At 49.7% G+C, this 123,384-nt stretch overlaps 5 protein-coding genes and 1 pseudogene across 17 annotated transcripts in view; 2 read left to right on the top strand and 4 right to left on the bottom strand.

The window, feature by feature from the left end:
- Positions 1-5,369, bottom strand: part of SYP (synaptophysin) — a 12,202-nt gene extending 6,833 nt beyond the window's left edge. Inside the window, exons 1-3 of the mRNA XM_010362609.2 lie at positions 5,266-5,369; positions 4,062-4,127; positions 2,806-2,930 (exon numbers count right to left, since the gene is read on the bottom strand). Of these exons, the coding sequence (XP_010360911.1) occupies positions 2,806-2,930; positions 4,062-4,127; positions 5,266-5,301 (227 nt within the window). The 5' untranslated portion in view covers positions 5,302-5,369. The remainder of the gene's footprint in view (positions 1-2,805; positions 2,931-4,061; positions 4,128-5,265) is intronic.
- Positions 5,370-10,350: 4,981 nt separating this feature from the next.
- Positions 10,351-37,123, bottom strand: CACNA1F (calcium voltage-gated channel subunit alpha1 F). 5 transcript variants are annotated; one of them, XM_010362610.2, is made up of 44 exons: positions 36,984-37,123; positions 36,601-36,743; positions 36,354-36,506; positions 34,419-34,615; positions 34,204-34,307; positions 33,133-33,290; positions 32,766-32,858; positions 32,565-32,658; positions 32,373-32,399; positions 32,064-32,224; positions 30,599-30,824; positions 28,748-28,955; positions 28,537-28,657; positions 28,359-28,440; positions 26,527-26,572; positions 25,969-26,020; positions 25,135-25,279; positions 24,825-24,954; positions 24,385-24,444; positions 24,131-24,237; positions 23,957-24,044; positions 23,406-23,513; positions 23,263-23,315; positions 21,922-22,068; positions 20,883-21,084; positions 20,627-20,785; positions 19,703-19,813; positions 19,366-19,449; positions 18,202-18,330; positions 17,526-17,591; positions 17,181-17,272; positions 16,605-16,764; positions 16,248-16,375; positions 15,873-15,969; positions 15,589-15,691; positions 15,229-15,330; positions 14,918-15,048; positions 14,555-14,680; positions 13,809-13,978; positions 12,285-12,392; positions 12,008-12,135; positions 11,791-11,903; positions 10,903-11,100; positions 10,351-10,655 (listed from the first exon to the last, which is right to left on the bottom strand). In XM_010362610.2, exons 3-44 carry the CDS (start codon positions 36,478-36,480, stop codon positions 10,425-10,427), a joined length of 5,172 nt encoding a protein of 1,723 aa, XP_010360912.1. In that variant the 5' UTR covers positions 36,481-36,506; positions 36,601-36,743; positions 36,984-37,123; the 3' UTR covers positions 10,351-10,424. The 5 variants fall into 5 exon arrangements, with proteins under 5 accessions (XP_010360912.1, XP_030790479.1, XP_030790476.1 ...); XM_030934619.1 differs by having other exon boundaries at positions 33,100-33,290; XM_030934616.1 differs by lacking the exon at positions 36,984-37,123 and having other exon boundaries at positions 33,100-33,290; positions 34,291-34,307; positions 36,601-36,727.
- A 2,950-nt stretch (positions 37,124-40,073) lies between these two features.
- LOC104661823 lies at positions 40,074-40,659 on the bottom strand (annotated as a pseudogene).
- A 933-nt stretch (positions 40,660-41,592) lies between these two features.
- On the top strand, positions 41,593-56,529 carry CCDC22 (coiled-coil domain containing 22). The gene is made up of 17 exons (XM_010362614.2): positions 41,593-41,881; positions 43,249-43,426; positions 48,139-48,271; positions 49,003-49,109; positions 49,235-49,301; positions 49,401-49,579; positions 52,737-52,931; positions 53,495-53,557; positions 53,648-53,767; positions 54,187-54,306; positions 54,403-54,519; positions 54,629-54,730; positions 54,813-54,920; positions 55,161-55,256; positions 55,503-55,562; positions 55,645-55,719; positions 56,151-56,529. The coding sequence occupies exons 1-17, from the start codon at positions 41,832-41,834 to the stop codon at positions 56,262-56,264; spliced, it is 1,884 nt and encodes a 627-aa protein (XP_010360916.1). The 5' UTR covers positions 41,593-41,831; the 3' UTR covers positions 56,265-56,529.
- FOXP3 (forkhead box P3) lies at positions 56,439-75,009 on the bottom strand. 8 transcript variants are annotated; one of them, XM_010362613.2, is made up of 12 exons: positions 71,903-71,932; positions 70,113-71,753; positions 63,740-63,971; positions 62,870-63,008; positions 62,369-62,456; positions 62,195-62,299; positions 61,225-61,312; positions 60,939-61,019; positions 59,557-59,707; positions 58,451-58,527; positions 57,663-57,764; positions 56,439-57,482 (listed from the first exon to the last, which is right to left on the bottom strand). In XM_010362613.2, exons 3-12 carry the CDS (start codon positions 63,947-63,949, stop codon positions 57,333-57,335), a joined length of 1,191 nt encoding a protein of 396 aa, XP_010360915.1. In that variant the 5' UTR covers positions 63,950-63,971; positions 70,113-71,753; positions 71,903-71,932; the 3' UTR covers positions 56,439-57,332. The 8 variants fall into 8 exon arrangements, with proteins under 8 accessions (XP_010360915.1, XP_030790484.1, XP_010360914.2 ...); XM_030934624.1 differs by adding an exon at positions 63,107-63,211 and having other exon boundaries at positions 62,195-62,456; XM_010362612.2 differs by lacking the exons at positions 70,113-71,753; positions 71,903-71,932 and adding exons at positions 63,107-63,211; positions 69,986-70,089.
- Positions 75,010-75,269: 260 nt separating this feature from the next.
- PPP1R3F (protein phosphatase 1 regulatory subunit 3F) lies at positions 75,270-94,150 on the top strand. Of its 2 annotated transcripts, none has more exons than XM_030934196.1 (4): positions 75,270-76,342; positions 87,217-87,272; positions 87,820-87,902; positions 91,893-94,150. In XM_030934196.1, exons 1-4 carry the CDS (start codon positions 75,342-75,344, stop codon positions 93,147-93,149), a joined length of 2,397 nt encoding a protein of 798 aa, XP_030790056.1. In that variant the 5' UTR covers positions 75,270-75,341; the 3' UTR covers positions 93,150-94,150. The 2 variants fall into 2 exon arrangements, with proteins under 2 accessions (XP_030790056.1, XP_010360917.2); XM_010362615.2 differs by having other exon boundaries at positions 75,287-76,342; positions 87,823-87,902.
- Positions 94,151-123,384: the final 29,234 nt, after the last annotated feature.

The following is a 123,384-nucleotide window of genomic DNA, read 5'->3' on the forward strand; positions in this document are numbered from 1 at the left end:
TCTGGTCTCTCGATTATTTCTAGAACTTGCCAGGCATCCTCCCTCCCCAGCATCTTTCTTTGTACTGGCTGTTCCCTTTGCCAGGAGTGCTTTCCCCCTAGATAGCTTCGGGTCTTACTCCCTCATCTCCTTGAAGCTTTGCTCAACTGTCACCTTCTCATTGCGACCTTCCCTGATCTCCCTACTTAAAATTAAATTGAAACATTCTCACAACCAGCACTCCTTAGCCTGGCTTCCTTGCTCCACTTTTCTCGATAGTAGTGGTATCCATCTGACATACCAGATATTTTATTTTTTTTAATCTTGTTTTTTGCTGTAACTACAAGAGGGTGGGGCTTTTTCCTCTGTTTTCACCACTGTATCTCCAGGCCCTGGAACAGTGCTGGCACCTAGCAGGCACTCAAGAAATGTTTATCAAATGAAATGTACAGAGGCGGAAACAGAGGCTCAGGGAAGTGCATTAACTTGCCTAAAGTCACACAGCTGGCAAGGGAATGTCAGAGTTGGGATCTGAACCTTGTTTTCTCCCTTCCTCAAGTTGACTTTCCTCTCCCACCCTAGTTCAGGTCCCCAAGAGAAAAAAATGTATGCATAGCAGAGGAGAGCCCAGCAACTACACAACAGGAAAAGACAGAAAGAAAGGAGGGTAAAGGGATCCTGGAACAGGGTGTGTGTATGTGAGGGAAGAGGGGAGGTGTCCTGGGACTAAGGCCTTTCCTGTGGTGTGATGGAAGAAAGGTGGGGGTTGTAGAGAGAAAATGTCTGTGGGGAGAAGTACTGGAGCACGGTCTCAGATTGGAGGCCAGGATCCTGAGATTGAGCAAATGGTGCCAATGCCTTTGTGTAGCAAAGGCCCTGAGGGAAGAGGCTTGCACTTATTAATCACCTACTAAGCAGTTTACATAATTGTCTCATTTAATGACAGCCTCCAGCAATTCTCTAAAGCAGGCTTTATCATACCCTTTTTACAGATGAACAGAGGCTTAGCAAGGTTGTTACTTGCCCAAAGTTGTACAGCTCCTAAGTGATGGAGCTAGGAGTTGCATCTGGGTTTGAGTTTCTATTTCTAGTGGGCTGGGTCAGAAGAGGAGGTCCATAAGAGGGAATGACAGGTCCTTGGGTATTAGGGCAGTTTGGGAGAGATTTGCTCAGGGGGACCCAGGGCCAAGACTCTTTTTCTGGGGGACTTGTGGGCTAGAGCCTTAGGACCCAAAGTTCTAGACATGAGAGGTGTGGGGATGGTTGAGGTCTTGTGGATCCCCAAAGGGCCGGCTCTAAGCAGTGTCCCATGCTGCCAGCTCCCCCGCCTTCCCCAAACTCTTCTCTCCCTTGCCTCTGTGGACCCATGGATACCTGGCTGCTCCTCTGCCTCTCAGACCACACTTTCCCGGCACCTCCTCTCTTTCCATCATTGCTCAGGGCCTGTGCTAGGTTTTCTTCTATTTTCACTCTTCCATCCCCCCACTGGGTGATCTCTTGAGCCTACATTTACCCTTAGTGCTCGAAGACCCCCAGTTTCCAACTCAATCCCTGTCCTCTTTCCTGAGTTCCTTAAATTTATTTTATTTATGAACAAACACTGATGGAGCACTTATTGTGTGCCAGGCACTGTGCTAAGCACCTGATGAGTATTAACTCATTGAATGCTAACCACAACCCTGTGAGGTAGATATTATTAGTATTCCTTTTTACAGATAAGGAAATTGAGACCCAGAGTGGTTATGTAATTTGGCCAAATAGTGGGGGAGTCTCAAAAACCTGTGCAGGGATTGTGCCTGTGGGTCTCGATTGTCCCACCCTGCAGGAGGTAGACATCATTGTGAGGGTAGTGCCCATGCCAGCTGTGCTCATTCTTGTGTACCTAGCACCCAGTGTAGTGCCCGGCACACAGTGTGAGCTCAATAAATGTCAGAATTGTTTAACTGGGTTTAATTTTTCCCTATATCTAAGCAGTGCCCCTCATTATTCTCTACCATAAAACCCTACATGAGGATCCCCTCCTTGAGTTTCTCTCAGTCTGCTATTATCCTCTTTGTTAATTTATTCATTATAATCTAGGCTCCATGAAGGTAGGGAGTTGGGTCTGTTTTTTTTTTTTTTTTTTTGAGATGGAGTTTCGCTCTTGTTGCCCAGGCTGGAGTGCAATGGCGCGATTTAGGCTCCCAGGTTCAAGTGATTCTCCTGTCTCAGCCTCCTGAATAGCCGGGATTACAGACATGCACCACCATGCCTGGCTAATTTTGTATTTTTAGTAGAGACGGGGTTTCTCCATGTTGGTCAGGCTGGTCTCAAACTCCCGACCTCAGGTGATCCACCCGCCTCGGCCTCCCAAAGTGCTGGGATTACAGGCGTGAGCCACTGCGCCTGGCGGGAGTTGGGTCTGTTTTAGTTACTATCATGCTCCCAGCACTTTGAGTAGTACCAGATATACAATAAGTTCTCAAAAATGTGTATAGAATGAATGAATGGGGATTAAATAATAATATTGGCTAACATTAATTGAGTACCTACCGGGTTAAGGTATGTATATACACCTGTCTTTTACTTTTGTATCTTATTTATTGCCTGTCCTTTACCCCTTCGCTGGAACAGAGCCAGAGGGCCACAGCCTATGTCTGCCTTGCTCACCACATAGTCCTAGAGTCCAGAGCAGTGCCGGGTACAAGGCAGGTGCTCAGTGATCCCAGTGGATGTGGCCTCTTGAGGTGGGAGCTGGGCAGGAGCTACTTGGGGGGGAGGTATTGGCCGGTTCCACCCTGCCCCTTCCTCTCCCAGGTCTGTTGGGATCCCAGGGTGGGAGCACACCTGAAGGGGTACTCGAACTCGACCTCGATGCTGAGGTCACTCTCGGTCTTGTTGGCACAATCCACGCTCAGCTGGAGCTCCCCACTGTAGCTGCCGCATGTAGCAAAGGCGAAGATGGCGAAGACCTTGGGCAGCAGGGATGGGGATGGCCACAGTGAACCTGTGTGCATGTGGGAGGGAGGTGCCCTCCTCTGGACAGACTGGGGGCCCAGCACAGGCAGCAGCAGATGGAGCAGTCCCCACCCCCAACCCCTAATCAGGGCTCATCGGGACCAAGGACAAGCTGATTACAAGGGTATGGCTGTCTCTTCCTGTTTCTCTCTCTCTCTGTGTCTCTCTCTGTCTCTGCCTCTCCATGCTGATCTCCCTCTTCTCTGTTTGTCTCTGTTGTTCTCTGTGTATCTCACTGTGTCTCTGTTTCTCTCAGTATCTCTGTTTCTCTATGTGTCTTTGTCTTTCTCAGATGTCTCTTTGTCTCTCTGTGTCTCTGATCCTCTCTGCCTCTGCCTGTCTGATCTCTTTGTGTCTCTTTTTATCTCTTTTTTCTGTCTGTGTAAGTGTATGCCTGTATGTCTGTGTCTTTCTGTTTCTTGGTCTGTTTGTCTCTGTCTTTCTGTCCTGTCTCTCACTCGGTCTCCGGATGGCTCTCTCTCTGTCTCCCTCTTGCCTCTCTGTGTGTTGGTTTCTCTTTTTTCTGAGTGTCTCTTTCTCTCTGTGTCTCTCTCTCCCCCACCCTGTTTTCCTGCCTCTCTCCCTGCGTCTGTTTCTCTTTGCATCTGTTTTCTGTGTCTCCCTTTTCTTTGTTTCTGTTTGTCTCTTCTCTGTTATCTCTGTATCTCTTCTCATCTCCATATTTCTTTTTTTTTCTCAGTATTTCCATCTCTGTCTTTATCATTCCCTGTCCCTCATTCTCTCTGTCACCTTCACTGTCTCTGGGTTTCTCTGGCTTTGCATAGCTTACCCAGCATCTGCTACAGGCTCCACCTCTCCCACCCCTCCCTCACTTCAGGAGAGGAGGTAGGACGTCACAATCTCCCACTTCACAACGGGGGTACCCTCAACCCTATGTGACGTCACAGCTCGTCTGTTTTCTGGCTTCAAACCCCTGAAACCTCACCCTGGAGCCTAATTCCCCCATCCCCTACAACCCCCGCACTCATCTCTGGCTACCCGTCCCTACTCCACCCCTGCTCTTCTGGACCCCATGACCTCCCTCACTCCTTGCACTCTCCCCCAACAGCCCAGACCACACTCACCCATTGCAGCACCTTCACAAAGCCGAGGGGCTCCTTGACCACCCGGAACTGACCCCCAGCTACCAGCTGAGGAGAGAAACAGTGGGGAAGGGGTGGGGTTGTTGGAGGTAGAGAGGGAGGTGAGTGGCAAGGCTGCCTATCAATGACCCCTGGGGATGGAGCATGTGACCTCGGGGAGGGGGTGAAAAGGAGAAAGTGACACCTTGGGAAAGGTGTGAGCCCCAGGGTCTCTGAGAAAAGACTCCGGGGGTCCAAAGACTGGTGGGAAGGTCTGAAGAGATGGTGAGTCAGATGGCAGAGGTCGGGGGTGAGGGAGATGGGGATGAGGTCAGGACTAGTTAAGGAGAGGGAGCAGGTCTGAAACGTAAAGGCGAGTCAGATAGGGAAGGGGTTCGGGTGGAGAATGGGGATGGAGTGGGGTGCATTCTGGTGGGGGATTGTGATGGTGAAGGTGAGTCATAACAGGGCAGGAGTCGGTTTGGCTCAGGTGGGGGAAGGGTCTGCAGCGGTAAAGGTGTGTCAGATGGCAGTGATGGTGGAGGTCTGAGGTGATGGGGATGGGGAAGGGCTGGGACTGATTGGGGGTGAGTTTCTGAGGTGGCGAAGAAGAGAGAGATGGCGGAGAGGGTCTGGACTGATTAAGGTGGGGGAGGGCTGGGACATGGCTTCAGTCGCTATGTGCTGGAGATGAGGAGACTGAGGGTTTTGGAAGGAGTAAAACCAGATTGTCCCCTAGGTGTGCTCTGGGGGAAGGGGTGGTCGCCTATGGGGGTACAGTCTCTGTTTGGGAGGGGCGGGTGCCAGTCCTCTCCCCCACCCCCGCCCCCACACCTTCTGTCGCTCTATTTCCTAGATTATCCGCAGCACCCCCCCATCTTCCTTCCACTCTCCCCTCCCCTTGTCCCTTGCCCTCACTCCAGCCCCCGGGCCCCTATTCCTCCCCTCGCGGTCGCCAGTAATGAACTGGGCTCCGGGGGCCCCCGCTGCGGCAGTGAGGACGGCCCTCGCTGCGGCAAAGAGCGCACTCCTTTTCTCCACCTCCCCTTTCCTCCCCTTCACCTGCCGCAGACCCCAGCCCCAGCGCCGGGGACCTGGTCTCCGCTGCCAGACCCTGGCCACCGCCTCCCAGAGTCGGCGGGCCTGAGCGACCCGGCCCTGGCAGCCGGGCAGCGGCGGGCTCTGTCCACGGTGCTGGAGCGCGTACCTGATTCACCACGTCCATGTCTGCCAGCAGCAGCATCAGCAATGCAGGGGGCGGGAGGCGCCGGCTAGCAAGGGCGGCGCGGGGCGCGGCGGGGGCGGCGCGCGCTCGTTGGAACAGCCCAGGCGGCTGCAGCCCCGCCCCTCGCGCCCCCTCCTTGCCCGCAACGCGCCTGCGCACAGAGGGTTGTACCCCAGTCTCACCGGCAGCCATTCCGGCCGGGAGACTGGAGCCGCGAGAGCGTGCCGGAATATGCTTTGGGAAAACACAGCTCGAGGGCTCGGGAGAGGAGACCTCCCCGCTCGGTCCTACAGTGTGACAACTTTGCCAGGCCCTTTTCTGAGTTTGTTAAACATGTTCACTCATTTAATGCTTACAGAAGTCCTATGTCGTAGGGACTATTCCGCCGTTTTTACAGATGAGGAAAATGATTCCCCAGAGAGCTTAAGTGACTCTCACAAGGTCAGCCAGCTACTAGCTGGCAGTGCCCAGAGTCCCTGCAGTTTAAACACGGTTCAAGGTCTTCCAGGTTCCTTTTTCATAGTCTGCATTTTAAGCATACCCTGAAACTCTCTCCTTCCCCCAGCTAACCATCTCCCTTATTTCTCTCTTCCTCTTTGTCAAATTAATGCCTACTCTAACTCTACCACTTTACCTGCTATGTATTCCTTAACTCTCTCTTAATTGGCATAACCCTCCTTCCTGCAACTAAAACTAGGCCCATCAAGGTCAACAGTGATGGCAATGATACAAAACCCAAAATACAGTTGGGGCTTAAGATGCTCAACTTCGGCCAGGCGCGGCACTTTGGGAGGCTGAGACAGGTGGATCACTTGAGCTCAGGAGTTTGAGACCAGCCTGGCCAACATGGTGAAACCCCATCTCTAGTAAAAATACAAAAATTAGCTGGCTGTGGTGACGGGCGCCTGTAATCCCAGCTACTTGGGAGGCTGAGGTGGGAGAATTGCTTGAACCCAGGAGGCAGAGGTTGCACTGAGGCGAGATCACACCACTGCACTCCAGCCTGGGTAAAAGAGCGAGACCCCATCTCAAAAACAAAACAAACAACAACAACAAAAAAACTACTGAGATACTGTTTTTCATCTTTCAGGGTGGTGAGTATCAAAAAGTTTGATAACATTGCATATTGGTAGGTTGGCCAGAAACAAGCATTCTCATAAATCGCCTGTGGAAGTTTCATTGGTATAACATGTGTAGAAGGCAATTGGGCAAAATCTAAAAAAAAAATTCATTTACTGTTTGGTTCAGCTTCATACTTCTAGGAATTCATCTTACAGATAGACTCATAAATGTGCTAAAAGATATATGTATAAGATAATACACGACTGGCCTGTTTATTTTTTATTTTTTATTTTTTTGAGACGGAGTCTCGCTCTGTTGCCCAGGCTGGAGTGCAGCGGCACGATCTCCGCTCACTGCAACCTCCGCCTCCCGGGTTCAAGCAATTCTCCCTGCCTCAGCCTCCCCCAAGTAGCTGGGGTTACAGGCACCCGCCACCATGCCCATCTAATTTTTTTTTTTTTTTTGTAGTTTTAGTAGAGACAGGGTTTTGCCATATTGGCTAGGCTGGTCATGAACTCCTGACCTCATGTGATCCTCCTGCCTCGGCCTCCCAAAGTGCTGGGATTACAGGTGTGAGCCACCGCCCCGGGCCAGGGCTGTTTATAATAGGATAAAGAATGGACGCTCCCAAAGTGCTCATTGCTGGTAGCCTGTTTAAATAAACTCTTGATACTATGCTGCTGTCATTATAATAACATGGAACTATGGAATGATTGCCAAGATATTTAGTTAAGTAAAAAACGCAAGATGTCAAACTGTGTGGTAATTGTGTACAAAGAGAAGAGAAGGGTTATATCAGACAGAGAATAGCTAATATTTAAATTGTGGCTATTTTCTGTCAAGTACTGTTTAGAGAACTTCGCCTGTATTACTCACTTAAATTCTCACCGTAACCCTATGAGACAGGTACGACAACTATCTTCATTTTACAGCTGAATAAACTACGAGGCAGAGAGGAATTTTCCTAAGTTCACACAGCTGGCAAATTGGTAGAACCAGGATATGAACCCAGGAAGTCTGGCTCCAGCACCTGTTACTCTTAGCCACTGTGCTAACTTATCAGTACACCATCTTTTTTTTTTTCAGCACACCATCTTGTATGTCTATAAAAGATACCTGATAATACTATTTGCTTCCAGAGGGTAGGGAAACTTTTCACTTTATACCCCTTTGTACCTTTTGGGACTCCATCTCAAATAAAATAAAATAAAAAATAAACAGCCCGGTAGTGTATCATCTCATACATACACTTTCTAGCACATGTACGAGTCTACCTGTAAGATAAATTCCTAGAAGTATGAAGCTGAACCAAACAGTAAATGAATTTATTTTTCTAGATTTTGCCCAATTACCTTCTACACAGGCAGGCATGGTATAACATGTGTAGAAGGCGATTGGTCAAAATCTAAAAAAAAATTCATTTACTGTTTGGTTTAGCTTCATACTTCTAGGAATTCATCTTACAGATAGACTCACACATGTGCTAAAAGATAAACATATAAGATAATGAAACTTCCACAAGTGATTTATGAGAATGCTTGTTTCTGGCCAACCTGCCAATATGGAACATTATCAAACTTTTTGATACTCACCACCCTGAAAGATGAAAAACAGCATCTCAGTAGTTTTGTTTTGTTTTGTTTTGATTTTGAGACAGAGTCTCGCTCTGTTGCCCAGGCTGGAGTGCAGTGGTGCAACCTCAGTTCACTGCAACCTCCGCCTCCTGGGTTCAAGTGATTCTTCTACTTCTGCCACCTGAGTAGCTGGGATTACAGGCACACACCACCACATCTGGCTAATTTTTATTTTGTGTGTGTGTATTTTTAGTAGAGATGGGGTTTTGCCATGTTGGCCAGGCTGGTTGTGAACACCTGACCTTAAGTGATCCACTGTCCACTTCAGCCTCCCAAAGTGCTGGGATTACAGGTGTGAACCACTGCATCTGGCCTACCTTTTGAATTTTGAACCATCTGAATGAATATCCTTTTTTTTCTTTTTTTTTCTTTTCTTTTTTAAGACAGGGTCTCCCTGTGCTGCCCAGGCTGTAGTCCAGTGGCATGAATATGGCTCACTGCAGCCTCAACCTCCTGGGCTTAAGTGATCCTCCTGCCTCAGCCTCCTGTGTAGCTGGGGCCACAGGCATGAGACACCATGCCCAGCTAATTTTTAAATATTTTTGTAGAGACGAGGTCTCACTTTGTTGCCCAGGCTGGTCTTGAACTCCTGGGCTCAAGTGATCCTCCCGCCTCAGCCTCTCAAAGTGCTGAGATTACAGGCATGAGTCACCATGCCCAGCTCAATACCTGTTTTTTTTAAACATGAACATTCACACAAATATGTAATGGATACTTCCCAGTTGTTGCCTTATTGGGGAAGCAGTACACAGGAAGGGTTAAAAGCATGGATCTTGGCATCAAACTGCTTGAATTTGAATCCCACCTCTGATATTTCTTCTTGTTTGACCTGGACAGGTAAAATGGTTTAAAATGATACCTATAAGGTTGTTGCACTGATTCAACGAGATAATCACTGTAATGCAGTTAGCATAGGGCCCAATAAATGGTTCATTTTACCTCCTACACATCTCTGGAATCCACTCACTTCTCACCATCTCCTCTGCCACCTCCCCTGGCTAAGGCGACCATCATTCCTGCCAATTTTAGCATCTCCAGTCTCTTCCCCCTCCCTTCTGTTTTCAGCACAGCCGTCAGAACATCTATTTAAAATGCAATGTTAACTATGTCACTACCCTACTCAAATCCCTCCCATGGCTCCCCACTGCTTATAGGAAAAATCCCAGAGTTTGGGGCCTGGCATTCAAGGCTCCGCCTGATCTGGCCTCAGTGGTTTCTCCCACCTCATCCCTCAACAGTCTCCCTTCACTCTCTATGACCTTCCCATGACTTGTTGTTGCCACCTAACTCCAGCCCAGCCACTTTAAGCCTTTATTTCAAGGCCTAATGTAACTCAATCTTCTCAGTCCTAGTCTCCAATTCTGGCTTCCCTCAAATTTCAGTCCTGGCTTGATTGGCACAAATTATACAAATGAGAAACCCCTGCTCTGAGAGCTGGGAAGAGCTCCTCCCCGCCTGGTGGTCTCATCCTGCACCACTCCCATTGCTACCTTCAATTCCTCTGGAGTGGGGCTGACTCCCTCTTTGGATGAGACCTGTCCCGTGTTTCAGCCAGCTCAGTTTGTCCCGAGAGAATCCCAGAGCCGGTGCCTGGCACACAGTAAATGCCTGATAAGCCTTCACTGAGCGAATGTAACCCCAAAGGCTGGGTGAGGAGTAAAGCTGGGGCAAGAAGCAGAGAGGACCTCTGGGATCTGTGTAGGATAAAAGTAGGTTACTCTTAGGTGGTCTCAGGAAAGCCAGGTGGGCCCTGAGTGGGTTCCCCAGGGCTGGGAGCCCTGCCCTTTGCTGTCACCTATGTTGTCTACTGATGGAGGATTTAGGTTTTCTTTTCTTTCTCAGGCAGAAGGTGGGAGATGGGAGACAGAGCGATCTCAATTTAGCCGCCCTAAAATTCCTGTTACCATCAGAGGACCCCTCTGCCTAAGATGCATCACATACCAGGGCGATTCCAACCTCTAGGACTCTTCCCTGGCAGGACTGTCCTCTGGGTTTCCTTGTCCTTTCCTTCTCATCTGTCTACCTTTCCTAGTTTGACCTGGCTGAACCCTGCTGAAATCTCTGCCTTTCCTCCTCTCCAGGTCCAAGCACCTTTCACACCCTCTCTCTCCCCTTTCCTCCATCTCTGTCCAACGTCCTCCCCCTCCCCCTTCCCCCTCCTCCACTCTGCCTCCAGCTTTTTTTGGCTGCTGTCTCTTCTTCCTCCTCCTCCTCCTCCCTCCTTCCCTGACGCTGAATAATCAGGCCTGGCTGTCCTGGTTTCTGGAAATACCCGTGTGTGGGCAGTGGCTCAGGGTAGGAACAGGGGATGGATGGATGGGGGCCCCCAGGCAGCCCTGTCCCCCAGTGCAAAGACAACAAAATCCAGGGGTGTGGTCCATGCCTGTCTCCTGCTGGGGAGGGGAGGGCAGGAGGTTTATTGAGCAGTTGGGGAGGGGTGAGAATTCAGAGGGCATGGACGCAGGCCATCTCGTCTCCCAAGTCCTCCTCGTCGAAGCGGGAAAGGATGGACTCCTCGTCACTATAGAGCGAGCTGGTTCCCTGTGCCAGCAGGTCACTGGCAGCACTGTCCATCTCATCCAGTGTCAGGCGACATGCATCTGCAATCTCCTGCTTGGCCAGGGCCACGAAACGTGGGTCTCGAGCAAAGAGGCCCAGACCCTCCGATATGAGCACCTGGGGGCACAGGTGGGATCAGTGTTGACCGAGGGCACACTGTGCACAGAAGGTTCAGTGTGGATAAATGACGTGCCCATGAGGGCATGTAGGGAAGTCAGTAGGGGACGGGGTGAGGAGAGGTCGTAGGGCAAAGGGATATCTACATGCACAACGTAGGACCCGGGGACTCCTTTCCTTCCTCCTCCAGTACCCACCTCCTCCCCTTCTCCCCCATCCATCTTGTCTATATGCCATCTGGACTCACAGCCTCCACCAAGCTGTCGGCACTGCCCCTCTTCCCATGGCTGGGGTCCGAGTGGGTTCCAGGCACGTGAAGACAAGTGAAGGTACGCAGTGGGCCACTAGATCTGCCGAGGTACCCCTCCCCTGCTGCACCCTCTTCCACCAACAACAGAGGAGCATACAGGAGCCGACCCCGCTGAGGCGGTGTTGCCCAGGAACCCTGAGCCAGAATAAACATCAGAGGGGCAGGGATGGATAAGTAGGGTATGAGGGTCTAGGACTCACTGCTGTGCCTACTCCTTTCCTTCAGTATACAACTGGAGTGAAACTGAATGGGTATAAGTCAGGCTTGAGTTTATTTATGTAAGAGCGCAGAAGGTCTGGGTTTAAATGTCAGCTCTGCCACTTACTACCTGCATGATCTGGGGTAAACCTCTCTGGGCCTCAGTTTCCTCACAAGTACAGTGAGCATTGTGTGCATTCATTCATATGTGTCCTGTTCTTCAGAAGGCTCTGAGGCCAGGCACGGTGGCTTATGCCTGTAATCCCAGCACTTTGGGAGGCTGAGGTGGGTGGATCACCTGAGATCAGGGGTTTGAGACCAGCCTGGCCAACATGATGAAACCCTATCTCTACTAAAAATACAAAAATTAGCCAGGCATGGTGGCAGGCACCTGTAATCGCAGCTACTTGGGAGGCTGAGTCAGGAGAACCACTTGGACCCGAGAGGCAGAGGTTACAGTGAGCCGAGATCTCAACACTGCACTCCAGCCTGGGCAACAGAGCAAAACTCTGTCTCAAAAAAAAAAAAAAAAAAAAGGGCCTGATATGTGCTGTGTTTGAGAAATTCAGCCTAGGCTGCCCCCACCTCTCCAGACCCCAGACCCCAGCACCACCTCCACAGCCTCACCTGAGCCCTATTGGGCCCTGAATTTCGCCCACGATGATAGGTGCCTGGGATGGGTAAATCCTCACAACTGCCCTGGCGCTGCAGACACTGGATGGTGAAGGAGGGCTTCCGACCTGGGGGTGGGTGGGGCACCAGGGGCAAGTAGCAATGTCAGTGTTTCCCCAGATCTCTGTCCTGCAGGCCCTTGGGGGCCCCTTGGATCCATCCCTGCTCTCACCTGCAGGTGTGGGGGGCAGCAGACGGCGGCGTGGTGCAAGGTGCCCATCCATGTATCTCTGAGCTCTGTGAGGTGGCAAAAGGACTGGGCACGGGGGAGTCCCTGCCTGCTCATCTAGGTAGGAGAGCCTGTGTGGGTGGGAGGGCCAGGGGTGAACTTGGGTCTGGGTCTGGGTCTGGGCCTGGGAGATGGGGCACCAACAGTCCTCCTCGACCCAGTTCCCACCCCTCCCCCACCCCAGCTCATGGATTCATCCCATGTGGTATGGCCAGTGTACCGATCAGGGACTTCCTCATCCTCATCCTGCTTGTCTTGACCTCTGGTTCCCTTGGGCTGAGAATTTCCTTCTTCTGGGATGGTGAAAATGAGAGCCCCAGAGCCTCTCCTGGGGAAAGTGAGGCACGTTAGGCAGACCAGATCCCTCAATATGTGGCCCTGGGCCACTGGTTCCTCTCATATCATGCCCCAACCCTTACAGAAACACTGGGCTTTTAGATTTTTGTTGTTGTTGTTGTTGTTGTTGAGGACAAGTCACATAAAATTAATCATTAACCATTTTAAAGTGACCATGGGCTTTTGTTTAATAGATGTCCATCTCATTAGAAGGACCGAAAGTTTCAAAAAAATCAAAGTTGACCTGTAGAGAGATGCCTTCAACACAAAACTGGGCATGTATTAGGAGTGGAGGGAGCCTGTAAAAGCTAGGCATTTTATTTTTTTATTTCTATTTTTTATTTTCTGAGATGAGGTCTTACTCTGTCACTCAGGCTGGAGTGCAGCAGCATGATCTCAGCTCACTGCAGCCTCAACCTCCCAGGCTCAATTTATCCTCCCACCTCAGCCTCCCAAGCAGCTGGGACTACAGGCATGCACCACCATGCTCGGCTATTTTTTTATCTTTTGTGTGGACGGGGGTCTCATTATGTTGTGCAGGCTGGTCTTGTACTCCTGGGCTCAAGCGATCCTCCCACCTTGGCCTCCCAAAGTGCTGGGATTACGAGTGTGAGCCACCATGCCTGGGCAAGCTAGACACTCTAAAAAATTTTTAAAAAATTTTTCTTTCATCTGCCTATGTATTGTCTAAAAGCTAAGTGCTCAACATGCATTACCTCATTTCATCCTTTCTTTATCCCTGTGAAGTAAGTGCTTTATCATACCCCTCATACAGGTGAGGAGACTGAGGCTCATAGAAACGAAGTGACTAGGCCGGGCACAGTGGCTCAAGCTTCTAATCCCAGCACTTTGGGAGGCTGAGGTGGGCACATCACCTGAGGTCAGGAGTTCGAGACCAGCCTGGCCAACATGGCGAAACCTCGTCTCCACTAAAAATACAAAAAAAATTAGCCTGGCGTCATGGCGCACGCCTGTAATCCCAGCTACTCTGGAGCCTGAGGCAAGAGAATCACTTGAACCCGGGAGGCAGAGGTTGCAGTGAGCTGAAATCGTGCCACTGCACTCCAGCCTGGGCGACAGAGCGGGACTCTGTCAAAAAAAAAAAAAAAAAAGTGATTAGCCCAAGGTCACTTAGCAAATGGCAGAGCCAGGATTTGAACTGAAAATCTTGGCTTCAAATAATGTGCTTTTTGCATTAAACCTTTGTATTGCCTTTCTCGTATGAATCTCTTATTACCCTCTATTCTTACCTGAGCCCTTGAAACACCTCCATTCTTCCCAAATTTCTGCTTGAAGGCCTCTAGGCCCTCCCTCCCACCCTCCTCAACTTCCTGCCTCCTGAATTGCCTCAGTCCGGTGTCTAGTCCTTGCCTTCCCTCACAATCTACCTCCAGACACTTGACAATACCTGTGGGTGTTGGATCCAGCCTGGGGCACACTGGGCTGACTGGAGGTGGGAGTCCCCCTGTCATCATCACTGGGCCCAAGGGAGAGTGAATCTGGAAGTCTGTCCCCGACAGGCAGAGACACAGAAATCCTGGAGCCCCGGCGAGATGGGGGCTGGGAGACCATCGTGGCCTGTGGAGAGTCACAGGACTGAGTGTTGCATCCACTTTTTGGCTAAGTTATTTGGTCATATAGTGTGTCTCCCCTACAGGTCCATGAATGTGGGCCTTGCCCTCCAACAGCAGTGGTAAATATCAAATAAATAAACAAGTAAATAAATAAATTTTTGCGATAGGGTCTTGTTCCGTCACCAGGAGGGAGTGCAGTGGCACAATCACAGCTCACTGTGGCCTCAACCTTCCAGGTTCAAGCAATCCTCCCGCCTCAGCCTCCCAAATAGCTGGGACTATAGGCTTGCACCACCACTCCTAGCTAATTTTTAATTTTTTTGTAGAGAGGCAGTTTCATTGTGTTGCCAGAGCTGGTCTTGAACCTTAGGGTTCAAGCAGTTCCCCCACCTTGGCCTCCCAAAGTGCTGGGATTATAGGCATGAGCCATCCTTCCCAGCCTCAAATAAATATTTTTCTACTGCAGAGGGGGCTTCTCTGGGGAGGGGGGCTTCTTCCCAGAAGCAGTGTCAAAATCACTCAGGGGATTGAGGAAGTATTTTACAATCAAGTTCCTGGGAGAGTGAAAACTTGTCCTCACTTTGTTAGTTTCCAAGTCCTTCTCATCTTGCTCCTCCACTCCCTCCTGCCCCTCTTCTTCCTCCTCCTCACAGGTGAGGGCCTGCCGCATCTCAGGACCCAAGTCTTGCAGGCTCCGCAGACCAGCCTGTGGAGGTGGTGAAATAGGTAAGCAGGCAGCTCAGGGTCTGAACCTTCCCTCTCTGTTTCCCATGCAGGCGAGTAGGGTGGGGGAAGGAGTCCTTCAGCCACCCTGGCCCTCTGTGAGGCCTGGGGCCTCAGTTTCCTCATCTGTGGCATGGGTTTCACAAGATCAAAATGGGGGTCAGCGTCAGCCACAGCACTGCCACACATGCCCGTCCACACCAGGCCCTGTCCCGAAGACCTGAAGGGCGGAGGAGGTGCTAGGAGCAGCCTCGTTGCCTAGTAGCCCTTTTTCTTTCCTCCTCCTGAATTTGCGGAAATAGTCCTGGATCAGAAATGTGGCGTAGAATTTGCCCACGGTGACCTCCTCCTCTAGGGGCAAGGGAAAGAAGGCAAGATCACACGGGGGCCCTCTGACCCAGCCCGCCTCCCCGCTCTCTACCCACCAGCATGGACTTCCCTTTGCCCTCTGCCCAGCGCTGGTTTTGTGGTGGAGAGCGATCATCTGCCATTCAGGGGCTGGCGCGGGGAACTGGGGCGGGGATAGCTCACCGTCTGGTGGGGGGATGACCTCATCTAGCAGCTTCTGCTTCATCCGCTTCCAGATCTTTTTGATGACAATCCGCAGCTCCTGGTTGGCTTGCTCCAGGTTCCCTGCGTTGGAGGAGGATGTGGGGCATGAGCCAATAGGAAGAACCTCCACAGCTGCCCCCTCACTGTTGGAGGGGTGACTTCACAAGCTGCTACCGCAGATGCACACCGCCCCCATTGGACATGGGGGGTGGGGAAACAGGCCTGGAGAATCCGGTCACCCATTTTGAGGTTCAGAGCTAGGAGTGGGGCCCATGATTCAATGAATTTGCTCCTTGCACCCTCCCCAGGAACGATCCCACTCCTGCCCCTCCCCTGCACCTTCTGTCTTGATCTTCAGGGATGTCCGGACCAGGGCAAAGAGTGTGGCGTTGAATGTCACCGTCCCATCTGAGTTGAGGGGCATGTTCATTGCCACAAGTCTCTGTGAACACCAGAGACATGAAACCCACTCTGGGAAAATGCTGGGTATACAGGAATGAATGTCAAGGGGCAGAAACCTCTGAGGATGCGATCAAACACCCCTCCCCACGCAAGGCACATCCCTTCCCACCCTTGCCATGTGAAGCTCTCTCAGGGGCCTGGGGGTGGGCAGGTGCACAGACCTTGCAGGCTACTCGGTGTGGGCACAGCTTCCCGAATCCCAGAGGGGGCTGGATACGTCTCAGCAGGGCAACCACATCCAAGTGTTTGATGTGGCCCCTGGAGGAGGTGGGGAGGTACCACTGGATTGGTGATAACCCCTCTAGCCCTTTCTCAAGGCCCCACCAGCTCATCACTACCTCCCCCCACCAGTACCCCAGAGCTTGCCAGGGAAGAACTGGAGGGCAGTCAGAGAGGGCAGAGGATGAGGCAGTGGAAACCTTGGGGCATCTATTGACTGGGTAATGGGATGCAGAGGTCGGAGGTGTTGGGCCTAGGGGACTATGTAGGGTGGTGCATTGTCCTCTGGATTCTAGGTAAGGGGGTAGAGGGCATACTTGGCCCCAGGGTCATATTCAGACCAGATCCTCTTGAATTCATCAAGGTGATGGGGGCCCAGGATGGACCAATCTCTGGTGAGATAATCAAAGTTGTCCATGATCACAGCCACAAAGAGATTTATGATCTGTGGGCCATTGAGCAGGGGAGCGGTTAGGTGAAGGGCAGAACAGTGTCATGGAGGGATGGCGGTAGGCTGGGGTGGGCTTATATGGTCATGAGTCTCTGGGTTGGTCTTGTCATCAGACCAGCCCTCTCACCCACTCTGAAGATCTGGGCTGCCCATGTCACATCCCTGAGCCCCTCAGGGCCAGCCCCCATGACGGTGGTGGTGGTTGTTAGGAAATGGTTCTCACCAGGAAGGCACAGAGCATGAAGAAGCTGATGAAATAGGCGATGGCAAAATTGCTACCACAGGTAAACTCTTCACCAGGGCCGAAGTCAGACTCAGGATCACACCGATTTCCGGGAAGGCTGGCAAGCATTATCTCCTGCCATGCCTCACCAGTGGCACACCTGGTGGGGGTCACACAGTGGTAGCATCCTGAAGGGAAGGCTATGAAGTCATGGCATATGGAGTTGGGAGAGGACTGGGGAATGAAAAGATGACCTACTTCTCACCAGGGGCTACATCTGGCACAGATAACATTTCAATATTTTAACAGCCAGTGTGGCCATGTTGATGACAGTAGTGTTTGCATCTTACAGATGAGGCACTGAGACCTGAGAAGGGGATGTGTCTTACAGACAGAAAGAAAATGGCTGAGGCTAGAATACTCTAACAGACTCCTCACATCATAGCCAGGAAACATCTCAGGCTGTATGGAGCCCCATGCTGCCGTGTTATTCCCATAGCTCAAGCAGTCTGAGGCTCAGAGAGGGTGTGTGGGCACCCACGGGCATGAGGTGGCAGGGGAGTGAGTAGATGTCACCTGAACAGAAGCAGCACAGCCTGCGGAAAGGTCTGGAAGTTGTTGTTTCGGTTTATCTGTGTGCCATCCTGAAGAGCCACCTTGCCGAACATCTGTGGACACACCAAGGCTGTGTCAGTGGGGTGAACCCATGCCCCACCCATTTCACACCTCCTAATACCTAAAGGAGCCTCATAACCCTGACAAACAGGGCATCACTGCTGATCTCATTTCACAGATGTGTAGATTGACCCAGGGCTGTCCAGCTTGTCTGTCTACCCGCCACCCCTACTTTGGGGCTATTCCTACCCCATCCCCTGCCAGCAGAGGAGTGCCTAAGGGATGCTTCCTAGGGTCCCCACTTGCCTGCATGCCAATGACGGCATAGATGAAGAATATCATTGCGATGAGAAGAGCCACATAGGGCAAGGCCTATAGGGATGGGGGAGCGGGGCAGAGAATAGATGCACAGGCTCAGGCAGAGAACTATAAGCCCCAGAATGCACTGCTTTCCCTGGCCTGGGCCTACTGGGAGATGCAGTCCATCTCCAAACTGCCCAGGACTGTGATGTCTCTCTTTTTTTTTGATACGGAGTCTTGCTCTGTCACCCAGGCTGGAGTGCAGTGGCGCAATCTCAGCTCACTGCAAGCTCCACCTCCTGGGTTTACGCCATTCTCCTGCCTCAGCCTCCCGAGTAGCTGGGACTACAGGTGCCCACCACCTCACTCGGCTAGCTTTTTGTATTTTTAGTAGAGACGGGGTTTCACGGTGTTAGCCAGGATGGTCTCGATCTCCTGACCTCGTGATCCGCCAACTGTGGTGTCTCTCAAATGTGAACATAGTGTTAAGTAGATAGAGTAAGGTCAGTGAGGCCAGAGGTGTGTTGGAAATTGAGAGCCCAGAAAAGAGAGAAAATTGGAATGATAATTTGGAAATGGGTATGGTATGCTGGGAGATGTAGTTCTGAGGGTTGTAAAGGGGCAGGCTGAGAAGTGTGAAATGGGGGAGAAGTATGGTCAAAGGGATGGGGTGGGGAATTACCTGGAAGGACTTGATGAATGTCCAGAGCAATGTGCGGATCCCTTCACCCTTACTGAGAAGCTTGACCAGCCGCATGACTCGGAAGAGGCGAAAGAAGGTGATGGAAATGCGGGAGCTGTCCTCCGAGCTCTGGGGTGAGGGGTGCAGTAGGGATGCTCAGTTTGCATTTACTTTACTCCAGCTATCTCCCTATCTCATTTTTTGGCCCTCCCAGTACCCAAATCACTCAGGCCCCAGGGTAATCCGGAGGGATGGACGGGCAGAGGGACATGGGAAAAGAAGCAGAGAGTCCTTGTTATGAGGGTGGGCTACCTCGCCAAGGTGGCCACCATTCTGGAGGGAGATATGACCAAGAAAAAGGTGATAGGGGAGATGATGACATCATAGGCCCAAATGAACAAGGCGAGAAATGATGGAGCAGATATAGGGGGTGATGGTGGGGTCATTATACAGGAGACAATGGGAAAGTTTATATGGTAGTGGATTAGGATGGTTGTGGAAAAAGTTGGTAATGGGAGTGGAAGGGAGAGGAGAGAGTAAAGGAGATGATGGATCAGAGACATTGGAGCCAATAAAGGAAATGATGGATCCAGTGGTGTCATAGAGATGATGGAGATGAGAGAACCGATGGAGGAGCCAATGGAGAAGCCAGTGATGGAGATAGGGAACCAGCAGCATTGTCAGTTGAGGCGACAGAACCATGTAGTACCCAATGGAGGTGATGGAGCCAATGATATAGGAAGTGGTGATGACAGAGCCGTGAAAGAGCCAGTGTCAGAGACGATGAAGTTGGTGGAGAAATGAAGCCAATGAAGTCATCAGAAAAGATGGAGCCAAAGCAGGAGTCAGTGGACATGACGGAGCCATTGGATGGGGAATGTAGAGGCAATGAAAGAGATAACAGAAATAACAGGAGACGCGTTTCAGGAGATGGTAGAGCCAGTAGATAGGTTACAAAATGGAATGAGGAAGCCGGTAGAGGGGGACTTTGGCTGAACCCAACAGGGACTCAGAAGAGATAGAGCTAGAATGAGAAGCACTGAGTCTCCAGGAGTAGGGAGGATATGCGTGGGAGCCACCTACCCACATGAAAGGGAGCCCCAGGATCGAGGTGAGGGAAGGTGTGTAGGGTGAGAGTGGATTAGTGGAAAGGCCAGTTCTCACATTGACTTCAGTGACGGCAATATCCACTACGCTGCCCACCACGATAAGAGCGTCAAACGTGTTCCAGGCGTCAGTAAAGTAATGCTGCAGGCAGGAGAAAAGTATTGCCCTGTCTTCTCAAAGCTTGCAAGCCAGGGTAGGGGGCCAATAGTAGTAGGGGGCGCTGGAGGCAGGCAGGGCTTGGCTTGGATCACATGATGGGCCTGCACCTGAATCCTTCTTACTCCCTAGACTCACTCCCTGGTTGCTGCCCACATCCCCAACCCCAGAGCTCTGCAGTACACTCCACTCCCAAGGAACTCATCCACTGGTGGGTGGGGCTAGAGCGGGGGGCCACCTTGGGCTTGAAGGCGATGATTTTGAGCACCATCTCAATAGTGAAGAGACCAGTGAAGACCATGTTGAGGATGTCCATGGCGTAGTTAAAGGGAGCAGTCTGCTCATAGTGCTGCAGGAGAAAATCAGGTTGAGATGGAACCTGAGGCAGAGACCCCCCACACCCAACCAAATATTCCCTGGCCTGGGCTGAGGCGAGTCTGGGGACATGATCGCACTGTGGATTGGTCAAACCCCTTGCACTGTCTGCCTCCCATTGTGGATACTGGAAAGTTTAGTTCTTGATTCCTAGCTTTTCTTGTAGCTAGGCAAGGCCAGGTTGACTAATGAGACATAAACATAAATCTGCTGTTGGTTAGCAGCTTCTGTAAACAATATTTTGCTTTCCAATGAAAGGATCAAATAAGGAGATTCCCCAGGTACAACTCTCCCTGCCTTGAGTGTGGTTTTGATGCCTGGAGCTGTGACCATGAAACAACAATCATGAGAATGAATGCCAACTTGCTAAGAATGGTAAAGCAGAAAGATAGACAGAACATGGGTCCCGGATGACCAATGAACAAACAGCCTACCTCTGCACTTCTCGATACCTGAGATAATTACCACAATTCATTGACTCCAGGATGCACATCTTTTTACATTTTAGAATATCTGAAATTGGGGTGCATTTTATAATAAATGGCAACTTACAATGGCCACTGGCTACCTTTTTTTTCACATTCTTACATTTCTGAAATCAGGATGCAACTTACAAGTACTGGCCATAGACTTGAAGAAATATGGCAAATGTCTTTGTAGCTTAAGTCACTGTTAGTTAGCAGGGGGTTTGTTACTTGCAGCCTTAAGTGTTCCTAATGGTTCCCAAGGGATTGTGTGGAGATAATAGGGTCAGGAGTCTGGGAGGGGTCAGGCAGGGATCTCAGACCTGCATGGCTAGGGCAACTGTGTTGAGCAGGATGAGCAGGAACATCAGGTACTCGAAGGCAGCAGAGTTCACAGTGGCCCACACACGATACTGATGCGGGTTCTTGGGGATGTAACGACGGAGTGGCTGGGCCTTGAGGGCATATTCCACACACTGACGCTGCATACCAGGGCAGGGCATGAGTGAGCAGTGGGGTCCTGAGGCAAGGAGGGAAGGGTTGGTGACCATCCACAGGGGGCCAGGGGTCAGAGGTCACCTGGTTCTTGTCCAGCTCACAGTTTTGATACTCCTGCTCGCCCTGGGCACGGAAGGTGATGATGACGAAGCCCACGAAGATGTTCATCATGAAGAACGCAATGATGATGATGTAGACAATGAAGAACACTGAGATTTCCACACGGTAATTATAGATGGGGCCATGGTCCTCTGCATATGCATCGATGGCCTTGTATAGCAGTCTGTGGGAGCCAGAGGGGGGTAGAGGTAGGGGCAGGTGAGGGGATATCCCAGCCCCTTCAGACCTATCCCCAGTCCACTTATCAGAGACACCCCAGAGTTTCCTGCCCGGCACCCCAAAGACCCCTAAATCTCCTGACCTAACCACCTGGGACCTCCATACATACTCTAAGAGACCACTGCCAGACCCTCAAAGAGTCTAAATCCTCTGTCCCATGCCCTCAGAAACCCCCATACAGTCCTCCAGAGAATCTCCATTCAGACCCTCAAAGACCCAGAAATCCCCTAAGTTTCCACAGACCTTCAAATCCCCTTCTCCAACCATCTGGAGACCCCCATGCACCTCCCCAGAACTTCCACAAAAGCCCCCAATGATCTGTAAATTTATCCCTGTCTATCAACTTGAATCCCCACTCCATCTTCCCACAGAGCCCCACAATGAGTATCCCAAAGACCTGCACAGCTTTCTAGAAATCCCTGAATTCCTGCTTCATCTCTTCAGAGACCAATCCCAGTCCCCTCAGACCTCCACTCTGTCCCCCCAAACCATCTCCAATCCTTTCTAGGCTTCTATCTAGCTACCTAGTCCCTTAGAGATCCCTGTCTAATTCCTGGAGATCCCTCACTCAAGTCCCCAAAGAACTCCCACCCAGCTTCTGGGAACCCCACCTCTACAGTCCTCCCATACACTTACCACTCTCTAGAAAAACCCTATCCAGTCTCGAGAAACCTTCGTCACATCCCCAAGGTACACTCCCACCCATTCCCAGGAGATCCCAACCCAATCCTGCAGAGACCCCTGCCTTATCCCCTGATAACCCCAGGGCCCTGTCCCTCACGCAGGCCAGCCTTCAAAGGTGGAGACAGTGAACAGGGCCATCATGGCTGAAAGGACGTTGTCAAAGTTGAAATCACTGTTGACCCAGAGCCGCTCCCGGACCAGGGGCCGTGACACATCTCCATCTGGGTACACCAGGAAGGAGCCCCTACGGATGTTGCAAACAGGTTAGATGGGTGAGGAGGGGAGAGGAACTGGGGAAAGGGTCTGGGGTCTCCAGCATGGAGGCAGCAGGACATAGTGGTGGAGCAATATGGTCTGGGTTCAAATCCTGTCCCTCCATGTCCTGGCTGGGTGATCTTGCACATTTACCCTTTCTGTGCTTCCATTTCCCCACTCTAAGAAATAAGGATAATAACAGAATTGATTTCCTGGCTTGTCACAAGGATTAATAAATGTCACAAGTCAAGACATGAGACTAGTGTCTGGCACATAGTTGGCATCATTTCATCATCACCATTATTCTCATCATCGCCTGCCAGGAAAAAGTAAAACGAATAATAGCCAACGTTTATTAGCACTAACTATATGCCAGGCACTGAGCTAGATTTTCTTTTTTTTTTTTTTTTTTTGAGACAGAGTCTCAAAAAAGACTCCACCCAGACTGGAGTGCAGTGGCATGATCTCGGCTCACTGCAACCTCCGCCTCCCAGGTTCAAGCGATTCTCCCTCCCCATCTTCCCGAGTAGCTGGGATTACAGGTGCACAACATCAAGCCCAGCTAATTTTTGTATTTTTAGTAGAGATAGGGTTTCACTACATTGGCTAGGCTGGTGTCAAACTCCCAACCTCAGGTGATCTGCCTGCCTCAACTTCCCAAAGTGCTGGGATTACAGGCGTGAGCCACAGCGCCCAGCCCAAGCTAGGCCTTCTGTGTAGCAACTTTACATTGTACAAAGTACATTTTCCATGTAGTAGCTCATTTACTCTTCACAAGAGCCTTGTGAGATAGCCCCGTTTTTCAGTTGAGTGAAATGGAACTGAGTAAGTTTAAGAAATGTAACTAAGTCTCATGAAGTGGATTTGAACCAGTAATGTCTGACTTCACAGCCCAGGCTTTTAACTACCCTCTACAGGAGTCTCAAGATGGAAGCTGGGGGCTCAGGGTGGGGGTGGTGATTGCTAAGGGGTCTGGAGTGGAATGTAGGTCATTTGGGGAATGTGGAGACGGATTTGGGGGAGGTATCAGGGGGACCTCCGAAGACTTGGTGAGATCTGAGGGCCTCTGCAGTTCTTGGGACAATTCTCGGACTATATCTTTGGGCCTTGGTGAGATCTAGGGGCTGTATAGTCTTTGGGAGGGGTCCTGAGCTCCGTGGAGGGCAGGGCCTTGGGCACTCACTTGCATTCTTGAGGGGTGTGTTTGGCCTCATCCGTGCAGGTGTAGAATTTCCCCTGTAGGGAGGATGTCTGTCATATAGGTTCACCCTTCATCACGCTCCCGCCCGGACCCCTGCCTGGCATTCCCTCCAGTGTTTGCCCCACCTTGAAGAGCTGCACCCCGATGCAGGCGAACATAAATTGCAGTAGTGTGGTGACAATCATGATGTTCCCGATGGTCCGGATGGCCACAAATACACACTGCACCACATGCTGCGGGCACCCAAGCATATGGCTACTGAACACTACAGGCCACAGTGGTCATGAGGCAGGGACTCTGGATGCAGCTCAGGGACTTGGGCTGGGGACATGTGGTGATGGGTCAGAGATGTATGGTTAGCAACATGTGTTCAAGAGGCAGTGTTAGGGGCTAGAGATGTGTGGGCACCCACCAGGAATAGGTGTTTGCTGGGTGGGGATCTGTGGCCACCTGTCAGCGAGCTGGGTCTGAGAAATGTGGCCACTGGTAGAAACATATGGTCACTTGGAAGGAACATGGGTCACGCCACATGGCTAGTGGTCAGGGATGTGTATTTACATGTCAGGTCCAGGCTGTATGGTCACGCATCAGTGCAAATGGTCAGTCTGATCAGTGATCTTGGCCCCAGGGGCAGGGCAGGGCCTGGGTCCTGTGGGTTTGGGTGCGGTGGGGTTACCTTGAGTCCCTTGGCCCTGTTGATGGCTCGGAGGGGCCGTAGTACTCGCAGTACTCGCAGAATCTTCACCACTGAGATGGCGCTGGAGCTGGGGAAGGGGCAATCCTCAGGCATTGGCCCTGGCTGGGCCCCGGCTGTGAGAGGAATGGGGTGGGCTGGGGAGCTGTCACTTACTGGATCCCAAAGGAGATGAGGGACACACTGACCACCAGCAGATCCAACATATTAAACCAGCTACGGCAGAAGGAGCCGCGGTGCAGGAAGGCCCCAAACACTGTCATCTGGGGACGGGACATGAGGCTAGACTCCACACCTGGAGGTGGTGGGGGTTGGGGGAGGTGGGGATGGGGACAGGAGAGGTGGGCTGCAAGGACCGGTGGGGAGAGTGCTGGGGCAACTGAGGGTAGGACTGGAGTCCCATTAGTCACCTTTAGTAGAATCTCCACAGTGAAAATGGAGGTGAAGGCATAATCGAAGTAACCCAGAATCTGGGGTGTGAGAAAGAGCAGGGAGCCACTGAATCACGACTGAGGGGGATCCTAGGTGACTTCTCAAAAGGCTTGGCCATCAGAAAGATTAGGGTTTAAATTTGGACTCTTCTGCCTTTACCCAGCTACATGGGCACCCTTGGTCTGCTTAACCTCTCTGAGCACAGCTTCCTCCTCAGTCAAATATTGATCTCCCCCCTGGTGCTTCCCCATGTGTTGCACACACCGTAAAGGCTGGTACTGCATCAGCTGCCATTAACGAGCCTCTCTCTCAGCTCACTTAGGGCTCTTCTCCTTATCTCCACCCTGCCCCAGCTTGTGCCCACGAGGACACCCCTAGGAGTGTCCCCTCAGCTCCTATCTCCCAGCCAAAGGCTCACGTGGTTGCGGAAGGAGTGGGCTCGGATGGGGTCCTCAGCGGCCAGGGACACACTGCTGAGGATGATGAACACCAGGATAAGATTGGTGAAGACATGATGGTGGATAAGGGTGTGGCAGCCCTTCCTCAGCCTGTGGAGAGGGAGTGGGCCATGGTCAGAACTCAGGACCACAGAACTGATCAGGGATTCCAAGGGATACAGCTCTGGCCCTGATGCAACACCCATGCCCCCACTCCCACCTTGGCTGCTCCATGGTCCTCCACCTGCCCTAGCCCCTCCTGCCTCACCCCCTGCCACTTCCAGCACTCACGGATTGGTTTGGCTGAGGCAGAAGAAGGCGCTGCCCTCAGGGATGGGTACCACCTTCTCCTTGGGTACAACTTCCTGCAGGAGTTCCACACCGCCTGCACCTTCTTCCTCTTCTTCCTCTTCTTCTTCCTCCTCCTCCTCCATGTCTGGCACCAGAGAAAAGCAAAAAAGAAAATTAATCGAGCAAGTTGATGTAAAACACCCAGAAGGGTGTTTGCCACATGACCAATTCTTCCCATTTCCCTGCTAGAATGTCAGCTCCTCCAGGAAGGTATTTTAGTCTGTTTTGTACGCCGCTGTGTCCGCAGCACTTAGAACAGTGCCTGGGACACAGTAGGAGCTCAGTAAATGTGTGTTGAATGAATGTTGTGTACACAGGCTATTTTATAATAAAGGCTCTGAGAAGTTCAGCAGTAAACAAAACGTGTTTCTCTTCTTCTTACTTTTCTTTAGAGATAGGGTCTCACTCTGCTTCCCCAGGTTGGACTTCAGTGGCGCCATCATGGCTCACTGCAACCTTGAACTCCCGTGCTCAAGCAACCTTCCTACCTTAGCCTCCCGAGTAGCTGGGACTACAGGCTTGCATCATCATGCCTGGCTAATTATTATTATTATTTTTTAAGAGATGGGGTCTTGCTATGTTGCCTAAGCTGCATTTCTCTTCTTTAACCTCAATGTTCCCAAATGTTGCTGACCACATACCAAGTCTGTTATTTTCAGGATGATCTTGGAAAAGGCTGATCTCTGGAGAGGAGGGTCTCAGGGGTCAGGAGCTGTCTGCCTGAGCTCTGTCCCCAGGGTCCCACACCTGCTCCACCTGGCCCTGCCTACTTGCCTGCTCCTTCCCTCCTTGTACCCTCCTCTTCCTCTTTCTCCACACCAGGCACCTGAGGACAGGAAGACGGGGGTCATCAATGGTGAGGGAGACACAGGGAATGGACACAGGGGAAGCATGGAAGAAATGCAATAATAGGGGAATGAATAGGCAGAGGATGAAGGTTAAAGACATGCACATGGCTGGGCGCAGTGGCTCATGCCTGTAATCTCAGCACTTTGGGAGGCTGAGGCAGGTGGACCACTTGAGGTCAATGAGTTCGAGACCAGCCTGGCCAACATGGTGAAACCCTGTCTCTTTCAAAAATAACAAAAATTAGCCGGGTGTGGTGGCGCACGCCTGTAAATTCCAGCTACTCAGGAGGCTGAGGCAGGAGAATCTGTTGGACCCAGGAGGCAGAGGTTGCAGTGAACCGAGATGGCACCCATGCACTCCAGCCTGGGTGACAGAGTGAGACTCTGTCTCAAAATAAAACAACAACAAAAAACCAGACATGCACACATAGACAGGTAGTGGTGGGAGTAGGAGGTGTAGACAGTGCCCAGGCATCTAACTCACCAGGCCTTCATTCTCCGGTGGGAGGTCCTTCTCACTGCTCTTCTCCCTGTGCAAGGAAATAGGGGTGGTTGCTGCAGATGGGCAAAGGGGGATCAATACAGTCAGAACAGATCTTTCTTGAGTCCCATAGAACCTTCTTGCTTCTGCTCTTTCCCATTGCCCGTCCCAACAGTCTGTTCTCAAAGCAGCCAGAGGGAGCCTGTTAAACCCTGTCTGGGACATCCCAACTCTGCCCACAACCCTCCCACGGCTCCTTAATTCAGGAAAAACTACAGTCCTCACCCTGGCCCAGAATGCCCTCAATCTGGTCCCCCATTTCCTCCGCTGACCTTCACTCCATACCACTCTCCTCCTTCCTCACTCCATTCCAGCCTCACTGTTCTTATTTTTATTTTTTTGAGATGGAGTTTCACTCTATTGCTCAGGCTAGAGGGCAGTGGTGCGATACTGACTCACTGCAACCTCCACCTCCTGGGTTCAAGTGAGCTTGTCCAGCTAATTTTCTTTTGTATTTTTAGTAGAGACAGGGTTTCACTGTGTTGGCCAGGCTGGCCTCGAACTCCTAACCTTAGGTGATCCACCCTCCTCGGCCTCCCGAAATGCTGGGATTACAGGTGTGAGCCACTGCACCCGGGCATCGCTGGTATTTTTTTTGAAAGTGCTAAGAATGGAGCCAGGTGCGGTGGCGAACGCCTGTAATCTCAGCACTTTGGGAAGCTGAGGTGGGCAGATCACCTGAGGTTAGGAGTTCAAGACCAGCCTTGCCAACATGGTGAAACCCTGTCTCTACTAAAAATACAAAAAATAAAAAAAAAATAGCTGTGTGTGGTGGTGTACGTCTGTAATCCCAGCTACTCAGGAGGTTGAGGCAGGAGAATTGCTTGAACCTGGGAAGCAGAGGTTGCAGTGAGCTGAGATGGCACCACTGCACTCCAGCCTGGGTGACAAGAGCAAAACTCCATCTCAGAAAAAAAGAAAAAAAAGTGCTAAGAACATTAGCACCCCAGGACCTTTGCACTTGCCACTCCCCTTTTGAATACTCTTCCCCCAGATATTTGCATGGCTCACTCCTGCACTTCATTCAAGTCTCTGGTGAAATGTCACTTCCTCATAGAGACCTTCCTTGCCAACCTTAACCCCAAAGAGCAATCTTCTGGCCGGGCGCGGTGGCTCAAGCCTGTAATCCCAGCACTTTGGGAGGCCGAGACGGGCGGATCACGAGGTCAGGAGATCGAGACCATCCTGGCTAACACCGTGAAACCCCGTCTCTACTAAAAAAATACAAAAAACTAGCCGGGCGAGGTGGCGGGCGCCTGTAGTCCCAGCTACTTGGGAGGCTGAGGCAGGAGAATGGCATAAACCCGGAAGGCGGAGCTTGCAGTGAGCTGAGATCCGGCCACTACACTCCAGCCTGGGCGATGGAGCGAGACTCCGTCTCAAAACAAAAACAAAACAAAAAAAAAAAAAAGAGCAATCTTCATTTCTTGCTGTCCTTTCATTCTGTTTTATTTCTCTTTATTACATATTATTAACATATATTATATATTCATTTGTTTATATTTTTCTTGCCTTCCTCAACTAGAATGTTAGTTCCATGAAGGTGGGGACTCTGTCTGCCTTGACCCCTGTTGTCTCCTCAGCATCTAGAACAGGACCTGGCACACAGTAGGCACTCAATAGATGCATGTTGAATGAATGAGGACTGGCAGATGGTATCTGGAGATGGGGATTACCAGAGTGTCTAGAGGCATCTCTGGTGGTGGGGGTGTCTGAGGGGTTCCCAGTCAGGGATCCCAGAGAGAGACTGTGTTAGGGGTGCAGCCAGATCTCACCCGCCCTTGTCCTTGGCAGTGCCTGCATCTCCACTGGCCAGGTTGTCCACAGCAATGGCAAGAAACACGTTCAACAGGATGTCTGGGATGAGCTTAGGCTGCAAAGGATGGAGAAGCACCCTGCCTATAGACCACCCAGGTCCCACCATCATCCAACCCCACAAAGCTCCAAGGATACAGTTGCCACAGATGAAGAGAATGATGAAATAGATGCACACCAGCATTCCTGGGAAGAAGGGACCACCGTATGCCATGATACCATCATACATGACCACGTTCCAGTCCTCACCTGTCAGGATCTGGGGGTGGAAAGTCACCATGGAGCTCTTGGACCCCCTCCAACTCCAGGGTCTCCCCGACCCACCCATCCCATGGTCTCCAGATCCCACCTGAAAGACAGTGAGGAGGGCCTGGGGGAACGTGTCAAAGGTACTTCGCTTGGTGTGGGTCTGGTCAAAGTTGAACTTGCCCCCAAACAGCTGCATGCCAAGCAGGGAGAAGATAATGATGAAGAGGAAGAGGAGAAGCAGCAAGGATGCGATGGATTTCATTGAATTGAGCAGGGATGCCACCAGATTGCTCAGAGATGCCCAGTGTCTGTAGCAGAAATGGGAGGCGGAAAGGTCGATGCCATGTCCACTGGACGTGGCTGGCGCATCAGGAGCCGGGGCAGGGCTCCAGCTTGGGATGCACCTGGGAAGGTTCAGCTCAAATAGCTTTGGTGTCAGGGTTAGAAGTGATTTTGCAGTTGGGGTGAGATGAGAGTAAGAAGTGGGGGAGGCTGGGCACGGTGGCTCATGCCTGTAATCCCAGCACTTTGGGAAGCCGAGGTGGGCAGATCATGAGGTCAGGAGAGCGATACCATCCTGGCTAACATGCTGAAACCCCATCTCTACTAAAAATACAAAAAAAAAAAAAAAAAAAAAAAAAAAAAAAAATTAGCCGGGCGTGGTGGCGGGTGCCTGTAGTCCCAGCTACTCGGGAGTCTGAGGCAGGAGAATGTCATGAACCCGGGAGGTGGAGCTTGCAGTGAGTCAAGATCGCACCACTGCACTCCAGCCTGGGCGACAGAGCGAGACTCTGTCTTAAAAAAAAAAAAAAGAAGTAAAGAAGTAGGGGAAAGTTGAGAGTTTGGTGTTAGGGTTGGTGTTGGGGTGTAATGGGAGATTGGGAGATAAGGTTACTATGGAGGGTTTTTTTTTTTTCCTTTTTCTTTTTCTTTTTTTTGAGATGAAGTGTCACTCTGTTGCCCAAGCTGGAGTACAGTGGCACAATCTCAGCTCACTGCAACCTCCACCTTCCGAATTCAAGCGATTCTCCTGCCTCAGCCTCCCAAGTAGCTGGGACTATAGGCACGTGCCACCATGCCTGGCTAATTTTTTTGTATTTTTGGTAGAGACGGGGTTTCACTACTTTGGCCAGGCTGGTCTTGAACTTCTGACCTCATGATCCACCCGCCTCAGCCTCCCAAAGTGCTGGGATTACAGGCGTGAGCCACCGCGCCCAGCCTAGGATGGAGGTTTAATGGAAGTTGGTGAAGCTAGAATTGGGCTTCAGGTTGGGACTGGGCCTGGTGTTGGGGATGGGGTTGTGACATATTTGGGGTTGGAGATGGAGTTAAGGACAAGTTGTGGTTGAGGGCTGGGATAGAGGAGGGGATGGGATGAGACTGGGGCTGAGAATGGAAATGGAGTTGCAGTTGACGATAGGGTGATAGGTAGAGGTTAGGGACATGGGGGTTCTGTTTGGGGAATGAGGATGGTATTATGGTTGGTGGTTAGTGACAGGGATGGGGCTGGGAGTTAGGGATGAGGTGGGAGATGGGGTTGGGCTTGGGAATGGGTGTTAGGGTTATAAATGGGCTCATAGGTGACCTGGGGTTGGGGTTTGGGATCAGAGATGGTATTGTGGTTGGGGTTTGGGATGGGGTTTGGGTTGGGAATGAGTATGGCATTGAAATCGGAGATGGGGTTGGAGAAAAATGTTAGAGCAGGAGTTGAGGTTGAGGAAGGCGATGGAAATGGAGTAGACATTCTCCTCAGTGGATGAAGACAGGAACTTGTGTCTGCTTTGATTCCTGGTGTTTCCCTAGGGCTTGGTAGGGTGCCTGGCACACAGCAGGCACTCAATGGATGTCTGCTCAATGAATGGTAAAGCAGATGAAGTTATCATTGGAGCTTGGGTGGGGGCTGTTGGGGCTGTGTTTGGGGTCCTAGTCTTCCCCCTCCCCTGATACACACCTGGTGACCTTAAAGATCCTGAGGAGGCGCACACATCGGAGCACTGAGATGCCTAAGGGCTGCATGGTGCCCACCTCCACCAAGGTGGTCTCCAGGATGCCCCCACAGACCACGAAGCAGTCAAAGCGGTTGAAGAAGGAAGAGACATAGGCAGAGGGGCCCAGACCATACAGCTTGAGAAGCATCTCCACCGTGAACAGACAGAGCAACACTTTGTTGGCGTACTCTGTGGGGAGATGGGCAGGGGTGATTGGGCTGGCCAGTTTCCGTGGTGACATGTGGAGAGGTAACTGGGGACCATGGGGTGACCCAGGGTAGCTGGTATCAGGCCAGGTGCTGGCTGAGGGAAAACTTAGGGCTAGGGATTGGGGTGAGTTTGTAGGTCAGAGTAGGTGAAGTTTTGAGGGGCTTGGAGATGGGGATGTGGGGCAGAGTCAGGGTGGGGGCCAGACTATGAATCCAGAAGACCCAAATTCACAAGTAGAGTTAGAGTCTAGGGTTTCTTTGGGATTGGGGCTGGTTTGTGGGTTATGGGTTAGAAATGTGCTCAGTTGGCCGGGCGCGGTGGCTCAAGCCTGTAATCCCAGCACTTTGGGAGGCCGAGACGGGCGGATCACGAGGTCAGGAGATCGAGACCATCCTGGCTAACACCGTGAAACCCCGTCTCTACTAAAAAAATACAAAAAATTAGCCGGGCGAGATGGCGGGCGCCTGTAGTCCCAGCTACTTGGGAGGCTGAGGCGAGAGAATGGCGTAAACCTGGGAGGCGGAGCTTGCAGTGAGCTGAGATCCGGCCACTGCACTCCAGCCTGGGCGACAGAGCGAGACTCCGTCTCAAAAAAAAAAAAAAAAAAAAAAAAAAAAAAAAAAAAGAAATGTGCTCAGTATTCAGGCTGGGGCTGAGATTATAATGAATAGTAGTAAGAGCTGACACTTATAAAGTGTTAGCTCTCTGGTGGGCTATGTCCTAAGCACTTTTCACTTTACATCATTTACTCCTCTTTGCTGCCTCATGAAGTGGATACTATTATCTATCATCTCCATTTTGTAGATGTGGAGAACTTGTCCAGACAGTGTGATGGTAAGAGCCTGGATTCTGGAGCCAGGCTGCCTGGGTTCTAATTCCGGCTCTGCCACTCACTAGCTGAGTCCCGAGATTAGTTGTTTAACTCCTCAGTGCCTCGGTGCTCAGTGTTCTGTGCCTTAGTATTTAACTCGCATAAGGTTGTGGTGAAGAAATTGTCAGTACACATAAAGAAAGGTGCTGAGAAAGGAGCTTGAGGCACACAGCAAGTTCTACCTGTGTAAGCTACAAGGTGGGATGGAATAGGCTAAGGGCTCTGGATTTATTTGGGGGGAAAGGCAGTGTCTTGGGGGCTGAGGCACCCTAGAGGTCCTGGATTTAAGCTTCTGGGGTAGAAAGAATAGGAGGCTGGGGGAGACGACTGGCAGGCTGGGGGTGTACCCTGGATCTGGGTGAGCCACACAGGCTGCCCGTGGTGCTCAGAGGCGATGGTCAGCGTGTTGAGGAAGACAAGCAACAGTACAGCCCAGTAGCAGGCATTGGACTTCACAGCCCGACGGCAGCGCGCCCGAAGGACCCGGTTGGCTCGGCGGAGGCGGCGGCTGGGGGAAGGGGAGCCCACAGGCTGAGATCACCTACCTAAGCCCGCCCTGGGGGGCACAGGTGGGGGGTCTCAAAGGTGATGAGGGCTTGGAGGTGGGGGGTTTCAAAGTCATGGAGTTGAGGATTCACACAACTTTCCCAACTCACCAGACCCTGGTTTTCATGATCTTGTTTCTGAAAAAGAGGGGGGATGGGAGGTGGGTGTCATAAAGGGCAGAAGGGGAGTCAGTAACTGGGGCCAGAGGTCAAGGACTGAGGTCGAGGCTTGAGGCTAAAGAAAGGACTAGAGCCAGGGTTTGGACTGGCTTCTGGGCTGGGTCAGGGGCTGGGGGCCCTCACAGGCATGGTGTACAGCTGGCCAGAGCCCCCTCTTCCTCATCTTCATCGCCTTGGGTCTCTGTCATTGAACCGGTGTCACTGGCTGGGAGGCTGGCTGTAGGCAAGGTGGGGATAGTGGTCAGGACCTGAAGACCCCAAGGTCCAACCTTTGGCTTTCACCTCTGCCTACCCACCCCCACCCCAGCCTGGCTGGACCCCCACCATGGCTGCTGGTGGAGTGTGTGGAGCGAGTGGAATGACTGAACCAGCGCAGACGTCCACGCCTCCTATTGGTCAGCTCGGTCAGCTGTGGCCCTGCAGGGAGAGAAAGGACAATCAGGGAGGACATACTGGGGGCAGGGTCAGGGCCATGTCTAGGGTAGGGGCGTCATTTGGAGTCTTTATAGCTGAGGTTGGTCTTGATTCTGCATTTTGAGCCATAATTTGGGAGGGGGGAGCTGGGGCTAGAGTTGTTACAGATCAGGCCTGGGTGGGTCTCAGGAGGGCAGACCACATCTAAGGCACTCAGGGAATGGGCCAGATTGGAGTTGCCTACGATGGCCCGCCCGGCCCTCTTCAGCCATAGAACCAAGGTTGCCATCGGCGGAGGGGTCCTCCATGTCCAGCTCTTCGGCTTGAGTGATCCAGTCCAGGTAGCCCCGCAGGTCCTCCTCCATCTGCTGCTTCTCCCGCTGCTTCTGGAAGTCCCCGCGAGCTTTTGCTTTCTCTCTCTCCTTGGAGAACTCCCTGAGGGAGGAGGATAGAGGGCCAGGGGGAGGAGCCAATCTGAACACCTTGCTTTCATCTCTCCAGCCACACTAGCCTCCTAGCTACTCTTTGAATATGCCAAGCACATTCTAGCCTCAGGGCCTTTGCACTGACCATTCTCTTTGCTTGGAATGCTTTTCCCTCAGATAACCACATGGTGCACCTCATCTCTCTCTTTTTTTTTTTTCCTTTTCCCCAGAGACAGGGTCTCACTCTATCACTCAGGGTGGAGTGCAGTGGTGTGATTATAGCTCACCACAGCCTCGACCTCCTGGGCTCAAGCAATCCTCCCACCTCAGCTTCCTGAGTAGCAAGGACTACAGGCATGCGCCACCATGCCCAGCTATTTTTGTTCATTTTTTTGTAGAGATGAGGTCTCACTATGTTGCCCAGGCTGGTCTCGAACTCCTGACCTTGAGTCATCCTCCCGCCTTGGCCTCCCATAGTGCTGGAATTACAGGCATCAGCCACTGCACCTGGCTTCTTTCACATTTTTACTCAAATAACACCTTGTCAAGACAGTCTTTCCTGACATCCCTATTTATAATCACAAGATCTCTCCATTCTTATCTTTTATCTTTCCTTTCTTTCCACAGTACACATTCCATATAAAACACTACATATATGTGCGTGCCAATATATAAATGCACACACTTATTTTATTGCATATGTTGCTACTTTCTGTCTCTCCCCATCAGAATGTAATACCAGGAAGGCAGAGATTTTTGTCTTTTGTTCCATTCCTAAAATGGTGCCTCACATACAATAGATGCTCATGATTGAATGAAGGAGTATTTCAGATCGGTTTTGAAGGATGCCTAGGAGTTTGCCAGGCACAAAGAAGCAGGCAGTGGCTGAGGGGTGGGAAGCAGGGAGTGTCTAGATCCCTCACCCACTCAGGACGCCAAGCACAAGGTTGAGGACGAAGAAGGACCCAAAGATGACAAGGCTCACAAAGTACACCCAGGGCAGTTCATACCCCATGGCATCTTGCATCTGGGGAGAGAAAAGGCATGCATCCCTCAGGGTAGGCAGACACTCCTGCGTGAGTGTCAGGGAGGAAAGGCAGGTGCAGCCTCCGAGCTCTGTGCCCACAGTCCACCTCACCCAGTAGAGCACATCAGTCCAGCCTTCCATGGTGACGCACTGGAAGACTGTCAGCATGGCGAAGAAGAAGTTGTCAAAGTTGGTGATGCCTCCATTGGGTCCTGGCCAGCGCCCGCGGCACTCAGTCTGGTTCAGCGTGCATGCACGCCCCGATCCGGAAGAGGCACAGGGCGATGGGTCCTCCTCCGCTTCCACCTCTGCAGGAAGACTGGAGCTTGGGGCTTCGAAGCAGGCCCACTCTCAGTAGCTGCCACCCTGAAGCCCCGCCCACTTAGGAAGTTCCACTTGGGTACTAGATTTTACTTTTACTTTTTCTTTTTCTTTCTTTTTTCTTTTCTTTTCTTTCTTTTTTTTTTTTTTTGAGACGGAATCTCCCTCTGTTGCCCAGGCTAGAGTGCAGTGGCAGGATCTCGGCTCACTGCAACTTCCAGCTCCCGGGTTCAAGCAATTCTCCTGCCTCAGCCTCCTGAGTAGCTGGGATTACCCGCGTGTGCCACCACGCCCGGCTAATTTGTTTTGTATTTTTAGTAGAGACGGGGTTTCACCATATTGGTCAGGCTGGTCTCGAACTCCTGACCTTGTGATCTGCCCGCCTGGGCCTCCCAAAGTGCTGGGATTACAGGCGTGAGCCACCGTGCCCGGCCAGTCCTACATTTTTCTAAGGCAACACTTAGCTCCACTTCTAGGGCAGAACCCTGCGAGCTCCCTATTCTGAACCACTGGCAAGCTAGGGATCCCACCAACAGGGATTTAAATCCTGGCGTGAAGTCTTGTAAATAACAATGAGGCAAGAGCCTGGGGGCGGAGTCTTGTGAATTTGGACGGGTCTCTTGAAAAGAGGGGAGGATCAAGGCCTGGGCCGGGGGCTGGGTAAATGGTCTGAGTGTATGAGACCAGTCGTGGAGAATATAGTTTTTTTTTTTTTTTTTTAAGACCGAGTCTCACTCCATCGCCCAGGCTGGAGTGCAGTGGTGCGATCCGATCTCAGCTCACTGAAACCTCCGCCTCCCAGGCTAAAGCGATTCTCATGCCTCAGCCTCCCGAATAGCTGAGATTACAGATGTGCACCACCACGCCCGGCTCATTTTTTGCATTTTTAGTAGACATGGGGTTTCACTATGTTGGCCAGGCTGGTCTCGAACGCCTGACCTCAAGTCATCTATCTGCCTCAGCCTCCCAAAGTGCTGGGATTACAGGCGTGAGCCACGACGCCCAGCCGAGGATAATTTTTTTTTTTTTGAAACGCAGTCTCCCTCTGTCGCCCAGGCTGGAGCGCAGTGGTGCGATCTCCACTCACTGCAAGCTCCGCCTCTCCGATTCACACCATTCTCCTGCCTCAGCCTCCCGAGTAACTTGGACTACAGGCGCCCGCCACCGCGCCCGGCTAATTTTTGTATTTTTAGTAGAGACGGGGTTTCACCGTGTTAGCCAGGGTGGTCTCCATCTCCTGACCTCGTGATCTGACCGTCTCGGCCTCCCAAAGTGCTGGGATTACAGGCGTGAGCCACCGCGCCCGGCCGATAAAGTTTTTTAAAATTGTTTTAATTTTGTTATTATTATTATTTAGAAACTGGAGCTCACTATTTTGCACAGGCTGGTCGCGAACTCCTGGGCTCAAATGATCCTCCCGCTTCGGTCTCCCAAATGCCGGGAATACATGCGCGAGCCAAGGCGCAGGGTCTTGCCTTAAGTGCGGGGCAGGACCTTAGCCTGTGGGTACAGTCTTGTGATGGGGCGGAGTTATTAGCGAGGTGGGGTTGTAGTCTGATTTAGGGCAGAGTCTTGAATATATGGGTGGGACTTGGTTATCTGGGGATGGAACCTGAGCCTGGGGGCGGAGTCTTGTGAATTTCAGCGGGTTTCCCTGAGTGCAGTACTGGATCTAGAAACCAGAGGAGGGGGCATGTTCTAACTAAGAGGGGCGGGCCGACTAACCGGATCCCAGGAAGTAGCACGTCTTGTGCATTCGTCCAAGGAACAGCTCGAGCCCAATGATGGCATAAATGATGATGACGAAGAGCACGAGCAGTGCAATGTGCAGCAGCGGCACCAGAGCCTTCATGATGGAATTGAGCACTATGTGCAGGCCTGCGGGGAGGGAGGGGTAGGCAGAAATAAGGGCGGGGTCAGCTCAGCCCCACCCCCACCCTCCACCTCCGACCTCGGGGGATGTGCCACTTACTCGGGACCCCAGACACCAGTCTCAGTGGCCGCAGCACACGAAACGCCCTCAATGCCTTCACATCGAAGCCTCCTGGCTTTCCCCCGGTGTGCGGGGCGTCGCCTGGCCGTCCGGGGCCCTGCTCCAGCAGCACGCTGAACAGCCTGATGGGGGAGCACGGAGCAGGGAGGCGGAGGTCAGGCCTTGGGATTCCCCCCTCCACCCTAACCTTCTCAGAAAAGCACAAGTCTCTGTAACTAGAAATAGAAATGGGTTTTAATAATATTCCTGATTCTGGCTGCCGAATGGGGGCGGTTTGAAAGAGTCGCTTTCCTGAGCCCAGAATTCAGCAGGCCGGAGGGTAGGAAGGCGACTAGGGTGGGGTGCCCCCCGCAGACGCGCACCCGACAACGACGATGATGAAGTCGAGTAGGTTCCAGCCATTGCGGATGTAGGCGCTGGGGTGGAGCACCAGCCCGTAGGCCACGATCTTGAGCACCGTCTCCACAGTGAAAATCACCAGGAATACGTACTCCACCTGCTCCTAGGGGGAGGGACCGGGGGCGGGGCGGGAAGTCGGGGAGTTATTTGAAGGCGGGGTTTGACGGGGGCATGGGGAGCATAGTCAGGACCGAGGGTGGGGCTGGGCCAGGCAGGGCCATCCGGGTCAGAGAGGGGGCGGGGTCTGGCTGGAAGGAGTGAGCTCTACTGGGGCTCTAGCTGGCTGGGAACGGGCTGGGGCGGGGCGGGCCTTACCAGGTTGTGGTTAGCAGTGTTGGAGTCGTCCTCAGGGAAGGGGATGTAAACTCCCAGGGCCACGCAGTTGGCAAAGATGGTCAGCAGGATGAGGATGTCGAAGGGCCTCAGGTGGACACAGTCAAGGACCCTGGCAGAGTGGCACTGGAACCCCCACACTCCCTTGGGGACCTCCCACCCAGCACTGACCCTTGACTCCCAAGGTGACAGGTCCTGACATTCTCGACCCCTGCCCTGACAAGACCTTGACTTTGTCCCTCCTGGAAATCTTAGCCATCCCCAACTCTTGCTGTGATTCAGTCCTTGACTCTTGAACCCGGGTGACCTTTGCCTTTCTGAACCGGCCCCCCAATCCAGTTCTTGACTCTTGACCCTGATGACCTCGGCCCTCCTCCGTTCCAGCCCTGACCCAATTCTTGACTTCTGGTACCCTGATGACCCTTACCCCTGGGCCCCGCCCCTGCCTTCCAGGATGCTTCCACTCCACGATGCTGATGCAGGACCGTCGCAGAGGATTGGCCAGGGTGAGGCAGAAGAGTGCCCGAGGTGACCGCTGGGCACTGGCCACTGCCACTGTCTTGTGCTTGCTGTGCTGGTTTCTTCGCTTAGGGGTCCCTAGGCCTGATGCCCCACTGCTTTCACCTTCCACAGCTGGGGGCCCGGGGCACAGCCCCCATTCGGGACCAGGGCCTGCCCCATTGGCTGGACTGGGCTCTGGGGTGGTGTCTATATGGAGAAACTGCGTCAGGGAGGGACAGGGTATTGGGGCAATTGTGGCTGCTTCCTACCTGATCCTGTCCCTCTGTTTGAAGGAAGGAGAGAAGAGCATGGAAAATTAGGGAGAGCTGGGAGTAACTGGGTTAAGGACTGGGAAGTAAGAGTGTTCGAATTAAGATTAGGACTAGAGTGAGAGTTTATAGGGGAGTGAAGGTGAGATTACATTTCCAAATGCAGTAGGGTTTGGTGTTTGAGTTGGGGGTAAAGTTTAAATTGCCATGCAGTGGGCAAATTTAAGGTTAAATTTGAGTAGTGGATTTTGGGTTAGGTTGGAGATAGGTTTAAATATAGGTAGGAGTGGAGCTTTGACTAAGGGTTAGGACTGGGTATTTGAATGAATTGGAATTAGAATTAGGATACAGGTTAGGGTCAAAGTTGAGTTTTGAGTGGGACTTGAAGTTTGCATTGGGGTTTTCAGCTAAGACCACTCCCAGTTCCCATGGTCTCGTTTCAGCCTCAGAGCGGCAGTAGATTGGCCTGGTTAAGATTCTCAGCTTTGGAGGAAACAGGCTGCCTGAGTTTAAATCCTGACTCTACCACTTGGTAGCTATGTGTTGCCTTGGGCAAATTATGTAATCTCTTTGAGCCTCAGTTTCCTTATCTGTATAAAAAGGATGATAATAAGAGTACCTACAATATATTGGTGTTGTGAGGATTAAATGAGTTCAGAATCAAAAGAATGCCTGGCACATAGTGTTATTCCCATTTTGTGGATGAGAAAATTGAGAAGAAAAGGTTAAGTGACTTGCTGAAGTGGCTGAAGTGGGGAGTCACACCCAGTCTAACTCTAGAGCCCTCATGGCTTACTACCACCATCAAGTATGTGTTCTCTTTCTTTTGTTTTTGTTTTTTTAAAAGGGTCTGTGTACTTTCCGGAAAGTCAGAGACTGCACTCACTAACAGTATTGACATCCCGGGGTTGAGGTTGAGGTTAGGTGACTTTAGGTCTGTATCTGGGGTGGGGTTTGGACTCTAACAGGGGTTTGCCTTCTGGTTGGTAGACTTCGTGTTAGGTTTCAGGTGGGCATTCGGATAGGGGTCAGAGCCAGGATTGAGGTTGGGTTTCCTTTGGGAACTAAGGCTGTGGATGAGGCTGAGAGGCCATGGGGGCCAGTGTCTGGGTCAGGCTGAGCATTAGGGCTCTGGTGGCAGAGAGGCTGTTTGGGGCTGGCTGGGATGGGAAACAGGGTGATGTGGTTCTGGTCCCCTAGAGGCTCTCTGGGGGTAAGGTCTGGGTGGGCAATGGGTGGGTCAGAGGGGCTAAGGGTGGAGCTCCACCTTGCTCCAAGGGTCTGCAGGGATGGAAGGATTCTCTCACCTTTCCTGGCTTCAGATTCCGACATCTTCCTTTCGAGATTGAAGGGCCATCTGCACACAACCCCCCTCTCTTCCCCCAGCTTTGGAGGGATTAAGGCCACAGGGCGGGGCGATAACAATGTCATATGGGAGGGTGGCGGTGGGGGTGCAAATGGGACGTTTGTGGGCCAGAGCCTGGCAACAGATGAAATGTTTACCAAATATATACCTGCAGCAAACAGTCAAACTAAAATAAGAAAAGGATGTCATTTTCCAATAGTATATGGAATTCGAAGTATATAGGAAAAACCTAATATATGTGCAATATCTCTATGGAAAAAAGATAAAATATTATCAATTATTATTATTATTTTTAGAGACAGGGTCTTGCTCTGTCACCCAGGCAGGAGTGCAGTGGCTTGATCATAGCTCACAGTAGCGTTGAATTCCTGGGCTCAAGTGATCCTCGTACCTCAGCCTCTTGAGTAGCTGGGACTACAGGTGTGCCTCACCATGCCCAACTAATTTTTTTTTTTTTTTTAATTTTGGGTTGCTTCGAACTTTATTTGACAAAAACAGAAGATAAACGTATCAAAAGAACACACAGGTGGGTGCGGGGGCATGGCTAGTAGTGGCGGCCGGGGTGGGCATCCGGGCTAAGACTTTTACTTGACTGCAGACTGGTCGGATTTCGCAGCTTCTAGGCCCCCAAGCTGGGACCGCGACTTCAAGGTGATCTAGTTGGACTACATGGCTAGCTTGGGCATGGGGGCCTCCACGGTCAGTGTGCCCTCAGGGGACAGGGAGGAGGAGACCTTGGTGGGGTCCACACCGTGGGGCAGCGTGTATTTCCGGATGAAGCAGCGGGAGATGTAGCCATGCTTGTCCTGCTGCTCCTTGTGCTTGCCGGTGATCTCCACCACGCCACCCTTGGTCTTGACTGTCAGCTCGTCGGGGGCGAAGTGGTTGACGTCCAGGGATACGCGCCAGCGGTCCGCCGTGGGCCGGTTCTCCGAGACCCCGCTGCTGAGCTGCCGGCTGAGCGCCTGGCTCTAGGCGGGCGCGGCCACCGCGGGGCTCTCGACCGCGGTGGGGGGCAGGGGACTCACGTAGCCTGGTCAGCTGCTGGTGCCAAACCACTGCGACCAGCCCGAAGGCCTGGTCGAAGAGGCGACTGTGTGGGTACCAGTTGCGGAAGGGGTCCCAGCTGGGGTCCGGCAGGAGCCAGAAGAGGACGCGGCGCTGGGTCATGCTGCCAGGCTCTGCTCGGGACGTCTGCTTGGACAGGTGTCATTTTTTTTTTTTTTTTTTAAAAGAGATGGTGTCTTGCTGTATTGCCCATGCCAGTCTCAAACTCCTGGCCTCAAGCGATCCTCCAGCCTTGGCCTCCAAAACTGATGGGATTGCAGGCGCACCTCGGCTGTTCAAGAAATGGTTACATAGATTTCTTTTGCTTTATTTATTTATTTATTTATTTATTTATTTATTTATGTATTTATTTAGAGACAGAGTCTCGCTCTGTTACCCAGGCTGGAGTGTAATGGCACAATCTCAGCTCACTGCCACCTTTGCCTCCCCAGTTCAAGTGATTCTTCTGCCTCAGCCTGCCGAGTAGCTGGGACTACAGGCATGTGTCACCATGCCTGGCTAATTTTTCTCGTTTTAGTGGGGGCAGGGGGGGGTTCACCATGTTGGCTAGGCTGGTCTCGAACTCCTGACCTCAGGTGATCCACCCAACTCAGCCTCCCAAAGTGCTGGGATTACAGGCGTGAGCCACTGCACCTAGCCGGTTACATAGATATTTGCTGTGTAATTATTCTTTGGAGTGTACAAATGTGTATCATATTAAAGCATTTATTGAATGGATGAATACTAGTAACTATAACTTACATAGTGCTTTCTTATCTTATGTGTCTGGCACATAGTACAACATGCTTTATATAAATTAATTCTGTTTTAATCCTAAAAAGGAGGTACTGTCAATAGTCCCATTTTACAGATGAGGAGACTAAGACACAGGGAAGTAGTCGCTTTGTGTTAAAATTCTGCCCTTAATGTGTACACTTTCATAGCCTAGAAGATGAATGCCGCCTTAAACGAATGAGTCAAGAAGCCTCTTTCTGTCCGGCCCCTCCACTCCCCACCACACAGGTTGTTCCTTTTTCCCCTGGAAGAGCCCACTGGACTGCAGGTGGAAGAACTACAACTCCCAGCAGCTATTGCAAGCTCAACCTCCGTGCACACATACCCCAGGCCTCACATCCGGCATGCGCCGTGCTCGCTCACAGAACTACACTTCCCAACTCTCTCCACACGGCCCGTGACACTCTGGACCGCGAGCACGGGGCAAGGTTTCTACAGCTGCTCCCTACTTTCTCGGACCCGGCGCTGGACCCAGCCCCCGACTCCGACACGGCTCCACCATGGAGGAGGCGGACCGAATCCTCATCCATTCCCTGCGCCAGGCCGGCACGTAAGGACAGCGCCCCCGCCCACCCCCGAAGCCCACATCCGGGACTCTAAAGCCCGGGACCCCGTTTCCCGGGAACCTTAAAACCCGGGACCCTGACATTCAGGGCTCCAACTCAAGGATCCTAAGACCCTCACCCCCTTAACACACACACACACACACCCTGCCCTCCCTGACACCGACATCAGGGGCCTCCCAAATCCTTTGACCATGATATTTAGTACACCCAAAGTTCTGGGACCCAGACACCTTGAGACGTTACAACCTTGAAACCTCAAGACCCGGGACCCTGTAATCTGGGGATCTTAACATCAACACCCTGAGACCCTGTTATGTGAAGACCCTAAGACCCCTGTGCCCTAAGAACCAGGGAGCATAAAACCCCAGGACCCTGGCACTCGGGGACTCCAAAAAATCCCTGGACCGGATACTTAGGATCCTTCAAACTCCAGTTCCCCAAACACCTGGGGCTTAAAAAACACCCAGGATTCTTTTTTTTTCTTTTCCGAGATGGAGTCTCGCTCTGTCTCCTAGGCTGGAGTGCAGTGGTGTGATCTCAGCTCACAGCAGCCTCCGCCTCCTGGGTTCAAGTGATTCTCCTGCCTCAGCCTCCCAAGTAGCTGGTATTACAGGCGTGTGCCACCATATCCGGCTAATTTTTGTATTTTTAGCAGAGACAGGGTTTCACCATGTTGGTCAGGCTGGTCTCCAACTCCTGACCTCAAGTGATCTGCCTGCCTCCACCTCCCAAAATGCTGGAATTACAGGTGTGAGCCACCGCGCCCAGCCAAAAAACCCCAGGATTCTAAAATCTGACATCAGCATTTGGTCACCCTGATGCACGAAGACTCCTCCGTTCAGGGACCCTAAAAACCCAGGATGCCAACATCTAGGGAGTCTGATTTTTGTATTGCTTGAAACTAGGTGGTCTTGATATTCAGGGATCTTTATACCCAGGGATCCTGACATTTGGAACTTCTGAAAACAGCAGCCTCCTAAAATCTAGTCTTCTCAAAACTCTAGCAGCTCAATACGTATGCAAAGAACATGCTGTCTGGGAACCGAGAAACCCAGAGATTGTGCCACCTGGACCCTTTAACCTTCCCAGACCCCCAAATTTTGATATTTTTCTAAACTTAGTTCTCTTCCATCCATCGTTCTCCTACTCCAAGATCTTAGGACCTGAGAATTTCCCTAGTTCCTGGTTTTCCAAATGGAAGTCACAGTCACCAACATCCAGGATCTGTCTGAACTGTAGGCATCCTCCCTGCCTCTACCCTGGTAGTAGTGTTTCCAAAAGGCTGCAGGGCTCAGCCTGATCCCTCTTGCCTAACTATTCCCCTGATCAAGCCGGTCCCCTTCTTCTTCAGGGCAGTTCCTCCAGATGTGCAGACCTTGCGCGCCTTCACCACTGAGCTGGTTGTAGAGGCTGTGGTCCGCTGCCTGCGTGTGATCAACCCTGCTGTGGGCTCTGGCCTCAGCCCCCTGCTGCCTCTTGCCATGTCTGCCCGGTTCCGCCTGGCCATGAGCCTGGCTCAGGCCTGCATGGTGAGTGGCCCTCCTCCCAATGCACACATCCTCTTCCTTCCTCTTTTACAAAGTAACCAAGCTCCTTTGCAACACTTGCCTTTCCTCTGCAACACTTGCCTTTCCTCTGTCACTTTTCCAGCGGGCTTAGCTTTCATTAGTGGTTAAGGCTGCTGACTGTAGGGTCAAACTGCCTGAGTAGTTTAGATCCTAGTCCCACCACTTTGTAACTGTGTGACCCTAACCCTCTGGGCCCCACTTTTCCTGTTTGTGAAATGGAGATGGTAAATGTAGGGCTGTCATGAGGAGCAAATGAGTTTATCCAGTTTGCACCTGGGCTGCTCCTGGCTTCTATGTTTTAAATTTAGCTGCAAAACACCACCCCCACCCCATAGTATTCGTTTCCTAGTTCCAGAAAACACCCTGTCTGGGGGTCATATACTCCTAAACTAATCACTCTCTCCTTTGGCCCAGTCTGGATGACATGGTCATTCCTTTTTTTTTTTTTTTTTTTGGGACAGAGTCTCGCTTTGTCGCCCAAGCTGGAGTGCAGTGGTGTGATCTTGGCTCACTGCAACCTCCGCCTCCCGGGTTCAAGCGATTCTCCTGCCTCAGCCTCCCGAGTATCTGGGACTACAGGTATGCGCCACCACGCCCAACTAATTTTTGTGTTCTTAGTAGAGACGGGGTTTCACCATGTTGGCCAAGATGGTGTTAATCTCTTGACCTCATGATCCACCCGCCTTGGCCTCTCAAAGTACTGGAATTACAGGAGTGAGCCACTGTGCCCAGCCTTTTTTTTTTTTTTTTTTTTTTTATATGAGGTATCTCTCTGTCACCCAAGCTGGAGTGCAGTGACGTGATCTCGGCTCACTGCAACCTCCGTCTCCTGGGTTCAAGCGATTCTCCTGCCTCAGCCTCCTGAGTAGCTGGGACTACAGGCATGCACCACCATGCCCAGCTAATTTTTGTATTTTTAGTAGAGACGGGGTTTCATTATGTTGGCTAGGCTGGTCTCGAACTCCTGACCTTGTGATCTGCCTGCCTTGGCCTCCCAAAGTGCTGGGATTACAGGCCGACACGGTCATTCCTGTAGGACACTGTGATTAGCCGCTCCTTCAGGATCCCATGGAGTTGGGATAAGGATGATTACCCAAAGGAAGTCATGCTGGTTACTTAAAAGGGTGTCTCTGCTACCTTACCTCCGTGGGAACCACACATCCTGCCTCTGCTGACAGTAATTCCAAAAATGTCTCTGTGATAGAATAAATAAAGTACTTTTCTTTTTAAAAATATTTTAATTATTTTAGAGGTAAGGGTCTTGCTATATTGCCCAGGCTGGTCTTGAACTCCTGGCCTCAAGAGATTCTCGTGCCTCTGCCTCACAAGTAGATAGGACTATAGGCACATGTCACCCTGCCCGAGAATTTTTAAATTTCTCATAGAGATGGGGTCTTGCTTTTGCAGAGATGTTGCCCAGGCTAGTCTCAAGCTCCTGGCCTCAAGCAATCTTCCTGCCTTGGCCTCCTGAGTAGTTGGGACTACAGGCATGTACCACTGTGCCTGGTAAAGAGCCATTCTGATGAAGCACTCACGCTTCCCCAGTATAGAGCTGAGTCCAGTGCCTGCATTCAAGAGCTCCAAGTAATGCCACCCCCCCCACCCCCACCCTGGCTCACTCACTCTGTGACTTTGGGCTAGTCTCTTAACTTTTTTTTTTTTTTTTTTCTGAGGCAGAGTCTCGCTCTGTTGCCCGGGCTGGAGTGCGGGGCGCGATCTCAGCTCACTGCAACCTCCTCCACTTCCCGGGTTCAAGCAATTCTCCTGCCTCAGCCTCCCAAGTGGCTGGGATTACAGGCGTCTGCCACCACGCCCGGCTAAGATTTTTGTATTTTTAGTGGAGATGGAGTTTCACCATCTTGGCCAGGCTGGTCTCGAACTCCTGTTGTTGTGATCCACCCACCTCAGCCTCCCAAAGTGTTGGGATTACAGGCGTGAGCCACCGCGCCTGGCTTTCTTAACCTTTTTGAGGCTAAGTTTCTACATGTGTAAAATGGGTATAAGAATTGTAGCTACCGTATAGGGTTGCTGTGAGGATTAAACATGAGTTAATGTGTGAAAAGCTGGTTATAATAAGCTTTGCATAAATGGGATTACTATTACTGGATAGGTCTGATCTGGAACCTGTGGCTACATAGTGAATAGAAACACTTTGAACTGACCCAGGAAGTACATGGTGGTGGAGGGATGATAGAGTAACTACCGTGAAAACTTTCATTTAGATGTAGGGGACTGGGTGGCTAGAGCTGTTAAATTTGGGCCTTGCTTGTGCGGTCTCTGTCTCTTAGCAACAGGTCTCAGAGCTCCCTCCATCCCTTGGCTCTCAGGTTCACCCAGCTCTCAGGAGTTGTCACGTTCTTCTCTCTGGGGCTCTTGGTGGCCTTATGAGGCAGGCAGTCTGTCCCCTGGCCCAGGACTGTATGTATTCTTGAGGTTAGCACTTAATAGGGGGGAAGTTTTGTCTTCTGTTTGCAGAGGAGAGTACACAGGCTCAGGCTTCCCGCAGTTCTCTGCTCTTCTCTCAGTGCTGTCTCTCTTGGATTTTGTTTACCTGCTTTTGCTTACACTGATGTTAGTGGGGGTTAGTGACTATGGCTTTTCCAGTGGCCAGGAAGTACATATGGGCTGGGCATGTTGGCTCTTGCATGTAATCCCAGAACTTTGGGAGTCCTAGGTGGGAGGATCAGTTGAGCCCAGGAGCTTGAGATCAGCCTGGGCAACATAGTGAGACCCCCATCTCTACAAAAAATAAAATAAAAAAATAGCTGGGCATGGTGGCACACACCTGTGGTCCCAGCTATGTGGGAGGCTGAGGTAGGAGGATTGCTTGAGGCTGGGAAGTACAGGCTGCAGTGGGCTGTGATTGTGCCACTGCACTCTAGCCTGGGAGACAGAGTGAAACCCCATCTCCAAAAAAAAAAAAAAAAAAAAAAAAAAAAAAAAGACTGGAGATGGTGGCTCATGCCTGTAATTCCAGCACTTTGAGAGGTGGAGGCGGGCAGATCACCAGAGGTCAGGAGTTTGAGACCAGCCTGGCCAACATGGCGAAACCCCATCTCTACTAAAAATACAAAAATTAGCCAGGTGTGCTGGCACGTGCCTGTAATCCCAGCTACTCAGGAGGCTGAGGCAGGAGAATCACTTGAACCCAGGAGGCGGAGTTTCCAGTGAGTTGAGATTGCACCACTGCACTCCAGCCTGGGCGACAGAGCAAGACTCTTGTTTCCAAAAAAATAAAAAACAGGTATGTATGGTTGTCTGGCCCCCAGCAGCCTTGGTTTACCTGCAGCAGGCAAAAGGGGTTCTCTTAATCCAGCTGTGTGCTGTCCCTATAGCTCCCCTCTTCATCTCAGCACTGCCATGTTCTGGCATCTTCCTCTTCATATGCCCTGCTCCTGGCAACAGTTTCTGCACCTTAGCCACGTCCATATTTTGGCACCTTTCCCACTCCTGGGATGAGTTTCTGTATCAGTCACAGCTCTTTGATTGCATATGTTAGAAAAAATCCAAAGTAAAATACCTTAAAAGCCAGTGGTTTTCATACTTATTTGACCTTGAGCCTCCAAAATAAATATATCTTGCATTGTGACCCAGTATACTCCTAAGTATAGAATAATGATGGCTTCTAAGTGTACCCTGTGCCAGGCCCTGTGGTAAATAACATGGCGTTAACTCATTTAATTCTCAGCACAACCTTCTGCTGTATGTACTGTTGGTATACCCTCTTTCAGATGAAGAAAGTGAAGCACAGAGGGGTTAAGTGATCTGCCTGAGGTTATATAGTTGGTAAGAGGCAAAGCTTGGGTTTGAATCCAGGAAGTCTGCTTTCAGAGGCTATGCAGTTCTAAAGCAGTGGCAACTCTGGAAGAAAAAGGCTTTCGTAGGCTGGGTGTGGTGATTCCTACCTGTAATCCCAGCACTGTGGGAGGCCGAGGTGGGCAGATTGCTTGAGCCCAGGAGTTTGAGACCAGCCTGGCCAACATGGCAAAACCCTGTCTGTACTAAAAATAGAAAAATTAGCCGGGTGTGGTGGTGTGCACCTGTAATTTCAGCTACTCGGGAGGCTGTGTGGGAAGATCACTTGAGCCCAGGAGGCAGAGATTCCAGTGAGCCAAGATCATGCTATTGCACTCCAGCCTGAGCAACAGAGCAAGACCCTGTCTCAAAAAAAAAAAAAAAAAGAGAAAAGGCTTTCTTTCTCTCCTGGCCTGCTTCCTCGGTCCCCATCCAGAACTCTTATGAGTCCTTTTGTTTTGAGCTATTGTGCGTCTGGTCTTTTTGGCCTGTTTATTTTTAGGCACTCTTTCTATAATAGGTAGATTTGCTCTTTACCTATGATATGGGCTCCAAATATTTTTTTTTGACTTTGCTTATTATATTTTTCTTTAAATATTTTCTTTCTTTTCATGAGTTCAAAAGTACCCATCTTTTCTTTTATGGCCTCTGGATTTTGAGTCATAGAAAGGCCAGAGCTTTGATCTTGTTTCTTGTTCTCTGTAGCGTTGACTGTCTTCGCTCTGTGGCTCCCCACAGGGCCCAGAGGCCTTGGGGAGCCGGGGGAGATTGGGAGGGTGGTGGTTAGTGAGAGAGTGGGAGCGTTTTCAGCCTAGGCCCAAGTCTCCCAGGGCAGGAGGACCCTGCCTGCTTCCTGATGGCCCCCCACCAACCCTCAGGACCTGGGCTATCCCTTGGAGCTTGGCTATCAGAACTTCCTCTACCCCAGTGAGCCTGACCTCCGAGACCTGCTTCTCTTCTTGGCTGAGCGTCTGCCCACCGATGCCTCTGAGGATGCAGACCAGCCTGCAGGTACTGGGTGTCTGGGGTGTGGGTGGGGGCGGTGAGGGGAGAGGAGGGCCTTCTGGGAGCTGTAGGGCTGAGAGAGGTAGAGGTAGTGAAAAGGTTGATGAGTAGGGATGGCAGTATGTGCCTTCAGGAGAGCTAGGCAGGAGGATTAGGCATCAGAGAGGGGCTACAGAGCAGGGGGCAGGGGGCTGAGGTTGAGCTGACCCCAGTGGTGCATTGGTGCTGGGAGGGGCCTCCCTGACTCAACCCCTGTGCCCTCCCTCTCTCTCACTCTGCTTTAACCACCTAGGCCTCCTGGGTCCTTCTCAAACACACCTCAGTACACTCCTGCCCCTGCACCTTTGTATCGTGGTTACCCTTCCCCTAGGTATCCTCATGGTTCACTCCCTTACCTCTTTGAGGTTAGCCTCCTCTCCATAGCCCTGATCCCCGCCTGGCTGCAGTCTGGATGGTACTCAGAATCCTATTCATGATCTCTTTCCTCTGCTAGCTTGCCGGCTCCCTGAAGGCAGGGACCTTTATCCAGTTTGTTCCACGAAGTAGCCCTAGTGTCTAGAACAGCGACCTGTACAGAGTGGGTGCTCAGTGTTTGTTGAATGACTGAATGTGAGAACGCAAGCTGGATAGATGTGTATCTCTGGATGGGGGTCAGGAGTGGAGGCTGGTCTCCTAGGGTATGCCCTTTTGGATTTGCAGCATTGTCACCTGATTCACTTCCTCCCCATCCCCCATAGGTGACTCAGCTATTCTCCTCCGGGCCATCGGGAGCCAAATTCGGGACCAGCTGGCACTGCCTTGGGTCCCGCCCCTCCTTCGCACTCCCAAGCTGCAGCACCTCCAGGTGGGACCCCCGATTCCCGTGGATCTTCTCTTGTCCCTGTCTGGGTGCCCAGGGTTTTGGCCCCCTACCCCTGGCGACCCTCATCCCACTTCATCCTGGAGGTTCTGAGCCTGCTCTCCCACCAGGGCTCAGTCCTCCAGAAGCCTTTCCGTGCCAGCAGGCTGGTCGTGCCCGAATTGAGTTCCAGAGGCGGTGAGCATGAGGCTGTGGGGAGGGGTGAGGAGGAAGGTGGGGGGGACCCTCATAGCGTTGCCATGCGGCAGGGCCAGCTGACTCTGTTCCTGCCTCCAGAGCCACGGGAGTTCCAGGCGAGTCCCCTGCTGCTTCCAGTCCCTACCCAGGTGCCTCAGCCTGTTGGAAGGGTGGCCTCACTCCTCGAACACCATGCCCTGCAGCTCTGCCAGCAGACGGGCCGGGACCGGCCAGGGGATGAGGACTGGGTCCCCCGGACATCCCGCCTCCCACCCCAGGTACAGCTGGATGCCTGGCTCCCTGCTGTCCGGGCTGCTGCTCACTGATGCTCCTGCTGGTCCTGTGCTCCTCTCCTTCCCCACTTTGTCCCTCCCTTCCGTAGTTTCCCCTCTGTGTGCGCTTACCCAGCTCCCCACCTGAAAGAACACTGGAGTCAGAAAAAAGGAGAACCTGGGACAAGTCAGTATCCCTCCTCAGAGCCTTGGTTTCCTGTGCTAAAAAATCGGATAGTAATAGTGCTCTCCTCTCAGGGCAGTAGTTAGACTGAATAATGTGCGTGAGATTCCTGGCAACCGGAGCAATCCGGATTTGCTACCTGCCTTCATTCATTCATTCATTCATTTGGAGTCTTGCTCTGTCACCCAGGCTGGAGTGCAGTGGCATGATCTTGGCTCACTGCAACCTCCATCTCCCGGGTTCAAGCGATTCTCCTGCCTCAGCATCCCAAGTAGCTGGGATTACAGGCTTGCACCACCACACCTGGCTAATTTTTATATTTTTGGTAGAGGCAGGGTTTTGCCATGTTGGCCAGGCTGGTCTCGAACTCCTGACCTCAGGTGATCTGTCCACCTCGGCCTCCCAAAATGTTGGGATTACAGGCATGAGCCACCGTGCCCAGACCTACTCTTTCTCTGTTTCTGCACTTGTCACGGATGTTCATTTTTCCGGTTTCTAGGTTTTTGCACTATTTCTGCCTGTCCCCATTATTCTAGTTCTGTGTTTTTGCTGCTTCTCTTTCTTACCTGTCTCCTCATTTCTGTACTGAATTTCTCTCTTGCTCTGTTTACCTATCTGTTCTCCCTTCTCTGTCCACTTTATCTGTCCCCTCTTCTTCTCTGGGCACCTTTGTATCTGTGTCCCCTTCTGTCCACCTCTGTATCTGTCCCCTTCCTTGCTGTCCACCTATATATCTGTCACCCCTCTGCCTCTGTTTACTTCTTCATCTCTCTCCTTTTCCTCTGTCCATCTCTGTATCTGTTGCCCATTCCCTCTGTCCACTTCTTTATCTGCCCCTTCTTCCTCTCTGTCCACCTCTGTATTTGTCCCTCCTTCCCTTCTGTCCATCTCTTTATCTGTCCCCTCTTCTTGTCTTTTTTTTTGAGATGGGGTCTCGCTCTGTCGTCCAGGCTAGACTATAGTGGCATGATCAGGGCTCAAGGCAGCCTTGAATTCCCGGGTTCAAGCAATCTTTCCACCTCAGGCATCTGAGTAGCTGGGACTACAGGTGCACGCGCCCAGCTAATTTTTGTATTTTTTGTAGAGATGGGGTTTTGTCATGTTGACCAGGCTGGTCTCGAACTCCTGACCTGAAGCAATCCACCCACCTTGGCCTCCCAAAGTGCTGGGATTACAGGCATGAGCCACCGTGCCCGGCCGCCTCTTCTCTATCCACCTCTTTGTCCCCTCTTCTTCTCTATCCATCTCTGTATCTGTCCCCTCTTCCCCTCTGTCCACCTCTGCATCTGTCCCCTCCTTCTCTCTGTCCACCTCTCTGTCACCCCTCTCCCTCTGTCCATTTCTGTATCTGTCCCCTTTTCCTCCTGTTCACTTCTCTTTCTCCCTCTCTGCATTCTGCTCTATTTCTGGCTCCTCTTCCTCTTTGTTCACCCGAGTATCAGTACCCCTTTCCTTCTGTCCACCTTTATATCTGTCCCCTCTTCCTCTCTGTCCACCTCTGTATTTGGCCCCCCTCTCCTTCTGTCTGCCTCTTTATCTGTCCGGTATTCCTCTGTGTCCACATCTCTGTCTGTCCCTCTTTTTCTCCACCTGTGTCGGCCCCCTCCTGGTCTGTCCACTTTCTTATCTGTCCTCTCTTTCTCTGTCTTCACCTCTGTGTCTTTTTTATTTATTTATTTTTATTTATTTATTTTTTTGAGATGGAGTCTCCCTCTGTCGCCCAGGCTGGAGTGCATTGGCGCGATCTTGGCCCACTGCAACCTCTGCCTCCCAGATTCAAGTGATTCTCCTGCCTCAGCCTCCCGAGTAGCTAGGACTACAGGTGTGCACCACCATGCCCAGCTAATTTTTGTATTTTCAGTAGAGACGGGGTTTCACCACGTTGGCCAGGATGGTTTCGATCTCTTGACCTCGTGATCCATCTGCCTCAGCCTCCCCAAGTGTTGTGATTACAGGTGTGAGCCACCGCGCCCGGCCATCTGTCTCTGTTTTTATAATCTATAGTAATTTTCAAACATAAATGTAGAGAGAATATTCTGGTGAATCCTATGTACCATTTTGCCAACTTTTCTTCATCTGTTCTCTCCCAAATTTTTCTTTGTTGCTGTATTATTTTAAAGCAAATCCCAGACATCATGTCATTTCAACTCTAAATACTTAGGATTACATCTCTTAACTCATGAGGACATTCAGTTTTCAAGGTAACCACTGGACCATTTTCATGGCTAATGAAGTTAACAATGATATCTTGTGGTTTTTGTTTGTTCTTTTTTTTTTTTTTTTTTGAGACGGAGTCTTACTCTGTTGCCCAGGCTGGAGTGCAATGGTGTGATCTCGCTTCAGTGCAGCCTCCACCTCCTGGAGGTGGAGTGCACTAAGTTTTGTATTTTTAGTAGAGTTGGGGTTTCACCATGTTGGCCAGGCTGGTCTTGAACTCCTGACCTCAGGTGATCTGCCTACCTTGGCCTTTCAAAGGGCTAGGATTACAGGCATGAGCCACTGCACCCGGCCAACAATGATATCTTAATACCATCCAACACTGAGTTCATAATCAGATTTTCCCAGTTATCTTAAAACTCTGTGTTCTTGTCCCTCTCTTGCCTCTCTCTCTCTGCCTCCTTCTGTACCTGGTACCTTTGATTCCCTGTCTCTGCCATGTCCCCTGATAACCTGTCTATGATTCTTTTGGATTTGGGGGCTCTAGGCTCACCCCACTCTCTTCCCACATTCTTCTCCAGCATGGGGATCTAGTGGGTGGAGAGAAGTATGTCTGTGAGCAAGAGGAGACCCCTTTCCTCAAGGAGATCCCAGGCTGGTGGAGCAGTAGAGCAGAGCAGGGCCTGCCTTAGTGGGAAGGCTGGAGGGTGGGTGGGGATGACTTGTTTGTATACTCTTGTCAGGGGGTCCTTGGAGGAGGCAGGGCCTTGGGTGCTAGGTGGGCCCCTATATCCTTCTGCTTCCCCCGCCTTTTCTCCCCAGGAGGACACACGGGCTCAGCGGCAGCGGCTGCAGAAGCAACTGACTGAGCATCTGCGCCAAAGCTGGAGCCTGCTTGGGGCCCCCATACAAGCCCGAGACCTGGGAGAGCTGCTGCAGGCCTGGGGTGCTGGGGCCAAGACTGGTGCTCCTAAGGGCTCCCGCTTCACACACTCAGAGAAGTTCACCTTCCATCTGGTGGGTGCACCTGAGGACATGGGATGTGTGGCTGGATGTGGCAGGCTTGGAGGGTGGCTTTTTGTGTCAGCGCCACACCTTTATCCACACACAGGTTCCTGTGTTCCCACTGGACAGGCCCTTGCCCACTGGGGATGGGTACCCAGAGGTCCCCTAGCTTCTTAGGGACTTGAGAAAATGTGAATAGGTGGGAACCATGCAAGGGTGTGGGGGTGTTCTTGGGGCAACACCCCCTTTCCTCAGGCAGTTTCCTTTGAGCATATCTTCTGTCCTAAGATGTTCACTCTGAGGGCCCCCCCATCCTTCTCATAGGCATTTGAGGCTTGAGAGATGGGGCAGGTGGGTAGGAGCTGTGTCAGGGTCAGGGAGCTTTCTCCATGAGCAAGCACTCTGGCCTGAGATTGCAGATGGTGCCTTTACCCACATAGTCACAGTCTAGCCGCCATCAGTGCTTGAGTGGGCATGCATGCTGCACTGGGGGCAGTTCTCAGGGGAGGCTGAGGCTGGGCCACGTGAGGGAGGGCCTTCCCCGACAACCAGGATGCCCCTCATCACTCCCCTAGGAGCCCCAGACCCAGGCCACTCAGGTGTCAGATGTGCCAGCCACCTCCCGGCGGCCTGAACAGGTGAGCAGAGTGGGTTGGAGGGGGGTGTCCCAGGCCCTTGCTTGTCTACTGGGCCTGACACCCCAACCCTGACTGGCCTGGGCCTCCCAGGACACATGGGCAGCTCAGGAACAGGAGCTCGAGTCCCTTCGGGAGCAGCTGGAAGGAGTGAACCGCAGCATTGAGGAGGTTGAGGCCGACATGAAAACCCTGGGCGTCAGCTTTGTGCAGGTGAGGGGCGGGGGAGGGGCTGCATGTTGGGCTAGGTCAGAAGGAGGGCCTCAGGGTGTGAGGGACTAGATGGGACAAGAGGTGCTCTGTAGAGGTCTGCACATGGCAGAAGGGTTCCTGAGAGCCGTTGGGGATCCGTGGGCCTCTTGAGGGTGGCTGTGAGAATCAGGCCGGGGTGAGGGTCTGTGGGCATCTATGGGGCACCATGGGTCTGCATGGGCAGGGGATTGAGGGGTCCTCGGAGGGTCTGTGGGCATCTGTGGGGCACCACGGGTCTGCATGGACAGGGGATTAGGGGGTCCTCGGGGTCCTTGGCACCAGTGTGGAGCCGTCAGAGAGGCCTGTGGGGGCCACGGGTGTACAGTCATCTGTGGAGCTCCATGGGGGCTGTGGCATGTGACTGGGTGTCCGCGGGCCAGGCAGAGTCTGAGTGCCGGCAGAGCGAGCTCAGCACAGCGGAGCGTGAGCAGGCCCTGCGCCTGAAGAGCCGCACGGTGGAGCTGCTGCCTGATGGGGCTGCCAACCTTGCCAAGCTGCAGGTGGGGTTGGGGATGTGGCTGGCGGGGGAGAGGCAGGGCGCGGCGGGGCGGGGTTGGAGGGCCCAGCCTGTGTGACACATACCCACCCCCCACCAGCTTGTGGTGGAGAATAGTGCCCAGCGGGTCATCCACTTGGCGGGTCAGTGGGAGAAGCACCGGGTCCCACTCCTGGCTGAGTACCGCCACCTCCGAAAGCTGCAGGATTGCAGAGAGGTAAGCAGTGGGGCACTGGGTTGTGGGCAGGCCAGGGAAGACTCGTTCCCTCTCTAGGGGGCCATCCCTGTGCTCTGCTCACTGTCTTCTGCCTGTGGGCTCCTGGCAGCTGGAATCTTCTCGACGGCTGGCAGAGATCCAAGAACTGCACCAGAGTGTCCGGGCGGCTGCTGAAGAGGCCCGCAGGAAGGAGGAGGTCTATAAGCAGCTGGTAAGGCCTGTGTGAGGGACCTGGGTAGCTTAGAAGGGTGGGGGGCAGGTCCTGGGGCAGTGCCTGCTATGTCCCTGCCTAGGTGTCAGAGCTGGAGACTCTGCCCAGAGATGTGTCCCGGCTGGCCTACACCCAGCGCATCCTGGAGATCGTGGGCAACATCCGGAAGCAGAAGGAAGAGATCACCAAGGTACGCTGCCAGGGCCATGGAGGGTGGGTCATGTGTGCTGTCAGGCATAGTGTGGCCACACAGGGACCTCACACCCTCAGGCAGAGCTGTCCAGTCACACTCTAACACAGAATAGTCACACACAATCCATCCCAGTCACCCCGACACAGTGACACAGTCCCTGTCTGGTGCACATGAGGACCCTCCACTGCAGCCAGCCTGCCCCAGGCAGGGGCTCATGGCCACCATGGTGTCTGCCAGATCTTGTCTGACACGAGGGAGCTTCAGAAGGAAATCAACTCCCTATCTGGGAAGCTGGACCGGACGTTTGCGGTGACTGATGAGCTTGTGTTCAAGGTGTGGGGCAGGTTGGGCGGGGGTGAGTGGGGTGAGGCTGGGCTGCTGCCTTGTGCATCTGCTAATGGGCTGGCTGGGGTCCAGACCCAGGCCCTGTGTGAGGCTGGAGGTGCACTGATGCCCAGGGCTGGCTTTGTTTCATGGAGGATGAAGCTAGTGGGGTGGTGGGAGAGGGTGGCCTTCTTAGGGCATGGAGATGGTCAAGGGCAGCCCGCTGATACCTTTGAGGTCCCTGTGTCTGGTCAGGATGCCAAGAAGGACGATGCTGTTCGGAAGGCCTATAAGTATCTAGCTGCCCTGCACGAGGTGAGGGGAGACATGTGCCTGGGGTGGGGCTGCTGGGGGTGGGTGGGGCTGGGTGCAAGCCTTCTGCTCCTGTTGTCCCCAGAACTGCAGCCAGCTCATCCAGACCATTGAGGACACAGGCACCATCATGCGGGAGGTTCGAGACCTCGAGGAGCAGGTAAGGCCTGGGGGCAGGGTGGGGAGCCAAGGCAGGCGGGGGGACAGTTGCTCAGGTTATGCTGAGAGAGGCCATGGAGCCAGACACAGCCTATGGCTGGACACCCAGCCCTGCCCCTTAGTGCCTGTGCCTGTGACCTGGGACAGGCAAGTGGCCTACTGTGAGCCCCAGCTTCCACCCCAAGGGCCCTCCTGCCTGCCTCCCAGGGCCATGGGCAGAGGCTTCAGTTTAAAGATGTAGGGGGAATCCTGCCACATGGCAAAGGATGCTTTGGGTAGAGGGAACACCACGCGAGGCCTGGCCATGGACAGAGCAGGCTGTTGTTGAAGGTGGTGGGAGGGGCCCAGAGTGGCTGTGATGGGGGCTGGCGAGCAGGAGCTGGGAAAGGGGCTGTGTGTGCGCTGAGGGGGCATGTGTTCATGTTGCCTCAGATCGAGACAGAGCTGGGCAAGAAGACCCTCAGCAACCTGGAGAAGATCCGGGAGGACTACCGAGCCCTCCGCCAGGAGAACGCTGGCCTCCTGGGCCGGGTCCGGGAGGCCTGAGGAGCTGCCGGCAGAGGTCTCTCCCCAGCCTCAGGCAGGGATTTGGGGTGCTAGAGGCAGTGGCCAAGCACATGCCCTAGCTACTTCCTCCACTGCCCAGTTCTTCCTGCTGCAGCCTTGGACCCAGACCCCTGCCCACTGACCGCAGCCCTTATATGGGGTGATAGTCCAGCATGTGGGGAGCTCGGCTGCAGTTTATTGGGGATGGTACTGTGGGTTGGGGGCCTTGAATCCCAAATAAATGAGTAGTTCCTCTGCAGTCTAAGCTGAGGCATGGATCAGGGCTCAGGGAATGGGAGTGAGGTGAGTGGCAGGGGAGACAACGGGATATTTTTGGCAAGTCAGTGTGTGTGGCTGTGTGTGTCTGCATGGGACTCAAGAGACCCACTGTGGGGCTGTGCGTGTGCACATGCATGAGGTAACGCAGATGAATTCTAACAGGCCATGTGTGTGAGTGAGCATGTGTTGGGACCTCAGATCCTGAGGGTACTGATGCTTTTGTGTAGGCCTCTGGGCACACCCGTGTGACAGTGCCCCTGTGGGTCCTGAGGCTGGCTGTGGGTGTGCGCCTTGGGGGATGTGGGTTGTCAGGGCTGTGCTTGTGTGTGATCGTGTGATGATGCAGCTTTGAGGTTGTTTGAGTGTACTGAGGCAGGCTCTTTGTGTTTTGGGGTTTATGTTGAGTGAGGGACAGGATTGTGACATTTTGTGTGTCTATGTGACTTTTCCAGCCCTGAAGTCATCTGTGCGAGCAGCTGAGGCAGGCTGTGTGTGGCTGGTTGTGAAGGCTCTTGTTTGGCTGCAGGGCTCGACTCGGGGGTGTGTCTGGGGCGGAGGTCGGGGCTGGGGCCAGGAATGGGGCCCCTCTGAGCAGCCTTGGGGCAAAGGATATGATGGGGGAGGGATGGCTGCCAACGGGGGAACAGGGGCCCTGGCAGGCAAGACAGTGGAAATCTCACTTCTTGTTCCCTGTGGGCACATCCAGGGCCTGTCATCTCTGACCCCACCACCTCTGCCTCCCACCAGTTTGGCCCCTATTCGTCCGTCTTCCTTTCCTTGTTCTTGAGGTCAGGGACCAGGTGTAGGGTTGGAACACCTGCTTGGCCTCTGGCTCCGTTTCTTGCGGAACTCCAACTCATCCACGGTCCACACAGCCCCCTTCTCGCTCTCCACCCGCACAAAGCACTTGTGCAGGCTCAGGTTGTGGCGGATGGCGTTCTGTGGAAGGCCGGGGACAGGGATCAGGTGGGCGTCAACCTCTGAGGCCAGCAGCCACCACCAGCGACCCACATCCCATTCCTCCCCAATATGCCTATAAGCCCAGCCCCAGGCCTGCCCACTTTGAGCTGCGGTGGCACTTGAGGCCATCCCAGCCACCGCCACCTCAGAGGAGCTCACCTTCCAGGTGGCAGGATGGTTTCTGAAGAAGGCGAACATGCGTGTGAACCAGTGGTAGATCTCATTGAGTGTCCGCTGCTTCTCTGGAGCCTCCAGGATGGCCTGGAAGTTGGGGGGTAGGATAAGGGGCACGTTCCCCAAAGTTGGGGTTTAGAGGGGCTGTGACCTACCCTGAGCCATCTGACATGGGGGTGGAATTGGGGCAGGTAATCAGGGACAGGACTAGATGTGGGGTGAAGCATGGGGTCAAAGATGGAGTTAGAAAAGGGGTGAAGTGTCGGGTCAGGCAGGGTTAGATGTGGGGTGTGGGTATGGTTGTTCTGGGATTAGGTAAGGGATCAGGACTGAGGTTGGGAGTGGGGTCTTGTTCAGGGCTAGGGAAGGAGATGGGGTTGGGTTGGCATAAAGGCTGGGGAAGGAGTTAGAGTAAGAGCTGGGGTATGTTTAGGGCAAGGTGCAGAGATGGGGTTAGCTTTGGGCTATTTTATAGGTCCAGGAGAGGGTTAGGTATGGGGCTGAGGTGGACATCTGGAAGGGGATAGGTTTAGGGTCAGAATTTGGCATGCTCTAGCCTGGATAGTGGTTTAGGTTTGGATTCGTGGACAGGTTTGGGGTGAAGCTAGCATGAGGGGTCACATTTGAGGCGTGGCTTGGGGCTCCTTGGGGCTGGGGCTTGGGAATGGAGGAACCCACTCTGAGGGCGCTCAGAGGGAGACAGGAGTTTGGGAGGCAGGTCCCCCACCCCATCTTTGTCTTCCTCCTCCTTGGGGCCGAGCTGCCCTGCTTACCCAGCGGATGAGCGTGGCATAGGTGAAAGGGGGTCGCATGTTGTGGAACTTGAAGTAGTCCATGTTGTGAAGGAACTCTGTCAGAGAGTGGGGATGAATCAAGCCCCATGCAGGACCTCCTAGCTAGCTCCCTGTCCCCTCTCCCTACAAGGTGAGTCTACAGGCCTGAGATCTCACCGTCAACACCTGTGTCCACGGGCACAGGTACTGTTTGCTGAGCACCTGACATAAGTTGTATCATTTATTCTTTGCACCACTTCTGCCAAAATAGTTCTCCCCGAGGTTGAAAAGAAGCAGAGTTACTTGCATACCAAAGGATGCAAGAGGTTAAATGGCAGAGCCAGGATGACAGTCAGGGTCTCTGATCCCTGCTAAGCCTACAGGCCAGGCCTGGTGGACAGCAGTGGATAGGTGAGCTCGGGCGAATCCACCCCGATTTTCCTTGGTCAGGGGAGGAAAGGAGGTGCTCCTGGAATTACTTAGCAGGGTCCCTCCCTTCTGATGGCCGAATGTAGTAGCTGGAGTCCAGAGTGGGTGAGGCATGGCCCCAATCCCCAGGGGAGTCAGGACTAGGGGCCAGACACTCGAGACCATATGGGGGACTTTCAGGCCACGAACATTCTGAAAGGAAGCTTTTTTTTTTTTTTTTTTTTTTTGAGACGGAGTCTCGCTCTATTGCCGGGGCTGGAGTGCAGTGGCCGGATCTCAGCTCACTGCAAGCTCCGCCTCCCGGGTTCCCGCCATTCTCCTGCCTCAGCCTCCGAAGTAGCTGGGACTACAGGCACCCGCCACCTCGCCCGGCTTGATATTTGTATTTTTTTGGTAGAGACGGGGTTTCACCGTGTTAGCCAGGATGGTCTCAATCTCCTGACCTCGTGATCCGCCCGTCTCGGCCTCCCAAAGTGCTGGGATTACAGGCTTGAGCCACCGCGCCCGGCGAAAGGAAGCTTTTGTGAGCGGATGCATTTTCCCAAAGGCTGAGTGGTGGCAGCTGCGGCGGTGGTGGTGGTGGGAAGGGGCAGCATGGAGCTCCTTTGCACCCTCCTCCCAGAGCCTGTCAGGATTAGGAGCTTGGGGGCACTGTGTAGTGCAAAGACCATTCTTACCTGGGAATGTGCTGTTTCCATGGCTACCCCACAGGTGCCTCCGCACAGCAAACAGGCTGTCGGGGGCCTCCCGGGGGCCAGACCAGGCTGGGACGGCACTGCCTTGGCTGCCAGCAGCTACAATGCAGCAGGAGCCCTTGTCAGATGATGCCTGGGGGAGGGGTAGAGGCTGGTGACCCAGAGGCTTAAACTTCCCACTTTTTACTTTTTATTTTTTTTGAGACTGAGTCTTGCTCTGTCGCCCAGGCTGGAGTGCAGTGGTGCGATCTCGGCTCACTGCTATCCCCCGACCTTCCGGGTTCAAGCAATTCTTCCTTATTTTTATTTATTTTTTTTTGAGACGGAGTCTCACTCTGTCACCCAGGCTGGAGTGCAGTGGCGCGATCTCGGCTCACTGCAAGTTCCACCTCCAGGGTTCATGACATTCTCCTGCCTCAGCCTCCCAGTAGCTGGGACTATAGGCACCCGCCACCACGCCTGGCTAATTTTTTAGGTTCAAGCAGCCTCAGCCTCCCGAATAGCTGGGACTACAGGTGCCCGCCACTATGCCCAGCTAATTTTTGTATTTTTGGTAGAGATGGGGTTTCACCATGTTGGCCAGGCTGGTCTCGAACTCCTGACCTCATATGATCCACCTGCCTCGGCCTCCCAAAGTGCTAGGATTACAAGCGTGAGCCACACTGCACCTGGCCCCACTTTATTTTTAAATCATTGTTTTCCAAAGCAAAGACGCCCTCTTCTAAATTCCAGTCTGAAGTGGAATCCCACAAAACAGCATGAGCCATATTTATTAGAGCACAGGTGTGGATGTCATATGTGGCCACTGATGCTGAGACCATGAGCTGGGGTTGAATAGGGCTCTTTACCACTCAATCGTGACCTTGGGAAAGTTACCTAAACCTCCCTGGCCTCAATTTTCCTCATCTGTACATTGGCATCATGAGAAATAAACTACCACCAGCAAAGCACTCAAAAACAGTGCCTGGCCTCCAGGGCTGGGTTCATGGGTGTGTGACCTGTGTGGTTATGTGGTACCCTGTGCTTTGTTTAATGCTCTGTGGTCGCCATCTTGAAATCTGAACAAGGGGTCCTGCAAGTTACATAGCTAGCTGGTCCTGCTGGCGCACAGCCTGCGTCTGGAAAGTCTTTGACTATTTGCATTTGCTTTGACAACTCAGGATCACGGTGTTTGGGGATCTTAGGGTCAGAGGGTTTGTAAGTGGAGGGGGACAGATTTCTAGGTCTGGGCATGTTTGGAGCTGGGGACAGGGGACCCTAGCTCTCAGGACCTGCATGTGAGGTTAAGTTCCCTGCACCCTGCAGACCTCCTCCCTGCCCCCCAGCAGTCTGAGTCTGCCACCACCAGTCCTGGGGTCGCTCACCACAGATGAAGCCTTGGTCAGTGCCATTTTCCCAGCCAGGTGGGCCTGCATAGCACTCAGCTTCTCCTTCTCCAGCACCAGCTGTGAAATGGCACAAACATGAGGCCTCAGCCTGGCCCTTCTCTGCCACATCTTTGCCCAGGCTACAGTATTCCCTGGGAGTGCCCATTCCTCTTCCTTCCTTTATATCAGCCCTCGTCCCAGGTGAACTTGGTTTCTGGTACATGGTGGACAGAAGGTTTTGTGTACTATCCCTGTCCCCTACCTCCCACTGCCCTGGCATTACCTGCTGCTCCAGAGACTGTACCATCTCTCTCTGGAGGAGACATTGTGCCCTGCCCTTCTCATCCAGAAGATGGTCTGCTTGGCAGTGCCTAAGTAGGGAGAAGATTCCATGCAGGTGACCATGACAGGCCTGGCCTGGCTCAATGCTCTGAATGGGGAGGGCCCAGACCCTCTGGGAGGTCTCTTGTTTGAGCCCTAGCTCCTCTCCCCTCTCTGTCTCAGTCTCTGTCTCATACTCCTCATTCCCTTAACACATGCCACTTGGCACCTACTGCATGTCAGGCCTGAGCTCACCACTTGAGCCTGGCCAGGGTGCTGGAGATAATATTGGAAGTGCGGTGAGCTGAGAATGGGCCAGGGAGGTGACAGTGGGCAAGGCATTCCAGGTGGAGGGGACGGCCTGTGCAAAGGCCTGGCTGCAAGGAGGACAGGACATGCGGGGTTGCTGCTAAGGGTTGTGTGCAATGTGTGTGTGTGTGTGAGAGAGAGAGAGACATGGCGGGACTGAGGGGAGGCAGCAGCAGCCATCTAGAGGAGCTAGAACTTTGGGGACAGTAGAATAAGGCTGGCATGTTGGCATGAGGAGTAGCAGGACAAAGCAGTTAGGAGTGCAGAATCTGGAGCCTGGCTGCATGGGTTCAAATCCCAGATCTGTCACTCAGGAACTGGGAGATTTTGATCAAGACACTTAACCTCTTTGGCCTCAGTCTCCTTGTCTGTAAAATGGGGGTAAATAACAGAACAAATGTTTCTTATTATACATATGGGGAAACTGAGGTCCAGAGAAGCTAAGTAATTTGTCCAAGGTCACACAGCCTGTCAGGGATGGAGCTGGGATTTGAACCCACAGTCTCAGAGTTTAGCTCTTTCATCTTGCTACTTATTGGGATTAAGCCTGGGCTGAGATCTGTACCCCAGACCTCTCCCCACAAGCCAGGGACAGTGGACTGGCACAGGCCTGGGCCACTCACTTGAGGAAGTCCTCTGGCTCTTCGAAGACCTTCTCACATCCGGGCCACTTGCAGACACCATTTGCCAGCAGTGGGTAGGAGCTCTGGGGCATGGCCGAAAGGGTGCTGGGGGGATAGAGGGTGTCAGGGGAGGGGATAGGAGGGTGAGGATCCTTCCCAGCCCTGTCCACTGACCTGTCCTTCCTGGGTGCACCGGGATTTGGGAAGGTGCAGAGCAGTGCTGGCTCCCCGGACACCCATTCCAGGCTGGCCACGTTGATCCCTGTGGGTGGGGACAGGGCATCTCTGGAGGCTGTGGGCTGGGTTCTGGAGCTTGACCCACAAGGCCTCTCATTTTGAGCTTCCCACCCTCCTGAGCCTCAAAAACCCTGACTCCCAGGGGGCTCTGCTGTCCCCAAAGTCCCAGGCTTCTGGCAGAGAAGCTTAAAGACGGCCATTCGCAGGTGCTGACATTTTGACTAGCTTTGTAAAGCTCTGTGGTTTCGTGATTTTGACATTCTGCATCTTTAAGGTTCTGCACCTGACATTTTTTGGAGGTTGGAGTTTCCAAGCCTGAGACCTGACACCTTTGACCCTCAGAGGACTACAATTCAGAATAGCCTACACTGCTCACGGCCAAGGATCTTGGGGACCCGGGGGTTCTGTGAAGCCATGGAGTATGGGCTGAGGTGTTACCAGGTGGGAGGCCAGGCCGGGCCTTGAGGGAGAAGACCCCAGTGGCAGTGGTGGGTGGTGGGAGGCTGATCATGGCTGGGCTCTCCAGGGGGTGCACCTGCAGCACAGGGGTCCGGGCGTGGGCATCCACCGTTGAGAGCTGGGGGGCACATGTGGGCTGTGGTTCAGCCTGGCTCGGGGTCCCTCCCCACAGTTCTCCCACCTGCTCCCTCCTCCCTGCCCATTCACCGTCCATACCTGGTGCATGAAATGTGGCCTGTCCTGGAGGAGTGCCTGTAAGTGGGGCAAGGGGCCCAGCCGTGCCCCGGAGGGTGCCACCATGACTAGGGGCAGTGTGGGCAGCTGGGCAGAAAGGCAGGTGGGTGAGAGGCCATCCTGATCCTCAGTGTTCTGTGTCTAATTCATATACTCTGCACTGCAAGCCCACATGGTAGATGCTATGATCGTCCCCCTTTTATACGTGTGGAAACTGAGGCTCATGGAGATTGAGTAACTTTTTAAAGATCAAACAGCTAATAAGTTGCAGAGCTGGCCTCAACCCTGTCACCTCACCTCCTTCGCCCCAGTCCTCTCCTCTTGTCACATGGGGATGGGGACACATAGCTATGCCCATGGGACTATAATATGGCTTCCTCTTCTCCTGAGACAGGGATTGGGAGGTCGGGGAGAGCCTCCAATCTCTGAGGCCTGGCAGGTGGGGACTTTCTTGGCCCTGCAACATCTGCATAAGTCACAGACTTGCCTGGGACCCAGAAACCACTTCCTGTGCCCCAGCCAGTCCCCCCTCCCGCCTGGTGCCACAGTAAAGGTCGGCACCTGTAGGTCCAGGTACCCCACCCTGCCTGCCCCATCCTGGGCCCAGGGCCTCACCTGCAGCTGCGATGGTGGCATAGGGTTCAAGGAGGAAGAGGAGGCATGAGCCCCGCCTCGAAGATCTCGGCCCTGGAAGGTTCCCCCAGGGCCCCGGGCCCCCATCAGGTCTGAGGCTTTGGGCGCAGCCCTCCAGCTAGGCGAGGCTCCTGGGGATGGGCCAAGGGCCAAGGAAGGGGCCGAGGGCTTGCCTGGCCTGGGGTTGGGCATCGGGTCCTTGTCCAAGGGCAGGCTGTGTAGACAATAGGGGAAAGGAGTCACACATGTGCTAGGGCGGTATAAGATACTCGACCACCTGAACCACGTGGACACCCCTCTGGTCACAGCAGGCATTGGCTGGGACATGTCCCGAGGGGTCCCACAGCTGCACCCCAGGTGTGGACACACACACACACACACCAAGAACACAGGTATACATGCATACCCACACACGCCCCACATGCAGAGGTCCAGCACCTGGCTTGCCTGCCCACGCTAGCACAGCCCTGGTGTGGATGTGTCCTCTATGAGGGCAATGGTTGTTTCTCCCTCCACTTAAGAGCTGTTTCAAGCCTCAGGCCTCCAGCCCTCCCACACCCTGCACAGGCTGTGTTTGCTCATGTTGCTGGAGCTGGTCTTGGACTTTCTCCTGGGAGTCCTATTTTGCCCCAGTGATTAGGCATGGACTCAAAAGATTCATCTGGCTGCTGGGAGTGGAGCTAGTGAGGAGGCTATTGCAATAGTCCTGGCAAATGATGATGCTGGCACAGAATGGGCTGGTGGCGGTGGAGAAGGTGAGAAGTGGGTAGATTCTGAGACTGAATCTGCAGCTGGATCAGGAGCAGTGCTGGCAGCTTGGATGTAGTGGGTAAGAGGGAGGGTCAAAGTAACAGGGGCTTTAGCTTGAGCAGCTGGAAGGACCGAGCTGACATTACCTGAGATGGGGGACATGGCAGGGAGTTGGATTGGGGGCAAAAGTGCAGGTGTGGATAGACATGAAGAGTCTGGCATTAGATGTGTGAGTGGAGGAGCTGAGGGGGCAGCTGAATACGGGAGTCTGGATCTCAGGGCAAGGAGGCGAGTCCAGGAGTGTGATCATGCACGGATCCAGCATGGCAAGTGACAGAGAGGAGGAGAGACAGGGTCTCTTGAGCTGGGGCCTGTAGAAGCTTCTCAACCCAATCCCCATCAGAGTTCACTTCAATTTCTGGCCCTCAAGCCTGGCTCATCCTACTCACCCTGCCTCAAATGCCCACTCCTTCTCCTGTTCCCCTGTCCAAGCCACGCAAGGCCTGCTCTTCTATTGTCCTCACCTTGAAAGCCCTCCACAATGGCTCCGGGCCCCTCTGTTGAGCCCCAGAATCTTCCACTCCCCGAGGGAAGCACTGGCTTTTCAGGATCCTGTAATCCTGGTCTGAGAGGAAGCCAGAGCTGGAAGGGACTGCCCAGCCAACCCCATTATTACAGAAGGGGATGCTCAGATGCCGAGTTCCATAGTCCCATAGTGACTTGAGAACTCCACTTCTTTCTTTAGGAAGTGTTTCTGTGTGCACATTTTATAAACTCTCTGTTGTGTGTATGTGTGTGTCTGTGTGTCTCCATCTCTCTGTTCCACCTCACAGCACTGAGTTGGGCACACAGCTGCTGAGAGCAGCCCGGGGGAGTATGGAAGGGTTCTGGGGGAGCAGTTGCTCCTTCCTTTCTTTGCTGTCACCTCCTGGGGGTTGACAGAGCTGTGGTGCTGAGGGAGATGAGTGTGAGAATCCAGATATTAAGTTCTTAGTCTCCTGGGGGCTTAGAACATTACTTCATGAGAAACAGGAGTGTGGGTCTGTGGAGGCTCCAAACAAGGGCCTGGGAGAGCACTGGTGAGATGAGAAGGTGAGTGAATGAATGAAGCCAGAGATGGGGTGATGCTCCTTCAAGCCGAGGAATAACAAAGATTGCCAGCAACCACCAGAAGCTGGGGGAGAGGCCTGGAACAGCTTCTCCCTCATGGCCCCCAGAAGGAACCAACCCTGGCAACACCTTGATCTTGGACTCTAGCCTCCAGAACTGTGAGATGATCAATTTCTGTTGCTGAAGCCACTCAGTTGTGGTACTTTGTTATAGCAGCCAGAACAAACTAATACCAATTTGGTGCAAATGGATGTTTTCCACCATTCTGGCCTGGCCCATGCGGCTGGCCTGCGGTCACTTCTGAAGCTCCCTGGACACTTGGCCAGAGCTAAGAATTCTCCCCAAACACATGTGGGATGGCCTGACTCAGCGAAGCATAGATACATTCTCAGACAGGGATGTGGAGATGATCTGTCTGGGGGTAGGGGACCTAGAAGGCCGGGCTGGGCAGCCGGCTTCCTGCACTGTCTGTTGGGACATCCCTTTCTGACTGGGTTTCTCAGAAGCTGCATGGGGGATGTTTCTGGGACGCAGATTATGTTTTCATATCGGGGTCTGCATCTGGGCCCTGTTGTCACAGCCCCCGACTTGCCCAGATTTTTCCGCCATTGACGTCATGGCGGCCGGATGCACCGGGCTTCATCGACACCACGGAGGAAGAGAAGAGGGCAGATACCCCACCCTACAGGTTTCGTTCCGAGAATTGGCTGCCCTGTCCTGCAGCAGGCTTGGCCCAGGTGGGGTGACGTGGGTGCTAGTGGATATGGTAGGTGATGTCCATCTGGCCACCGTGACAAGCCTCTAGCTCTGTAGATCTGGCCCTTCTTGGGTTGTGGAGAAGACCCAGGTTTGAAGCTCTGAGAGTGCCAGGCAGGCTCCACAGATACTGGGACCCCTGGGGTCTTCAAATAGTATAACACCAGGACTTCAGAATTATAGAGCAGCATTTCTTAGATTTAAAGGATCCTAGAATCTCAAAACCACAGACTGTGGGGTCTATGGTCCCAATGTCTCAGTATGTGTAGGGCCAGTGTCCCTGGTATCCAAACTCCCTGGAACCACTTGAAAGTCAGGCAGCTTGCTGCTTTATAGGGCCTCTTGCCTACCAGACCTGGAACCACAGCTAGCCTCCCCAGGGCCTCAGTCTCCCTGTCCACTCTGGAACAACATTCCCAAATACATGGCCACTCCACCAGAGATGGCAACGGGGAGGAGGTGGTTGAGGCTGGTGTGCCTTTGGTCTGGGCCTCATCGGGGGAGCTGGAAAAGCCTCGGCCTTCACCAATACAGAGCCCATCACCAGACTCTCTGGAGGGCCCCGCAACCAAGGTTTTCAGGGACCAGCACCAGCTCTGGGGACACACAGCCTGACTGACTGACATGCCTCCATCATCACCATGCTCTGGCCAACTAGGCCTCCTGACCCATGGAGCCCAGGGCCTCACCTAGCCCAGCTCTTGTGAGGCTGGGCCCCACACTGTGATCGTGGATCGTCCAACCTGTGAGAAGCTGGGGTTCAATGTGTGAGAAGGCAGAAGGGGGAATGGTAGCCCAGGTCCCCCTTCCCCCTTCTGGGTGCTGAGGGATAAACTGAGGCCTGTAGTTGAGGAGAGAGCCAGAGCCAGGGTTCCACCTAGAGTCCTGAGATCTAGGCTTGGATTTCAACTCTGCCGCTGCATTTTGGCGAGACCCTGGGATCTCTGGTCCTCAATTTGCCCTTCAACACTGAGCAGGGAGAGGCATGGAGTAGACGAGGGCCAAGGCCCTTCTACACTGTGTCTGGTTAAGTCATTAGGTGTCTGCAGGGCTTCAAGTTGACAAATGCCCCTCTATCCAGGGGACTGGCTGAGAGATAGGGATACATAGAGACAAAGAGACACACACAAAGAGCGAGCAAGAGAGAACGAGAGATAGAGACTGAGAGAAATGGAGACATGCATGGAGAGCCAGAGTGCATACGTGCGAGAGGATTGCCTCAAATAAGAACATTTGCTGGTCTCTGGCTGGTTCAACTGATGCTGCCTGAAATAATGAAGAATAAAGAAGGGCAAGGTGCCAGGGACGCCCATGGCTGCGTATTGAATTGTATTGCAAAGCAACAATCAGCCAAACAATGAGGTCCTGGTATAAGAACAGATACTGGGGAAGAGAACAGAATAGAAAGCTTGGACATGGACCCACATATGGTGAGAATTGAGTTTGTGATGAATGTGGCATTTCAAACTGGAGGACCATGGAGGATGGATTGTTTAACAAATGTGTCTGAGATAATTACAGAGAAGATAAAGTTATTGAATGAATAATCAGTCCATTATCCCAACAACCCCTCCCTGCCCAGTTTGAAATGTCACCACCATCATATACCCTAAAATACCCAGATCCATTCAAGATATAAGCTTTAATACCTAATGCTGATCTTGGGTTTATTGTGTGTCAGGCCTTGTGCTAAGTATTTACTGTGGTTAAAAGTTTTAATCTAAACAAAGACTCCTGAGGAAGGTACTATTATAATCATTGCAGTACATATGAGGAAATGGAGGTACGGAGAGGTTAAGTGCCTGGCTAAAAATGACACATAGGGCTTGGGGTGACGCTGGGTTTGTCCCAGACAGTCTGGCTCCAGTACCCACACTCTTAACCTCTATAGTAAATGGAAAAAATGAAGCCATAAAAGAGACTAGAAGCCAACATAGGTGAACATTTATCTCATTTTCAAGTGGGAAAGGACTTTCTAAGCACAAAACCAGAGACAGAAGCCACAGAAAAAAAGACTAACCTATTTGACTATATAAAACCATCATAAGCATCACAAAAAAAATCATAAACAAATAGAAAAAAACAAATGATGAATTGGGGAAAATATCTGCTATATATGTATGGCTGATGAAAGGTTAGTAACCATTCCAAATAAACAGCTGTGGCAAATCAATAAGAGAAAAATAAGATGAACGCCCTATTAGGAATAAGGACATGACCAGACAACCAAAAAAGAAAAAAAAAAAAAAAAAAAAAAGAAAAAAGCACAAATGGCCAATAAACAGTAAAAATAATCAAAAGATGCAAATTTCAACAATGTGATAATGTGTTTTTCTTACCTGTAATGTTGGGAAATAATTAAAAAATAGTAATACTCACCCAGGGTTAGGTTAAGTAGAGGGAGCATAAAATAGGACAATCTTTTGGAAGGAGAATTTGCAGAGAGGGTCATAAACTTTAAAAATGCATGTTCCCTTTGCCCCAGCAACTCCCTTTTCAGGAATCCAAGGAAGCAGTCAGGGAAGTTTATAGAAAAAAACAAGAAACAACCGGAATGTCCAACAATTGGCACTTGGTCAAATCAATCAAAGTTCATGCTGATGTGAGGACAGTCTTGTCCCTCAGGAAAGATCATGTGTTCAAACAATTTTTAGTAAGCTTCAAAAACACTACTATTAATTGAATAAAGCAGGAACAAAACCAATATACAGCATGATTCTAATTTGGTTACAGAAATACTAATAGCTAACACTTCATAAGCACTTATTGTATGCCAAACGCTGTGCTAAGCCTGCAGAATCGAGCTCATCCCAGCCCTGAACAACCTGCTCGCTTCCTGAACATGGACTCTGGTCACACACATGCAGTCCTGGGGTAGGTCCACACAGCTAAACCATGGTTGACAATGGCGTGAGGTGCTCCCTGTCCCCACCCCCACCCCAAGGTTCTCCTCTAAAGCGATACAAGCAAAGTTCAGTTAAGTGCTCAGCTTGCCCTGGCACCTTGCAATCCTGCTACCAGGGTGAACAGAACTGATGCTCACTCTCATAAAATGTAAAGGTCCTCAGTGACATTACTATTATTAAGTGCCAGCTGTGTATAAAGCTCTAGGCTGGATGCTGGCTGGGACGGCAGGAGGGTGGGGGGAAGGCAAGAAAAGAGAGTGGGAGAGATGGAGGAAAGGAGATCGATGGAGTGTAGTCAAGATGGAGGAGACAGAGACAGGGGAGATGGTCAGAGGCCAGGAGAGATGTGGGGAAAGAGAGTCTGAGTGTAGCAACAGACAGATGGTGGGAGAAAGAGAGGCAGAGAAACACGTAAAAGAGCGAGACAGGGTGAGCAGAGAGGCAGAGAAGGATGAGAGGCATCAAGAGCTAAGAGACAAAGAGATGAGAGAGATGCAGTTGAAATTTTCAGTTGCACCTGGACAGCATTTCAAGTTGTTCAAAGCTCTGAAATCCATAAAGACTGGCAGCTGACATATTTTAAAAATCCTATCCATCTACGTATCAATTGATGAATTCATTTATCTTTGCTCCTGCCCATGCATTAAGTACTTCACCTTTAAGTCTTCTGCCATTTATTCTATTATTATTTTTTTAAAGACCTTACCTGGCTGGAATCATGGTAGCTGGGTACATCCCAATGTACCAGAGGGCCCCTGACGCCCCCGTGCCTACCTCCCTGCCATCTCCTCCAATGCGGCCCACATCTGGTAGGGGAGAGCGGGGACACTCACCTTGGTGAAGTGGACTGACAGAAAAGGATCAGCCTGGCTTGTGGGAAACTGTCACGTATCAAAAACAACTTTGCTTTTATACCGAGAAGAAAAACCACGCTGTACGGTGTGGAAGCCGCAGACCTCTCTCTTCTAATAATCCAAATTTTTTTTCGATGAGTGTGTACGCTGATAATCACGGGGTGGGGGGGTTCTCATAGTTTTTTCTCTCTCTCTCTCTGTGTTTCTCCTTTTCTTGATTATGAGACTTAAACGGAAATTTTGAAATTTTGGGTTTTTTTCTTTGCCCTTTACGAGTCATCTGAAAATATGATTTCTTCCCCTCACCACAGAGGTGAGAGGTATCAATGAGATAATAGGGCTCATGAGAAACCACAGTTTTTAAAACAAAAGTGTGTAGAGTTTGAAAAAAAAAAAAAACAAGGGAAAAGAACTAAAATAAATCACAGGGCCAACCCGAGGCAGGCAGAGACACCGTTCTGTGAGTGAGAAGATATCTGAGGGTCTCTGGGGAAAGAAAGAGAGAATCTGAAGCTCTATGTGTGGATGGGAAATGCCAGTGAAAGAGACAGAATAGGGCTGGGTTCCCAGAGGCCTCGCCCTGCTCCAGGCCTCAGTTTCCCCATAGATGAAATTGATATGGTCACCACTGCTCAAACTACCCAGCGAGGGGAGTTCTGGACCCCCTGCAACACCCCTCCCACAGAGGGTGAGGGGCATGTAAGTTACTTCATGGAGGAGAAAGTGGAGAGCCCACCGTCATCCCCTACAATTCATGGAATCGAAGAGTCGGAGAATCCCTGGCTCCCAGAATCTACTGATAGTTACTGAATGAGGAAAGAGAGAAAAGTCTCGCCTCATCACGTTTTAGGGCTTGAGTGCCCTGACCCAGCCACTGTCCCGCTGGGAAGGTCCCTAGCAGGTCCCCAGTATTAATGCATCCATCCTCACGAAGAAGCCCAGAGGCCCACTGCGACCCTGACCCTCTTGTTTCAGGAACATCATGGCCTGATGCTTCTGAGGCCCTCAGCCTTTGGGATCTTTTGCCTTGAAAAGCCCCAGATTCCAAGGATTTAGGATTCCAAATATCCGCCATCATCTCAGTAGCTGATGTTTATCTTGAATTTTCCATGGGTCAGATACAGTGCTGAACATGTCTCACAAGTGATCATGTTCAAACCTCACCATGGCCCCTTGAGCTCCATCTCATTATTATTGTATTGCTGTTATACAGATGAGGAAAATGGAGGTATAAGTAGTCAAGCAACTTGCCCAAGATCACAGAGCTGGCGAGTGTGGGTCCCGCTTTCTTTGGTGCTGGGCTTTGAAATCCCCAAGTTTTCCTGAACTCGATGGTCTCAGGTTTTAAATTCTAGGATGTGATGACAGGGAGATCCTGGGATTTGGAGAGTCCTTGGAGACTTGAAGCTTGTGAGGTTTTTAGGTTGTCCGGGAATAGGTGGCTGCATTTCTTGACCTCAGCAGGCACTCTATCCAACCACTGGTCAGCATGGTAGACCAGCCCCCAGGGGCTTCTCCTGACAGGCCATGGTGGAGACTTCCAGCTGCCAGCACCCTGCAAAGCCCAGGGTTCTAGTTGTCCAACGTCCATTCCAGCCCTCTACAAGACTGGCTTCAGACCTGGGGAAGAGAAATTGGAAAGGGCTTTTTATTTACATGGTACAAATCTGGTGGCCAAGACCCACCCCTTCACCCCTTTGCCCCCTTTCCTCCCCCAACCTTCTAAGCCCTCATAAAAATGAGGGCCTCTTTCCTCAACTCAGACTCACCCTTCTGGAAAAGCCCAGAGTGGGCCTGATGGCCTGGCTTTGTGAAGACAAGAAAAAAAAAGAAGAAGAAGAAGAAAAAAAAAAGACCTTAAAAAAATCAGCCAACAACAATTAAAAAAAAAAAAAAAAGTACCCAACCCTCCCTACCATTAGTTCAAAACAAAACTTTCACTGGTTGAGACTTCTGAGTTGGTGGGACACATCTGAGACCCAAAAATGGCTTGGGTGTGTTGGACAGCCAGGGGAGGCACCAAGGTGGGATGAGGTCCCCTGCTTGGAGGCCTGCAGGGACCCCGTGTACAGCAGGTGTTTAACAGATGTCACAGCATGTGGGAGGGAGCAAGGGAGGGGGTGAGGAGCATGCATGTCAGGAAGAAGTCCTGGGGAGCTGATTCTAGTGATGGTCCCAAGGTTAATGACCCCTTGCAGTGATGGTCCCAAGGTTAATGATCCCTTGCAGTGATGTTCCCATGGTTAATGACCCCTTGCTCCCTGCAGACTTGGGTCGGAATGTTCCCTACACCTCCTGTGTAATTATAAACCAGGCCAATTCTATCAGCGGAGGCCTTGTTCCCTGCCCCAGCACCTGTCCCCTCCTGGAAATGGGGGCTAGTTTTCTCTCTCAAGATCAGAGGTGTGGGCTGCATTCTCCTTATACCTTCCCCAGACCATCTGTCCCTTACTGTCACTCACTCCATGAAAGAGAGTGGCCAGATAGGAGGCAAACAGAGTGAAGGTGGTGGCCAAGAATGTCAGCTGGCCCCCTGGGCAGGGCCCAGGGTGTGAGAGGGAAATGCTACGGCTGCTGAAAGCCAAGATCCTTGCAGAATGGGGGCTGGGGTCAGAAGGGCAGAGAGGGGTAGAGGTTGCTACCTCCCCTCTATACTGGACTATATCCTCTCTCATGGAGGGCTTCTCGGGAAGGAGACTGGGAGGGTTGGGAGTTGGGGGTGACTGGGCAAGATTAAACGGGTCAGGAAAAGTCCCCAGAGACAGGGGCCTCTGACAAAGACCTGAAGGAGATGAGGGAGGGAACCAGCTAGATATCTGAGGAACTCCAAAGGAAACAGCCAGGGCAAAGGTCCTGAGGTGGGAGTATACCTGATTTGTTCAAGGTTTACAAAGAGGCTGGTGTGGTTAGTGTGGAGAGAGCAAGAAGAAGAGAAGTTGGAGGTGAGGTCAGAAAGGGGACTTGGAGGTTAGACCACACAGGACCTTAGAGGCCATGGTAAAGACTTTGGCTTCAGCGCTGAGTGAGGATGAAGGCATGACAGGGTTGTGAGCAGAGGAGAAACATAAACTGTGTTAGGATTTAACAGGAAGCCCCTGAATGCTGAGTGTACAATGGAGTCTAGGGACTGAATGTGAAAGCAGGGGACCAGCAAGGAGCTGGTTACTGCAGTAGTCTAGGTGACTGGTGATACTGCTGGTAGTGGAGGTGGTGAGAAGAGGGTGGATTTGGTAAATATTTTTAATAGACAGCCAAAAGGATTTGTTGAAGACTGAGGGTCTTGGAGCCAGATCAGGACAGACAATGCCCAAACCAGGTGGGCAGGAAGGAGTCCCTGGACTATTTGCCGGCTTGAACTTTTAGGTGAGAAAAAAATAAAGTTCTATCTTGCTTAAGCCCCCATTATTTTATGATTTTTCTGTTACTTGCAACTGAACATATTTCTTTCTAACTCATGGACATCCTGGACATGGAGACCTGGGGAGAGGAGCTGCTGGAAGGATCACCTCCCTCCTAGGATGCTGTGAGGTTCCAATGAGGTAACAGCATGCTCAGAACCTGGCACTCAGTAGGTGTTCAGTAAATCTTCCCAGGATGGAGAAGGAATGTATGAATGGATGTATTTAGCGGACAAAAGCTGCAGTTGAGCTCCCACAGAAGGTGAGACTGCAAAAGGAGAGTGAAAGGAGTTCACTAGATGGAAGAAGCAGAAGGAACAGCACGCTTGGGAGAGGGAACAGTAGGAGCAGAGATGGGGGGACAGAAAGAAGCGAGGTGAGGCCCCTGTGGGGTGTGGGGTATCAGGTTGGGCAAGAAGGACAGGGCTTTGATTGGGATTCCATTGGTCAGAAGCTACCCATATGCCCAATCGACTTCTGGTAGCGGACAGTCAGCCTCAGTGTTTGCTGAGCTGAAATTTTAAAAAGTGAATCCTTCAGAAAGTTAAATATCCTATTCGGCCATTCATTCAACAATAGTACCAAGTCCTGGAGCGTGCTTGCGGTTCACAATCAGGGGCATTCTTGGCTTGTGGCACTGCTCAAGCAAAGGTTGGAGTTGTGCAGGGAGGACCCAGTAAGTAACTAACTGCAACAGGAGAGTCCTTTTCTCTTTCCTAGGTCACGCACCAGGGTGTGGTCTAGGCCTTCAGAGGCTCTGGGTATTCCTGGGACAATGGGGAGTCACGGAGGATTAGGGAGAGGGTAACCCCATCCCTGACAGGCACATTTTTCCTAAGGGCTGCCTGCGTTCTTTGGTCCTGCTGTGCGGCCACCCAATAGCTCAGACTCTGCCTACACAGCGTCCTCCCCTCCGGCCTCCTTATTGGCTACTCATGCCTCCCTTCACACCACCTACACCGCCCCCGTCAGCTCTGCTGTTTTCGCGTCTTGCCTCCAAGTCCTCCCTCCGTCCCCGCTGCACTTTCTAGCCTCGGCATTGGTTTATCCCATACTGCTCTTTAAGGTCTCGCCGCCTTCACCCTGGCTTCCTCATTGGCTATCCGCCATCTCTCGTCCTCGCTCCCGCCTTCAGCCTCCACCTCCATTGGCTCGACCCACTATGGTCCCACCTCCGTGGCCGCTGACACACCCGCCTCTTGGTCCCTTTTAGCCTTCCTATTGGCTAGCTCTGCCTTGGCACCGCCCTCAAAGCCGTAGTGCACGCTCACAAGCTTTCCCATTGGCTCGCTGCAGCTATATCGTCATCCCGCGCGAGGCTCTCCATTGGCTGTTCTCTGTCTCTAGCTTCCATTCCACAGCCTACGCAACCCGCGGGATCTCCCACTTTGTGGGCCTCTGCGTTCGTTCCCGGCTGCCCTCATCGCCTGTAGCCATTCCACTTTTCCCACCGCCCACATGCCGCTCTCGCTCAGACTTCCGCATTAGCTGTCTCCTTCTGCTTTCATCCTGGATTTCCGCACCACCCCCATTCCGGCCTCTCCATTGATTCCTCGATCATCCCGCCCCCTACACCGCCCACTCCCGGGCATTCCCATTGGCTGTGTGCTTCTCCGGCTCTCAATTCGCTGCTACGTCATCCGCGTATGGCTGCCCATTGGCCCTCTGCTATACCTGTCTTCATCTCACCGCCTACGCCTCCGTGAGCCGTACCCCTCCGCGCTGGCCTTCCCATTGGCTGCCCGCCCCTTCAGGCCCTGCCCCCGCCGGTCCCGCCGCCGGTGCCGTCGGTGCCGCCGCCGCCGCCGATATGGCGCGTACGGCCCCTGTGGAGCCCCCGCTGCGGCATTCCGCGCCCCCCTCGCCGGCCGCGGGTGAGCCCCGCACCTCGGTCGAGGCGGCGGTGGCCCCGCGGAGGGTGCTGTTCGCCGACGAGGCCCTGGGGCTGCCGCTGGCGCAGCTGCGCCGCTACCGGCCGTGGGGCGGGCCCGGGGCGGGCAAGATGGCGGCGGCGGCCGGGCAAGATGGCGGCGGCGGCGGGGCCGACGAGGACGACGATGGCGAGGATGGGGATGAAGGGGAGGAGGAAGAGGAGGCTTGCCCCGAGCCCTCGCCGCTGTGCCCTGTCCCCACTGACGGGGGGTTTTACCTGGTCCCCACATTTTCGCTGCCGCCCGCGCCGGGCCGTCTGGAGCGCTTGGGGCGCGTCATGGTGGAGCTGGAGGCGCTGCTGCCGCCTCCCGGAGCGGTTCCCGGGGGTGCCGGGGTGTGGGTGCCGGGGAGCCGCCCGCCGGTGCTGCGCGGGTTGGTACGCGTGCTGAACCGCTCCTTCGAGAAGGCGGTGCACGTGCGGGCCTCACACGACGGCTGGGCTTCCTTCTGCGACCACCCAGCGCGCTACGTCCCGCGCAGCCCGCCGTGGGCAGGAGCGGGAGGAACAGGAGCAGGAGATCCCATCCTGGATCCGGGGCTCGGCCTGGGCCCCGGCCAGGCGTCCGCCTCCTCGCCCGATGACGGCGGCCGCACTGACCGCTTTGCCTTCCAGCTGCCCTTTGCTGAGGGCGCGGGCGATGGGGCGCGCCTCGACTTCGTGGTGCGCTATGAGACCCCAGAGGGCACTTTCTGGGCCAACAACCACGGCCGCAACTACACAGTCCTGCTCCGGATCGCACCCGCTCCCTCACCCGCTGATGCGGAAGGGCTGCCCCAGCAGCAGCAGCTGCAGCAGCTGGAGCCACAGCCCGAGTGCCAGGGTCCCGTGGAGGCTGAGGCCAGGCAGCTGAAGAGCTGCATGAAGCCGGTGAGGCGCAGGTAATGTCAGCCAGCGCCACCTCCGCCAACGCAGGGCTGTGTCTGGGATGGAGGACAAGCATTCCGGCCCAGGAACCCCTCAGGCCTGCTCTCCAGAACAGGGAGGAGGGTGCATTGAGTCAGTTAGTCAAAGAGTGATGGAGGTCAAACATGTGCTAGGCACTGTTTTAACTGGGGTTTTATTCATTCATTTATTGAGTTCCACTGTAAAGCCCTGAACAAGACAGACATCTACCCTGCCCTCAAGGATTCATACAGGCTCCTATGGGAGTCAGTTTGAAAAAACAAGGGAGGAAGCAGATAGGATAAATAGGGACAAAGCTGCTGAAGGGAGTAAAGGGATAGATTGGGAGGGAATGGCTGTATTAGACATGCTGTTAAAGGGAGGGCCTGTGAGGAGGTGAGTCCCTAATGATGATAAAGAAGAGTTATGCAGATACGGTGGGGAGGTGGGGTAGAGTTTGTAGAAGAAGGAACAGGGAGGATTTTTCTGAGGACGTTTCATTTAAACTAAGTCCTGAATGATGAAGAACAGTTATGTTCATATATGGAACAAGGGTGTTTTAGGTAGAGGAAACAGCAAGTGCAAAGGTCCTGGGGTGGAAATGAGGTTGGTGTGAATGATCAGCAGTGTGCTGGGAGTGGAGAGAACTGCAGTGACATAGTAGTGTGGACTGAGGGCTTTGCCAGTGGGGAATAGAGCAGATTCTCTTTCTGACAGAGCAGGAAACCAGGATTCCAGAGGTGGAGAAACTGGTTGAGGCAGTGGTGGCACCTGGCTCTTCCAGTTCACCCATGTCTGACCTTGAAGCCTGTGCACTCTACTCTTATGCTGTAATCTACTTGGAGTCCTCCTGTGGAGGCGAGAGGCTGAGCCCGTGCTCTCACAAGAAAGCAGTGGCTCTGGCAGAGAGACAGAACCAGATGGGTACTGGACTTGAAGTTTTTGTCCCTTGTTTTTTTTGCCACACTACCTGTGATCATTCAGGGACAGGGAGAAATGATTAGTTATACCCCAGGGGGCCCCGGTAGAAGATTTCCCTAGGTTTCCTCTATCAAGCTATGAGTTCTTTAAGGGCAGCAGCTAGGCCTGATTCTTTTTGTGGTCACCCTAAGTCTGGCCCAGGATCACTAGATTCTCCCTAAAATCCATACATTTCCCTGTTCTTGGGAGGACTGGAAATGGAAATGGGAAAATGCTTTTTGGACCTTGTATGTATGTGCTCGGTCAGAAGCCCCTGGCTGCAGTGAGACATTTGTGGGTTCTGCTGGTTCTGGTAAGGCCTTAGGCTGTGAGTAGTTCAGAAAGGTCTAGCTCCGGGCTGGTGGGCAGATGTTCCTGGGTAAGTGAGCAGGCAGGCAAGCACCCACTCACCCACCTGTGAGCCCCACCATAATCTGAGACTTCATTTAAAGAGGAAGGCAGCATGGTTTTTCTTACAGCATTAAGAGTGTGGATTCTGGCATAGATTTCCTGGGTTCAAGTCCTGGCGCTGCCACTTACTGGCCTTGTGACCTTGGCCAACACATTTAACTACACTGTTCCTCAGGAACCTTATCTGTAAAGCAGAATTATAGCACCTACTTTACGGGATATGAGTAAAGATGCTAAGAACCGACTCTGGCTCAAAGTAGTATCATACAGGTGTTAGCTGGTGTCAGTATTTAGGGAGCCACACCTACAGTTTCCTGGATTCCTCTCCTAAATTCGACTCCACCCATCAGCGTGTGGCCTTGCCTCAGTTTACTCCTCTGCTAAGGGGAATGACAGTCACTTTGCATGGTTGGATTGGATGCAGCAAACATAGGCAAGGTAACTGAAGTATGGTGGTAGCTGCAAAAGATAACTGGCCAGCATTTACTGATTTCTGTGCTATGAACATCAGATCCATTCTCTCCATGAGGCCTGCTGTGCATGCTGTGTTGTGTAGGTGCTATGATTATCCCCATTTAGTAGAGGGGAGACAGGTAGCTCAGAGAGGTGAGCCAGCTTGCTCAAAGCCTCTCATTTAGTGAGTGACAGGGCCAGGGAAGAAATGCTAGGGATGTATATTTACTTTTTTCTATCTTTTTTTTTTTTTTTTTTTTTTTTTTTTAAGACTGATCCTCTAGAAAGCCTGGCATGATTCAGGGCAAATTCTGGATTTCACTCTTGGTGTTCCCAGCATGTCATGTTTTCCTTTTACCTTTTTTTGCTTTATTGAGCTATACCTACATAAAGTATACTGATATTCCGTGTATAGCCCAGCGGATTTGTACATATGTATGCACTTGTGTAACCACCACCCAGATGAAGATACTGAGCAGGTCCAGTGCCCCAGAGCCACCTTCATTTCTATCACTTTCCCAAGCTGTCATCCCCGCCGGCTGTCATGGGAACCCTGTCTGTAAGATGCGACAGTTTGGGTAAAGGAGTTTGGTCATTTTAAAGAGTGTGAAAGACAGAGAACAGAGAAATCAAAACCTTGCAGGGCCAAGGTGGGTGGAGAGGGTGTTTTTCTTTTAACATACATGGGTGGTTTTAAGGAGAAATTGAAGCAGCCTGTTCAGACAATTGTTTTGGTATCTGGCCCCAGGTCTGTGGTTCCTAACATGACTTGTGATATTATTTTAAGTGGGCAGATGGCTTTTTGATAGCTTCTTTATCTTTCGATCTCAGCTCTTGCAAAGGGGAGGTTGGTGCTCATTGCAAGATCAGCGATAAGGGTTTTTTTGTAGGTCGGTGGCTTTCTTGGCAAGTACATTTCAACATATTATTGTTTTAGAACCTGTGTGCTGCCAGTGACTTGCAGCGCTGCTGAAGACTAGCCACCCTTGGCGACCTAGCCCTCTTGGGAAATGGTGGAGGATCTCAGGGTATATCCCTTACCTGTGGGAGCCCTATCATAGAGGACTTCCTGTTTAGGAAATGTTGGCTGCAGGCCCACTGTGCACTGAGCACAGACACATCAGGTGAGGGCATGGGAGAAGTCCGTGGTAGCCATCAGGATATAGTTCAGAAACCCAAATGGCTGCTTTCTGTTTTCCCTGGGTTGCTGGACCAGGCATTTGATAACTCTAAAGCTTAGAGATGATTAATCAACAAGCATTTATTGAGGGCCTACTGTGTGCTGGGCACAGTGCTAGTTTCCAGCAGGGAAAGAGATGCAGAGTGGTCCTAAGATGTCACAGGGCTTGTGGGATGGGGTACAGAGGATTTGTTGTATGAGACCTGGCTGAGCCCCTGCTCTTGGCCAGGCACTTCACTGAGTACTGTATTTTCATGCAAGGTCTGGTTTAATTCCGACAACATTCCCTGTGAAGTAGAGGGTTTTAAATTTCTCTTTCCTGGATGAGCAAACCGAGGCTCCCAAAGTCCAAAGTCCTAGGGCCGGTGTGGGGAAAAGCCCTCCTGATCTTCCTTGGCACTTGACACTACCCTTCGGAAGTGTCCTATTCCTCTTAAAAGTAAAGAGCAAGAAGGTCTCACCATGGTCTTCAAGTACCCTCCCGTCCCATCCCCCAATCTGGCTTCCACTGGCTTCTAGTCTTACACCAGTGCTCTTTCTGAGCTCCTGTCACCGTGGTCTTTCTGTTGCTCCAAAGGGCCTTTCTCCTTTCTGCTGCAGGGCCTTTGCCCCTGCTGTTTCCTTCACCAGGAACTTTTATTCCGTACCCCTTGCATTCTCCTCCAGTGTTGATCCCTCAGTTCTAAGAGGACTTCCCCAGGGGAGGTGTCTACCCCAGCATCCTTAGGTCCCCAGCTTTTTCGTAGCACTCATCAGCCCAGCAGGTGCTGAGCTTGGTTAGAGAATGTCCCATGGCAGAGCAGATGAGCATCGCCACCAATAGAGGGTCATCGGCCACCCTGCCTAGCAGTTCTGTATTTTTCTGATCCACTCTTGTTTCTCCTCTCAAGTGACTCTTTCAAATGTTCTTTACCTTCAGACTTTTTCTCCTGCTTCAAAAAACAAAACAGAAGCCATAAGAATGGAACTCCCTATAACTTGCAGCCCCCAAGTGTGCACGCTGATTTCCCTCCCCTGTGTTACAGATGAGGAGGAGTCCCTTCTTGCTTAGGCCATTTCTCCCTCCTGTGCTCTGGGTCCCAGTTTCTGCCACTTGCTCTAGAATCTGACATCATCAGTCACCTTTTCTCTCCTGGCAGGTTTTCTGCTGCCCTCCTCGCTTGATCCTCTATTGAGTTTTACCGGTGCCAGCATCCCTTGTGTCTCCGCTGACCCCTCCTTCCCTCCCTCCTGCTTCTGGCCAACACCTCATCACCCTCCCCTTCACTGCCGACCCCTGCAAAGAGTTGCCTGTACTTGCCTTCTGCACTTGCTCACCCCATGTAAGGGTTAGCCCCCAGCATCTGCCAGATTCTGCAGGTGGTTTTTTGGTTTTCCTCTTGAAGTGGTTGACCACTCCTACTTAAAACACTTTGTCTTCCCGTGCCTTGAGACCACATTCTGCTGGTTTTCCTCTTAACTCTCTGGCCCTTCTCTTTCTCCTGGCTTTTCCCTTAGCTTCATGTATCCAAACTTGGCGTCTCCACTTGACTGATGGCCCAAATAATTCCTCAAACTCACCTTGTCGGGGACTGCATTCATCACCTCTCCCACAGGGTTCCCAAGCAGTCTCTCACTCCCCTACCTCCCCACTTGCTCATTTTGCTTTTCAGCATCTTTAAGCCCTGCCTGACCTTGCAGTTTGGGCCAGGGACCCTTATTCTAGGGCATTCTTTCCTTTTCTAAAGGCACTGACCGCAGTTTGTAGTTAGACCTTTGTTAGGGGGTTGCTGGATGACTCTCTCTGCCCTGCTAGACTGTAAGCTCCGTGAGGGGTAGGGACATGGTCTGCTTTCATTCACCACTGTATTCCTGCAGGCCTGCCACAGTGCCTGGCACTTAGCAGGTGCTCAATAAATATTTGTTGAAAGAATGAGTTTGAGTATTTTTTTAATGCCTTCCTCCATACTGAATTGTAAGCTTCCTAGTTGGGTTTGCTCACCATGGTGTCTCCAGGGTCCGTCACCAGGGCTGATGCACAGGAAGGCCCACTGTCTTTCAGTGCACTTATAACTGAAGGGATGGGGATCCAACCTGTTACCCAAGTTGGCAGCCTCAGGGAAACCAGAATAACTGGAGTTGAACGGGACAAGTCAGGGGGCATCTTAGTTGTCTGTAGAGTGAGGAATTAATGTGAACGTGATCCTCTTTTATGCTACAGAAAACTTGGTAGGGCATTATGGTTAAGGACGTAGGCCTGAGGCCACGTGCTAAGAAAATGGCAGAGCTGTGATCCAAGCCTGTGTGGTCCTGCTCTAGTGCTCCAGCTCTTAGCTACTGTACCAGGCTGGGTGATGCATTTTACCAGCAGGGCAACACTGGGCGAGTTGCTTTCCTTTCAGAGCTTCAGTTTCCCTCAATGGAAATTTGGAGGGGGTTACTGTTAAGCGCTTTATAGGCACTTTTCAAATATTTCTTTGATCTGCTGAACAACTCACTGATGTAGGTATTATCCCCTCCTTAGAGGTGAGGTAACTGAGGCACAGAGAGGTTAAGTATCTTGCCCCGGATCACACAACTGATCGGTGGCAGAGCTGGGATTGTTCAAAATTGCAGATCCTAACCCTTAAGAGTTGTGAAGTCAGTTTACTGGGTTTCAACAAGCATTAAAAAGAAGGAAATAGCATAAGAAATGCCAGTGTTTCATCACATGCAGTAAAGGTAAGTATTGTTTCACTCAAAGAACAACTTTTTCAGTTATTTATATGTCTCTTTACACATGTGTGGATGTGCTGGGTTATGATGTAGAATGGATTCCTTACTATGGGTCATGGCTGAAGTCATGACTGTTGAAGAAGCTCATGGCACGAGAAACTGCTCTCCTCCCTCTACCCCACTGGATCGCCAGCAAGTCCCAGAGTTGAGGCTGACACACTTGTTGGGGAAGGCAAAGCAGTGCCCCACATAACTTGGTGGCTTTCACAGCCACCTTCAAGCCCTGTTCTTTTCAGAAAGCAGATGGCTCAGGGTAACTGCAATTCTGAGTATCGTGGGGCAGGTTTCTGAAGCCACTCGTCCCCCCGGAAAGTCAGCGTTATCTTCAGGTTGACTACATGGGAGCCGGGGTCTGCTGACTTTCCCTTTGGGTTTCAGTGCCTGACCCACTTTGGGCTGGCAAAATTCTTTGAAAACATGAATGCTGGGGTTGCTCCAGAGGACTTGGGTGGTGGTGGCAATGGCAGTCTGTGACTGCTCTGAAAGTCTGCTTTGCTTTTCTCCACAGGGCTTGTCAGCCCTCACCTGCTTGCTCACTCTGTGACTGGTGATTCCCCTTTCTGTTCTTTCTCAGCTGGCCTAGGCTGGGGCCAACACCATCTCTTTCCAAATCCTCATCCTCTGGTCTCCTCGGGAACTATCAGCTTGGCAGCCATTGTGTTTCCTGATGGCTGGAGGAATTCGTACGCCCAGGAGACTGGTGTGCAGTCCTGAAATGGCCCCTTTTAGACGACACCAGCTTGACTAGTGCTCACTAGCACCCAAATGATGCATGTCCAGGATTTCCCAGATCTGTGTGCCCTGGCCATTATGGCTCACTGCCCTTGAGGGGATGCCACGTGGTACTTGTGGGGCTGGTGCCAAAAGAGCAGGTTTCCTTCTTGAGAACGAGCAGGCATACTGCAGGTACAGTTTTGTTCTTAATCTCCCTCCCCATTTTTCTAAGAACCCCTCTTCTCTGTTACCAATCAGTGAGTCAGTATACATTTGTACCTGATTTCTCTTACTATCCTCATGTTGATTGAAGTCATAGCTGCCCTTGAGTTTTTACTGTGAAAGACGGTTCAAAGATACTTGTTTCTTTTTAAGCCCACAATATCAAACTCTTTTCAAAGTGGAGCCCTCCTGGGATGTTTGTTACCACCGTGGTTATGTAGTCAGTGAGTGTAGAGGTGCAGTTCCTTGAGTTTTAGTTTTTGCATTTGTAAAAAGGAAGGGTGTTGTTTTGAAGGACAGATGTGAAGGTTTTCAAATGCCTTGGTATGTCAACGAGAGGGGCCCATGGTGGAGGAGGTGAACAATACATGCTTGTGCTTTCTGCTTTCGTATCTGACTTTGGAGAATGACTTGTTTGCTTCTGCCGATGTTGCGGATCTTGGGATTGGCTCAATGGTGTGACCTGCTTTTTGGATGTTCTCGCCCTCAGCCATGGAATGGGTGCTCTGGGGGCTGAGGGATTGATTGTGTATTTGTTTTTCTTTCTCTTCACCTTCCTCCAACTGAATTGTGGAGTCCTTTTCCTGCTGGCTGGCTGCTTCCTGAGTGTTCTCCTTTTTCTCTCTCACATCTATGACTCTGTAGTGACTTTTAGAAGCCTGTTTGTAATATATGTCCAGACTAGGCCAGATGGAGGAGAAGGCTTGCCTGCTACTGCGCACAGGTGGGAGGGCTGGCTTTCTGTCTGTCTGTGGGCCTTCTTGAAGAGGCTTGGTTTAGAAGATCCTAAGGGGAGGATGTTTGCTGTCGTGAGGGACTATGGCAGCAAAAGGAAGTAAGTCAGTGCAGCCTGGCAGAAATCATGTTGAGACGTAAGTCCAAAGACTTGGATTTTAGGACCACGGAGAGGATTGGTGTGGGACCAAGCTGGTTTGCTCTGAATCTCTCTTTCTCATCTGTGATGTGTGGGAGGTGGCACCTGGGTTCCCAGAGTCACCCACCCTAGACCCTGTAGTATTCTGATTCAAGTACCTCTGGTGGGATTTGTGAGTCCTAGACAGTAGAGAAAGACAGACGGTCCCTTCTAGACTCTAGATCCATATATATGGTTAAAGTGTCCTCCCTGAGGGTGTTTATAGAAAGCAGTTCTTGCAGCCACTCTGTGTGTAGTGGCCTCCTAGCCACACACGTCCCAGGCCCATGGAGGTAGGGAAACGGGGAATGTGGGCAAAGGCAGGTCCGAAGAAAAGCCTGCATGAAGGAGGAGGGAGGGATCTTGTCTAGTATTGATGCCTCCCTCTGTCTACTTCTAGAAAGGATGGAGATGGGTTGGGTAAGACCCTCTCCCTCATCCAAGAAGCAGCAGCTGACTAGGTAAGAGCCAGAAGGCTTGGGTTGTGATGTGAAGTGTATGACCTTGAGCCATTTACTCAGCCTCTGTTTTATCCTCTGTAAAATGAAGACAATAGTACTGCCTGCTTCAGAGGATTACAAGTACCTGTCTCATAGGGTGGTTGTGAGGATTGAATTAACACATGTTGCCCAGGCGCCGTGGCTCATGCCTGTAGTCGTAGGACTTTGGGAGGCTGAGATGGGAGGATCGCTTGAGTCTAGGAGTTCAGGACCAGCCTGGTCAACATAGCAAGAACCCATCTCTAAGAAAAAACAAAAAAACGAAAACAAAAACCAAGAAACCCCAAAAACTTATTTAAAAAAATGTGAAACACTTAGAACAGTGTGTAATGCCATAGTAGGTACTATGTAGGGGTCAGATGGTGATGCTCTGTTTCTGTGAAGGTAATTGGTTATGGGTTTTCAAAAAGTTTCAACCAGGCCGGGCGCCATGGCTCATGCCTGTAATCCCAGCACATTGGGAGGCCGAGGAGGGTGGATCACCTGAGGTCAGGAGTTTGAGACCAGCCTGGCCAACATGGTGAAACCCCGTATGGTGGGTACCTGTAATCCCAGCTACTTGAGAGGCTGAGGTAGGAGAATCACTTGAACCTGGGAGGCGGAGGTTGCAGTGAGCTAAGATCATGCCATTGCACTCCAGCCTGGCGACAGAACGAGACTCCATCTCAAAAAAAAAAGAAGTTTCATTCATTGCCAGAAGTATCAAGAACGTCACATTGCCTCTTAGGAAGAAAAAGGTGTAGGCAGTCGCCCCAGCTCCTCTCAGGTCTCTGAACATGTTTTAGTCAATGCTTCCCTCATTTGCCTTAATCTGTAGACACTTGATACTCATTTTCAGAATAAGAACAGTGACTTCTCCATGATGAGATCCCACCCCTGGGAGGACCCACCTGAAATTTACTTGGCTTGTGCCACTCAGGGATCTGACTGGCCTGGTGAAGGAGGAAGAAGACCCATAAATATCTACAGTTGATTCATTCCCTGCTGTGTGTCAGGCCCTGATTTCTACCTGTCCGTCCTCATTCCTCTTGACTGCCTTGTGCTTAGTGCACATCCTGACTCCCCGCGGCTCTGTTTTATGTTTTATGAGTGAGGAGGTAAAGTGACCTGCCAGGCTGATACGGGGACGGGAGGGCTAGCATAGGGACCCAGGCCTCTGTGACCTCCCTCCCAGTCTCCATCTGCGTTCCTCTGCCTCACAGTCTTGTCCGCCTGCCCTTAGAAAAGGTTTGTATTTATTTATTTATTTATTTATTTATTTATTTATTTATTTATTTTTGTGAGATGATCTCTCACTCTGTTGTCCAGGCTGGAGTGCAGTGGTGCCATCTCAGTTCACTGCACTCTCCGCCTCTCGGGTTCAAGCGATTCTCCTGCCTCAGCCTCCCAAGTAGTTGGGATTACAGGTGCCCACCACCACGCCCAGCTAATTTTTATATTTTTAGTAGAGACGGAGTTTCACCATGTTGGTCAGGCTGGTCTTGAACTCCTGACCTCAGGTGGTCCACCTGCCTCAGCCTCTCAAAGTGCTGGGATTACAGATGTGAGCCACTGAGCCTGGCCTTTTTTGTTTGTTTGATTTTTGAGACTGAGTTTCACTCTTGTCCCCCAGGCTGGAGTGCAATGGCGCGATCTTGGCTCACTGCAACCTCCGCCTCCCAGGTTCAAACGATTCTCCTGCCTTGGCCTCCCAAGTAGTTGGGACTATGGGTGTGCACCGCCATGCCTGGCTAATTTTTTGTATTTTTGGTAGAGACAGGGTTTCATCATGTTAGCCAGGCTGGTCTTGAACTCCTTGAACTCCTAACCTCAAGTGATCTGCCTGCCTTGGCCTCCCAAAGTGCTGGAATTACAGGTGTAAGCCACCACGCCCAGCGAAAAAGATGGGTTCTTCTATCTTTTCTCTTTCCACAGCCAGGAATATATCCTAAAGAAATGATACAAGTGTCGGCCGGGCGCGGTGGCTCAAGCCTGTAATCCCAGCACTTTGGGAGGCCGAGACGGGCGGATCACAAGGTCAGGAGACCGAGACCATCCTGGCGAACACGGTGAAACCCCGTCTCTACTAAAAAAATACAAAAAACTAGCCGGGCGAGGTGGCGGGTGCCTGTAGTCCCAGCTACTCGGGAGGCTGAGGCAGGAGAATGGCATGAACCCGGGAGGCGGAGCTTGCAGTGAGCTGAGATCCGGCCACTGCACTCCAGCCTGGGCGACAGAGCGAGACTCCATCTCAAAAAAAAAAAAAAAAAAAGAAAAAAAAAAAAGAAATGATACAAGTGTCGATAAAACTATGCCCAGTGCTGTTTGCTAGTTTGCTTTGCGACCTCTAAATGAAAGAACTTAGCTGCTGAGTAGGAAGGGGATGGTATGATATGAGTATTAAGCAGTCGTTTGAAATGTTTGCAAAAGTGTATAGTGATGTTTCTTACTGTTAAATGGACAAAGCTAGCTGTGGAATTATGTCTGTAGAATCTAAATGATTTCATAGAATATCTGGAAGGAAATTTTCCAGAATGGTAACAGTAGTTGTCTCTGGCTGATGTGTGATTGTTTTTCTTGCTTCTTTAGACTTTTCTGTATTTTGTGAATTTTTTATAAGGAGGCTGTAGGACTTTTAGGATGAGGGGATAACCAAAGGCAGCAGAAGAGAAAACAGCAGCTGTCAGGTGAAGGTGGGCTAGCACAGAGGCTCAGAAGGTGCCAGTGGGTGGCAGAAGTGACCTCTCAGGGTATTAGATCCATGTACTCTCTTTTGCCCCGCAGGCCTGCTGAGGAGGAACTAAAGACGAAGAACATGGATGATGACACCCCTGCCGTGGGTAAGCAATTGGCCAGCTTCGGAAGTTTTAGCTTGTGTTTACCATGTCTTTCTTCCTACTGTTTTTCTTTCTATAAAAATGAAAAAGGCTGGGCTCAGTGGCTCATGCCTGTAATCCCAGCACTTTGGGAGGCTGAGGCAGGAGGATTGCTTGAGGCCAGGAGTTTGAGAGGAGCCTGGGCAACAGAATGAGACCTCATCTCTTAAAAAAAAAAGAAAAAAAAAAAAGACGGGCATGCTGGCATGCACCCGTAGTCCCTGCTACTGGGGAGGCTGAGGTGGGAGGATCATTTGAGCCCAGGAGGTCGACGCTGCAGTGAGTCATGATTGTGCCACTGCACCCCAGCCTTGGTGACACAGCGAGACCCTATCTCAAAAAAAAAAAAAAAAATAAAAAAAAAAAAATTAAGGGGCACCTTCTGCTTTAGATTGTCACAGAAATCTTCAGAGGCAAAACTGCCGGTTGGCTAGGATGGCAGATTTTCTTAACAAAACCATACCTACTTGTATGCCTGTCTTGCCCAATGCTGCCTTTCTCTTCCCTCTAGCAGAGCATCCTGATGTCCAGGAGTCAGTGGGTCCACTGGTGGCCCCCACCCCTCTCCGTCCGTGGCCCCAGATGACACTTCAGGTGAGTGAGTCCTTGCAGCCTTGGAGTGGACAGCCCAATAGGAGGCTCACAGTGTGACTATTGCTGGGCTGGGTAGTGGGGCCCACTAGTTCTGGGTCCTCTCTGGGTTAGAGGGAGGGCACAAAACTCAGAACCCGATGGGGGAGGGGGAGAATGCAGTTACTCACCTGGGCTTGTAGAAATGTCGTTAGTTAATTTAGCAAAAATTTATGGAGTGCTTGCTCTGTGCCAAGCACTGTTACAGACATGAAAAATGCTCTTCGAGGGGGCTTATGTGTTAGTAGGGTGAGACATGATAAAATAATAGAATGTATGGTACTTTAGGTGATGATGAGTGATAAGGAAAAATATAAAGGAATAGGGAGTGGGTGAGAGACTGTGTGTGTGTTGTTGGGTCGGGGGTTGTAACTTTAGATTGGGTGGCCTGGGAAGGCTTTAGTGATTAGTGAGATCTGAGCGAAGATCTGAGGAAGGTGAGAGAGTGAGCCACGTGGATAACTAAGGGAAGAATATCCCAGGCGAGTGTGAAGTTCCTGAGGTGAGGCCATGACTAAGGTGTGTGAGGGACAGTGTAGAAGCCAGTACAGCGGGGGCAGAACGAGGGACAGGGAGAGTGGTGCGGGGTGAGGGCAGAGAGGTGGCTGAGGACAGATTGGGTGGCACCTCACAGGCCATGGTGAGGACTTTGGCTTTTACTCCGAGTGAGGGGGAGCTGCAAGAGCATTGTGGATGGAGGAGGGACGTGATCTGATTTAGGATTTAACAGCCTCCCTCTGGCTGCTGCTTGGAAAATAGACTGTCAGAGCGAGGGTGGAAACTGGTGACCTGTGAAGGGGAGGCCACTGCAGTGGTCCAGGCGAGTATGATGGTAGGTAGGGGAGGTAGAGACATTTTGGAGGGATGTGTGTGTGTGTGTGTGTGTAAACTTTTTAATTACAAAAAGTTTCAAACATATATAAAAGTAAAATAGTGTAACGAACAGCTTCAGTAAATATCAACACATGTCCATTCTTATTTTATCTATATCCCGTCTCCTCCCTCCCATTCCCTTTGGAATTATTTTGGAAAACATCCAGACATCATCCTATCCATAAATACTTCTTTTTGTATCTCAGAAAATTAAGAACTCTTTTTCTTTCTTTTTCTTTTTTTTTTTTTTTGAGACAGAGTCTCACTCTGTCACCTAGGCTGGAGTGCAGTGGCGTGATCTCGGCTTACTGCAACCTCTGCCTTCTGGGTTCAAGTGAGCACATCCAGTTAATTTTTGTATTTTTAGTAGAGACAGGATCCATTGCCTTGACCTCCCAAAGTGCTGGGATTACAGATGTGAGCCATCACGCCTGGCCAGAAAATTAAGAATTCTTAACCCCATAATACTATCATCACACCTCAGAAAATAGACGGTAATTCCTTAGTATCATCAAGTATTTGGTCAGTGTTCAAGTTTCCTTCTCTCATAAGTGTTTTAGGATCCAAACAAGGTTGACATGTTGCATTTGATTGATGTGTCTCTTTAGATTTTAAAAATCTCCCCCACTTTGTTTCTTTGCAATTTGTTGGTTGAAGAAACTTTGCTTGTCCTGTAGAATTTTCCAGTCTGGGTCTGGCTGATTACATCCAGGTGGAAATACGTTTCTTACTCCATTTTTATTAATTTATTAATTCTATTAATGTAATCTTATTAAATTTATCAAATTGTATTAAATGAATGTATTTAATCTTTTATTATTAAATTAACTAGAATTAACTCTATTTAATTCTACTATTCCCACTTCCTTTATTAGCTAGAATTCTTCTTTAAAGAAAAACTGTCCCACACCAGCTATTTGGCTACTTTGAGATATAGTTTGTGCAGAAAAAGCAGTGTAAATATTTAATTTTTTCCATTTTATTTACCAGTTTTCAGAGAAGTACTACTCCAAAGGTGACCAATAAAAGGATTTTTGGTTTTGTGTCATTATGAACTCATGAATTCTAAACATATTTGATGAGTTTTAATCCATTGCACTTATTTGTGTGTTTTTTTGATGCTTAAATTGAACTACCCCTGGCTAGTAGGAGCTTATTGAGATGGGCTCCTCTGTCCTTTTGACACGTCCTCATCATTCTGTGAGCCTTTCTCACATCTTCCATGACAATATGTGCTAGGCTCATCCTGTACTCTCCCTGCCCCAAGCCTGGAAACAGCCATTTCTTTCTTGCTTTTCTTTTCTTTCTTTTCTTTTTCTTTTTCTTTATTTTCTTGCCTTTCTTTCCTTTCCTTTCTCTCTCTCTGTCTTTCTTTCTTTCTTTTACTTTCTTTTTCTTTCTTTTCTTTCTCTTTCTTTCTTTTTCCTTTTTTTTTTTTTTTTTTTTTTTTTTGAGATGGAGTCTCGCTCTGCCGCCCGGGCTGGAGTGCAGTGGCCGGATCTCAGCTCACTTCAGCTCACTGCAAGCTCCGCCTCCCGGGTTCATGCCATTCTCCTGCCTCAGCCTCCCGAGTAGCTGGGACTACAGGCGCCCGCCACCACACCCGGCTAGTTTTTTGTATTTTTTAGTAGAGACGGGGTTTCACCGTGTTAGCCAGGATAGTCTCAATCTCCTGACCTCGTGATCCACCCGTCTCGGCCTCCCAAAGTGCTGGGATTACAGGCTTGAGCCACCGCGCCCGGCCCTTTTTCTTTCTTTCTTTCTTTTTTTTTTTTTTGAGTCAGAGTTTTTCTCTGTTTCCCAGGCTAGAGTGCAGTGGCACAATCTCGGCTCACTGCAACCTCCGCCTTCTGGGTTCAAGCGATTCTCCTGTCTCAGCCTCTTGAGTAGTTGGGATTACAGGCACATGCCACCACACCCGGCTGAGTTTTGTATTTTTAGTAGAGACGGGGTTTCACCATGTTGGTCAGGCTGGTCTCGAACTCCTTACCTTCCTGGTGATCCACCTGCCTTGGCCTCCCAAAGTGCTGGGATTATAGGCGTGAGCCACCGCACCTGGCCAGAAGCAGCTATTTCTTTAAGGAGCACTGGTTCCTTTCAGTGGAGAGTGGCATTCAAAGGCCAAGATTTGGGGGCTCAGCATTCTTGTTGCTACTAGATTGGTCATTGTTTCTAGGCCCTTTGAAAAGATGGAGCTAGGAAATAATTTTTTTAAAAGAGAAGATGACACATCATGGGTTCATATGGACATCCCGACTGTGTTTTGGGAATTTTTTTTGCATTTTAATTTTTTTAAATGTATACATTTTTAATTTTTGAGGGGACATAGTGTATATATTTATGGAGGTGTTTCGATACAGGTATGCAATGCGTAATAATCACATCATGGAGAAGGAGGTATACATCTCCTCAAGCATTTATCCTTTGTGTTACAAACAATCCACTTACACTCTTTTTTTTTGAGACAGAGTCTCTCTCTGTTGCCCGGGCTGGAGTGCAGTGGCACAGTCTTGGCTCACTGCAACCTCTGCCTTCTGGGTTCAAGTGATTCTCCTGCCTCAGCCTCTTGAGTAGCTGGGATTACAGGTACGCAACACCATGCCCAGCTAATTTTTGTATTTTTGGTAGAGACGGGGTTTCACCATATTGGCCAGGCTGGTCTCGAACTCCTAGCTTCATGTGATCTGCCCGCCTTGGCTTCCTAAAGTGCTTGGATTACAGATGAGAGCCACTGTGCCTGGCTACTTATACTTTTAGTTATTTTAACTGGCTCTGTTTTGAAGGTAAGCTAGCAGTGTTTAGTGATTATCATTCACCAAATATTCACACCCACCGAATTCCTCAGCTTTATAATCTGCAAGAAGCCCCGTTTTACTGCATCCAATTGTGTTATTTTACCATAGATGACAGTCTTTGGAGTCTAGATAGTGACAGAGGGCGCTTTAAGGTGTTTTTATATAGAAACCCCTGTGGGGCTGGCTGTGGGCTGTCACACTTCTTACTGTCTCTGCTTGTTCCATCCCCTCCTCTGCTTCATTCCCTTGCTTTTTCTCTGCCCCCTCGCCCCGGCCATGGCTTCAGGTGTCTGATGTTCCGATGACTGTCAACCCCGCAGAAGAAGGTGACGTCCCCAGAAGCAGTCCTCCTGTGGCTTTTACAGAAGTCCTCCAGGCACCGGCCATCAGGATTCCCCCCTCCTCCCCTCTCTGTGGCCTGGGTGGCTCCCCCAGAGACCAGGCCTCAGGGCCCGATGCGAGCGAGGGGGCCACCGGGCCTTTCCTGGAGCCCAGCCAGCAGCAGGCAGAGGCCACATGGGGAGTATCGAGCGAGAATGGAGGGGGGCTGGAGGCCGTGAGTGGGTCGGAGGAGCTGCTCGGTGAGGACACCATTGACCAGGAGCTGGAGCAGCTCTACCTGTCTCACCTGAGCCGCCTACGGGCTGCTGTGGCTGCGGGTGGGGCAGGGGGTGGTGGGGAGGGTTCCACAGATGGAGGGATATCCCCCAGCCATCCCCTGGGCATACTGACGGACCGCGACCTGATCTTGAAGTGGCCTGGCCCTGAGCGGGCCCTGAACAGCGCCCTGGCTGAGGAGATCACACTGCACTATGCCCGGCTGGGGCGTGGCGTGGAGCTCATCAAGGACACCGAAGACCCTGATGATGAGGGGGAGGGTGAAGAGGGGCTCTCTGTCATACCCTCCAGCCCAGAAGGGGACAGCCCCAAGGAATCGCCTCCGGAAATCCTCTCCGGGGCCCGTTCTGTGGTAGCCACTATGGGAGATGTGTGGCTCCCATGGGCAGAGGGCTCAGGATGTGACGGCTCTGTGGTTCTGGGTACAGAGGGTCAGTTCATTGGGGATCCTGATAAAGGGATGGGCAAGGACACTAGCTCTTTGCACATGAATAGGGTGATAGCTGGGGTGACCGAGTACCTGGGGGAGGCCAGGACAGAAGCCCAGATAGAGGTCACCAGTGAGTGGGCAGGCAGCTTTGATCCCATATCTGGCAAGGAGCCAGCCTCTCCCGTCCTTCTGCAGGGGCAAAATCCCACCCTCCTCAGTCCTTTGGGGGCTGACGTCTGTCTCTCTAGCATAGCCAGGCCTCATGTGAGCTCCCAGGATGAAAAGGATGCAGGCCCAAGCTTTGAACCCCCAAAGAGGTCTCCCAACCTAGCAGCCCCTGCAGAATGTGTGTGTGCACTGCCTCCTCAGCTCCGGGGGCCCTTGACCCAGACTCTGGGGGTCCTGGCCGGGCTAGTGGTGGTCCCTGTGGCTCTGAACAGTGGTGTGTCCCTCCTGGTGCTTGCGCTGTGCCTCTCTCTGGCTTGGTTCTCGTAGGCTCTGCTTGTGGGATCAGCAGAGGCTTGAGATGGGATACATGGCCTGTGCAGTGAGGGGACCTGGGTCCTTTGCTTCTGAGAATGCTCTACTGAAAGAGAGGCCTTCCCATCCCCAAGCTCTCCAGTTAACACAGGGTTCCCTGTGGAGACACCAGTGGAGACGAGGGGATGGGTAGATGGTGTGAGTGAGGGGAACTTTTAGAGTGGAACTGGGCATGTCCTCCCCCTACCCCCTGAGCCTGTATTTATTTTTGTATAATTCTCTGGACGAGGGAGAGTGGTCGTGAGCTGGTCTTGGGGCACAATTACCCAGAGATATATTTATTAACAGCCAACCTGTGCAACATGCTGGAGCTTTATTTTTAATTTAATTTATATAGAGTACCTATTATTATATGCCACAATAGAGCTCTATGAGAAACAGTGTCTTGCGGTGTAGTGTTCTCCTGTTTGGGCATGAGTGTGCAGGGTGGTCACTTTCTATGGGAGGACCACAGTGGGGAGTTGGGGGTGGGATGTGGTCGCCTGCTGCTGCTTCAACATGTCTGCCCTTGAAGATCTGTGTCTCCTCACCTCGTGGTCCTAATCCATATGGTTCTTTGTCTTTTCCACATTCTGCCTGTGGGACCCTACAGGTGTGTGTTTGGATGGTGGTGGTGGGAGCCAGGGAGGAAGAGTGGCAGCCACATGAGGGTTTGGTGTCAGTCACATGGTTGCAGTGGTACCTGTGGTCTCCTGTGGATGTGGGAACATCAGTTGTGAATCAGCCACAAGGTTTTGAGGTTACTGAAAAAACAGCCTTTGACACCAGCAGGGAGACCCCTTAGCCCCTGAGATAAGGAAGGCCTCAGAAACGAAAGAGGAGTTAACGTACTGTAGTACTTTGTAGCACAGTCGTTGTCCACAGACATCACATTTCTGCTAAAAACAGGAAGTCCAGAAGGTTTGAAAGATATATATTTATTGCATGCAAATAAAAAACTGCTCAACAAAATAAAACACCACATATTTATTTACTTCCCTTTACAGCAAAACTTATTGAAAGAAATATTTATACAAGCTTTCTTCATTTCTTCTATGATGCCTTTCTGAAATAGTCCCAGTCAGATCTTTTTTGCCCAACCATTTCGGCAAAACTGCTGAAGATACATTGTTATAGCCACGGTTAAGTCTCAGACGTCATCTTATTTGGGATATTGGTAGCATTTGACATAGTTGATCATCTCTACCTTGCAACCCTTTCTTCACTTGGTTTCCCAAGACACCACACTCTCCTCATTTCTCTTCTTCATTGGCCACTGTGCAAAGCTGTCAGTTCTCTTGAAACTGCTTTGTGGGTTCAATGCAGATCCAACCACAATTCCAATAGAGTTTTGCCTGTGTGCAGATCATGACACATTAATTCCTAAATTTATGTAGAAGTGCCAAGACTAGCCAGGACACATACTTATTGTGGTAGTATATTCAGATGGCACGATATTTTTGCAAGAGTAGACAAGTAGACCAATAAAAGACTATTGATCTCAGAAACAGTGGAGACACACTCATGTGTAGACACAGAACTGGTGACCACGGAGGTGTCTTAGGTCAGTGGGGGAATGATTGGATTTTGAATAAATACAACAATTGGTTACCTGCATTGAAAAATACGATCTTGGATCCCTACTTTACAACAGAAATAAAAATAATTCTAGGTGGGCTTAAAGCCTAAATGTGAAGGGCAAAACCAAAGCGCTTTAAGAATACAATAAGGCAGGGCCAGGCCTTGTGGCTCACTCTTGTAATCCCAGCACTTTGGGAGGTCGAGGTGGGCGGATCAGGAGTTTGAGACCAGCCTGGCCAACATGGTGAAACCACGTCTCTATTAAGAATACAAAAATTAGCTGGGCATCCACCTGTAGTCCCAGCTGCTTGGGAGGCTGAGATGGGACAATCACTTGAACTCGGGAGGGAGAGGTTGCAGTGAGCCGAGATGGCACCACTGCACTGCAGCCTGGGCCACAGATCAAGACTCCATCTCAAAAAAAAAAAAAAAAAAAAAAAAAAAAAAAAAAAAAACAATAAGGCAAAATACCTTCATATACTCATGGTAGCAAAGTTTTCCATCATGACACAGAAACATTAACCATAAATGAAAATTATGAAACATTCAGTGACTTTAAAATTAGGAATGTCCATTGACCAAAAGACACCACAAAGAGAGTGAAAACATTATGTAGTAGGTTGCTATGAATAAAAGCAAAACAAAAAAAAAGTGAAAACACGTGACAAATTGGGAGGAGATAATGGAATCATGTATAACTGATGAAGGGCTCAAACCTGGAATACATTAAGAGAAACTAGGTGTGCCAATAAGCATCTAAATAAATTATGGTATATTCACAGAATGGAATATTGTTTAATGAGAATGGAAGATCCATAACTGCACAAAAGCATACAGATGAATCACAAAAAGCCAAACAAAAGCTTCCACACTGATCCATTTATGCGAAGTTCTCAAGCAGGCAGAACTCATGAATTACCACCTAAGTGGTAACATTGTAAAGAAAAGCAAGGGGCTGATTACCAGAGTCAGGATAGTGTTCACCTCTGGCAGAGGGAGGGATGTGGCTGAGAAGGGGCCCGGAGGATTTCTGGGATGTCAATAATGGTTCACTGCTTGACCTGGAAGACTGTTCATGGATGTGCAATTTATTCATCGTCATTAAAACAGATTTATGGACCAGGTGTAGTGGCTCACACCTGTCATCCCAGCACATTGGGAGGCCGAGACAGGCAGATCATTTGAGGTCAGGAGTTCAAGACCAGCCTGGCCAACGTGGGGAAACCCTGTCCCTATTAAAAGTATAAAAATTAGCCGGGTGTGGTGGTGGGCGCCTGTAATCCCAGCTACTTGAGAGGCTGAGGCAGGAGAATCACTTGAACCCAGGAGGTGGAGGTTGCAGTGGGCTGAGATCACACCACTGCACTCCAGTCTGGGCAACAGAGCGAGACTCTTGTCTCAAAAACAACAACAACCCCCCCGCCCCATACATTTAGGTTTTATACACTTACCCACAGACCTCAAAAGTGAAGCAGAGTGCAGTGTGAAGTGGGAGTAGCATGAGTGTCTGAGACTCCTGCACACATGCTTGCAGAGACTTCAGTCTCCTGGTGTGAACCACACAGTGTAGGCGGCCTCCTTCCTGCAGAACCATCCCTGGGCTCCAGGTCTTGCCTTCTGTTTGTGGAGATCGCCTGGTGGGGAATCCTCTATCGTGTGCCCCTGACACCAGCCATAGAGCGGGGCCTCTCGGGATGGATAGGACCTGCCCATTTTGTCCTCAGATGTTGGGGTCCATCTCCCCTCAGGCCTAATTCACACCCACAATAGCCCAGGACATATGGACTTTGGGACCTGGTGGGCCTCATAAAAGCCTAGAACCCCAAGCCCTGGTGGTGTGACCTTGGGCAAGTCACCTGTCCTCCACCAGCCTCAGTTCCCCATTCATAAAGGGGGCTAATGCCTGCCAAGCAGGGTAGGTGCAGGCTTTGGGGAAAACGTGTGTACTGCCCTCCTCCTGAGCCCACGTTAGACAGGTCTTGTAGTCAAGGCAGGGTAAGAGGGTGGACAGGAGCAGGGGCTGGAGCAACACAGGTTGGGACTAAATTGCCCTGGGTCACACGGTGGGCAAGTGGCTTCAGCCCTCTGTGCCTCCCTTTGCTCATCTGTCATCAGGGTAATAACTTTCCCTCCTCATAGGGTTAAGTGAGGGAGAGGTGAGATGAGTCTTCAGTCACCGAGCAGCGCCAGGCACAGGGCAAGACTGAGTACATGCCTATTGTCATCCCCACTGGCTGGAGCTCTTGCAATCACTGTTATGCCCCCACCCTGCCCTCTCCCATTAATCTGTTAATGTGGTGAATTACATTGATAAGTTTGTACATCTGTCTTTTAAAATTGAAATGCAGTCTCGTTCTGTCACCCAGGCTGGAGTGCAGTGGCACAATCACGGCTCACTGCAGCCTCAACCTCTGGGTTCAAGTGATCCTCTGACCTCAGCCTCCCGAGTAGCTGGGACTACAGGCACATACCACCATGCCCAGCTACTTTTTGTATTTTTAGTAGAGACAGGGTTTTGCCATGTTGCCCAGGCTGGTCTTGAACTCCTGAGCTCAAGCCATCCACCTGCCTCAGCCTCCCAAAGTTTTGGGATTACAGGCATGAGCCACTGCGTCCAGCCTACTTTTCTTTCTCTCCCTCTCTCTCTCTTTCTCTCTCTCTCTCTTTCTTTTTCTTTCTTTCTCTTTCTTTCTTTCTTTTCTTTTCTTTTCTTTTCTTTTCTCTTTTCTTTTCTTTTCTTTTCTTTCTCTTTCTTTCTTTCTTTCTTTCTTTCTTTCTTTCTTTCTTTCTTTCTTTCTTTCTTTCTTTCTCTTTCTTTCCCTTTCTTTCTTTCTTTCTTTCTTTCTTTCTTTCTTTCTTTCTTTCTTTCTTTCTTTCTTTCTTTCTTTCTTTTCTTTCTCTTTCTTTCTTTCTTTCTTTTCTTTCTCTCTCTCTCTCTCTCTTTCTTTCTTTCTCTCTTTCTTCTTTTCCTTTTCTTTCCTTTTCTCTTTTCTCTTTTTTTTCTTTTGTTTTGTTTTGTTTCCTTTTCTTTTCTTTTCTTTTCTTAATGGAGTCTCGGTCTTTCTCCCAGCCTGGAGTGAGGTGGAGCATTTTCAGCTCACTGTAACCTCGGCCCCCTGGGTTCAAGAGATTCTCCTGCCTCAGCCTTCTGAGTAGCTGGGATTATAGGCATGCGCCACCATGCTCGGCTAATTTTTGTGTTTTTAGTAGAGACGGGATTTTGTTTTTAGTAGCTGGGATTACAGGCACCTGCCACCACGCCCAGCTAATGTTTTTATATTTTTAGTAGAGATGGAATTTCACCACATTGGCCAGGCTTGTCTCGAACTCCTGACCTCAGGTGATCCATCTGCCTCGGCCTCCCAAAGTGCTAGGATTACAAGCATGAGCCACTGCGCCTGGCCCTACTTTTCTTTCTAAAAATTTTAGTGGCCAGTCACTAGATAAACTCTACTTCTATCACCCATTTACAGGTGAGGGCCTTCCATGTTCTTATCGGCCCTGAGCTCAGCCCTTTGCCGAGGACTTCCTGGTCTGCTTCTCCCTCCTCCTTGTGACTAGGGCCAGCATCTTAGTTTCACAGTGGCCCCATCTCTCTGTCCTCAGCCCTCAGCCCTGCTGTCACCCACCTGCATCCTACAACCCCTCTGCTTCCCCTCCTCAGTGTTTTTTGTCCAGGGTGAGACCAAGTCCAAACCTGAGCTTCCTGCTAAGTCAAAGTCACTTTTTCCTTTCAGTCAGGGAAGCCTGACTGAAGCCTCTGGTCCCACAGTGAGGTCTTGGTGTCTCCAGGAACAGCGCAGCCATGGACGGTCACTCTACAGCGATACCTGCCTTTGTCAGCAGGGGGCATCTTATCTCCAAGACAGGGAAAGCCTCAGAGAAGACAGTCTTAAACATTCACTGCTTTGACAAACCTGACAAAAGCAAGAAATGGGGAAAGGATTCCCTATTTAATAAATGGTGCTGGGAAAATTGGCTAGCCATAAGTAGAAAGCTGAAACTGGATCCTTTCCTTACTCCTTATACGAAAATTAATTCAAGATGGATTAGAGACTTAAATGTTAGACCTAAAACCATAAAAACCCTAGAAGAAAACCTAGGTAATACCATTCAGGACATACGTATGGGCAAGGACTTCATGTCTAAAAACCAAAAGCAACGACAACAAAAGCCAAAATTGACAAATGGGATCTAATTAAACAAAAGAGCTTCTGCACAGCAAAATAAACTACCATCAGAGTGAACAGGCAACCTACAGAATGGGAGAACATTTTGCAATCTACTCATCTGACAAAGGGCTAATATCCAGAACCTATAAAGAACTCAATCAAATTTACAGGAAAAAAACAACCCCATCAAAAAGTGGGCAAAGGATATGAACAGGCACTTCTCAAAAGAAGGCATTCATACAGCCAACAGGCACATGAAAAAATGCTCATCATCACTCGCCATCAGAGAAATGCAAATCAAAACCACAATGAGATACCATCTCACACCAGTTAGAATGGCAATCATTAAAAAAACAGGAAACAACTAGGTGCTGGAGAGGATATGGAGAAATAGGAACACTTTTACACTGTTGGTGGGACTGTAAACTAGTTCAACCATTGTGGAAAACAGTGTGGTGATTCCTCAAGGATCTAGAACTAGAAATAGCATTTGACCCAGCCATCCCATTACTGGGGATATACCCAAAGGATTGTAAGTCATGCTGCTATAAAGACACATGCACACGTATGCTTATTGTGGCACTATTCATAATAGCAAAGACTTGAATCAACCCAAATGTCCATCAGTGACAGACTGGATTAAGAAAATGTGGCACATATACACCATGGAATACTATGCAACCATAAAAAAGGATGAGTTCATGTCCTTTGTAGGGACATGGATGCAGCTGGAAACCATCATTCTCAGCAAACTATAGCAAGAACAGAAAACCAAATACTGCATGTTCTCACTCATAGGTGGGAATTGAACAATGAGATCACTTGGACACAGGAAGGGGATCATCACACACCGGGTCCTATTGTGGGGAGGGGGTGGGGGAGGGATAGCATTAGGAGATATACCTAATGTAAATGAAGAGTTAATGGGTGCAGCACACCAACATGGCACATGTATACATATGTAACAAACCTGCAGGTTGTGCACATGTACCCTAGAACTTAAAGTATAATAATCAAAACAAAACAAAACAAAACAAACAAAAAAAACATTCACTGCTTATAGGGTCACAGGCCTCAGGGTACATGAGCTGCATGCTGGGCGTCCCTCGGAGCCTCCCTCTATGCATGTGGACAGGTGGGGGCAGCCGAGGGCCTGGCTTTTACTGTTGTTCAGGGTCTTGTACAGATGACTCTCCTCCTCCTCTTCCTCTTTCCTTCTATCAGGAACTCATTTCCATCACTAAAGAGAGGTTCTCATATTTTTAATCCTCTTTATCTCACTTAAAGGGTCCATTATAGGATTTTTCCACAAGATGCACTGGCTCTGAGGCCCGTGCCCAGGGCAGGTCAGGCTATATAGGTTGGCCAGGTCGGCCAGGTTTGCTGAGGGTACTAGCCTGGATCCTGAAGACACTGGAGACAGCCCCAACAGAGCCTGGGGCTCAGGAAAAGGCCACCAACCCCCCAGCCTGATCCCCAGCTCCATCTCCACCCAGTCCTCTCCCAGGGCCTGAATGCCAGGTCTAGAAGCTCCAGGCCTGGTGGTCTGGGGGAGACACAGGCCGGGAGGATCCCTCGAAAGAGGAGGCAGGAGACAATCTCTGTACGGCTTGAGGGGGTGCACAGCTGTGGGGTGAGGCACGGCCCACCCAGCACAGGCTCACTGACCTGCTGTGTAGCTGCAGGCCCAGCTGCTGCCCTCTATGGGCCTCAGTCACCTCACCTGTGCAATTACACCCCTGACATGCAGGAGATGCTCGTGAATGGAGGGGAGCCGAGGCATTGAGAAAGCAGATTTGGCCCAAAAGGAGGAGGAGCAGGTCAGGGTTGGTGGGAAAGGACAGATGCGGCCACCTTAGGCATGGCCAGGGGCTGCCTTCCTCAAAGTGCTCAGGACAGTCAGGCGGGGGAGGTTCTGAGTCTATGAGCAGAACCGTGGGCTGGGGACCAGGCGAGTTGTCTCTGTAGTGTTCTGGGGTGGCCAGCCTGTGCCACTGTTCCTTCCTGTTTGTCCTCATCTCTGCCCATGGGGAGCCCCACGATGCTCCAAGAGCTCACAGTGAGCTCACTGTGAGTTACTGCGACCCACATGCAGTCATTAGAGCCGTGCGTCATCATCACAACAGCCATCAGGTTAGCACTTGGGTAATTTATCTAAATAACGACTCACCTGTTCTGACGTGATTTGCACGATATGCCATCATTTATTATTATCCTTCTATTGGATGTTTAGGTAGTGTTCGATTTACTTTTTTACCACTATAAACTATCTGTGGTGAGCATTGTTTCCCATACACGTAAACTTGGGAGAGACACAGGAAAGTTTATATAGTAAAACTATTTGTAATAGCAAAATACTGGGAAAAAAACAATTATACATCATCAGGAACTGCATAAGTAAATTGTGCTATATTGACATCATGGAATACTACACAGCTATGAGATGGAGTGAACTAAGGTACACAAAGATACAATGTTAAGTGAAAGAAGCCAGATACAAAAGAGGAGATGATATATGCTTTTCATATATGGCTTAAAACCAAACAAAACTAGTATTTAGGCATACATACACCTGTGTTAAAACAGTTTTACAGAAAACAAGGATTCTGGCCAGGCACCGTGACTCATGTCTGAAATCCCAGCACTTTGGGAGGTCGAGGTGGGAGGATCACTTGAGTCCAGGAGTTTGAGACCAGCCTGAGCAACATGGCGAACCCCATCTCTACAAAAAATACAAAAATTAGCTGAGCATGGTGGCATGTGCCCATAGTCCCAGCTACTTGGAGGTGGAGGAGGGAGGATCGCTTGAGCCTGGGAGGCAGAGGTTGCAGTGAGCCAAGATCAGGCTACTGCACTCCAGCCTGGGTTAAAGTATGAGACCCTGTCTCAAAACAACAACAACAACAATAACGACAACAACAACAAGCAACCAAACAAGCAAAACCCCACACAAGGATTTTCAACTGCTTGATTGATACAATTTAAAAAATTTAGGCCAGGTGTGGTGGCTCACGCCTGTAATCCCAGCACTTTGGGAGGCCGAGGCGGGCAGATCACGGGGTCAGGAGATTGAGACCATCCTGGCTAATACAGTGAAACCCCGTCTCTACTAAAAATACAAAAAATCAGCCAGGCGTGGTGGCGGGCGCCTGTAGTCCCAGCTACTCGGGAGGCTGAGGCAGGAGAATGGCGTGAACCTGGGAGGCAGAGCTTGCAGTGAGCCGAGAGTGTGCCACTGCACTCTAGCCTGGGCGACAGAACGAGACTCCGTCTCAAAAAAAAAAAAAAAAAGAAAAGGAAAAATTTGTTTAAAAAATTGCCACAGCAGAATTGACTTTGGGGGAGTTTCTATGAATCTTAATAAGTGTAGATTCATGTAACCACCTCTGTAATCAGTATTCAGAACAGCTCCATCACCCTAAAGAACTCCATTGTGCCTCCCCTTATAGTCACTCCCTCCCCTCATCCCCTCACCCACGCAACACTCCATCACTACATTTTTTTTTTTTTTTTTTTTTTTTTGAGACAGGGTCTCACTCTGTTGCCTAGGCTGGAGTGCAGTAGTGCGATCAACAGCTCACTGCAGACTTGACCTCCTGGGCTCAAGTGATTCTCCCACCTCAGCCTCCCGAGTAGATGGGACTACAGACACATGTGCCACCACACCCAGCTAAATTTTGTATTTTTTGTAGAGATGGGGTTTCGCCATGTTGCCCAGGGGTCTCGAACTCCTGAGCTCAAGTGATCCACCAACCTCCGCCTGTCAAAGTGCTGGGAGTACAGGCGTGAGCCACTGCAGCTGGTCAGGCCTTTCAATTATAATGTTGAGTAGCAGGAGTGAAGTGGACATTCTTGCCTCATTTCTGATCTTAGGGAGAAAGCATTTAGTTTTTCTCTATCAAGTATGATCTAAGCCGGGCATGGTGGCTCATGTCTGTAATCCCAACACTTTGGGAGCCTGAGGGGGGTGGATCATGAGGTCAGGAGATCAAAACCATCCTGGCTAACACAGTGAAACCCTATCTCTACTAAAAATACAAAAAATTTAGTCAGGCATGGTGGCGGGCGCCTGTAGTCCCAGCTACTTGGGAGGCTGAGGCTGAGAATGGCGTGAACCCTGGAGGTGGAGCTTGCAGTGAGCTGAGATCGCGCCACTGCACTCCAGCCTGAGCGACAGAGCGAGAATACGTCTCAAAAAAAAAAAAAAAAAGTATGATCTAAGTTGTAGTTTTTTTTTTTTTGGTGCATGCTTTATATCAGGTTAAGAAAGTTATCTTTTTGTTTGCTAAGAGTTTTTTTAAGATCATGAATCAATACCTAGGAATCCAACTTACAAGGGATGTAAAGGACCTCTTCAAGGAGAACTACAAACCACTGCTCAGTGAAATCAAAGAGGACACAAACAAATGGAAGAACATACCATGCTCATGGATAGGAAGAATCAATATCGTGAAAATGGCCATACTGCCCAAGGTTATTTATAGATTCAATGCCATCCCCATCAAGCTACCAATGAGTTTCTTCACAGAATTGGAAAAAACTACTTTAAAGTTCATATGGAACCAAAAAAGAGCCCGCATTGCCAAGACAATCCTAAGTCAAAAGGACAAAGCTGGAGGCGTCACGCTACCTGACTTCAAACTATACTACAAGGCTACAGTAACCAAAACAGCATGGTACTGGTACCAAAACAGAGATATAGACCAATGGAACAGAACAGAGTCCTCAGAAATAATACCACACATCTACAGCCATCTGATCTTTGACAAACCTGAGAGAAACAAGAAATGGGGAAAGTATTCCCTATTTAATAAATGGTGCTGGGAAAATTGGCTAGCCATAAGTAGAAAGCTGAAACTGGATCCTTTCCTTACTCCTTATACGAAGATTAATTCAAGATGGATTAGAGACTTAAATGTTAGACCTAATACCATAAAAACCCTAGAAGAAAATCTAGGTAGTACCATTCAGGACATAGGCATGGGCAAGGACTTCATGTCTAAAACACCAAAAGCAACGGCAGCAAAAGCCAAAATTGACAAATGGGATCTCATTAAACAAAAGAGCTTCTGCACAGCAAAATAAACTACCATCAGAGTGAACAGGCAACCTACAGAATGGGAGAAAATTTTTGCAATCTACTCATCTGACAAAGGGCTAATATCCAGAATTTACAAAGAACTCAAACAAATATACAAGAAAAAAACAAACAACCCCATCAAAAAGTGGGCAAAGGATATGAACAGACATTTCTCAAAAGAAGACATTCATACAGCCAACAGACACATGAAAAAATGCTCATCATCACTCGCCATCAGAGAAATGCAAATCAAAACCACAATGAGATACCATCTCACACCAGTTAGAATGGCAATCATCAAAAAATCAGGAAACAACAGTTGTTGGAGAGGATGTGGAGAAATAGGAACACTTTTACACTGTTGGTGGGATTGTAAACTAGTTCAACCATTATGGAAAACAGTATGGCAATTCCTCAAGGATCTAGAACTAGATGTACCATATGACCCAGCCATCCCACTACTGGGTATATACCCAAAGGATTATAAATTATTTTACTACAAAGACACATGCACACGTATGTTTATTGCGGCACTATTCACAATAGCAAAGAGTTGGAATCAACCCAAATGTCCATCTGTGACAGACTGGATTAAGAAAATGTGGCACATGCCGGGCGCGGTGGCTCAAGCCTGTAATCCCAGCACTTTGGGAGGCCGAGACGGGCGGATCACGAGGTCAGGAGATCGAGACCATCCTGGCTAACATGGTGAAACCCCGTCTCTACTAAAAAATACAAAAAACTAGCCGGGCGAGGTGGCGGGCGCCTGTAGTCCCAGCTACTCGGGAGGCTGAGGCAGGAGAATGGCATAAACCCGGGAGGCGGAACTTGCAGTGAGCTGAGATCCGGCCACTGCACTCCAGCCTGGGCGACAGAGCGAAACTCCGTCTCAAAAAAAAAAAAAAAAAAAAAAAAAAAAGAAAATGTGGCACACATACACCATGGAATACTATGCAGCCATAAAAAAGGATGAGTTTGCGTCCTTTGTAGGGACATGGATGCAGCTGGAAACCATCATTCTTAGCAAACTATCACAAGAAGAGAAAACCAAACACCGCATGTTCTCACTCATAGGTGGGAACTGAACAATGAGATCACTTGGACTCGGGAAGGGGAACATCACACACTGGGGCCTATCATGGGGAGGGGGGAGGGGTGAGGGATTGCATTGGGGAGTTATACATGATATAAATGATGAATTGATGGGTGCTGACGAGTTGATGGGTGCAGCACACCAACATGGCACAAATATACATATGTAACAAACCTGCACGTTATGCACATGTACCCTAGAACTTAAAGTATAATATAAAAAGAAAAAAAAAAAAAAAGATGTTAAAAAAAAAAAGATCATGAATCAATGTTGAATTTTGTCAGAAGCTTTTTCTGCATGACTTGATATGGTTATGTGGTTCAATTACTTTCAAATGTCAATATGGTAGATTGCATTTATTGATTTTTGTTTTATTTTTTATTTTATTTTAATTTATTTTTTTGAGACAGAGTCTCTCTGTCACCCAGGCCGGAGTGTAGTCATGCTATATCAGCTCACTGCAACTGCCTCCCGGGTTTAAGCAATTCTCGTGTCTCAGCCTCCCAAGTAGCTGGGACTACAGGTGTGTGTTACCATGCCTGACTCATTTTTGTATTTTTAGTGGAGACGGGGTTTCCCCATGTTGGCCAGGCTCATCTCGAACTCCTGGACTCAAGCGATCCGCCCACCTCGGCCTCTCAAAGTGCTGGGATTACAGGCATGAGCCACTGTACCCGGCCACATTGATTTTTTAATATTGTGTCAGTTTTGCATCCCCAGGATAAGCCTCACTTGGTCATGGTGTCTTATTTTTGTACATTGGATTTGAATTGGTAATATTATGTTGAGGGTTTTTTTATGTTTTGCATCTATGTTCATGAAGGAAGTTGGGCTGTACTTTTCCCATACTTTCTTTTTTCTGGTTTTGGTATCAGGGTAATGCTATTTGAGAAGTGTTCCTGTCTTTTATTTTTTGAAGAGATTTTGTAGAATTGGTATTATGTCTTCTTAGATGTTTGACACAATTTGCCAGTGAAACTATCTGGACCTGGCAACTTTATCTTCTTCTTCTTTTTAAAAACGGCTTAAAAAAATTTTTTTTTAAAGAGCAGTTTTAGGTTTACAGTAAACCTGAGAGGAAGGTACAGAGATATCCCATATACCCTTCACCCCCACACATGCACAGCCTCCCCATTATCAGCAACCCTCATCAGCGTGGAGCATTTGTTACAATTGATCATTATCACCCCAAGTCCATGGTTTACATGAGGGTTCACTCTTAGTGTTGTACATTTTATGGGTTGGCTTAACTGTATAATGACATGTTTTCGCCATTATAGTATAATACAGAGTAATTTCATGGCCCTGAAATCCTCTGTGTTCTGCCTATTCATCCCTCCCTCCCCTCTAACTCGCAGTGACCACTGATCTTTTGACTGTCTCCATAGTCTTGCCTTTTCCAGAATGTCATATGTAATTGGAATCATATAGTGTGTATCTTTCACTTAGTAACATGCATTTTAAGTTTCCTCTATGTCTATTCATGGCTTGATAGCTCATTTTTACTTAGTGCTGAATAATATTCCATTCTCTGTATATACCATATCTTACTTATGCATTCCCCTACTGAAGGTCATCTTGTTTGCTTTCCAGTTTTAGCAATTATGAATAAAGCTACTTCAAACATCTGTGTGTTTGCAAAGGTATAGACTAGAAGATGAAACATAAATAAACAAACATGCATGTGCAGGCTTTTGTGTGGATGTACGTTTTCAGCTCCCCTCAATAGATACCAAGGAGCATGATTCCTATATGGTATGGTAAGACTATATTTAGTTTTTAAAGAAACCACCAAATTGTCTTCCAAAGTGACTGTACTATTTTGCATTTTGCCAGCAATGAATGAGAGTTCCTGTTGCTCCACATCCTCACCAGCATTTGGTGTTGTCAGTGTTCTGGATTTTGGCCATTCTACTAGGTGTATAGGGGTATCTCATTGTTGCAGATTCTTTTTTTTTTTTCTTTTTCTGTTTAAATTTTTCTTTCTGGGGCCAGCAACATTCAGCAACTTCTCTCTTTTTTAAAAAGGATTTTCAAGTATGAATTCAGTTTTTACTAGATACAAATCTATTGAGACTGTTTCTTTCTGCTTTCTTGCTTTCCTTTGGGTTATTTGAACTTTTTTTTCTTTTCTTTTTAAAAATTTTAATAAAAATATCTATAATTGTGAACTTTTTTTTTCTTTTTTTTGAGAGAAGGTCTTGCTCTGTTGCCCAGGTTGGAGTGCGGTGGCATGATCAGGGCTCACTGCAACCTAAGAACTTCCCGGGCTCAAGCAGTCCTCTGCCTCAGCCTCCCAAAGTGCTGGGATTAGAGGTGTGAGCCACCACACCTGGCCTGAACATTTTGAAGTATTTCTTTTTATTTTATCTATTGTGTTTTGACTCTATCTTTTTGTATACTTTTTAATGTGATTCATTATCTAGGAATTAAAATATACAAACTTAACTCTTCATTGACTACTTAGAATAAATCTTTTACTATTTCACATGGAAGGTAGAAATCTTACCATCATAGAGGTCTCTTTAGTCTTCCTGCCTTTATATTTATATATATAATTATATTATAATTATCTTATACATTATATCCACATACCTTGAAATCCCATCACACAATGCTTTAATGAATGAATGAATATCTATATCTATATCTATCTCTCTATATAGATACATATCCTGACCTCAGGTGATCCACTCACCTTGTCCTCCCAAAGTGTTGGGTTTACAGGCGTGAGCCACTGTGCCCGGCCAATTTTTTCTTTTATAGAAATGAGATCTCATTTTGTTGTCAAGTCTGGTCTTGAACTCCTGGGCTGAAGTAATCATCCTGTCTCAGCCTCCCCACGTGCTTGGATTAAAGGTGTGAGCCACATGCCTGGTCAAATATATGTAAGTTTAATCAAATACTTGCGTTACCAGAAAAAGGGGTCCCGATCACAGGCGTGAGCCACCACGCCTGTAATCCCAGCACTTTGGGAGCACGAGGTGAGTGGATCACCTGAGGTCAGGAGTTCGAGACAAGCCTGGCTAATGTGGTGAAATTCCGTCTCTACTAAAAATATAAAAACATTAGCTGGGCGTGGTGGCAGGTGCCTGTAATCCCAGCTACTTGGGAGGCTGAGGCAGGAGAATTGCTTGAACCTGGGAGGCAGAGGTTGCAGTGAGCCGAGATCGTGCCGTTGTGCTCCAGCCTGGGCAACAAAAGCCAAACTCCTTAAAAAAAAAAAAAAAGAGATAACTTATTGAAAACTAGTCCATTACAGAGAAGGGTGTCCCCAGAAAGGAAGCAGAGGAATGCACTATCTTTGTTTTAAGTTTTTCTTTTCTTTTTGAGACAGGGTCTCGCTTTGTCCCCCAGGCTGTAGTTCAGTGGTGCGATCTTGGCTCACTGCAGCCTTGACCTCCTGGGCTCAAGTGATCCTCCCTCCTCAGCCTCCTGAGTAGCTGGGACTATAGGTGCATGCCACCATGCCCAGCTAATTTTTCTATTTTTTTTTTTTTTTTTGTAGAGATGAGATTTTGTCATGTTGCCCAGGCTGGTCTTGAACTCCTGAGCTCAGGCGATCTGCCTACCTCAGCCTCCCAAAGTGCTGGGATTACAGGCATGAGCCTTGGCCTAGTGTGTTTCTTATATAGGGGTCTTGTGTATGTAAAGACTAAAGTTATCTGTACCTTTGTGTGGTGGACTAACAGCATGACGAAGTTTATCATTCTATTGATTTAAAGAAAACTATCCTTGACTTTCTAGTGTGTAAGTACATCAAAGCATAACTATAATTATTTTGAAAGCGTATATTGTTATGGATGTTGGGAACCCTGGACTTTCCACTGCTGTGGGAGTATGTCTTTGTAGGTATCTTTAGTCTGTTTTCTCAACTACAAACATCTTAGGACGATGTGTTGTGACTGGCCAGGAATGTGCCTTGCTAGTTTCATGATGGAGTTGATTTTAAAATGGTGTCACTCTGGCTGTCCTAGGCTCCTGGTTACATAACACTTTCACTTCTCCTGCGATTCTGATGCTACAAATGATAGATGTTTTAGTATTTTCTTACAGGTCCTTGAGGTTGTATTCATTTTTCTGTCAGTCTCTTTCTCTGACTTGTTCATACTGAACAATTTCTTTTTGTTTTAGAGACTGAGTTTCACTCTGTTGCCCACGTTGGAGTGTAGTGGTGAGATCATAGCTCACTGCAGCCTTGAATTTCTGGGCTGAAGGGATCCTCCCTTCTTGGTGTTCACAGTAGCTAGGACTACAGGCATGAATCATCACACTCAGCTATTTTTAAACAGTCTTGCTCCTTTCACCCAGGCTGGAGTGTAGCAGCATGATCTCAGCTCACTGCAATCTCTGCCTCCCAGGTTCAAGCAATTCTCCTGCCTCATTCACTTAGTAGCTGGGATTACAGGTGCCTACCACCATGCCTGGCTAAATTTTTGTAATTTTTGTTGAGACAGGGTTTCACCATGTTGGCCAGGCTGGTCTTGAACTCCTCACCTCAGGTGATATATCCTCCTTGGCCTCCCAAAGTGCTGGGATTACAGCCGTGAGCCACTGGGCCTGGGCTGTTGTTAGTTTTTTTTTTTTTTTTTTTGTAGAGACGAGTCTCACTATGTTGCCCAGGCTGGTCTCAAACGCCTAACCTCAAGCCATTTATCTTCTTACTTCAGCCTGCAAAAATACTAGTACTACTGGTGTAAGTCACTGCTCTTGGCCAGATAGAACGATTTCTATTTATCTCTTTGAGTTCACAAACTCTTTTCTTGCCTCCATTCTGCTATTGAATCCATTCAGTGAGAATTTATTTCCATGGTTATTATATTTTCCACTTCTAAAATTTCCATGTTTCTTCTTTAAATATTCTTTTTTTGTGCCAGGGCTTTCTGTTTTTACTTGTTTCAAAAGTGTTCATGATTGCTTGTTTAAGCATTTTAAAAATAGCATCTTTAAAGGCTTTGCCAGATAATCCCAACATGTCTATTTAGCGTCGGTGTCGGTGCATTGTCTTTCCCCATTTGAGTTCCCCTATTTTCCTGGTTTTTCATATTCTGAGTAATTTCAATTTACATGCTGGACATTTTGAATATCAGGTTATGAGACTCTTGATCTTGTGTAAATGCTATGGGGTAAGTTGGTATTTCTGTTTTAACAGGTGGTTTACCTCTCTTCACAGGCAGCCACCATGGTCCTTGTCACCATGGTGGGGCCAGGGCAAGAGAGAGCCCTGGAGGCGAAGGGGGTTCAGTTGAAGATGGAGTGAGTTTTGAGGGGAGTACTATCTGAGGTATCTGAGTCTCAGAGGCATAGGAAACAGCAGAGGGAGGTCGGATTCCATTATCCTCAATGGGGATGGGAATCGGGGGTTTCGGGTGTGAGACTGGGAACTGCTGCCCTCTCCTGCCCCGTAGCCACGCATGCTCCTTGGGCACCTGTCTCAGTGCGCATGTTCACTGGGCGTCTTCCAGTCTGCCCCTTAGCCCATGTGGAGAACGCCAGGGAGCTGTGAGGGTGTGCAGTAGCGTTCATGCCATCTGGACACTTTTTCCTCTACTGAGATTCATCTGGTAGGTCCACAGGCCAGTCCTCCTGGAAGTCGAAGTGTGAGTGAGGGAGAGGAGGAGCCAGTGGGCTTCAGGCGAGTCCGGTGGGTCCCACGGTGTGACGGTCTGTGGCCTTTGAGGGAGAAGGGCCTCAAGGTCATCCTCCTCCTCCTCCTCACAGTCTGCGACCGGACCATCAGCTTTGTGGTCGTGAAGGGGCCAGGACAGGGAGTAAGGTAGGCTGTGGAGGGAAGGCGGTCAGGGGCTCAGGTGAAGATGGGTGAGTACTGGGGGTGCTGTTGGAGGGATGGAAGTCCCGAGGTGCCAGGAACCCCCGACACAGGGCACATTCCTGAGTCCTGAATGGGGCCCCTAGCAGAGGCGAGGTGGGCCGCAAAGAAGGGGCCTGCAACCTGGGAACGCTGCAGGCTGGTGAGCACCCCTTAGTGGTGTGGAGTGAGGAGCGCCGGAGTGAGAAGCATTGCAAGGTCTCACCTCCACCATGGATGGTCCAGAAACAATGGGAAGGACTGGGTGAGGCTGTGTGGTTCAACCAAACTTGATTTAAGGGGGTGAATGGCCCTAGTAAGTGGGAGTGTGCCAAAAGCAGCAGTCACGGGAATTGTGATTCACTAGTGTTTTCATGTGGAGTCCACTTGTGAAACTAAACCTTATCAGAAATGTCCTCTGTCAGTGGGGTGTAGTGGCGCGTGCCTGTAGTTCCAGCTACTCGGGACGCTGAGACGGGAGGATCGCTTGAGTGGGAGGTCAAGGCTGCAGTGAGCTGTGATCACGGCGCTGCACTGCAGCCCAAGCAACAGAGCGAGATCCCCCATCCAAAATAAATTTTAAAATAATGTCCTCTGCCTTTTGTCACACGCCTTAAGATGATTGCTCTGCCAGCTTGACCACCATAAGTGGCTTTGCAAGCACTCAGGAAACGTACACACATATGCTTAACTCTGGTACTTATTTTGAACGTATTTTCAAAATCAAAATGACAAGTTAACATTTAGCCATGGAAGTGATCGAATACAGCTATCCTCTCAGGTGCATGTTCGCAATCACAGTTTTCTTTTTGCAGTGTGAAATGTGAATTTTTGAGGAAGATCAACCTATCGGCCTAGACCAAGACGCAATGTAGAACCCCCTGAGATTATTGGGCCTATGTTGGTGAGTGCTTTAACATTCGATGTTTTCTATTAGCAGAAATTAATCTTTTATAGTGTTGTTGCATTACTATAGATACACTGATAAAAGTCTTTCATGCTGATAAAAAATGAATATGGTGTCTCGTGAAGGAAACATTGATTCAGGATGATTTTTTTTTTTCTCTTGTGTTCTCTAGCTTTTGCCCATGACTCCCTTCTCATGCTTGTTAATGGCAAATTGTACACATCTATTCCAACATAGAGTATAATCGCTTCCAAAGTCCTTGTGGATAACTTTTCTCAGAGTAACCTTTCTATGGGTAGGGTAACCTTATTGAGCATAGAGAATAGAATTGGAGAAATGTCTTTAGGCTTAGTTATTGTCAGAAACATCTGTGGTGTACATATAATTGACATTTATGAACAAAATTTTTTTTTTATTTGTACATACATACATATTCCCTAGTCCGAGCAGTTCAGTGATGAAGAAGGGGAACCACCAAAACCTGAAGAAGGAGAACCAGCAAATCAAAGTCAGGATACTGCACCTGCTCAGGAGGGAGAGGACAAGGGAGCATCTGCAGCTCAAGGTGAAGGAAAAGGGAAGAAGAATGTCTGTTGGGGTGTGTGTGTGTGTGATGCATTGTCATATACCAGGAACAGGAGGAAAGAAAACAATGGAAAGAATGCCTGAAAATTGACTGGAAAAGTGAAGAGGGTATAGTTTGCAGCTTACCTTAGGGAAATCCTTCACTATGATAAAATTTCTCCACTTTATGAATGAGAGAATGGAGGTTCGGGGATTGTGTTTTATCCAAGAACACTTGACTGGTGAATACAAAATTTATATGTTGTTCCAAAGTTTGTGACTTACTACTGTATGTGTTCCTGTAAAAAAAGTAACTGATTTTGCTGAAAATGCTTAAAACTCAAATGCTTTACTGTAAGGTAGCTTAGTAGTGGCCCAAGAATAGACCCATTACAGAGGGGTAGGAGCAATTCCAAAAGCCGAGTCACTGAATGTTGGCCACCGTTTCCTTTGACTGATATTTTTATATGGTAAGTTTGATACAAGCTGGATGAATCAGGATACTGCCATACAGGTAGTTGGTTTAGTATGATTTTTTAAAGTGACTTTTAAGAGGTGATTAAATCTTTTTATGGTTAGAAAAACTAGAAAAAAGGCTGGGTGTGGTGGCTCACGCCTGTAATCCCAGCACTTTGGGAGACCAAGGTGGGTGGATCACGAGGTCAGGAGATTGAGACCTTCCTGGCTAACATGGTGAAACCCCGTCTCTACTAAAAACACAAAAAATTAGCTGGGCGTGGTGGGATGCGCCTGTATTCTAAGCTACTCAGGCGGCTGAGGCAGGAGAATCACTTGAACCCGGGAGGCAGAGGTTGCCGTGAGCTGAGATCGTGCCATTGCACACTCTGGCCTGGGCAACAAGAGTAGAACTCCGTCTTAAAAAAAAAAAAGTGAGTTTAAGTCAGATTTTAAAAATCATTTTCCATTCTGTTTTTTTTTTTCATACTCTGATCCTGTTGGATAGAATGCATAGGATTCTGCTTTGCATGGTTTGTTTATCGTAAATCATTAAACCCTGGCCTGAGTCACCTTAAAACATCTGAATTGAGCTTTCTTTCCTACTAAGAAAGTGAGTGGGCACCCTGTTTCATGTTTGTTTTTCTACGTGGAGACCTGAATGTCTATTCTTAGATTCTATCAAATTCTGAATTCTCTTGCTTTTTTTAAAAAAATTATATTTTAAGTTCTGGGATACATGTGCAGAAAGTGCAGGTTTGTTACATAGGTATACACGTGTCATGGTGGTTTGCTGTACCCATCAACTCGTCATCTACATTAGATATTTCTCCTAATGCTATCCCTTCCCTAGCCCCCTACCCCCGATAGTGTGTGATGTTCCCCTTCCTGTGTCCATGTGTTCTCATTGTTCAACTCCCAGTTATGAGTGAGAACATGTGATGTTTGAGTTTTTGTTCCTCTGTTAGTTGAGGTTTCCAGCTGAGAATGATGGTTTCCAGCTTCATCCATGTCCCTGCAAAGGACATGAACTCATCCTTTTTATGGCTGCATAGTATTCCATGGTATATATGTGCCACATTTTCTTTATCCAGTCTATCATTGATGGGCATTTGGGTTGGTTCCAAGTCTTTGCTGTTGTGAGCAGTGTTGCAATAAACATACATGTGCATGTGTCTTTATGGTAGAATGATTTATAATCCTTTGGGTATATACCCAGTAATGGGATTGCTGGGTCAAATGGTGTTTCTAGTTCTAGATCCTTGAGGAATTGCTACACTCTCTTCCACAATGGTTGAACTAATTTACACTCCTACCAACAGTGTAAAAATGTTCCTATTTCTCCACATCCTCTCCAGCATCTGTTGTTTCCTGACTTTTTAATGATTACCATTCTAACTGACCTGAGATGGTATCGCATTATGATTTTGACTTGCATTTCTCTAATGATCAGTGATAATGAGCTTTTTTTCATGTTGGCTGCATAAATGTCTTCTTTTGAGAAGTGTCTGTTCATATTCTTCACCCACTTTTTCGTGGGGTTGTTTTTTTCTTGTAAATTTGTTTAAGTTCTTTGTAGTTTCTAGATATTAGCCCTTTGTCAATGGATAGATTGCAAAAAATTTCTCGCATTCTGGAGGTTGCGTGTTTACTCTGATGATAGTTTCTTTTGCTGTGCAGAAGCTCTTTAGTTTAATTAGATCCCATTTGTTGATTTTGGCTTTTGTTGCCATTGCTTTTGGTGTTTTAGTCATGAAGTCTTTGCCCATGCCTATGTCCTGAATGGTATTGCCTAGGTTTTCTTCTAGGGTTTTTATGGTTTTAGGTCTTACGTTTGAGTCTTTAATCCGTCTTGAGTTAATTTTTGTATAAGATGTAATGAAGGGGTCCAGTTTCAGTTTTCTGCATATGGCTAGCCAGTTTTCCCAACACCATTTATTAAATAGGGAATCTTTCCCCATTGCTTGTTTTTGTCAGGTTTGTCAAAGATCAGATGGTTTTAGATGCATGGTGTTATTTCTGAGGCCTCCATTCTATTCCATTGGTCTATATATGTGTTTTGGTACCAGTACCATGCTGTTTTGGTTACTGTAGCCTTGTAGTATAATCTGAAGTCAGGTAGCATGATGCCTCCAGCTTTGTTCTTTTTGCTTAGGATTGTCTTGGCTATATGGGCTCTTTTTTGGTTCCATATGAAATTTAAAGTAGTTTTGTCTAATTCTGTGAAGAAACTCAATGGTAGCTTGATGGGGATAGCATTGCATCTGTAAATTACTTTGGGCAGTATGGCCATTTCCATGATACTGATTCTTTCTATGCATGAGCATGGAATGTTTTTCCATTTGTGTCCTCTCTTATTTCCTTGAGCCACTGCTCAAGGAAAGATTTGAGTTCTTCTTGAAGAGGTCCTTCACATCCTTTGTAAGTTATATTCCTAGGGATTTTATTCTCTTTATAGCAATTGTGAATGGAGTTCACTCATGACTTGGCTCTCTGTTTGTCTATTATTGGTGTATGGGAATGCTGGTGATTTTTGCACATTGATTTTGTATCCTGAGACTGCTGAAGTTGCTTATCAGCTTAAGGAGATTTTGGGTTGAGACGATTGGGTTTTCTAAATATACAGTCACGTCATGTGCAAAGAGACAGTTTGACTTCTTCTCTTCCTATTTGAATGCCCTTTATTTCTTTTTCTTGCCTGATTGCCTTGGCCAGAACTTCCAATACTATGTTGAATAGGAGTTAGAGAAGGCATCTTTGTCTTGTGCCAGTTTTCAAAGAGAATTCTTCCAGCTTTTGCCCATTCAGTATGATATTGGCTGTGGGTTTGTCATAAATAGCTCTTATTATTTTGAGATAAGTTCCATCAATACCTAGTTTATTGACAGTTCTTTGCATGAAGGAGTGTTGAATTTTATCAAAGGCCTTTTCTGCATTTATTAAGATAATCATGTAGTTTTTGTCATTGGTTCTGTTTATGTGATGGATAACATTTATTGATTTGTGTATGTTGAACCATCCTTGCATCCCAGGGATGAAGCTGACTTGATCGTAGTGGTTAAGCTTTTTGATGTGCTGCTGGATTTGGTTTGCCAGTATTTTATTGAGGATTGTTGCATCAATGTTCATCAGGGATATTGGCCTGAAATTTTATTTTTTTATTGTGTCTCTGCCAGGTTTTGGTATCAGGATGATGCTGGCCTCATAAAATGAGTTAGGGAGGAGTCCCTCTTTTTCTATTGTTTGGAATAGTTTCAGAAGGAATGGTACTAGCTTCTCGTACCTCTGGTAGAATTTGACTGCAAATCCGTCTGGTCCTGGGCTTCTTTTGGTTGGTAGGTTATTAATTACTGCCTCAATTTTAGAACTTATTATTGGTTTATTCAGGGATTTGAATTCTTCCTGATTTAGTCTTGGGAGGGTGTATGTCTCCAGGAATTTATCCATTTCTTCTAGATTTTCTAGTTTATTTGTGTAGAGGTATGTATAGTATTCTCTGATGGTAGTTTGTATTTCTGTGGGATCAGTGCTGATATCCCTTTTTATAATTTTTTATTGTGTCTATTTGATTATTCTCTCTTTTCTTCTTTATTAGTCTGGCTAGCGGTCTATCTATTTTGTTAATCTTTTCAAAAAACCAGCTCCTGGATTCATTGATTTTTTGAAGGGTTTTTCGTGTCTCTATCTCCTTCAGTTCTGCTCTGATCTTAGTTATTTCTTGTCTTCTGCTAGCTTTTGAATTTGTTTGCTCTTGCTTCCCTAGTTCTTTTAATTGTGATATTAGGGTGTCGATTTTAGATCTTTCCTGCTTTCTCCTGTGGGCATTTAGTGCTATAAATTTCCTTCTAAACACTATTTAGCTATGTTCCAGAGATTCTGGTACATTGTGTCTTTGTTCTCATTGGTTTCAAAGAACTTTATTTCTGCCTTAATTTCATTATTTACCCAGTAGCCATTCAGGAGTAGGTTGTTCAGTTTCCATATAGTTGTGTAGTTTTGAGTGAGTTTCTTAATTCTGAGTTCTAATTTGATTGCACCGTTGTCTGAGAGACTGTTTGTTATGATTTCTGTTCTTTTGCATTTGCTGAGGAGTGTTTTACTTCAAATTATGTGGTCAATTTTAGAATAAGTGCAATGTGGTGCTGAGAAGAATGTATATTCTGTTGATGTTGGGTGGAGAGTTCTGTAGATGTCTATTAGGCCTACTTGGTCCAGAGCTGAGTTCAAGTCCTGGATATCCTTGTTAATTTTCTGTCTCATTGATCTGTCTAATATTGACAGTGGGGTGTTAGAGTCTCCCACTATTATTGTGAGGAAGTCTATCTCTTTGTAGGTCTCTAAGAACTTGCTTTATGAATCTAGGTGCTCCTGTATTGGGTGCATATATATTTAGGATAGTTAGCTCTGCTTGTTGCATTGATCCCTTTACCATTATGTAATGCCCTTCTTTGTCTCTTTTGATCTATGTTGGTTTAAAGTCTCTTTTATCAGAGACTAGGATTGCAACTCCTGCTTTTTTTTTTTTCTTTCCATTTGCTTGGTAAATATTCCTCCATCCCTTTATTTTGAGCCTATGTGTCTATTTGCACATGAGATGAGTCTCCTGAATATAGCACACCGATGGGTCTTGACTCTATCCAATTTGCCAGTCTGTGTCTTTTAATTGGGGCATTTAGCCCATTTACATTTAAGGTTAATATTGTTATGTGTGAATTTGATCCTGTCATTATGATGCTAGCCGGTTATTTTGCCCATTCGTTCATGCAGTTTCTTCATAGTGTCAATGGTCTTTACAATTTGGTATTTGCAGTGGCTGGTACTGGTTTTTCCTTTCCATATTTACTGCTTCCTTCAGGAGCTCTTGTAAGGCAGGCCTGGTGGTGACAAAATCTCTCAGCATTTGCTTGTCTGTAAAGGATTTTATTTCTCCTTTGCTTATGAAGCTTAGTTTGGCTGGATATGAAATTCTGGGTTGAAAATTCTTTTCTTTTTTTTTTTTTTTTTTGAGACGGAGTCTCGCTCTGTCGCCCGGGCTGGAGTGCAGTGGCCGGATCTCAGCTCACTGCAAGCTCCGCCTCCCGGATTCAAGGCATTCTCCTGCCTCAGCCTCCCGAGTAGCTGGGACTACAGGCGCCCACCACCTCGCCCGGCTAGTTTTTTGTATTTTTTAGTAGAGACAGGGTTTCACCATGTTAGCCAGGATGGTCTCGATCTCCTGACCTCGTGATCCGCCCGTCTCGGCCTCCCAAAGTGCTGGGATTACAGGCTTGAGCCACCGCGCCCGGCCGAAAATTCTTTTCTTTAAGAATGTTGAATATTGGCCCCCACTCTCTTCTGGCTTGTAGGGTTTCTGCAGAGAGATCCACTGTTAGTCTGACAGGCTTTCCTTTGTGGGTAACCCGACTTTTCTCTCTGGCTGCCCTTAACATTTTTTCTTTCATTTCAATCTTGGTGAATCGACGATTATGTGTCTTGGGGTTGCTCTTCTCAAGAAGTATCTTTGTGGTGTTCTCTGTGTTTCCTGAATTTGAATCTTGGCCTGTCTTGCTAGGTTGGGGAGGTTCTCCTGGATAATATCCTGAAGAGTGTTATCCAACTTGGTTCCATTCTCCCCGTCACTTTCAGGTACACCAGTCAAATGTAGGTTTGGTCTATTCACATAGTCCTATATTTCTTGGAGGCTTTGTTCGTTTTTTTTCTTTTTTTTTCTAATCTTGTTTTCATGCTTTATTTCATTAAGTTGATCTTCAGTCTCTGATATCCTTTCTTCCTCGTGATTGATATGGCTATTGATACTTGTGTATACTTCACAAAGTTCTCGTGCTGTGTTTTTCAGCTCCATCAGGTCATTTATGTTCTTCTCTAAATTAGTTATTCTAGTTAGCAATTTCTCTAACCTTTTTTCAAGGCTCTTAGTTTCCTTGCATTGGGTAAGAACATGCTCCTTTAGCTCGGAGGAGTTTGTTATTACCCACCTTCTGAAGCCTACTTCTGACAATTCGTCAAACTCATTCTCGGTCCAGTTTTATTTCCTTGCTGGCAAGGTGTTGCGATCCTTTGGAAGAGAAGAGGCGTTCTGGTTTTCGGAATTTTCAGCCTTTTTGTGCTTGGTTTTCCTCATCTTTGTGAATTTATCTACCTTTGGTCTTTGATGTTGGTGACCTTCAGATGGGGATTTTGTGTAGACGTCCTTTTTGTTGATGTTGATACTATTCCTTTCTGTTTGTTAGTTTTCCTTCTAACAGTCAGGCCCCTCTGCTGCAGGTCTGCTGGAGTTTGTTGGAGGTCCACTCCAGATCCTGTTTGCCTGGGTATTACCAGCAGAGGCTGCAGAACAGCAAATATTGCTGCCTGTTCCTTCCTCTGGGAAGCTTCGTCCCAGAGGGGCACCTGCCAGATGCCAGCTGGAGCTCTCCTACATGAGGTATCTGTCGATCCCTGCTTGGAGGTATCTCCCAGTCAGGAGGCACGGGGGTCAGGAACCCACTTGAGGAGGTAGTCTGTCCCTTAGGAGAGCTTGAGTGCTGTGCTGGGAGATCCGTTGCTCTCTTGAGAGCCGGAAGGCAGGAACATTAAATCTGCTGAAGCTGTGCCTGCAGCTGCCCCTTCCCCCAGGTGCTCTGTCTCAGGGAGATGGGAGTTTTATCTATAAACCTCTGACTGGAGCTGCTGCCTTTCTTTCAGAGATGCCCTACCCAGAGAGGAGGAATCTGGAGAGGCAGTCTGGCTATAGCGGGTTTGCCAAATGGTGGTGGGCTCTGCCCAGTTTGAACTTCCTGGAGGCTTTGTTTATACTGTAAGGGGAAAGCTGCCTACTCAAGCCTCAGTAATGGCAGATGTCCCTCCCCCGACCAAGCTTGAGAGTCCCAGGTCAACTTCAGACTGCTGTGCTGGCAGTGAGAATTTCAAGCCAGTAGATCTTAGTTTGCTGGGCTCTGTGGGGGTGGGACCTGCTCAGCTAGACCACATGGCTCCCTGGCTTCAGCCCCCTTTCCAGGGGAGTGAACGGTTCTGTCTTCCTGGCATTCCAGGCACCACTAGGGTATGAAAAACAACTCCTGCAGCAAGCTCTGTATCTGCCCAAATGGTCACCCAGTTCTGTGCTTGAAACCCAGGGCCCTGGTGGCGTAGGCACAGGAGGGAATCTCCTGGTCTGCAGGTTGAGAAGGCCATGGGAAAAGCATAGTATCTAGGCCTGGATGCACCGTTCCTCACAACACAGTTCCTCATGACTTTCCTTGGCTAGGGGAGGGAGTTCCCCGACCCCTAGTGCTTCCCCGGTAAGGCAATGCCCCACTCTGCTTCTGATAACCTTCCACAGGCTGCACCCACTGTCTAATGAGTCCCAGTGAGATGAGGCAGGTACCTCAGCTGGAAATGCAGAAATCACCCACCTTCTGTCTTGATCTCGCTGGGAGCTGAGGACCAGAGGTATTACTATTTGGCCATCTTGCTATTGCTGCCTTTTTTTTTTTTTTTTTTTTTTTAAGACAGAGTCTCACTCTGTCGCCCAGGCGGGAGCGCAGTGGTACAGCTTCAGCTCACTGCAACCTCTGACTCCCAGGCTCAAGTGGTCATCCTACCTCAGCCTCTTGAGTAGCTGGAACTACAGGCACAAGCCACCGTGCCTGATTTATTTTGTTTTTTTAATAAAAGTTTTGTAGCGATGAGGTCTCACTATGTTGCCCAGGCTGGGATTCTCTGGCTCTTAATAAATAATTGCTTTTTAAATCTTTCAGGAAGGAAACCTTGAGTGGGTGAATGATCAAAAGGTGATATATTGTTTAGTTTCTATTTTCTGTGGCGTGAAGGTCAGTGTTGCTCAGGATGGGTGTGAGTAAGATGCCTGTGCTAAGCACGTTCCCTGCCCCCACAGTCAGTCTGCACGAGCCACTATTTCTAATAAGACAGTGGATAGAGTGATATAATCACCTCTAACCATATCAAATGTTACATGTAAGTTTCAGATTTTGAGACATGAGTTGATAAGATTTGAAGTCCAAAGACCATGACCTTAGTACTTCCTGAGTAATCAACTGAAATATGTTTTACGTATGTGTTTTCCAAATTGCTGACCATTCATTATAAGTGCTTCTGAATTTAAAGGAGGTACTTGATATATAGGGAAGAAATTACCTTTAAATTCTGGAAGTCTGTCCTCAAAGTGTATAGAGAGGTTTAATTGGATGTAAGACACAGGATCACCCTTACGGTTCTGTTTTTAGTCTATTTAATAAAACCCAAACTGTAGCGGGCTTTACATGCCTTTAGAATCATATAAATAAACTGCTGTTAAGTCATGTTTCCAACTGTTATGTTTCTGTTACAGGTGAAAAGCAATGACAGAGTTAAAAGAAGACACGCTGAAATGATGCAGGCTGCTCCTATATTGGAAATTTGTTCATTAAAGTTCTCCCAAGAAAGCTTTACAGCCTTCTGCAAAGAAGTCTTGCACATCTTTTGTGATTTTTTTTTTTTTTTTTTTTTTTTGTGAGACGGAGTCTCGCTCTGTTGCCCAGGCTGGAGTGCAGTGGCGCAATCTCAGCTCACTGCAAGCTCCGCCTCCCGGGTTCCCACCATTCTCCTGTCTCAGCCTCCCGTGTAGCTGGGACTACAGGCACCCGCCACCTCGCCTGGCTAGTTTTTTGTATTTTTTAGTAGAGACGGGGTTTCTCTGTGTTAGCCAGGGTGGTCTCGATCTCCTGACCTCGTGATCCGCCCGTCTCGGCCTCCCAAAGTGCTGGGATTACAGGCTTGAGCCACCGTGCCCGGCCGTGAATTTTATTTCTAGGTTTTTGATGCTGTGAGATACGTATCATTCTTTGAAATTTTACATTCTAACTGAGCTGGTATGTACAGACATCATTCTTTTTTTTCTTTCTTTCTTTCTTTTTTTCTCTTTTGAGACGGCGTCTCACTCTGTTGCTTAGGCTAGAGTGCAGTGGCACGATCTCTGCTCACTGCAACCCCCCCTCCTGGATGCAAGCAATTTCTCCCTCAGCCTCCCGAGTAGCTGGGAGTACAGGAGCCCACCACTACACCCGGCTAAGTTTTGTATTTTTAGTAGAGATGGAGTTTCACCATCTTGGCCAGGCTGCTCTTGAACTCCTGACCTTGTGATCCACCCGCCTCGGCCTCCCAAAGTGTTGGGATTACAGGCGTGAGCCACTGCGCCCGGGTGAGACATAATTCTTATATATTGATTTTCTATCAGGCAGCCTTGTGAAATATGCATTCTAAAAGTTTACTTCTAGATCATTTTCAGTCTTCAACATACAGAATCATATCATCCTTCAATAAGAGCAATTTTGTTTCTGCCATTTTTCTTTGTTTTTCCTTTTGTATTTTTTGTAGAGACAGGGTTTTGCCATGTTTCCCCGGGCTGTTCTTGGACTCCTGAGTGCAAGTGATGCACCCGCCTCACCTCCCACAGTGCTGGGATTACAGGCCCTCACTGCGGTGGGCCGGTGCTATCATTTTAAAGAGTTTTATTTCCTTTTCTGATTTTATGGCATTGCGCAGACCCACCTGTTACCATGGTGCTAGTGGACATCCATTGTCTTATCCCTGATGAGAAACGGAAACATTTCACCATTTCACCATCATATTTACTGTCCTTTTTTTTTTTTGTAGACGGGCTTTATCAGAGTAAGTCATTCCATTCTGTTGTAAATTTGCTGACAGTATTCATTTGAATATATGTTGAGTTTCATCAGTGCATCTATTTTGTTTACCACAGTATTTTTTTTCCCATTCATCTGTTAATGTAGTTAATTAGATAGATAACTTTGTACATTTTTATTTTCTATTTTTAAAAATTGAGACAGGGTCTCATTCTGTCACCCAGGCTGGAGTGCAGTAGTGTTATCAGAGCTCACTGCATCCTTGACTTTCTTGGCTCAAGCGATCCTCCCACCTCAGCCTCCTAAGTAGCTGTGACTATAGGTACATGTAACCATGCCCAGCTAATTTTTCTTTCTTCTTCTTCTTTTTTTTTTTTTGTAGTGATGAGATTTTCTCATGTTGCTTAGGCTGATCTCAAACATCTGAGCTCAGGCGATCTGCCCAGCTCAGCCTCCAAAAATACTAGTACTACAGGCGTGAGCCATGGCCTGGCCGGTTTTTCTTATATAGGGGTCATATCTATGTAAAGACGAAACTTATCTGTACCTTTGCATGGGTGGGCTAAGAGCATGATGAAATTTATCATTCTATTGATTTAAAGACAACTATCCTTGACTTTCCAGTGTGTAAATCCATGAAAGCATAATTATGTTGAAAGCGTATATTGCTATGGGTGTTGGGAACCCTGCAGTTTCCGCTGCTGTGGGAGCATGTCCTTGGAGGTACCTTTTGTCTGTTTTCTCAACTCCAAACACCTTAGGACCCTGGGTTGTGACTGGTAAGGAATGTGTCTTGCTAGTTTCAAGATGGAGTTGACTTTCACATGGTGTCACTCTGGCTGTCCTGTTTCTCTAATACTGTCACTTCTCTTTCTGTGATTCGGATGCTGCAAATGATACCATTTTAGTATTTTCTTACAGGTCCT

This window comes from Rhinopithecus roxellana, chromosome 7 (assembly GCF_007565055.1).
Source record: "Rhinopithecus roxellana isolate Shanxi Qingling chromosome 7, ASM756505v1, whole genome shotgun sequence".
Taxonomy (NCBI): Eukaryota; Metazoa; Chordata; class Mammalia; order Primates; family Cercopithecidae; genus Rhinopithecus; species Rhinopithecus roxellana.

Coding starts and splice junctions, on each gene's coding strand:
- CACNA1F (XM_030934619.1), bottom strand. CDS start 36,480: ATGAAGGCTCTGGTGCCGCTGCTGCACATTGCACTGCTCGTGCTCTTC. Junction 28,956..30,598: donor AGGATCTTTAAGGTCACCAG/GTGTGTATCAGG, acceptor TTTCTGCTACAG/ACACTGGGCATCTCTGAGCA. Junction 14,681..14,917: donor GCACCTCCTCCGCCCTTCAG/GTCTTCGGGACA, acceptor CCACCTCCACAG/GCTGGTCTGCGGAGCCTGCA.
- PPP1R3F (XM_030934196.1), top strand. CDS start 75,342: ATGGCGCGTACGGCCCCTGTGGAGCCCCCGCTGCGGCATTCCGCGCCC. Junction 76,343..87,216: donor ATGAAGCCGGTGAGGCGCAG/GTAATGTCAGCC, acceptor TTTGCCCCGCAG/GCCTGCTGAGGAGGAACTAA. Junction 87,903..91,892: donor GGCCCCAGATGACACTTCAG/GTGAGTGAGTCC, acceptor CCATGGCTTCAG/GTGTCTGATGTTCCGATGAC.
- FOXP3 (XM_030934621.1), bottom strand. CDS start 70,014: ATGTACCCAGCTACCATGATTCCAGCCAG. Junction 63,972..69,985: donor GCTACCATGATTCCAGCCAG/GTAAGGTCTTTA, acceptor TTGTCTACACAG/CCTGCCCTTGGACAAGGACC. Junction 59,708..60,938: donor TGACCAAGGCTTCATCTGTG/GTGAGCGACCCC, acceptor CCCCTCCCCCAG/GCATCATCTGACAAGGGCTC.
- CCDC22 (XM_010362614.2), top strand. CDS start 41,832: ATGGAGGAGGCGGACCGAATCCTCATCCATTCCCTGCGCCAGGCCGGC. Junction 49,302..49,400: donor CGAATTGAGTTCCAGAGGCG/GTGAGCATGAGG, acceptor TCCTGCCTCCAG/AGCCACGGGAGTTCCAGGCG. Junction 55,720..56,150: donor TTCGAGACCTCGAGGAGCAG/GTAAGGCCTGGG, acceptor ATGTTGCCTCAG/ATCGAGACAGAGCTGGGCAA.